At 59.6% G+C, this 137,516-nt stretch overlaps 5 protein-coding genes and 1 long non-coding RNA gene across 6 annotated transcripts; 5 read left to right on the top strand and 1 right to left on the bottom strand.

Annotated features, from left to right (window-relative positions):
* Positions 1 to 2,379: 2,379 nt before the first annotated feature.
* ABHD17A (abhydrolase domain containing 17A, depalmitoylase) lies at positions 2,380 to 7,248 on the top strand. The gene is made up of 4 exons (XM_061190818.1): positions 2,380 to 2,817; positions 3,947 to 4,141; positions 6,488 to 6,667; positions 6,770 to 7,248. Exons 1-4 carry the CDS (start codon positions 2,486 to 2,488, stop codon positions 6,993 to 6,995), a joined length of 933 nt encoding a protein of 310 aa, XP_061046801.1. The 5' UTR covers positions 2,380 to 2,485; the 3' UTR covers positions 6,996 to 7,248.
* Positions 7,249 to 17,103: 9,855 nt separating this feature from the next.
* On the top strand, positions 17,104 to 26,510 carry KLF16 (KLF transcription factor 16). Its single transcript, XM_061188900.1, has 2 exons — positions 17,104 to 17,645; positions 25,478 to 26,510. Exons 1-2 carry the CDS (start codon positions 17,189 to 17,191, stop codon positions 25,777 to 25,779), a joined length of 759 nt encoding a protein of 252 aa, XP_061044883.1. The 5' UTR covers positions 17,104 to 17,188; the 3' UTR covers positions 25,780 to 26,510.
* A 4,310-nt stretch (positions 26,511 to 30,820) lies between these two features.
* On the top strand, positions 30,821 to 51,530 carry REXO1 (RNA exonuclease 1 homolog). Its single transcript, XM_061190817.1, has 16 exons — positions 30,821 to 31,056; positions 40,817 to 42,561; positions 43,539 to 43,643; positions 44,681 to 44,891; positions 46,647 to 46,810; positions 46,960 to 47,091; positions 47,156 to 47,279; positions 47,831 to 47,944; positions 48,054 to 48,191; positions 48,298 to 48,411; positions 49,007 to 49,080; positions 49,284 to 49,394; positions 49,812 to 49,927; positions 50,102 to 50,240; positions 50,435 to 50,555; positions 50,632 to 51,530. The coding sequence occupies exons 1-16, from the start codon at positions 30,900 to 30,902 to the stop codon at positions 50,718 to 50,720; spliced, it is 3,654 nt and encodes a 1,217-aa protein (XP_061046800.1). The 5' UTR covers positions 30,821 to 30,899; the 3' UTR covers positions 50,721 to 51,530.
* Positions 33,223 to 35,414, top strand: LOC133091473 (uncharacterized). The gene is made up of 3 exons (XR_009700887.1): positions 33,223 to 33,283; positions 33,899 to 34,007; positions 35,270 to 35,414. It is a non-coding gene; the product is annotated as an uncharacterized LOC133091473 (long non-coding RNA).
* Positions 51,531 to 55,632: 4,102 nt separating the features above from the next.
* Positions 55,633 to 74,999, top strand: ATP8B3 (ATPase phospholipid transporting 8B3; the record flags this gene model as incomplete). Its single annotated transcript, XM_061189075.1, has 27 exons — positions 55,633 to 55,696; positions 56,175 to 56,266; positions 56,675 to 56,788; positions 57,773 to 57,871; positions 58,199 to 58,260; positions 58,683 to 58,755; positions 58,860 to 58,930; positions 59,324 to 59,406; positions 61,229 to 61,387; positions 61,788 to 61,903; positions 62,426 to 62,616; positions 62,736 to 62,944; positions 64,157 to 64,348; positions 64,697 to 64,891; positions 64,973 to 65,085; positions 66,668 to 66,832; positions 66,937 to 67,048; positions 67,935 to 68,010; positions 68,234 to 68,354; positions 68,639 to 69,023; positions 69,125 to 69,348; positions 71,689 to 71,772; positions 71,918 to 72,157; positions 72,331 to 72,469; positions 72,698 to 72,825; positions 74,097 to 74,420; positions 74,514 to 74,999. Coding segments are annotated over 27 exons (4,317 nt in total), but the record flags the coding sequence as incomplete, so codon positions are not given.
* A 4,944-nt stretch (positions 75,000 to 79,943) lies between these two features.
* ONECUT3 (one cut homeobox 3) lies at positions 79,944 to 99,213 on the bottom strand. The gene is made up of 2 exons (XM_061190778.1): positions 98,031 to 99,213; positions 79,944 to 80,236 (listed from the first exon to the last, which is right to left on the bottom strand). The coding sequence occupies exons 1-2, from the start codon at positions 99,211 to 99,213 to the stop codon at positions 79,944 to 79,946; spliced, it is 1,476 nt and encodes a 491-aa protein (XP_061046761.1).
* Positions 99,214 to 137,516: the final 38,303 nt, after the last annotated feature.

Raw genomic sequence — 137,516 nt, 5'->3', positions numbered from 1 at the left:
CTTTTCCTTTTGCCCCTGGTACTTTGTCCATTCGTTCAGTCAGTGTTTACTGAGCAAGAACAGGTAGTAGTCTTGCCCTCATGGAGTTTCTCTTTGGTTTGAGGGGTATGGTTGAACATGCAACTACAAGCTGCAGAGACAGATCTGAACCATGAGAGTGTGTGTGGGGGGCTGACCCTGTTTGGAAGGGTGCTGGAAGGGAGATGTGAAGGGTGGGTGGGACAAGGGTCACGGGCTGTCTGGTGAGATTAGGGGAACTGCTGGGGCTTCGGCTCTGAGGTAGGAGGAGGCAGTGGGGCTCGTCAGGGGAGGGTGAGGTACAAGATGTGTGAGGCTGGAGAGGTCGGCCCCATGCCCGGTGCCGACCTGGCAGATCGTGGTGAAGGCTTTGATCTCTATCCTGAAAATAGGGGGGCTACTGGGGCACCCCAAAAGGGAGGTAGCGTGATCAGATTTGTGTTGTGAAAAGATCTTTTGGCAGCTGGGGTGAGAATGGCCCAGAGTCGGTGATGGTGGCCCAGCCGGGGAGGGGGGGGGACCGGCGAGGAAGGAGACTGTGCATGCCCCAGGCAGAGTCAGCAGGCCCTGTGACGGGCGGATCTGAGGGTGCAGGGAGGTGTCAAGGATGGCACCCCAGTTTCTGGTTTGGTCAGCGGGACCTTGTCCACCTTAGTATACCTGTTCATCTTTGGGTCACCAGAGGCCTCCTACCTGCCCACCGGCTCTCAGCCAGGCCTTCCTCTCAAAACGAGCCTTCCCTGTGCCACCCAAACTCCAGACCCGCCAAGTCACCAAAGCACCAGTGCAGTGTCATCTGTTGGTGCTTGGGCCTCTTTGAGAATATGTTGGAGCAACATCGGTATGGTTGACACTCTGGAGGGGGAGGGAGGGCGTCCTGGGCACTGTGGGGTGTTGAGCAGCACCCCTGGCCCCGCCCACTCAGTGCCAGTAGTAACCCCCCCACCCCCAAGTCACGACAACCAAAGATGTCTCCAGACCTTGGCAAGTGTCCCCGGGGGGCAAACTTGCCTTCGTCTGAGAACAGTGTGATGGACTTGTAAAGCGAGCGTCCCACCTGGGAGTCTGGGGGCTCCTGGAGGCAGTCCGTGTCCCCGCCTCGGCTTTTGCCACCCTCTCCCACGCCCCTCCATGTGCCCCCATCCGAGTGACTGCGATGCGGCTCTCTGCAGCCCCCGGTCTCAGATCTCAGGTCTGGAGGGAGCAGGTGTATTTCTGGGCCTCAGACTGCGCCGACCTGCTCTGCATCCGCGTGTCCCTGGCCCAGTGGTTTACAAATGCTGTGGCCCCGAAACAGAACGGGCTCAGGTGCTCTGCTGCTGACACTGAGTTGTGAGCGTGTGTCCCTCCCTTACTCCAGGCTGTAGGGAAAACGTAGTAAGTGAGTACTCTGTATTTTCAAACCTCTGTATTTTCTTCCAGTCTCCCTGTTGGCAGCTTCATGTACGATTGTAGTTGCTTTAACAATTTCGCTGTAGTCTGTTGAAGGCCACGTTTCACACGACATTCTGCGTTTCTTCTCTGAGCCTGGCCCATTCCACCACTTTCCCCTCATCACTGTCTCTGTGACCTGAGTGGTGTCTGATTGATAGATGAGGAAACTGAGGCCCAGGGAGGCTAAGCGACTTGCCCAAGGTCACAGACACCTAAGCTGGCAGAGCTGGGGAAGGAACCCCAGGCTCCCATGACCCTGCCCTGCCTCCCCCCGCAGCAGGCTGACCCCTGGGCCTGGCCCCAAGCACTGGAGAGAGCCATTGTCTCAGCCCAGTAGGCCTTCCCAGCCTCGAGATGTATCCTGCTTTTGTTTCCAGAGCCTTTGTTTGTTGTATTTCCTCTGCCTGGGCTCCTGTCTCCGGACTTCGCAGGCCCTGGGAGCTGGGAGCGTGCTCCTGGGTCCCTGTGGTCAGCAGTCGGTCCTCGCCTGGCTGAACTGTGGCACCTGGGGGTGGCAGATGGTGATGGGCCCCAGGGCAGAGTCTGGGCCAGCCGTGTGGACAGAGGCACGGGGCGGGGGTGGGGTGGGGTGACGTTTCCCGGGGCCTGGAGCAGGAGCTGTGCTGGGGAGAGCTGGGTGGGCCAGGGCTCTGATCGCCCGCACAGCCTGCAGACCGAGGCTGGGCTGATGAATGGGCTTAAATGTCAAGAGTTGGTGTCTGCCAGCGGAGGAAGGGTGGTGGCAGGCGGGGTCCTGGTCAGGTTTAGGTCCCACGAAGGTCACTTGGGAGCCCTGGGGGAACCCCACATCTTGCTGTCCCCCTGCAGGGTTTCCCTCTGTGCGACATGGACACACGAGGCTGCGAGGCTCCCAAGGGCTCGGCTTGGACCGCGATGGGGCTGGGCTGCGGCCTCCTAACGGGGCTCTCGTCTGGGGCGGTGGCCGGGGGTCGCCCTGCCCCCTGCCCGTGTCTCCGAGCACCCCCATCCCTCCCCTGCCGGGCGAGGCCCGCCCCGGGGCCCGGCGCCCGCCATGAACGGCCTGTCGGTGACTGAGCTCTGCTGCCTCTTCTGCTGCCCGCCCTGCCCCGGCCGCATCGCCGCCAAGCTCGCCTTCCTGCCTCCAGAGCCCACCTACTCGCTGGTGCCTGAGCCCGAGCCCGGGCCCGGTGGGGCCGGGGCCGCCCCCTCGGGGACCCTGCGGGCCTCGGCCGGCACCCCCGGGCGCTGGAAGCTCCACCTGATGGATCGCGCCGACTTCCAGTACAGCCAGCGCGAGCTGGACACCATCGAGGTCTTCCTGACTAAGAGCAGCCGGGGCAACCGCATCTCCTGCATGTATGTGCGCTGCGTGCCCGGCGCCAGGTGAGCCACGCGGACTCGACCCCCCCGGGGTGGAGGGACCGGGTGGGGGGTGGGAGCCCAGGATGTGCTCCATCCTCAGGGCTCTTGTTTTGGCCAGTGGTGGCCCCTGGATGGCCAGAGACCGGCGAAAGCCCATCTGGAGGTGCGGGTGCCCCGGGGATTCTTCTCGCCAAAGGGGCGGCAGATGAGATCTGCCCATGGCCACCGAGGAACTGCCGGGGGCCCTTCCACGTGCAGCCCTCTGGGGGGCCCTCTCGGCACCCTGCCTTGTGGACGAGGACCCTGAGGCTCGGGGGTGGCTCTGAGTGGCTGTGTCACGTCACCTGCTCGATGTGGAGCCGTCTGCTTCCGGGTCTCAGTGTTCACCTGCCCAGGGCTGGTCTCCTGGGCCCTGGGTGCCTGGTGAGGCCTGGCACCCGCTTTGGGCCGGTGGCCCCTGAGGCCTGGCTGGCAGCTTGGGCCAGGTCTGACTGCCGGAGCCCTACAGTGGTGCAGAGGGGGGCCTTCCAGCTGCTTCTGCCTCAGAGCAGGCTGAGTCCAAAGGGCAAGCTTTTACCTTTCAGCTGGGCTGGGCTAGGGCCACAGCGGGGCTGGAGGAAGAAAACTCTGCAAGGCTGTCGGCCGGGATCCAGCCTGGTCACCTGCCCTCGGCATGACCGCCTGGCAGGGCCGCCATGGGGCACAGGGCAGAGGTGGCGGCCCTGGTCATTCCCTGGAGGAGCGGGAAGAGCTGCACCGCGGTGAACAGGGGTTGGCTCTCTTTGCCTGTGGTCGGAGGGGCTGCGTCTCATCCTCCAGGATGGTTCCGAGCAGTGGGCAGACGTGCCTCCCATCCTCGGGCCGTCAGAGTCTCTCCAACAGGAACAATTCCAGGGGAGAGGTGGCTGCTGCCCAGGGCGTCAATGTGATGGTCACTGCGGCTTCCTGGGCTCACGCTGGGGGTCCACCTGTGCCAAGAAGGTGACCGGTGGGCCCAGCGGCCCCCTTTGATGAGCGGAAGCCCGAGGCTCCACTGTGTGTCGTGGCCTAAGTCACGCCGGGCAGAGCCAGGCACTGTTCCCCTCGGCAGGGCTCCTGCCCCCTCCGCCCTTCGCCCTCTGACCTGTGCTTCCCCACTGCCCACCCCAAGGTACACGGTTCTCTTCTCGCACGGCAACGCGGTGGACCTGGGCCAGATGAGCAGCTTCTACATCGGGCTGGGCACGCGCCTCAACTGCAACATCTTCTCCTACGACTACTCGGGCTACGGCGTGAGCTCGGGCAAGCCCTCCGAGAAGAACCTCTACGCCGACATCGATGCCGCCTGGCAGGCCCTGCGCACCAGGTGAGCTCACGCAGCGGGGAGCGGCTGGCGGGCCTGTCTCCTCACAGGTGGCTGGACCTGGTGAGACCAGGTGGGAGGAAGCCCAGGTGGGTAGCCCCGCAGGAGAGGGAGCTGGTCTGTGGCCACACTGGGCCACAGGAAGAGGCCTGACCCCTGTTCCCTCTGCCGGGTGACAGGCGTGCTTGGTGTGCAGGGGGAGGGCGGTCCTCCAGCCTCCCTGGGGGGAGCCCCTCCTGGGAAACGCTGGCCTGGGACTGTCCCCATGGAAATGGAGGTTCCGCCTGGAGGGAGGGGGCGGGCAGAGGACGAGGCCCCTCCTGAGCCCAAGAGGTGGCGTGCGAGGGCGGTGTGAAAGGACTCTGGGAGCCCCGAGGCTGAGGGAGCACTTGGGGTGCGGGGAGGGGCCGGGCCTCTGCATCAGGGTTCTGGTCATGGAGCTGGGCCTCATCCTGAGGAGGGTCTCCTCTGGGCCTGGAAGGTTCTGTCGGGCAGCTTCGTACCCAGCACAGTCCTGGTGGCTGGAGGGAGGTCAGCTCCCAGAGGCTGGGTCCTCCCCAGGCATGGTGCCCAGCACACAGCTGCTTGCTTGACTCAGACAGGGCCCCCGCTGTCTGGTCTACATCTCCGTCCCCAGACCCCACCGCCCCGGTCATCCAGGTCCTGGCAGCCCCCTTCCACCCCGTGCTCGCTCACTGAAGCACAATAGCTCAGTCTCTGTGCAGAGATGGCCCAGCGCCCTGTGCTGCTCTAGAGGGAGACCCACCCAACCCCACCCTCCCGAAGGCGGTGCCCTCTGCCTGCCCAGGGCCACCCCATCTTGGCTCTGCCTGGCCGACTGGCGCAACCAGCTCCTTCAGGGACCACAGCCGGCCTGCCTTGGGGAGGCGGGGCCCTGGTTGCTGGAGTGATGCACCAGGCAGTCCCTGATGCAGGCCCTGGGAGCAGGGTCCCCTGGCACCACCCTGGCGCTGGGGACCCATGCTGGGTGGCGTGGTGCAGGTGTGTGTCCACACTCGGCTGCCGCAGCCTGTCCCCACTGGCTGGGGGTCGCTGGCAGAATCATACCCCGCCGAAGGGCCAGGGGTCTGAGCTCTGTCATCCATCCGTCTGTCCTGCTGCCAACCTTGACCTCCAGAGAGCTGGTCCCTCAGACCCAACAGCTGAGAATCAGCAGGAGGGCGGGAGGCTGGGTCCCAAGTGGTGGCCCGGGGCGGGGCAGGCCTGGAAAGAAGAGCTGTGTCATCCGGCACCTGTCACGTTTGTCCAGGTGGAGACAGCCAGGCGGCAGCTGGGGGTCCCTGCCTGGAGCTGGGTGATAGGACGAGGCTGGTGCTCAGCACAGCAGTGCTCGTGGTGAACCAGGGAGCAGGTCGGGGAGGAGCAGCCAGGGTGGTAGGCACAAGGCCAGATGGCATCCCTGAGGCCTGGGGCCGGAGGACAGGGACGAGTACAGATGGCACCTGGTTGCCCAGGTGGGTTGCCCAGGTGAGACGAAGACCTTCCCTGGCCACTCGGAGGAGGGGCACCCCCTTTGAGATCAGGATGTGGGTGTGGGGAGGAAGGCCGTGGAGGCCCCCTGCAGTGGGAGGGTGGTGAGTGGGTCCCTGTGGGGTCAGGAGAGGACTGTGCTGGGGCGGCGCTGGGGGAGGCCCGTGTGGAGGGGGCTTGGGGGGGTCAGGACCTGGCCACTGTATAGGAAAGGTGCCCAGGGAGGTGCCCAGGGTGGCCACCCACCTCCCCTCAGGAGCCGCTATGCCTGCTCACCCACGTTGTACTAAGCAGCTGAGGGGCCGCAAACTGGCTGAGACAAGAGAGGACGAGGCTGCCTCCATTCCCCGAGGCCAAGGGGGTGGGTGAGGGTGACGGGTGCTGGGCGGAAGACACGCCCCCTTGCCGTGCGACCTGGAAAGGCTGTCGAATTCCGAACAGCGAGGACAGGAGGGCCCCAAGCAGGTTCTGCATGTGGCCCTGGTCGAGTGTGTGTAGGGGTGGGGGTGGCCTGGTGACCAGGAGGAGCAGGAGAGGCCCCAGGGATCTGCCCCCAGAAACCACACAGCGCAGGTAGGGCCCGCACAGGTGCACTGCCCAGGTGTGACCAAGTAGATGCTGTCGAAACTGAGGGTAGAGCCGGGGGCCTGGGGCTGCGGGCAGCCAGCTCCCCTCACACCTGTGGGTCCTGCCTCCCCTGCTGAGCGGACCGCCTCGGGCTGGGAGGCAGGGGAGGGTGCCTGGGCGCCACCCTATTACCTGGAGCCTGCGCGGAGAACGGGGGACTGCACTAGGAGGGCAGGCAGTGGGAGGGGTGTGCTTGTTGCGTCGCGGCTGATCTGCACCCACCACCGCCAGGTACGGCATCAGCCCAGACAGCATCGTCCTGTACGGGCAGAGCATCGGCACGGTGCCCACCGTGGACCTGGCCTCGCGCTACGAGTGCGCCGCGGTGGTGCTGCACTCCCCGCTCACCTCGGGCATGCGCGTCGCCTTTCCCGACACCAAGAAGACCTACTGCTTTGACGCGTTCCCCAAGTGAGCGCGGAGCGGGGCGGGTCCGCGGGCGGGGGCGGGGACCCAGGGGGCGGGGCCTCGGCGGTGTTGGGGCGCGGAGGCCTAACGTGCCCCGCCCCGCAGCATCGAGAAGGTGTCCAAGATCACGTCGCCGGTGCTCATCATCCACGGCACGGAGGACGAGGTGATCGACTTCTCGCACGGGCTGGCGCTCTACGAGCGCTGTCCCAAGGCCGTGGAGCCTCTGTGGGTGGAGGGTGCCGGGCACAACGACATCGAGCTCTACAGCCAGTACCTGGAGCGCCTGCGCCGCTTCATCTCCCAGGAGCTGCCCAGCCAGCGCGCCTAGCCTAGCGGCAGGCCTGAGCCGCACCGGGACATCAGCAATAAGGCGGCGCCCGGACCCCGCCCCGGCCCCGGGGGCTGCATGTGAACTCCCGGGCGCCCCACGTCCTCGAAGCAGCCGGCCGGTAGGTGTCGGGACCTGACCCGGCCCCTGGGCCGTGGACAATGTACAGGCGACGGAGCTATGCTCTCCTTTCCTTTTGGAAGCAAAACGAAGGAAAAACGTGAGAACAGAAATTAAAGATTTAAAATTTTAAGGTTCTTCTCCCTTTCTTGGCTCATGCGTGCTCTCCCTGGGGCTCAGCAAGCACGAAGAGGGGGCCGGGCTTTGTCCCCAACCCCCCAAGGAAAGTTCACAACTGCGGATGTCAGGTCACTCCCTACAGAAGAGGGGTCCAGTTCGGGTCCTTGGGGCTGCCGGTTGCCTGGGTGGTGACGGAGGGGCGGCAGCATTCGAACCCAGGACTCTGAGTGCTCGGAGGGCGCGCCTGGGGAGGGTGGTGGGCTTCCTGTCTCCGAGACAACCCTGGGGGTGGAAGTGGCCGCCGCCGGTTTAGGCTGGGCCGGCTCCGGGCCCCCAGAGAGGCAGATAACCCTTCCGTGCCCGTGTGGTAGACATCGCAGGGCTGCTCTTCCCATCCCACCCCACCCGTCCTCGGCTCCCGCTGCACAGAGGGCCAAGAGAGTCTTGCAAACGGGGACGCTTGGGTCCAGTGGAGGGCAGTGGCAGGTCTGAGGCCCCGTGGGGCCTCCCCAGGAATGAGGTCACGATGAGCACTCCGCAAGACGCCTCCGGACCTTGGTCTGAGCTGTATCCTCCGCCCGGGGTGCCCTTGAAGACAGGGTCGGTCTGCGTCACCCTGGACCCTGGCCAGACGCCTGGCTCATCAACGGCCTCCGGAGTACCCCCCTGCGACCTCCAAGGGCGGCACTCTATAGTGGGTAAGGCCTCAGAGGCCTGTCATCCACCCCGAGGTCGGGCGGCGGCTCGGCGTGTGTGGCGACACTAGGCAGTGGCGAGGCCGGTAGCCGGCGATGCTTCCGCCTCGGCACCTCGGGGTCCGCGGCCCCTTTAAGAAGGGGCGGTGCTTAGGCCTGGGTGCGGGGAAGACGGCAAGGGGCGCGGCCGGGCGAAAGCGGAAGTGGGGTGGCGCCCGCACGGCGGCGGCGGTGGGTGGCTGAGCGCGAGGAGGCCGCGACCTGCGCGGTAAGTGGCGGTGGCTCGGGCTCCGGCTGGCCGGCCCTGCCCTTGCCGCCGTCCCGCCTGTGGGGGCGCGCCCAGCGGGCCGGCCGACGCCGGCGGGTGTGTGTCAGCGCTGTCTGTGGCTTACAGCTGGACCTCGGGCCTGGGGCGCTGGAAGAGCCGGGAGTGGCCCCGGGCACGCCGTCCCTGACCCAGGACGGTGCCCGGCCTTGAGCCTCCCGAGCCCCACGGGCCCTCCCGCTGGGAGTCTAGGCTCGCGGTTGATAATCCAGGACGTCTGGGAGCAAAACGGAACGTGGGGTGTGTTCTCTCGGGAGCAGAGAGCATCGGTCCTTTTTGCCGCGGGGCCTTTGCACGGGCTGGTCTTCGTGACCGACGTGCCGCCACTACGGCCCGGCCTTTGCCGATCCCCCTCAGCACGTCCGGCTCCTCAGCGTCCCGCTGCAGTATTTCTTCCCCGAAGCCGCCCCCCCAGCCCTGTGCTCCCACTGACCCCACTGCTGCCCGTGTCACAAGAGCCCGCAGTCTTTTCACCCCATCAGAATGTAAGTTCCCTGAATGCCGGGACTCCGCAGTGCAGCAAGTCCAAAGCGACGGCTCACGATTGAACAAAAATGTTTTCAGACACACAGAGTAATTCAGAGTACAGAAGAGTGTTGGGTGAAAACTCAGTGTTCTTCCCACCCCTGACCTCAAGTGCTCCCCTCCACTGGGGCAGAGAGGAAGCAGTTTCTTATGTGTCAACAAAGAAAGTGCATGTGTAGCTAATGAGTTTATACAAAAGTGTGATCCTCTTACTCAGCGTGCCTTGGAGAGTGTTGAGTTTCCCCTACATAGATAGATTGGATCCAGTCCTCCTGGTGGCCACGCCATAGTTTATTAGCACTATAATTTATTCATCCTGTTTCTTGTTGGTTGAAATGTAGGTTTTTTCCAGTCTTCTGTAGCAGGCAATGCTAGGCCCAGTATCCTCGTACAAATATCTTCCTACCCAAGTACGAGTACTTCTGGAGGATGAATTCCTTAATACAGAAGGGCTAGGTCCAAGGGCTTTCCATAGAACTCTAAATGGGTATGTGATCCCTTAAAATAGTATTTCATTGTAGCTTCATTTGTGTTTCCTAGAAGTATAATCAAACATCTCAGTGCTTCTGTCAGATTTGTTTTTATGTTGATCATTTCTACCACTAATATAATCATTTTGAAACTGGAAGTCTATTATAAACATGTATATACTTAAAAGCCATTTGTATTTCACATTCTTTGTCCATGGGGTTCTTGATGTTACTATTGGGTTCTTGGCTTGGGTTCTGTTGGGTTCTTGGTGTTACTGTTTTTTAGGAACACTCTACAGATTAAGAAAATTAGCCCACTGTCTTAAAAAAGATCTATTTTTTTCCCAACTTGTCATTCGTGTTTGACTTGGATTGTGTGTGGGTCTTTTTGGTTTTTTTTTTTCGTTTGTTTGTTAATTTTATTTACTTATTTTTGCCAGGCACTTAAAATCGTTATCAGTCATTACCTTATCAATATGGCTTCTGCATTTTGTATCGTGCTCAGAGATATCTTCCCTACTCCACGATTGTAAAACGTTTGATGTTTTCTTCTGTAAATATAATGGTTTGTTTTTTAAATATGTATTTAAATTTTTGGTCTAACTCTAGAAAGGACTTCTGAAAAGGAGTAAGGTAGGAACCCAAACTGCTTTTTCCCAAATCATTCGCCCCCAACGCCATTTCCCGATAAAGCCATTCTTTCCCCGACTGACGCACCGCCTTTACCGCACGCACGAGGGGCTCTCCGTGTCCGGGGCTCTGTTTCTAGACCCTATCACCCTAGTCATCCTGAACCCTGCTGACTTCTTTACTGTCTGGAGGCCCCAACTCCCCTCATGAAAATCAAGAGAAGTTCTGTCATAATAAATATAGCTGATGGCTTGAACATGTTCTCTGTAATGCTAGTTCTAACAGATAGGATTCTGAAAACTTAAGCCTTTGGGCCCTCCCCCCTGGCCCCCGTGTACAGTCACAGTGCGAGGTGCTGACCTTGCTTGCGGTCAGCACAGTGCTTTACTCGCCGGTGCCTGCCCATTGCAAGGAAGGGATAAGCTAAGGCCAGGGGCTCCTCAGGCTGGCCCGGCCGGCGGGCTCTGCCCTTCGGCGGGGGACTCGCCTCTCCCACGGGGGGTGCCTCTGAGGGGCTCAGCCTCTCAACCGCAGGGGCCGTGATGGGGGGTGTGGTACCTTCCGGGATGCACCCCCCCTTCCTTTCCACTTGGTACGGCCCATGAGCCAGGCCGCCTGGGACAAGGGCCAACTTTCGGTTCTCCATTTTGTGAATTTCCCAGGACACACGTGTTCACACCGGGCAGCGTTCTTGCGCTTCTCAGCAGGCGCCCCCCGGCTCCCCGGAGCCTCGGGGCCTCCGCTCGACACCTGGCCTGGCGCACCTCACCTGACACCTTGCCCCTGGGTCCCGGAACCAGGGTCCAGGCTCTCTGTTCCGCGGCCTAGGCACGCCTGGCACCCAGAGACCCCGGGGGACACAGCCTGCCCAGGGGGTGGGGCTGCCTCAGCCAGGCACAGGCCCCTCCCCGAGGGTGGGGTCCGGGTTGTGCGCATGCCCCTCGCCCTGAGGAGCCCCGACTGGACTTCCTGCGGGGCCCAGCCCCCGAGGGCCCTCCGTCCATCCTCCCTTCCTTCCTCTGGCGACCCTGCTTCACTGCCTCCCCATCAAGCTGAGCTGGTGGGACCCACCCCTCTGGTTCTGCCGTCTCCGTGTGAACTGGGGGTCCCAGGGGTCCCAGAAGAGGGTGGGGAGTTCAGTGTCCTCCCTGACGCATGGTGGCTGAGGTTATGTGAGGAGCTGTGGCCCCCCCAGGGCCCAGATCTGAGATGGGGCCTCGCGGTGGGTGCCACCCCTCAGGGCCCCCGGCACCCCGACCCAGGGCCTGGGCGCTCCCCCGGGGCAGGCACTTGTCTGCTTCACGGTCAGGGTGCAAGGCCAACGTGTTAACTGTGCGATTCCATCAGGTGGGAGTGCCAGCCCAGCGTCAGGGTCCCCCTTAAGTTTCGAAGCTCCTGCCGTGTGCCAAGTGGATCTTCACGACGACAACCCTGGGCTACTGGGGTCGCCGTCCCCACTGTCCCCACTTCAGGGGAGATGGCTTTGGCCAAGCTGCCCAGAGAAGAAGGCCTGGGGCCCTGACTGGACTCAGGCCTGGGCTCTGTGGTGCTCAAGTGGTCTTGGGACACAGGTGTGCCCCTGCTGGACAGTGAGCTCTGTGCTGCCAGACCCCAGGGCCGGGGGGCACAGGTCAGAGCCCCGTGTGTGTCCACAGCACTTCCAGGTGAAGTGGAAGGGACGGGCCTGGCTGTGGTCATGGTCATCGCTGGGAGGAGCCGAGCCAGGTGCTCTCTGAAGCCCAGCAGAGCGCCGCGCAACCCACGTTACAGGAGAGGGCCTTGAAGAGGGCTTGTCATCTCCCCCAGCAGGGCACGGGGAGGCCAGGCCCACGGGTGGCCCGCACTGCAGCTGGCCATCTGAAACTTGCCTCCTGAAGCCCCTGCTTTCCAGGGGTCGGTCCCGGGCCAACAAGGAATGGAGGATGAGAAGGGGCCCTGGGGAGGGAATTCACACGGCTCAGGCCAGACCCGCCCCCTCCCGCTCCTAGAGAAGGGGGGGGCGGGGGGGCGGAGTCTCTCCCCAGCAGCTGGGAGCAGGGACCTGGCACCTCCTGTGGGGGAAGATAGCCACATGCCCACTGCCCGGCTAGGCCTGGGCTGGGGCCTTCTGCACTTCCTACGTGTGACCAACTCCTAGGACCACGGTGAGTAATCTGACACACGTTAGAAATAAACACGGATGGGGACTTCCCTGGTGGCGCAGTGGTTAAGAATCCGCCTGCCAATGCAGGGGACATGGGTTTGAGCCCTGATCTGGGAAGATCCCACATGCCACGGAGCAACTAAGCCTGTGTGCCACAACTACTGAGCCTGTGCTCGAGAGCCTGTGAGCCACAACTACTGAGCCTGCGAGCCACAACTACTGAGCCCGCGTGCCTAGAGCCCATGCTCCGCAATAAGAGGAGCCACTGCAGTGAGAAGCCCGTGCACCGCAACGAAGAGTAGCCCCCGCTTGCCGCAACTAGAGAAAGCCCACGCGCAGCAACGAAGACCCAATGCAGCCAAAAGAAAAAAAAAAGAAGAAATAAACACGGATGGGTTACAGAGGAGAAGGCAAATCATGCATGAATCTTAAAAAATGCTCTGTTGTCAAAGTACAACATCCTGCTGGAACGTCTGCTCCACGAGGGGTGGGGGCTTTTGTCCTTTGAGAGCTGCAAGCAGGACCCACGTGGAGAGGCTGGGGGTCACACCCACAAATGTCCAATGCCAGGCAGGTGGTAAAAACGGGTGCACCTGCCTGCCCAGCCTGACGCTCTGAGGAGCTGGACCACCCGCCCCTAGCCCCCCACCCCACGTCCCCTTCCTCTTCGTGCGTCTCCAGGCCCCTGCAGAGGTGACCGCTGTGGACGGGCTGGCAGAGGCCACTGTGCACTAAAAGGCTGCAGAGACAGGTGGAAACACCGGGAGTTCACAGCGTGAAGGGGCTGTGGCTTCTGGTGAGCTCGAGCTCGCAGCTGACCCTGTGTCTTGGCCCTCCCATAGCCTCGTGCTCCGTGACACAGTGACCGACACAGGCTGGTCCACCTGTTCTCCTCTTACCCCATTACAACAGTGCAGCCATACACAGACGTTTCTGTTTCCTTAAGAATAATTTCTGGGGGACTTCCCTGGCAGTCCAGTGGTTAAGACTCCGCGCTCCCAATGCAGGGGGCATGGGTTCGATCCCTGGTCAGGGAACTAAGATCCCGCACGGTGCACGGCTTTAAAAAAGAAAAAGAAAAGAATATTTTTTGTGTACCTTTGCAGGAGTGGAATTGCTGGGTCACAAGGTACCACATTTACGGCTGTGACAGCTCTGTACACAGCTGTGAGAATGTAGAACTCCTCCTGGTGCCTCCGATGTGGGCTGCTAGCATCCACTCCTCGTGTTTAATTTCAAATGTTCACCTCGGATTAGTTTGGGGTTTACAGGAAAGCTGTCATGCCTGCCCTTCCCCCAGCGCCCCTCGTGGGAGGGTCTTGTGAAAACCAAGGACTAACTTGTGTACCTGCCCATTCGCACACTCCAGACTTTTTTCTCATCTCCGCAGTTTTCCCACTAACATCCTGTTCCGTTCCAGGGTCCGAGCCGGCAGCCCACATGGCCTTCAGTCATCATGTCTCCTTACCCTCTTAAAATCTGTGACGCTCCTGCAGTCCTTCCTGGTTTTTCATGACCTTGACAGTTTGGGGACCAGTCGGGAATTTCTGTAAAATATCCCCTAATCTGGGCCTTTCTGAGGTTTTCTCGTGATCAGACCAGGGCTATGGGTATAGGGAAGAACACCCAGAAGTGAGGTGCCCTTCTCATCACATCCCAGTGGGGATTGCTGACACCCTGAAGATGACCCTGACCTCCTGGCTAAGGTGGGGTCCCCAGGTTTCCCCACAAGCAGGTTACTGTCCTCAGCCCAGCCCACACCAAAGCGGGGGAGTTATTTAGAAGATAACTTCTCAGGGACTTTACCGGCAGTCCAGCGGTTAGGACTCCGTGCTTTCACTGCCAGGGGCCCAGGTTTGATCCCTGGTCGGGGAACCAAGATCCTGCAAGCCACATGGCATGTCCAAAACAAAAACAAAAACTTTTCATACAGAAAAGTATGAAAGGAAAGGGCCCATGGCCCATAATGGCACTGCCTAGATATCTACTGACATTTAAAGAAAGAAAAGTAATAAGTACACATGGATTAAAAAAAAAGATTGAACTATACAGAAAGTACTATTAAAACAGAAAGTAAAGGCTTCACTGTTTTTAAAAAAAAATATATGGTCCTTCCAGAATGTCTATACATACAGACACACAGACATACACACAGGTACATGAGCCTAGATTCCCACCCTGACCTGTCGGGGCCCCAGGGCATCCGTGTTTCCGATGCGCTCCACTTTATATTGCCTTCCCCTCACTGGCAGCTGGGAGGCTCGCCCTCTGAGCCCCCTTCCCTTCCACACCTCCCTGTGTCTGCTCCTGCCCAGCTCGGCTCCGTGGGCCTTGTGGTCTGGCAAGAGCCCCCCTGAACCCCCTGGTGCCAGAAGGGAAGGCTAGAGATGGGCCCCCATCTACAGGTGAGGAAACTGAGGTCTGGAGAAAGAAGGGACTGACCTCTGTGTGGGTGCCCCAGCCAGGACAGAAGCTCAGGCCCCCAAACCCTCTGCTGCCTCCCAGCTCTTGCATGTGGGCCAGCCACTTCAGGCCTCTTCTGGGGCCTCTCCCAGCCTTGATGTCTTCATCTATGAAATGGGGTGGCAACTCCTGAAGGGCTGTAGTGAGGATAGGGTGACAAAACATAAGGCAGAGGTGAGCATGGGGTCAGAGTGGGGCAGGGGGTGTCATCAGGGGTCACCCAGGCATCCCCGGGGGCCTGGGGTGTGAACAGAAACACTGTGGGTGGAGTGTGGTCCCCCGCCTGTGGTCTCCTGCCTGCACAAGTGGTCCGTGGAAGAAAGCCACAGGTCCAAGACCCTGATTATCCATGGGAGCTAGTGCACACCTGGGGTTCTGAGAAAATGGTTTGTCTGGGGCCATGAGATCTGTCAGGCACAGCCAGGACGGCAGTCCTAAGCTCTGCTTTGCCACGGTCCACCCGCCCCCCCTTGCCTGTGGGAAGCAGGGCCCCCTTCAGTTATCGCCCCATTTTCCCGTGGCTGCCCCCTTGAACTGCAGGCTCCAGGGGGAGCCATCTCTGGGATGCTACCCCCACTTCTTCCACTTGTCAGGCCTGTGTCCATCCCCTGTGCCACTATCTTGAGTCCCAGCTGCCTTGCCCTAGACTCTGAGCCCCTGGAGGGCAAAGCCACTGGGGAGATCTTGCTCTGGGCCCTATAAACATCAGTGGAAGGAATGAACAAAGGGTCCCGGCCTCTTTCTTGTCCTGCTTCTTCCCCACGTGCTGGGGTGAGCTGCGGCCTATGGGGGCAGCCCGCAAAGCACTTCCTGCCTTGTCTGGACTTGGGAGAGGCCAGGCACAGGGACTTGGGGAAGACCTGAGGGTGGGTGTGCTGAGATGGTGGAGGGTGGGGGCCTGCCCAGGTGGGCCACCCTCCTAGACTTTCAAAGGCACAGGAGGCCCCAGCCAGCAGGAATGCTGACAGCCGGCGCCCACCAAGTGCCCACCTGGAGTGGGAGTGGGCTCATCTGTTAAAGGAAGAAGCGGCATCTCCTCTCTGAAGCCTGAAGTCATTGCTCCAGTGCCCCTCTCCTCTCCCTCCGTCCACCCTTGTGCAAGGGCGGGCCCCCAGAGGGGGCTGGCACAAGCTGGCACCACCAAGGATGGTCGGGCCTAGACCAGGGGGACGCATGGGGCAGAGGCCAGCCTGGGGCCAGAGGGGCGGAGCCAGGCCTTGTCAGCTAGCGCGCGGAGCGGGTACGTGTTGCAGGTGGCCAGGGTGAGTATTCAGTCCGGGGATGGGGTCTGGGCCAGAGCCCTCGGCCTCTGTCCACACCCAGCTCAGGGCGGGTCACCGAGAAGACAAGAACCCGTGCAGGAAAGCCCCCTGGAGGCCGCTCCTGCCACTGCACGGTCCCCGTGGCCTGCCTAGGAAGGGGCGGGGGCGTGGTCGCAATGGAGGGGACCACCCCATCGCCCCACTTCCCCGCGCCCGCTGCTGCAGACCTGCGGGTTGGGCGGACCCCGGGCACCTGCGTTCCTGGCGTCATCGACGACATTAAACAACTTGGCCAGGACGTCCTCGGGGGCTTGCCGACGCCCCACTTTCCCCGTCTGCGCCCCAAATTTCCCTGACTGGCGCCGGTAGCGATGTTCCCGACCCCCTTGTCCTGGCGGGACCGGCCCACTCTTTCTCCCCAAAGCACGCCGAGCCCCGCGCTTTGTGACCCCAGCCCTCCTCACTACCGAATGGGGCAAAAACAGAGGAACGAGCGCACGTTAGCTCGACCCTGCCAGGCGGGAGTCCTCCCCTCCCCTACCTAGCTGCGGGTCTCCGGGAGCGGCGAGGGGGACCCCCATGAAAGCGGGCGAGAGAAGGCAGGGGGCGCGCGGTCGAGCAGGGCCACAAACTGGGGAGAAGAGGGGGAAGGGTCGCGCACGTGGCCGGGGGGCGGGGCTAGCCGCTTCCGCACCCCCACCGGGCCACGTGGGGAACGGACCCCTCCCCCATCTTGACCTGGGGCGCGCCCGGGCCAGGGTGGAAGCGTCCGAGGAAGGGGCGGGCCCCCGCCGGCCGCGCGCCCCAGCGTGGGGTGGGCGAGCCCGCGGGGAGGCGGGGCGCGCGCCGAGCAGGGAGGGGCGCGCCCTAGCAGGCGGGGCCTTCCGAGGAGGGAGGGGCGTGCTCCGGAGGCGGGACCGTAGCGGGGACCAGGCGGAGCTTCCTGGTGTGAGAAGAGGGTGCTCGGGGAAGCGGACCAGGGGTGGCCGCAGGGGGAGGGGAGGGCCAGAAGGGGCTGGCTCCCCGGCCTGGCGCCCCGCGTGGGGAAGGAGCACTCGGAGAAGAAGGGGAGGCGTACTCTGCTGCCAGAGTAGGCGCGCCAGGGGGCGGCTCCTTCGGCCCGGCCCCGCCCCCGGCGGCCGCGCGCAGCAGGCAGGGTGGTGGAGGGCGCGCCGGGCGGGGGGCGTGGCCGCGCGCCCCGAGGGGGCGTCCTCCGGGCGGGGCGGGCCGCGGCCGCCCCCGCGGGCTCCGGTGCGTCAGGGCGCGTCAGGCGGGGCGGGGCAGGCCGAGCGCGGGCGGCGGCGGCGGCGGCGCGCGCCGGCCTCCTCCTCCTCCTCCTCCTCCGCCTCCCGCACTCGAGCAGCCGCCGCCGGCCGGACGGGCGCCGCTCCCGCCGCCTCCGCTCCGCCCGCTCGGTCGCGCCGCCCGCCCCTGCCTGGCATGTCGGCAGCCGTGGCGTGCGTGGATTACTTCGCCGCCGACGTGCTCATGGCCATCTCCTCAGGCGCCGTGGTGCACCGCGGGCGACCGGGCCCCGAGGGCGCGGGCCCGGCCGCTGGCCTGGATGTGCGCGCGCCGCGCCGCGAGGCCGCCCCGCCCGGGCCCCCGGGGCCGCCGCCGCCGGCCCCCGCCGTCCCGGGCCCAGGCCCGGGCGCCGCCGCCGCCGCACCCCACCTGCTGGCCGCCAGCATCCTGGCCGACCTGCGCGGCGGGCCCGGCGCCGCTCCGGGGGGCGCCTCGCCCGCCTCCTCTTCTTCGGCCGCCTCGTCCCCGTCCTCCGGCCGCGCCCCCGGCGCCGCGCCCGCCGCCGCCAAGAGCCACCGCTGTCCCTTCCCGGGCTGCGCCAAGGCGTACTACAAGTCCTCCCACCTCAAGTCGCACCTGCGGACGCACACAGGTGAGTCTGGCCGCGCGCCCGGCCCGCGCGAGGGCGGCCTCCCGCGCTCCCCCCCCCCCCGCCGGGACCCCGAAACTGCGTGGCGCGTCGGGGGCGGGGAGGGGGGCGCGCCCGGGCCGCCGCCGCGCCGGCCGGGAGGGCGGGGCCTTGGTGGGTGGGGCGCGCGCGGGGGGCGTGGCGGCCACGCGGTGGGGCGGCGAGCGGATGGCGGGCGCCGAGGTAGCGGCAGGGGCTCGCGGGGCGCGCGTCGCGGCGGGGTCCGCGGGCGGGATCGGGGCTCCCGGGCAGTCTCCTTCGCTCTCGGCCTCGTTTCTCTTTTATTTTCCGTTGGTTTCGGATCTGGTTGGTGGGCATTATGGTCGGAGCGTCCAATTCTGAGGTTCTCGTTCTCTCTCCTGCCTTGGTTTCCTTCTCTGTAGAAAGGCAGGAGGAACCGCGCGCTGCCTCCGAGGTGGCCGCGAGGATTCACCCCAGAGAGCGGCGGAGCGCCTGGTGCGGAGCCAGGTTGGGGGGTGCCCGGCACGTTTTCTTTTCCTTTATATGTATTTTAATAAGGCGGAAGGCAGGGCTGGGAGTGCGGGTTAGGGCTTGAGTCTGGGGAGGAGGGGGACCCCTGAGGGTGTCACGTCCTCAGTGCGTTTCGCAGCTTCCTGGGTCCCCCCCCACGCCCCCGCCTGCAGCGGGAGCCAGGAAGGCTTGGGGGCGGGGGAGGGTTCCGCGCGACACTGTCACGTCTCACAGCCCAGCCGGGGGTGGGGATGGGCCGCTAGGGAGCCGGAGGCAGGGGGCTCTGGCCACCGTTTTACTCTGTCACCTCCTCTTTTTCCTCCCGTGGGTCCCTCCAGTCCTCCCCACGGAGTCCCACCTTCAACCCTGAGGATTTTCTCTTGGGCTGGGGATCTGGGGATGGTGGGCCTTCGTCACCAGCCTGAGTTTGAACATTGGAGGTTTTCCTTCTGTTGGGAAGGGCAGGGGAGCTGGGTGGGAGTGCACTTGGACTTGGTGGTTCTGTCCGTTTCTAGCGCATTACGTACCGCCTCCGGGCTGCCTTCTCCTGAGGACCGTTATGGGGGTCACGTCGGGCAATAGGGTGCATCAGCTTGGCTCAGTGGACACGCTCCCACTGTAGGAACACGTGGAGCGGGTGCATGGAAGAGGGGTTGGACCTAGCGTTGTGGCAGAGACATGGATGGTGTGACCCCTGAGAGTGGCTCAGACCCCCTAGTGCTCTAGTTTGGTTTTTTCCGCATTCTGTTCGAGTCTCTGGGTCTGGTGAAGGGGGTGGCCACCTCCCTTCCCACTGTGGCTCTGTAGGGACACTTCCCCAGGGTATCCTGGGATGCTTGAGTACCCACGTGGGCCCCCAGGCAGTACTGGCTGCCCCCCTAAGCCTTTGGGGGAGCAAGGACTCCTTGTCGAGGGCCTGGATGTCAGTATTACCATTCTGGTTTTAAAGAGAAAGTGAGGCCCAGGGGACTGAGTTGAGGTGTCCCGGTGATGGGTGGGGGAGGGCAGGGTGCCATCCCCCCATGCCTTGCCCCCTGGATAGTAATGGTGCTGGGTCCTGGGGTGGGGGGGTGCTGCTCCTGAGAGTGAAAGTCGTGCACCCAGGCACCTTTGGTTCCGGTTTTGGAGGATTTGGGGCACCTTCGTGCTCAGTGATTGCTAATTCAGCATCTGTCTAGTGCTCAGGACCACCAAACCCTACCCAGGGTCTGTGTCAAGGCCTTTGGGTTTTTCCAGCCCCCAGGGGAGGGAGCAGCTGTTTTTATGCCTGTTTTGGGGTGGGGAAGCCATGCTTGTCTTGGACCTCTTGTTGCTCACTGCTGGGGGCAGGCCTGGGGAGTGATCTGATGAGGAGCTTTAATTAGATGATGGCTGTCTGCTGCGCCGTTGTCCCCCGAGGGCCTTTGGGAGGGAGTCCCGTTCCACCCGCCTCTGCCTGATGACCGCTCTCCTCTGTGTAAAGTAAAGAGAGCTCCCATCCTGGCCTGGCCCCATTTTACAGATGAGCAAGCAGGCCCAGCAGGAGCCAGGCGAGTTGAGTGTGGCGTCTCATCATCCCTGCTCCATTTGGCACAGAGGCTTGGGGTGGGGAGACAAAGAGGGGCGATGGGGTCTTTCACAGGGCCACCCAGCTGTGGGGGAGCGGGGACGGCTGTCCTCCGGTCCCCTGTGTCTGGCCCGCAGCCCCTGGCCCAGAAGGAGCTCTCCTGCCTCCAGTGTGGGGCAGGGAAGGACTGGGAAGCTGCAGGAGATGTTGACGCGGTTGCCGTGGATACCGAGAGGGAGAGGGAGGGAGGTGGGGCGGGGGCGGAGAGGCTGGCAATCTACTCCTCGCTCTCCCAACCTCCCTCGTCTCCGGACTGCTCCCCTGCCCCAGAGTCCCCAGTGTCCAGCACCTTCTGGGGGGCTCAGGCCCCCTCCCCGCAAGGAGCTGAGATCTGGAAGTGGGGCTGTTAGTCTAGGGTCTCCCCTTCGGCCCTGCTGACTTCGGGGCTGGCTCATTGTCTGTGTGGGGCGTCCTGGCTACTGTAGGGTGTTGAGCAGCCTCCCTGGCCCCCACCTGGAGCACCCCCCGTTGTGACAATGACAAATGTTCTCAGACGTCATCCAGTGTCCCCTGGGCGTTGAGGCAATACCTCCAGCTGAGACCCCCTGTAAAACCCTGTCTGCTTGAGCCTGAGCAAGAGTAGCTGAGCCTTTACAGTGTGTGAGAGGCACTGTGGGGATGACCCAGTCCCCGTCCCCCGGGACTCCTGGAACACTGGGGGGACAGTGAAAGCAGCGGTGATGGAGAAAAAGGCTTCCTGGAGGAAGAGGCCTCTGAGCGACACCGGAGTCAGATGCAGCAGGGAAGGGTGTGTCCCAGGAGAGGGGACGGCACCCTGGCTGCAGGGGGTGGGGGCAGGGGCCCTGGGGCGTGGATTTGGAAGGCTGCGGCTGTGGTGGGAGGTGGGGAGGGGGCAGAGTAGGTAAGTGTGCCCTTTAATCCCAAGGGCAGGGCGGGGGTGGGGGGGGCAGGCCCGGCTTTGCAGAGGAAAATCCGTTTATGGGGAAGGGATTAGGATCCAGCAGAGGGATCGAGGAGGGGGGCCGCTGTGTGGGAGGGAGAGCGGTGGGCCACCGCAGGAATTGGGTGGGAGGGACAAGGCCCAGGACTTGGGGGACAAGAGGCGGCTAGGGCGACCGCTGTTTGCCGAACAGCCTAAGGAGGGGTGTGGGTGGTGGTGGTATTCTTTGCTGAACAGGCCCCCAGGAGGAGAGGCAGATGGGGAAACTGAGGCCCAGAGGGGAAATAGCCACCGCACCCCCCAGGGCTGTCTGAGTCAGCAGACCCCACCTCCACCCCTCGCAGAGCTGTGAGCGCCCCTAGCGCACCAGGTGGGGCCAGGAGACTGGTGGCTTATCTGGGGGGCCAGAATGGGGCAGTGCCAGGGCGCGGGGTGGGGTGCGAGTGCCCAGGACTGCCTGCCCCCCAGCCCCCTCCTCCCGCAGCAGGGTGCAGCGAGCAGCTGGGACTGCTCACAGTGTCGGTGCCCCCACCTTGCAAGGGGTGATAACCACCCCCCACCCAGGCTCCCTGATAAAGGTGGCCCAGATGGCCCGGGAGTTGGCACACGATACCAGCCTGAGGAGCTGGCCTCCCGGGGAGGGAGGGGGGCCACCCTCACCCAGTCCCGTTTCCAGAACAGCGGGGCTCCGGAACACACATGCTCTGGGGGGCCTGAACGCACAGGCACTGGGTAGGCCATCACTCCCGATGCTGAAGATGCCGGTCCGGGTGGGGCAGCAAAGCCAGGGCAGCCTGGGTTCCCCAGGAGGGAGGAGAGGTGTGGGGTGGCAGGTGGCCCACTTTTTATGTAAACGGGGGTAGTGGTGGCTCCTACCTGGGGGGTGGGGAGGTAAACCAGATGATGCACCAGCAAGCTAGCTGGTTAGCTGCTGCTGGAGCTGTAGCAACCTGAGTGCTATTCTCGGGGCTTGTAGACGCTTTGCACGCATGTGTTAAGCACCCACGGTGTGCCAGGCCTGTGCCGTCAGCTTTATGGTCAGGTGGGGGGCACATATCATACCCAGGAGAGACTGAGCATAAGCGTAAGAAAGCCGAGAACGGGGTCAGTGGGGGGGGTACCCCAGCGGGATAAGGAGAGTCTGCTCTGAAGGGTGACGTTAGCACAGAGAAGGGACGGAGTGATGGGGGAGAGGCTCCAGGCGGTGCGTGAGGAGCAGCTACCGGGGCTGCAGAGAAGCGAGGCCACAGTAAAGACTTCAGCTTCGACTCTGAGCCAGGGAGCAGAGCACAGACTGGGCGGCCCAGGCACCCACCGATGGGCTGCCGCCCCACTCCCGGCTGGAGCCACGAAGAGCCAGGGGGGGTTTGGACATATTTTGAAAGGGGCTCTGATGGGATTTGCTGCCAGGTACCACGTGGGGAGGTGAGGGCCTGGGAGACCTCTGCCTACGGTTTTTGGTGGTAACCGGTTTTTGGTGGCAACCGCAGAGCAATTGAAATGGAAAACCTACAGGAGGGGCGGGGACAGGGAGAGAGATGGGGGTGGCTAAGATCACAGAGCAGGTGAACTTCGCACGGGTTGGTCTTTGCTAAAGCCATCAGGATGGCCAGCCGCACGGGGACCCTGTGCTCTGCCCCCCGGACCTCACCATCAATTGTCAGTCCTTTTGGCTGTGTGTCCGTACTGTCCTTCGCGGCCTGCTCAGGCTTATTTCCTTTGGGAAGCCCCCTGCCCCCCCACCTGCTGCAGTCCCAGCCTTCTCCAGCTCTCCTGGGATGCTACCTTACCTGGGCCCCTCCCCCGGTGCAGTCCACCTGGTAGGTGGCCATTTGCGCAAGGGTTGGCTGCGGGCCACACACACCCCCCTTAGGTTAGTGATGACCTCAGGAGGTCACAGTGAAGGTCCCCTGTCAGACCCTTGGCCCCCAGCCCCAGCCCAGGGAGGTGGGGCACTGTCCCCCGTGAAGGCCGAGCACACTGAGCCAGGCCTGGCGCACGGTTGCCAGGACCTCCTTTCCGGCCGTCCTGAGCTCACCCCTAGTCCCAGCCCAAGTCAGAGGGTCAAGTCCACCGCAGCCCCGCCCACCGCATCCTCCTCCGGCACCCAGGTGGACTCAGCAAGACAGGCGGCCGCACCCGGCATGCCGGCTCTGAGCCTCTGAATGTTACCCTCCTTCCCGACCAGAGGACTGAGAGGGTGGCAGGTCCTGGCATCCTGCAGGCATCCGCCCGACGTTGTGGGGAGGGAAGCCTGCGCGCCCCGGGCCCCGCCACCCACGTGTGCACGTGCGCTGCGCTACCCAGCAACCGGGCGTGGGGCGGGGTTGGCAGGCGGCCAGCCGGTGAGGCGACCCCCGGCCCCGGCGGGAGTGGGACCACGTGAGCGGGGCCGGCTGGGGCTGCGGATGTCCCTGCCGCCGCCAAGCTACGTGCGGCAGCTGTGTTCCCGGCGGCTGCAGGCGTCCGGCCCCTGCGGGCACTGGCACCGCTCTTGCAACCTGCTGGTGGCAAAGTAGAGCTGCGGGACGGAGGGAGGGGAGGGCAGGGCGGGAGGCGGGCCCCGCTGCCCTAAATGGGGAAGTGAGCCAACTGCGGGGCGCACCCGCGGCGGGCTGGCCCCCCTCTCTCCCCCTTCTCCCCGCCTGCGTCCTGCAAGATGGCGACAGGGCCGCATACCCCTCGGAGGGGCGTCGCTCCCCCAGGCCCCCGTTTGGTTGGAAGCCAGCAGCCCCGCCCCCAGACTTCGGCCCTCGGGACCTGTCGGTTCCAAGTGGGGTGGGGTGGGGTGTCCCTTCTGGGGCTGTTTTCAGCCCCGTGATTCTATGGAGGACGTCCCCGCTGGGGCCCCTCCCCCAGCGGCTGCGGACTCTGCCTGCTGGATTGTTCCAGGGGAAGCATGGGGTGGGGGTGGGGGGACAGCCCCAGGGATTTGGGGCCACCTGTGGTCTTGGACAGTTGCTCTCCCCCCAGCACCACGATTGTGGCCTGTGACCCCTGGGGGAGGTGGCACCAGCGCGTCTGGGTCCCCAGCCTCCTGGGGCCTGCCCTCCCCCAGCCGTGAATATAACCGACAGGTATCCCACAAGAAACTTTCTGGGGGAAGCTGCTGGGCTTTGACCCCCCCTTTTGTGCCTCGCTGGTGGTGTCCGAGTGCGACCAGGAGGAAGGGGTGGGGGAGGGGAGGTTTTAGTGCCGCTCTCTCCTGGGCAGCCCCTCTGAAGTCCACTGGTGCCCCTCAGTGGTTCGCGATCCCTTCCCCCTCCCAGCCCTCTCCCCAGGGCGGGCCTTGAGCTTCCAGAGCAGAGATATCACTGGGTCACCCTAAGAATGCAGGTTCCCCCACCCCACGGCTGCGGGTCTGTCCCATGGCCCCCACCGCCGGCTCCTGGTCAGCTGTGCACGCCCCCACTAGGGTGCTGCTTTGGGGGTGCTTCTCTGATCCTCGGCTGAGGACACCCTTCTGTCTGTCTCCCTCAGCACCTCCCCCACCGGTGGGCGTGTTTCCTGAGGCAGGGTCAACCTGGGTCACCGCAGTCCCCAGTGCTCGGTGTGGGCCTCCCAGTGTGTAACCTACCCTGACCCCACTGGCTCCCCCTCCTGCCCCCCAGCTGGCCTCCCCCTCTTCCTCTGCTGGGTTCCGTCCAGTGCCACGAGGGGCGACCCTGCCCACGTGTCCACACTCTATCCACCCCCAACACACCCTGCAAACCCCCTGGGCATTGGGCAACACAACGCCTGGGGATTCCAGGGTCCCAGGTACCCGGCGCTGGGTCCAGAAGGGTGCAAACTCTTGGGTGCTTCATGGCCCTTGGGCCTGGGGCGTGGCGGGGGTCCCCCCGGGTCGGCTGGGGACACGCTGACAACACACACTGTTGATGAGGGGGGATCGGGCGACCCTGTTCCGGGGCGGAGACCCCCCCAAGGGATGGGCGGGTGGGGACTGGCAGGCGGGGATGGCGGCGCCCGCAGGGGCAGGATGGGCGAGGCCGGCCTGGCGGTGGGAGGGGTCTGCGGAGGAAGTTGCCGGTGGCGGCCCGCTCCTCCCCTCGCCTTTGCTCCGCTGGGGCGGGGCGAGTCCTGGGCTGCCTCGGGCTCCGCCCCTTCCCGCACCGCACCCAGGCACCCAGGGGCTGTCCCCGCCTCGCCTTGCGTCACTCCGCACCCTGCGAGTGCGGCCCCGGGGTTGGACGGGGTTGGGGGGGGTCCCTTCACATCCCTCTGCTCGTAGAGGGGCCACGAGGGTTAGCGGCGGCGTCAGGCACGGGAAGCTGCCCAGACGGTGCCCCCCACCGGGTGGTCATTTCCAAAAGGAAGGGGCTTGACTGGGATCGCGAGCACCTGGGAGCCCCCGGAATGCCCCCACAGGAAGGGCAGAAGGGAGTTTCGCGGGGGTGGGGACGGCAGGACCCGTTTGCATAAGAAGCCTCTCCGAAAACTCGACGTGCGTTCGGAGCGGACACGTGTGTGCCAAGTACACATGTCACCAAGGTGGCGCCGTCCTGGGGGTGGGGGCGCGCGGGCGCGCCGTCCTGGGAGAACGCGGTCTCCTTAGGTTCTCCTTTCAACTCATGGCAGCTGCTCTCAGTCTGATTACCATTAGTCGTAGAAATAGAGGGGAGAGTATTCACGGGGGTTCGTGAAATGAGTTGGGGCCGTTTTCTTTAAACATTCACGTCCAGAATTCAGCCTCTAGAACGAGGTGGGGAGGGATGAGGCAGATGACGAGGACCCTTGGGGATCTGATGGGACTTCCTCCTCTCCCTCTCTGCCCCCACACTGACCGCTGTCTGTCTGTCCTCCGCCTCCTCCGCGCAGGTGAGCGCCCCTTCGCTTGCGACTGGCCGGGCTGCGACAAGAAGTTCGCGCGCTCCGACGAGCTGGCCCGCCACCATCGGACGCACACGGGCGAAAAGCGCTTCCCCTGCCCGCTCTGCTCCAAGCGCTTCACCCGCAGCGACCACCTGACCAAGCACGCGCGCCGCCACCCCGGCTTCCGCCCGGAACTGCTCCGGCGCCCGGGCGCCCGCAGCACCTCGCCCAGCGACTCGCTGCCCTGCAGCCTGGCGGGCAGCCCCGCGCCCAGCCCGGTGCCCAGCCCGGCCCCCGCCGGCCTGTAGAGCCCCAGTCCAGCCGCCCTGAGCGCGCCCCCGCTGGGCCTGGGCATGGAGCACCAGCAACACGCCTACTGTCCCGGCCCGGGGCGGGGAACGGACTGACCGCCAGCCCGGCCCCTTCCAGTGTCCCCCTGAGGGCCCCCAAGATGCCCTTGCCCCCTCGAGAAAACAAGGAGGGGTCTGAGACTGGACCGGGGTCATCCGGGCCTTGGAGTTTGCTCTCGGGAGGGGTAGTGGCCCCGTGTCTGTATATAGCCATGATCGTTAACTCTCTTCCCAGCTGTTAAACAGGGACCCTGGGTGGGTGGCCAGGAGGCGTCCCCCTTCCCCCTTCGCCACCTCCCTGCTTTGAGGGGCGTGTGGGTCTTGGGGGGAGGTGGCCCAGGAAAGGCACCTCCTAACCGGTGTTCACACTTGGTCCCCAGGCCCCTCTGTCCACGTTGGGATGAAGTATGCAAAGAGCCATAGGTGAACCAGGGGTTACCGCGGGCTGCCTCGTGTCCCCCCATCCCCCGCCCCGGGAGCCCCTCACCCCGCCGAAAGCCATTGGAGACGTTCAGGGAAACGGGGTGTGGCCCGGCCGCCCCCATTCGGGTACTCAATCTCAGGTGTCCACAGGTTCTGCCCCACTGCTCACGGGAGGGGCCCCTCAGCTCCCCAGCCTCGAGGGCTGGGTGGGTGGGGACGGGGGAGGTCGTAGGGTTTCCATAGGGGTACCGGTTTTGCTTCTGAGACTTGGGGTAGGGAGGGAGAGAAGGGGTGGGTTCTTCCAAAGAGCAATTTGACTCACGGTGGGGGCGGGGTGCGGGGCGCGAATATCACGGGATGGGAGTTACTGCAGGCTTATTTATTTTCCTCTGCTGGCGCGGGGGGCTGCCCTGCCCCTCTGGGTGGGTGTGCGAGTGTGTCAGTGAGAGAGACTGGGGGAAGCTGGCCCCCAGTTTGGATGGCCGGCTCCCCTCTCCTGAAGGGGAAGAGTCCCCGACTTTGGCCTTGTGCAGCATCACGTGACAATCAATCCCTCTTATTTGGAACCAGGCCAGCCTTCGGGCGAAATGCACCCCTTCCCCGCCCTGCGGATAGGGGTGAGGAGGCCCCGGGCCCTGGCTCCATCCTGCCCCCGGCGTGGCCACTGGACCAGCGGTTGAGGTCCCGCTCACGCGGGCGGGCGGGAAGCGGGAGGGCTGACCCCCGAACCCCCTGGTATAGCTCGATTTTTTTGGACCGGGTAGAATATTTTTTCAGGCGCCAATCTCTTCCTTGATCTGGGCCCCGGTGGGTGGTCTGTTGTCCTCAGGCTTTGTGGGTGTGGGAGGGAGGGTCTGCATGGTCTGAACTTAGGATGGGGAGGGACAGATGTCACGTCCCCTCCTGGTGTCTTCCCAGTGTGGCTGCGGTTGGATTTCATTTTGGACAGAGGGACTGAAGACCCCGGCCCTGGAATGGGAAGGGACCCAGGCTTCCTGTCCCTTACCCTGAAAAGGCCTATCCCGCCTTTGGCTGCACGAGGTCTGTGGCACCCCTCTGTGTTCCAGAACCTTCCTGCCTCCCAGTTGGGGGCTGGGGCGTTTGGATGGCACTAGCGTGGACCGGAACCGGCCCTGGCAGGATCCAGGGACAGGTGCCTGGGGTCCTGGGGAGGGGGGCGGGGCTGCGGAGCATCTTCCCGCGGTGGTGAGATGCCTTAGTCCAGGGGGCAGAGGGCGGGCCAGGGCCTTGTTTCCCTTTGTGTCTGTCTGGACGCCCCCCTCATTGTCCCAGCTCTGGCCGGTGCATGTCCGCAGTGGGTGGGCTGTGGTCTGAGGACCCAGGGAGCTGAGAACTTGTCCCTGGCCCCCCCCGCTCCCCCCGTGTCCAGGGGTCTGGAGGGACCGATGGTCATTGAGATCTGGCTCCAGCCATTTTAGCTGTGGCCTTTCGAGGTGTGGGGGGGGTAGGGTCCCAAGGGATTTGTGCTTTCGGGTGACCCCCCCCCCCTCCCCTTGCCCTGCCTGGCCTCATCCTGGTATTTAATTAATTAAACATGTCTTTTTTAAACCCGATTTCCAGAGCCTGTGTGGTTTTTCCCATCGCTGGTCCGAGCCGGTGGGCCCTCTGAGTTCCTCTGTCCCCCTCGCCAATGGGGTCCCCAGCCTCCTCTTGGGGAAACTGAGGCAGTGGGCTAGTGAATAGGGGGACCTGGTGGCGGTCTTGGCAACGCCAAGGGAGGGGGCTGCCCTCTGCGGCGCGTGCTGCAGTCCAGCGGCACCCACGCCTCGCGCAGCTGCGCCCCCAGCCCGCCTTCCGGCTCCGTTACCCGGCAACCGAGGCGCGGTGACACGGCGCCCGGGGGCGTCCGCTGCCCGCTCCCTTCCGGAACCGGGGGGGGGGGGAGCCCGCGCTTCTCCAGACTCTAAAGGACTCCCGAGCTCGACAGGGCTCCTCCCCGGAGGTTCCCCTCGACCCCTGCCCGGCTCCTGTGCCCATCGTCTGGCCGCTCCTGTATCGTATGCCTGCTGTATGCCGGCTCCCAATTGAGAGGGCAAGGGGCCTCGGGAGCGTTGAGAAACTGGTGAGGGCTCTGAACCCCTTAGGAAAAGTGCATCCCAGGTTCCAGCGGTCTCCAGAGCCCGGAAGGCGTGTGGGACTGCGGTGGGGGGAGCGCGGACCCTCCCCACGGGTTTCCCCGCTTCCCGCCCCCGAGAAGGCGGCAGACCCGCCATCTGGTGGCCTCCCCTGGTACTGCACCACCGGCTCCGGCCCACCCCTCCCCAGGGTCCTGTCCTTGGGGCCGCCAAGGTCGCCCCAACCTGGGCACGGGGCCCTCACCTTTACTCGAGGGTGGCCTCCCTCTGGCACTCCCCTTGCTCCCTTTCTCCTGGAATCTGGCCCGAAAGCCCGCAGATCTCGCTCCCTGGACCCCTGTCCCCCTCCAGCTCTGGCAGGCTTCTCTGCTCCTTTGTGGCAGTGTTCCTGGAATGCTGGGTCCACGCGGGCAGCCCCCCACTTTAGTCTCTCTTGGTCGCACTCCCACATGCCCCGGAAACAGCTCGAAGATTCCCCCTCTGCCTCCTGGACGCTTCACTGGCAGGTGGCCTCGGGGACCCCTGGCCCTCCTCCCCAGGTGTGCTGAGGACACCCCCTGGTCCATGCCAGCTGGACCTCACCCTCAACTCCAGGCCCGGGATGTTCTTACCCCTGCCCCCAGTCTGCTTTGGTCGGCTCCCCTTCATCACTGCAGCTTCATCTTTCCAGGTGTACAGGCCAAAATCTTTGGGGTCACCCTTGACTCCCCTCTTTGTCTCACCACCCACATCCAGTCCACCCGGAAATCTCCCTAGAGCTCTACCTTCAAAACATATCCAGAATCCACCCACTTCTCCCCCATCCTCGGCCTCTACCTGGTCCCACCTCATCATGGCCCACCTGGACCAGCATGGCTTCCCCCGTGGTCCTTGACTCCCACCCTCGCTCCTGACAGTCTGTCCACCCTGTAGTGGCCACAGGGCACCAGTGAGCACCTGCACCAGGTCCAGTCCCTCCTCTGCCCATAAGCCTGCAAGGCTCCCACCTCCCTGGGGGTAAAAGCCCATGTTCTCCCCGTGGCCCACAGGGACCTGCACGACCTGCCCCGTCCCCTCCCTGCCCTCCCCTCCTCCCTCTCTCCCCCTCGCTCACTCTGCTCCACACACATGGACCTTCTAGCTGTTCCTCCAACATGCCAGGCCCGGCCCTGCCCCAGGGTCTTTGCACGGGCTATGCCCTCTTCCTGGAAAGCCCCTCCCCCAAATGCCTGCTTAGCTTCCTCATTCCCTTCCTTAGAAATGCTCAAATCCCACCTTTCCCATAGGACTATGTGAACCACCCCTTGTCCCAACCCCCTACCCTGTTCTACTTCCCCGCCATAGCACTTTTTACCTTGTATCAAGATACTTACTGATTTCCTGTTGTCTGTCTGTCTGCATCTAGAATGCTACAGCCACCAGGGTGGGGATCTTTGCTTTGTTCAGGAGCCCACCCTCCTGTTGGCAGTGGAAGAGAGGCATTGAGAGACCCCTGGGGTGAGGGGTCTCAAGCCCATATGTCTGCAGGGCCAGGTGGCTGAGGTAAGGAGAGAGGTGGGCTGGAAGAGGGGGGAGGTGACCTGCGCAGACTACCACCTGCTCACAGGAGGATCCTTGGTAATTGCCAGCTGGTGGACAGGCTGGGAATTGTAGTTGTATGTGACATCTCCCTACATTTTAAAAATGGGCAACAGGCAAATTTACATCATTTGAAAAACTAGTACTGAAACAAAACTGGTACTCAGATACACATACACACATGTTCACAACAGCACAATTCACAATAGACAAAAGGCGGAAACAATCCGAATGTCCATTATCTGATGAACGGATAAAATACGATTTAGGGCAGGGCCTTGGTATACAGTAGGTGCTCAATATTTGATGGACAAATGAGTGAATTGGAACAGGTCTCCTCTGGTAGACCTGGGGATTAGACTGCTGACAAGAGTCCAGGTGGGAGAAATGAAGCACTTATTGCCAGTCAACCAGGGCGGAGTTGAGTTTCAGAGCCTGAACTGGGTAACTCAGCTGAGGGTTCCCAGGTGCAGGTGAGATGCACCCGCAGGACTCGAATCGACCCGCAGAGGGCGCTTTAGGGAGACAAGCTAATAAAACGCAAATTGAATGCAAATGAGCCACAGCCGGGCCGTGTGGGGCATTTTTTTTTTTTTTTTTTTTGATCAGGCGCGCCTTGGACAGCCCAGGTGCCGAAGGGGCCTGGGGCTGAAGATGGTGCTTCTGCCGCCAGAGGCCCGGGCGGCGGCGGCGGCAAGACACCCGGAGGCCGCAGGCAGGGCAGCCCGCGCCCCCTATCACTCCCCCCGCAGCCACCTGTCCCAGGCCAGGGGTCCGCGACACGCCTCGGTCCCGCGGGAGCAGGCGTTTCTGAGCAGGCGCACTTCGGGCAGCCGCTCCCGGGGTCCCTTGCGGCGGCGTCCCGGGGGCCTCCGGGGACCTCGGAGCAAGATGGCGGCGGCGGCGGGGTCCGGGAGGCGCGGGCGGCGGCGACCGCGGCGCCAGTGAGGGGGCCCGGGGGCCCGGGCGGCTCCGGGCCGGGGCCCCGCCGCGGGACGGACCATGCTACGCTCCACCGGCTTCTTCCGGACCATCGACTGCCCCTATTGGGTCGGGGCGCCTGGGGGACCCTGCCGGCGGCCCTACTGCCACTTCCGGCACCGCGGGGCCCGGGGCCCGGGCGCACCTGGCGAAGGCGGAGCGGCGCCCCCCGCAGCAGGTAATGTCTACGCGCCCGCCCCGGGCTCCGTTCCCTGGCGGGGGCCTGGACCCCAGCGCCCGGGCTTCCATGGTTTCCTGATCTCCGCTCAGCCCTCTCCGTGCATGGTCGCGGGCTTCGTCCCCACAAGCCGGGACCACCCACCCCGGGGCCCAGTGCCAGTCGCGGGACCTCTGTGAGCCACCGTTTCCATGAGTGTAAAACGTAAACAATGGGAGGACATGCCCTCCTAGAGGTGTCGCGAGGGTGGAGCGCGCGGGGCTCAGGAAACGAGCGCGGCCGACACTGGTCTGCAGGCTCGGGACTCCTGCCCGAGGAACCGTTCCCGCCGCCTCCCCGGCCCGGGGTGTTGGTTGCAGCCGTTGTTTATTTCCGCGCTTCCGCCCCCGCCGCGCCTCTGCTCGTGGCCGCTCCTGTTTACTACAGCGGAGTTGAGAGGGTCTTGTTTAGCGGCCGCCGACTGTGTGTCGAGCCCTGTGTGTCATGCCAGGGTTAGGGAGTGAGTCAAACCCGGTTGACTGTGTGTGTGTTTTGGGGTCGGGGGCAGGCTTCCGAGAGAACGCTCAGAGACTGCGCATCCCTTCAGCGTGGTGATTATCAATGTCATGGCAGAGTTCGGTGAGAGCTCTCAGGGGGCAGGCAGTGCTTCTCGTAGGAAGTGTGGGCCTTGAGCCGAGACGTGAAGAACGGGGGCAAAAAGAGGGACATCACAAGGAAAGGCCCGCCGGGAGGATCGAGTGTGGTGTCATTCTTTCCGAGGGGAATTCAGGCTCCCGCTGTGGCCCCTGTCCTCTGGGACTGGCTCCCCCTTTCCATCAGGGCCTAGATTTCCCCCATAAGGCACTGGTCCTCATCTCAGAGCTTTCTTACTTGAAGAGAGGAGCGTCATTGCTAGGATGAAACCATAGGGTTGTTTTCCCAGAAAAAAAAGAAAAAAGGTAGAATTTTTTCAAATTTCCACTGTAAATTTGTTCAGACCACTGGCTCCTGTGGCCCAGTGTTTGCAGCCGGGCAGATGCCAGCCTTCAAGGTCGGGCTCCACACCTGCGTTGGGCACCGGCCTGGCTCTCAGGAACCTACCCTCGAGGAGGGAAGACAGCCGTGCACACAGGTGCCTGAGCTTCAGGTCTGGGAGAGGGGAAGGGGGTGAGTGGGAGGCCTTTCGGTGGTCACCCTGTTACAGTGCAGTTTCTCATTCCATCTGTTGAGTTATTGGCGCGGTGTGTGGCGTTCTGTAAAGAGCCCCTAGTGTCTGGGCTCCTCACCGTCGGGACAGACCGGGCGGGCCGGCTCCCTCAGACCCCGGGACTGACTCTTCTGCAGGCCCACAGGTGGCCTTCCAGCCGTCTGCGCTCTGAGGCGCTGACTTCTCTTCCCGTGCATTCCTCGTGCCAAGTCAGTCTCTTGATTGCTTCCTACACCACAAATGGCCAATTTTCCAAAGGATCGTTTTTGAGAATCCATTCGGTGATGTAGCCCTGTCTGCTTCACTTTCCCGCAGGAAAAAGTGCAGCTGCCTACCCCTGACCCCAGTGTGTCTGCATTTTCCTTTTGCAGGTGAGAATAAGCAGCCCTCTTCCCATCACGGAGGGCGGGGCCTGGGGGGGTGGGCTCTGGTTACCTTCTGGTCGAGGGCTGCCTCGCCCTGCAGAGAGGCAGGGGCAGATCCCAGCTTGGCCTCTTTCTCGCTGCGGGGCCTCTCTGACACTCTCTTTCCTCCTCTGTGGTGTGCTCATGGGCCAGGGGGAGTGTGTGCCTAAACCTCCCCCACCCCTTCAGCTCCCCTTGCTCCAGATTTTGACAAACCCACTTCCCATCGGGCTTGGAGAGACTGCAAAAATCCAGGCTTTGGCTGGGTCCACTTTTGACCAGATAGGCACGGCCCAAGCACAGGTGCTTTGGCAAGGGTGGGCTGCGCAGGGATGCTGAGGTGCTGGGTGATGGCCACCTGCAGGCAGGATGTGGGGGTCCCTGTATGGCCCAGCACCTCTGGCCTTGGGTTGATGGCCTCCTGAGGGCTGGGCGGGCATCCCGTTCTTCCCGGCCCTCAAATCTGCCCTCCAGTGCTCCAGGGTCCCCACCTTGGCACTCAGCTGGGGGATGCCCAGTTACCGCCACGCACCCTCAGGGGTGCTCTTTAACCAGTGGTAGGGACGATTGTCCCCATTTTACAGACAAGGAGACAGGCCCAGAGAGGGGAAGCCACGCACCTGTGTACACATGGCTGGTAAGTGGGTGACACGGGGTTGATCTGGACTGTCAGGCCCTTGCCCCTCACCACCGGCGGCCGATTCCTGCTGCCTGGCACCTGTGGGACCTGGGCACCTGGGAACCCATTACATGTGGGCTCAGTGCTGTGGCCTGATGCTGGGAGGTAACAGTGAGATCTGGGAAAGGCGGTATAGCAGGGCCTGAGCACTGAAACCTTCCAAGGATGGGCCAGAAGGAGGCTGGAAGGCGGGGGTGGCCCCAGCTGGGTGGCAGTGGCAGCTCCCTGGGCAGCCCCCTCCCCCGGGTCTCAGATTTGGGCCTCGGCAGCGGCCCCTTGTGGTCTGGAATCCTGAGAGCAAGCCCTGCTTCTCCAGGGAAGGTGGCAGCCAGGAGTCAGGCAGGGAAGGGAGGGTGCAGCCAGAGAAACGAGTGCTTCCAGCAGAGGGTGGGTTTTGTTGATTTTCTCCGTGAGCTGACTTGGAACAGGAGGGGACAGCAGCCCCTGCAGTATCACTGCCCCGGGCCGCTGGCCACGCTGCCCCTTAGCTGCCTTCCCCGTGGGCTGGGTGCCAGCAGCTTTCCCACTGCTCTGATGACAGTGCTTTCCTCGGTTTGACACTTTCTCTTCCAGAGTGAACTGCTGTGTGCACTTCCCTCCCTCCCCTTCCTGGGAGAGAACTGATACTGAGAAAACCCCAGCAGAGAGCAGTATCGCCTTTGTGTCTGGAGGCCCAGCCAGGGTACTTGAGGACCCGGGAGGGATTTTCTTAGCTGGCTGTCAGGTGTGGTCTTTGGTCAGGCCAGCCAGGGCCTCTCACTTTGTCGGGGGATCGGGGGGAGCTATGAAGAAGAGCAGAAACTGGGGACATGGGGGGTTATCCTCTGGGGCCCGTCCTGGGCACTTTGGGGTGTGGAGCAGCCTCCCTGGCTACAGCCCCTCGATGCCAGCAGCCCCCCAGTCACGACATGCACAGATGTCAGATGTCACCAGACGTGGCCCAGTGTCCCCTGGGGGGGGCGGGATCACCCTGGGTGAGACCCCCTGGTTGTAGGCTGCTTCTTGCTGAGGCCACTTTTTTTTTTTTTAAAGTCTCCTCCCTGCCCCTCCCAGGGAGCTGTGTGCCCAGGTGCAGCTCCAGCCCCAGGGAGCCCGGGCCAGCAGGCTCAGAGGACAGAAGCTTGTGGCCTCCCAGAGGAGGGGCCTTCAGTGCCATCCTCTGGGTGGTTCTCTTGTTCTATTGTTCTTGACTTTTCTGTAAAGAGGGAGTGGAGGAGAGGTGCTGTTGGATTTTCAGAGCAGAGTTTGTCTCTTACACCAGGATGAGAAGAATCTAGGTTCTGTTGGTGGTTCAGCCCCACCCAGATGCAGCCCTTGTCTTCGGGGGCAGTGTCCCAGCCAGCGGCAGCCTGGACACGTTGTCTCTCCATTCAGAGCACTTTTTTTTCTGGACTCGGAGAAACGTTCATTTTAAAACCACTGGAGAATGCCGCAAAGTCAAAGGAAAGATGTTTCGTACGTTGTCCCAAGTCCTGCATCTGCCAGCTTGTTGTGCGTCCTCCCAGCCTCAGAAACAAAAGGCTCTGTGTCTCTTTCCTGTACTTGTGACCCTGCCTCACTGGTGAAGTTGCATTCTTTTGCCGAGGCTCCAGAGACCCCAGTGAGGTGAGAGGCCGTCCCCAGGCCTGCGGCCCCTCTTCAAGCACTTGGGGAGCTTTAAAAACCTGCCTTCTTGCCCAGATCCAGGCTTGGGACATTTGAATAAGGGTACATCTGCCCCTAAAGCTGTTTTTGGTATTTTAGGATTTTTTGCTTAGTGTCAGTCAGTAAAGCAGTGTCTCTCACCGTGGACAACCCTGATCCCACGGGGGACACAGGGCGATAACAGGGACATCTGTGGTTGTCGTGACTTGGGGGTGCTCCTGGCAACGAGGGGGCGGGGGCCAGGGATGCCGCTCAGTGCCCTCCGGTGCCCAGGATGGCCCCCTTCCCCTACACACACAGACTTACCCAGCCCCAGACGTCAGCAGTGCCGAGTGACATGGAGGAGCCTGAGCAGTATCCCAGCAGCTGGCCCCTTGCGTATTTGAGAATAGGACTTGAGAATAGGATGGGAGAGCTGGCCACGCCTGCAAGGAGCGAAGAGCCCCGAGAATCATCGCCGCCCCAGCTCCTCCGGCTCTGGAGGTGAGGCAGGGCGGCCCAGGCGCCCAGGTTGGGGTGGACAGGGACTGCACCCAGCTGGGAGAGCTCAGAGGACCACGTGGGTGCCCGAGTGTACCCCCCACCCCCAGAGCATCCTCCAGAGAAGAGGTGCAGGCGCCACGGCTGGCTTTCAGCCCTGCAGGTGGAGTAGGGCCTCAGATGAAGGCCTTTTGGCTCCACCTTCCATTGTGCGAAGAGCCTGGAGTCAGTTACCTCTTCTGCAAAACGGGGTCACGACGCAGACCCTCTACACACAGTGCGCCTCTCTCGTCTCGCTCAGCTGTGCTGCGCAATGCTCCTGCTTTGCCATCCTCCTCCACTCCCATTCTGCCCTCAGAATCCCCCGCACAGGATCATTTCCAGTGACGAGCGAGTGCTGGGTGCATAGGAATTTGGTTTATTATCATTTAAGCTGTCCAAGTGCGGAAGGTGGATTTCTGCTGGTCTGATCTGACTCAAAGCAAAACCTGGAATGCTAAAGAGGAAAAGCGCAGAAGGAGGGTCACGGGAGCTGGGAGGTGGTCAGGGCAGATCCAGCAGGAGCCCCACAGGGTCGTCTCCTGGTCCCCTGTCCTCCTTGGTGGTGGCAGGTCCTCAGGCTCCTGCAGTAGCCAGTCTGCCCTTTGAAGAAGCAGGCACATGTGCCAGCGGTTTTAGGGTGCTGGGTCCGTGGCTTCCTCGGAGCACTGAGGCTTTCTGTAAAGGGCCATGCGGAGCACCCTGCCCCCGAGGGCTGCGCGGGTGGCAGGCAGTGTTGAAAGCCCAGGAACGTTTCTGGGGGAACTGCCCTCCTGCCTGCTGCTGTAGTTGCTGCGGGGGAGCAGGACGGGTGGCTGACGGACCTGGGTGCTCTGGGGGCTGGGACTTGGCCATCTCACAAGCTGTGGCCTCAGCCTGGGCATGCACGCGGGCACGGCACAGCCTCTGTGTCGTCCGTAAAATCAAGAGCTGGCTCTGGGGCCCTCCAAGGGCTCTCTGGGTCTGTCTGAATTCAGTACTTATCTGGGGACCAGGCTGTGGGGACTCTGCAAGGGAAGGAGGGGTGTCCAGCAGCACAGATATAGGGCCAGAGTCCCGGAGAGCAAGCCGTTGGCACCTGAGGTTGCAGGCAGTCGGGCAAGTGTCCCCAAGCAAGCAGTTACCGAGCTGGGCTTTGAAGGATGAATAGAAGTTTGCCTAGTGGCTGGAAGTGGAATGTCCTCCCTTCTTTCGCTGCCTTTGAGACCTCTGCCACCTGGGTAGCTTCCTGGGGCAGGGGTGGTCTAGTTGCTCTTCTTTGACTCATCCTTGTGTCCTGCTTACCTCTCGTGTGGCGGGACGGTGTCTGTCTTCTCCTGGTCCCCCTGCCCACCCCCTTGTGACCGTCCCCTGTGTTGGAGGAGTCCCCGCTGATGTCTAATCAGGGCACAAGTGGGCGGGGGGTGGGACCACTGTGTGCTTATCGTCTTTGGAGGTGCAGGGGGGAGGAGGGGTGGGGTGATGGGGAGTCTTTCAGGACCCGGAAAGGGTTGCGCGGCGCTGGGTCTTCTGGTCTGGGGGCGGGGAGCCAGGGTTTGGGGTTAGGCGGATCCCTCACCCGCTGCCCTAGACCCAGCCTCCTCTTTCCTCTGTGAGGGGGGCTGATGCGGGCAGGGCGAACGTCGGGATTAAAGGGGAAGGCCTCGGAGCCGGCTGGGTGGGGGTCACGTGCCTCCCAGTGGGGTCTTCACGCTCGTATGTCTGCTCGTTTTTGCTTGTCGTTAATTTTACGTGCAGCTAGAGCTTGTGGGCCGGGCGTCTGCACAGTTATGGAATGGTGCGGAGTGTTTTCTGGAATGGAGGGGCGTGGCGGGAGCAGAGAGGAGCAGGGGGAAGGCTTGGAGGGGTTGGAGGTGGCCACCACCCCACGTTGTCCTTCGACCTGCCGTGGGCTCCGTGTGATCCGTTCCCTGAGCGCTGTGGCCCCGAGTGTTTGCTTTTCCCGGCGTGGAGGTGGGGCAGCTGGCCTGGGCCCTGACGTGCCGGATGCCTGCTCAGAGCTGGTGATCAGAGCCGGTCGGGACTGGGTCACTGGGAGAGTGTCCAGCAGCACCAGAGCTGGGAGGGGGAGCTGGCGCACACAGAACTGGGCACAGGGACGGCTGAAGAAGGCTCGGCCCCATGAGCTGGCCGGGAGCCTTCCCAAGGGGCGTCCTTCAAGCGGCAGCCCACCTGGGCAGACCCTTGGCCTTGTGGGTGTCCCTCGAGCGGCAGTAGCCGACCCCTTCCTTGCCCTGGGCCGGGGGCAGGAACTTCTCCTGAGAGTGTAACCCCAGTAGCCAGGCCTTCAAGGTGCTTTTCCAGTCATCCTGAGGTTCGCCCCCTTTCCGAAAAACAGCCCAATTAATCTTGTTTACCAAAGGCATGCTTCCCTGGTGCAAGCCCCGAAGGAGCTCCCATTGGCTTCCAGCCAGGTTAACTCCCCAGTAACGGGGAGGCGCTTCTGAGGCGCTCCCACGGCCATTCCTGACCTCTCGAGGGTCACCTGTCGAGTCACTTGTAAAACATTTTCTCCGGGAGCTTCTCCAGTTCCTACCGGTCCCTGAGGCAGGGTAGGGTGCGGGGGCTAGGTAGCATCACAGATATCTTCTCCATTCGCCCGCCTCCCCCCACGAGCCTCCAGTAGCCTTGGCGGGGGCTCAGGGCTGCTGCTCCAGGGGCCAAGCTCTGGGCCCCATGCACTAGCTTCTGAGCTACAGGGGGCTGCAGCCGAGCCCCTGGCAGCTGTGTCCTTGACACGTCTAGAACTGTCTGGAGCTCCTCGGGCTGGTGATTTGGCCTTATGGTACCTTGGGGACACACACTGAGGCTCTGGAGGGGAGGGTGTTGACCTAGACCGGCTCACGCCCACCTCGGGCTGTTTCTTTTGCTTTTTGGTGTAGCCTGATGGGGTGTGAGCAGGCAGCCTCCCCTGGGACTGAAAACACCCCACGCTGACAGAGCTCCTGGACGCTCAGATCTAAGGGGCTGGGGGCTGGGTCCCAGGTCACCTCCTTCCTCTCCTTGCTTCCAAAGCACAGACTTGTTTGTGGGGGGATTCCTTTCAAAATGCGAAGTGCAGGGATTTGAACTCTGCCCTTACTTGGGAAGGGCTAGAGGCACTCCTGGGTGATTTGCATGTTGTCTGTGGCCCTTTGTGACCTGTTCCAGAGCAGGTCAGGGGTGGGGAAGGACCCCCATCCATTCGATCCCCACCCTGCCCTGCCCACCTCTCCTGGGGGAGGGGCATTCCCACCAGCTGGGCCCTTGCTCCCGTCCCCCACCTAGGGGAGCCGGCTTGGGTGGGAGCCATCTTGGCCTCAGGAGGGAGGTTGGGAGTGAGGTGGGTTGGGCTGGAGGCCCCCTGAGACCGGCAAGACCCGACCCACCCCTCACTTGACATGCCCTGTAAGTGCCCCCCGGCTTGTGTCCTGGGCCCTACAGCGTGCGGGGGCACTGGCTCTTCTGTTCATCCGGGCGGGTGGTGGGCTAGGGGTGGGTCTGCTTTAGTGCCTTCGGACCTGTTGAGGGTTAGGGTGGGCTGGGAAGAGGGCCCTGGATCTCGCTGTTGGGGTTTCTAGCCTTCCCTCTCGATGGTGCCTTCATCTTGAACCTTGTGTGGGGCAGAGGGCCCAGTGGCTGTGTGTCCTGACCTGTCCCCCACTCCGCCCTTCACCCTGGCGTCCTCAGCTGGGAGGTGGGGGCATGAAGTGACTGCTCCCCGGCACCCCAGTCCCGCTGCCCCCTGCAGCCTCTGCACCTTGGTTTTACCTCCCCATCTATAACCCGCAGCCTGGGCGTGTCCTCGGTGTTCTGAAGCACAGGTGTACCCGCGTCCTTTCTCCTTTCTAAGCATCGTTTGAAAAATAGGTTCCAAGGTACAAGCCAGACAACAGGCCTGCAATGGGCCCCGCCCCACCTTGGGCCCCCAGGCGGCCCAGGCCCAGCCACTGGCCCCGGCAGTGCCGGGTTCTCTGGTGCTTCCTCAGTCAGTGATGCGTGCGTTTCCCGGGGCTTCTGCAGCAAGACCCCACTCACCGGTGCCTTAAAACAACACAGGGTTTTTTTTCTCTGGTGGTTCTGGAGGTCAGAGGTCCAAAGGGGGTCTCCCTGGGCTACAGTCCAGGTGTGGGCACAGCTGATCCTATCTGGAGGTTCTGGGAGAATTGGCTGTTACTCTGCTAACCAGAGGGCACCAAATCGATCCACTTTTTTGTCAGAGGTTTTACAAATTATGTCTGGCAGACGCTCTAACAATGAACCGTCTTTACGTTCTGGAATATTTGAACACGGTACGTTATTCCTTTCTCGGAACGTTGGGCTTTGTTTGCTTACATCTTACTGAGAATTTCCGCATGAGAATTTCCGCACCTCTGTCCTAAGTGAGTCTCCCGTGAGCTTCGTGTCAACGTGGGTGGTATTGGGGTTGGACTGGTCTCGTGGAATACACCCTGGAGCCAGGTAGCCCGCCAGCCGCTCCGCCACCCCTGTTCAGATGGATACAAACCTAAGTGTGTCCTGTGCCCGCCTTGCTGTCCACCCCACTTTGTGCTTCCCCAACGTTGCCCATTGCCGGAACGTCTTTCACGCCGTGGCGCTGTTCCCTGGACGTCATCATGCTTCGCTTCCCCCGTGAGATGTGCTGTGCTGTCCTTCGTCCACCGCACCTGCTGCCCCTTCCCAGTGGACGCTTCGGGGCTTTCTGTGTCCTCACTGGTACGCACGCAGCCGGCGGAGTTCTCTGTGGGCGAGAGCGCGTGTGGGGGACAGAGCCTTAAAGGCGCTGTTGCCAGGCAGGGCCGTTTGCACCCGCCTGCCCACCTGCTGCTGTGGGCGGGCTGTGTCTGCCCCGCCTCCTGCTCCCTCTCTCACCCCTGTTGCCCCCCAGTCAGGCGTCTGTGCACCCTGCACTTTCTGCCCTGGCTGGGTGTCCGGCCTCCCCAGCTGCAGGGAGCAGCGTGGTGTGGCTTCAGTGTGGGCTGGGCCCTGGGGGGAGTCACCCTCTCGCCCAGCTCCCCAGGCCTCACCATCCCCTGTCCCAGGCGGTGAAGTCCCCGGGCTCTTGTGGCCTCCTCTGGGGCCTGGGCTCTGTGCCCTCACCCCACTTGGCAGCCTCTTCGGGGCAGGACCTGCAGGGAGGGGCCCTCTGGAAACCCTGACTTGCTGCTGGAGCCTTGGTGGGGGTCGGCCGGAGGCCTGGCCCCCGGTAGGTTCTGGAGGCTGGTACTCTGCTCTTCCTTGCTGGCCCCTGGGGTTGAGGCCCGGGACGAGGCAGTGACCGGTCACCGGCTCGTCTGGCCTGCTGCTGTAGCCGCCTGCTCAATGCTGTTTTCTCCCTCTCCGTTTCAGGGCTCGGTTACGACCCGTACAACCCCGAGCTGCCCAAGCCCCCCGCCCAGAGGGAGAATGGAGCCCTGGGCAGAGGTGCCGAGCCCCGCTCAGACATCCTGGAGCTGGAGCTGGTCAACCAGGCCATCGAGGCCGTGCGCTCTGAGGTGGAGCTGGAGCAGAGGCGCTACCGGGAGCTCCTGGAGACGGCCCGGGAGCATGGCTCGGCCGAGGCCCCCGCCCTGGCGCCCCACGGCCCCACTGCCGGCCTGGATGGGGACGCCTTCCCTCTATCCTTCGAATACAACCCGGGCGGCCGGGGCCTGTTAAGCCCCGAAGCCAGCTACCAGCCCACGCCTCTGGCCAGCCCCACCGAGCCTGGCACCAAGTACTCGCTGGCCTCTCTGGACCGGGGTCAGGGCCATGGTGGAGGGGCTGGCGGCACCCTGGAGTACGTCCCCAAGGCCGTGGGCCAGCCCCGGCGGTATGGCCGCCCCGTCTCCAGCGGCAAGTACGTGGTGGACAACTCCAAGCCATCTACAGACCTGGAATACGACCCCCTGTCCAACTTCTCCGCCCGCCTGCTCAGCAGGGCCAGCACCAAGGACGACAGGGCCCCCAAGCGGCCCCGGGGCTCCCGCGGCAGCGAGCCCTACACACCTGCACCCAAGAAGCCCTGTGACCCCTTCGGCAGCTGTGACGCCAGGTTCTCAGACTCGGACGATGACACCGCTGCCGCTCCGGGCGACAGGCCCGCCACCGCCAGCCCACCGAGAGCCCGAGCGGGCCCTGAGAGCAAGGCCCCGGGGAAGCCGGGCTCCAGGGAGGGCCCAGAGCCCGAGGAGGGCAGCCTTCGGGAGACCAAGGAGATGGCCGTGCAGTACGACGTGGGGGACCTCGGTCAGCCTGCCAAGGGCCCAGGCGGGCTGCCTCCTGCCAAGCCCAGCTCCCCGGGCAGGGCCTCGCAGGAGCGCAGCAGCCCCAAGGAGGGGAGACCCAAGAAGAAGAAAAGCGGGGGGCCGCCGGCCGCTGGCCGCAAGGATGGTGTCGGGAAGACAGGCAGGGGTCAGGGTGGAGAGCATGGGAGGCCAGCCGAGAAGCCCTGTGTGGACAGGAGGGGCCCGCAGGCCGGCAGCCCCCGGCACAGGGCGGAGCGGCCCCAAGGGACCAAGAAGAAGCCATCTTCAGCCACTCCGGTGGCCAGCTCAGGGAAAGGCCAGCCCGAGTGGCCGGGCCCGCGGCCCAGCCCTGCACAGGGGGCTACACACCAGCTGCCAGACAGGACGGGCAGGAAGACCCCGTCAGGGAAGCTGGCAGAGCGGAAGGCCCGCTCGCTGGATGAGGGTGCCCCCCGGGGCGCCCCCAAGCTGCCGAGGCGGGCCCTGAGCCACGCCGAGCTCTTCGGGGATGAGAGCGAGGACGAGGACCCGGGGCCTGAGGCGCCCGCCCTGCGGCCGCCCGCCCTCCCCAGCCTCAGCTCCAGCTCCGATTCGGACTCGGACTCCAGCCTGGGCCTCTCCGGCGCGCGGGGGCCGCCCAAACGCCTCAAGGCCTCCCTGCCCCCCTCGGCCAGCCGGTCCTCCCCTCCCCCGCCCTCCTCCTCCTCCTCCTCCTCCTCCTCCTCCTCGGGGGCGGGCTCCGACGTGGACTACTCGGCCCTGGAGAAGGAGGTCGACTTTGACTCCGACCCCATGGAGGAGTGCCTGCGCATTTTCAACGAGTCCACCGCTGTCAAGACGGAGGACAAGGGCCGCCTGGCCCGGCAGGTGAGGGCGGGCTGGGCTCGGGCAGCCGGGCTCCTCCCCGGCTTCCCCAGTGACTGGAGCCCCAGCGCCCGGTGGAGACGGCTCGCTCAGCGTCGGCCTCTCAACTCGTTCAGAATTCAGGACCCCTCGCTGGCTGCCTGCTGCCCCCCTGCACCCCGTCCAGAAAGAGGACGCTGGCTTATGGTCCACCCGGCGGGGTTCCCACGGCAGCCTTCTGAGAGCATCCCGGCCAAGGGGTATCAGGCACCACCATCCCGCCTTCCCTGGCCCTCTCCCCTGAAGCCTTGCTTCTCCCCTGCCTCTCTTGCCTCTCCCCTCCTCCCTCCTTCCCCGGCTTCCCCCCCTCCCCGACCCCCCAAACTCAGCCAGCCTCCACCTTTCTGGTCTCCTGCTGCAGCGTCCCCACCTCGCCACCAGAGGGAGCTTGCTCTAAACAAAGCAGGCTGAGCCAGTCCCTGCAGAGAACTTGCCGCTTCTGAGGGATCCCAGGGTGGGACCCTGGCCCTGCCCCTTGCTCCCTCCCTTAGTGCCCCACCCTGTTCTTGGCCCTTTGCTTTTCCGATTTCTTCCCCTTCATTCCCGATTCTGAGCTCGTCCCTGTGCTGGCTGGGTGGGTGGGGAGCAAGAGGCAGGCGTGAGCGTGGGCTGGGCCAAGTCTGCAGAACTCACCATCCGCAGGGCCTGGGAGGGGGGCCCGGGGCTCAGGCAGCGCTGGGGGTCTTGGCTCCAGGGCGCCAAGTCTGTTTGCTCACCTGGGAGGCAGGGCAGGGCCTGCGCACCACCCGGGGTGGAGGTGAGAACCCCAAATCGCATCTCTAGACGCGGCAGCCCTCCCTCAGCACGGTACTGTCTTCCACCCGCTCCCCACCTCGGGCCTGGGAGTCAGACCCTCCGCGTGCTGCAGGCCAGGGTGAGAGGAGCCGCAGCATCGGTGTGGGGGGGAGGGGGCCTCGCTGAGGGCCGGATGTGTGTCTCAGCCCCCCAAGGAGGAGAAGGCCGAGGAACAGGGGCGCTCGGGGCTGACCACTCTGTTTCCTGGGCAGAAGAGGAGGATCTCTCATCTCTCCAAGCAAGGCAAGGAGGTAAGGGAGGGCCCGCTTCTGGGTCCTGGGTAGAGGCTGGCGGTGGGGGGGGGGGAGACGGGCCTCGCTCTCCCTTGCGCATGGGCGCCTCTGGCAGCTGTGGATCCAGCACTGCCCGTGTCCGGCAGAGAAATGCCTGGGACCCACGTCCAGTCATCACGTTGCGCTTAGTGCGCAGAGCGGGGCGCAGAGCAGGGGCAGCGAGGTGAGGGGCAGCCCTCCAGCAGGGTCACACTGCCCCATCCCAGTCCCAGTTCAGAGGTACGCTATGTGATCTTGGGCAAGTGGTGTGACCTTTCTGAGCCTAGGTTTCCTTCCTTGTGGTTCAGAGACAGGATCAATTGTCAGTCACTATGGGGCTGCTCAGTGAGTTAGCACAGGGAAGGCTGAAGCAGAAGACAGGGCTCCTGGCTGAAGAACTGCAGGTGATCCAATCACCAGACCCCTGCCCCACCCCGATGGGGATTTTGGAAGTACAGTTCAGAGAAGATTGGATCAAGCAGGATCTAATCTAGGGGCTGGGGGTTCCCACCCACTCTGTGTCTATATAAGGGCTGAGAGCACAGTCTGGGCACTTAGAAGCCAGGACAGCAGGGCTGGGAAGGGACCTGGGATAGTGAAGCATCATGGTGAACTTGAGAGCCGAAGCACCAAGCTGGTTCCCTCCCAGGTATCTGCAAACTTGGGAGGAAGGTAGTTTGTTCCTTCCCGGGTATCAGCAAACTCAGAAGACCAGCTGGTTCCCTCCGGGACCCCTGCACACTCAGGAGGAGGAGAGCTGGTTCCCTCCGGGGCCCCTGCACACTCAGGAGGAGGACAGCTGGTTCCCTCCGGGGCCCCTGCACACTCAGGAGGAGGAGAGCTGGTTCCCTCCGGGGCCCCTGCACACTCAGGAGAAGGCTGCTGAGGTGGCCTGCTCCATCCCAGCCCTGGAGCACCTGCCGCCCGTCCCGCAGTACTACCCCTCTACTGACACCCCGGGAGGCCTGCTCTGGGTACCTCTGACGTGCAGTTTGGACTTGAAATTTGTCACCCAGGCAGAGCCCACGAGCAGAGGCCCAGCGCCTCCTGCCCGCCCCCCGACTGCCCAGGAGGTGTGCTACCGCCGGGCCCAGCAGGCACAGAGGGAGTCAGCCAGCCGGCTCCAGGCTGCCCAGCCGCTGGCTGAGAAGCAGTCCTCCATGCATATCTCAGCCCCTGGAGAGAAGAGGAGGATTGCCCACGTCCCCAACCCCCTCCTGGCTGCAGGTGGGTCCCAGGGTTCTGGTCTCGGGAGTGCTTCTTGTCCGGCAGGAGGACCCCAAGGCTGGGCTCCTTTTCTGCCAGCAGTGGTGGCCTTGAGCAGGGCCTGGCTGCGTCTCGGTGATTATCTGTCAAAAGGGGATAAAAGTTTCCCGGCTGCTGGTGGGAGGCTGAGGCAGGCCTGGTGTGGCGCCCGGCGGCTCTGGGCCTCCGTGGGCTTTGGTGTTAGCAGTGGGGCGGGCCGTAGGGAGTCTGAGGGGTGTCTTCCTCCCTTCCTTGTCTGTCCACCAGCCCCAGAGGTCTGCCTGTGACTCCGCTCTGCCCCTGCTGCCTGCTCTGTGGGGGGCTCCCACCCAGGTGTGGCTTGCACCTGGTAAGGTGTTAATGGGGGGGGTGGCCCTGGAGGCCTTCACCCTTGAGTCCAGCCAGTTGATCTGGAGTGGGAGATGGGGGCTGGTTTTCCTCTCCCTCCCACCCTGAGGGCCACTTTCCCCCCACTTGGGCTTGTCTGAAAGCTGGGTTGCCCTTCAGCAGCCCGATGCATGGCGTGCTCAGTGGTGTGTCTGGGGCTGAGGACGTGGGACAGGAGCCGGGGCTCTGCAGCCACCTGGAGGCTCGTTCAGATGCAGTCATTTGCCCCCTTAGGCCGGGGGGACCCCTTTGAGGAGCCAGCCCCGAGGAGACGGCTCCACGTGCTGGTCCTGTGGATACAGGCTTCCGCAGGCCTCCCTGGTTTCCCTGGGTGCTAGAGCCTCCTTTAGGAGAAGCTGGCCAGATCCCCATCCTTCCCCCCGCCCTAGGATGCTGGAGGGAGAGCTTGCAGCCAGGGGGCTTGTCAGCCAGGGGCTCTATCTCCGGCCTGGGCTTTAGCAGTGGTTTGGCCCTGGGGATGTGAACAGAGATCACCCTGAGCTGTGGACCTGAGACGCACACTCTCAAAAGCCTACACCTGCTCTCAGGTTGTCTGGTCATCACCGGTGGCTTGGGACAGTCCTGCCACCATTGTCACTGCACGCGCTCGGGTGGGGTGGTGGCTCTCCCGAGCCCCAGGGGGACTCACCTGTCATCCAATGCCTCGTGCTCCAGATGACCGTAAAAGCGTTTCTTCCTCCGTCACTGAAAAGTGTGCATTCTTAGAGCCAAGGCTGGTCGGCAGCTGGCCTCCTTTGTGGCCCGAGAGGCTGGGCCTGGTGTGGGCCCCGCTGCTCTGTGTCTGTGCCTCGGTCTCCTCGCTGCTCCTGTCCTTCCTCGGGGCTGAGCCCTCCCGCCACCCCACCCACCCCCTGGCCCTTGGAAACAGCCCTGCTGGTGGTCACAGGAGATTGTCTGGTTTGTGACCTCATCAAAGGGAGAGACAGAACACAGAGGCCGCTGGGGGCAGGCTGGCCGGTCACAGTGAGCAGGCCCTCTGCCCAGGAGCCAGGGCCTTTCGTCCCTCACACTTGAGCGCCTCGGGGTCGGGGCCGCAGCATGTGGCAGAGGCTCCCCACACCCCGCCCCCACTTGTGGGGCCACCCCAGCGGCGACCTTGCCTGAGCCGGCCTCCGAAGCCCCGTTTTCGTCCCCTCCCCTCGATGGACTTGCCCAAAAGCCGATAGAGCCTAATGGCGTTCCAGAGCCCGCAGGCCAGACCCCGGCCCTTCCGCCTGTGCCCCGAGATGCACGTCCTGCTGACGCTGAACGGCCGCAGCTGCCTGGTGCTCTGCAGCTCAGTGATGGGTGTGCTCTCCTCCTGTACTCACGTCCCCTGTCCCCCTTCAGCCCCTACAGGTGCCAAGAGGACCCTCTCGGCCAGCAGCAGCCAGCCCCCCAATGGCCCCGAGCCGGGCAGCCAGCCCCTGAATACGCGCACGTTGTCGGGCATGGCGTCCAAGACTACCGCCACCGTGGCCCCCAAGCGTGTGGCGCACAGCCCATCCTTGCAGGTGAGCCCTCTGCTCAGCTTGCCTCTCCCGGCTCCCCCGTTGTTTCCATTTAGCCCGTGGCCTTACTGCTTCGAGCAGTTTCCGTTTGCAGACCCTGAGCGGGGTGCAGGCGGGAGCGTGCCACGCTCTGCTGGTCTCTGTTCTCCTAGAGTTTAAAGAAGCCCGTTATCCCAAAAGAGTTCGGGGGCAAAGTCCCCACTGTCATCCGCCAGCGCTATCTCAACCTGTTCATTGAAGAGTGCCTCAAGTTTTGCTCTTCTAACCAGGAAGCCGTAGAGAAGGTGCGTGGGGCGGGGCTGCCGGGAGGCGGGGCTGGGCAGGGCTGAGCCGAGTGTCCTCCTGCAGGCGCTCAACGAGGAGAAGGTGGCCTACGACCGGAGCCCCAGCAAGAACATCTACCTGAACGTGGCCGTGAACACCCTCAAGAAGCTGCGCGGCCTGGGCCCTGGCACCGGGCCTGGTCTCAACAGTAAGTCGCCTCCGGAGGACCGGGGCCCAGCCCTCCCCGCCCCCATGCCCGGGCCGCCCGCAGGTTGTCAGACAAAGGCTCTGCGCGCCGGCCACCCGGTTGCCAGGCTCCTGTCAGGATGGCGCTGGCCCCGTGCCCTCAGCACAGCCTCCTCTCACTGTTAACCGCCCTCCTCAGCGAGCCGAGGGGCCGCCGCTAATGGAGACCTCTTCAAAGCACAAGGCAGGGGGGCATTTCCTGAGCCCTCTCGAAGGATGCATTAGCACCCGTCCGCTCCGCCTGCTGTCCCGCTCGGCCCCGCTTCCCCGGCAGGCAGCTGCGCACAGCGCCCGAGGTGGTCATCAGAGCCTGTGTAGAGTCCTTTCCCTTCTCCTCCGAGGGGGTGAAGACCCCCGGGGGGTCCAGGGGAGGCGGAGGGGCTTCCGGGCAGCCTGCTGCTCTCCAGAGAGTTCAGGTCACAGGAGGTCAGGCCGTCCCCTTCTGGAGGGGGGTGCAGGAGCACTTGTGAGGGCTGAGGGCTGAACCTCGTCTACCCTCCCCTCCCCTTCCAGAACCCAGTGGCCGGAGGGTGGTGTCCCATGAAGTGGTGCTGGGGGGCAAGTTGGCTGCCAAGACCAGCTTTTCGCTCAGCCGTCCCAGCAGCCCCCGCGTGGAGGATCTGAAAGGTGAGCCTGGCTCCTCTGGGTGCGGCCCCTGGAGGCTCTCCCACCCTCCCCGGCCCCTGGGTCCAGCCCCAGCCCGGCTGGGGGATGACCCCCTCTCCCCTGTCCCCAGGGGCCACCCTGTACAGCCGCCTCAAGGAGTACCTGCTCACCGAGGCCCAGCTCAAGGAGAACGGCTACCCCTTCCCGCACCCCGAGAAGCCAGGGGGCGCCGTCATCTTCACGGCCGAGGAGAAGAAGCCCAAGGACTGTGAGTACCTCCTGTGCTACCGCCCTGGGGGCGGAGGGGGCAGGGAACGCCCGGCCCAGGCTGGCCTGACGCCTCTCCCTTCCTCCTGCCCCGTCCTCACCCGCAGCCGCCTGCAGGGTCTGCTGCCGCTGCGGCGCCGAGTACCTCGTGTCCTCCTCCGGCCGCTGCGTGCGCGACGAGGAGTGTTACTACCACTGGGGGCGGCTCCGCCGGAACCGAGGTGAGACCCCCGCCGGGCCGCTGGGCTGGGCTGGCGCCAGCTCTGACCATTTGTAACTTTTTTCCGTTGGTTCTTCACGGGAAAAGTAATACAAAGGTCTTCCTGTGACAGTGTTCCCGGGCAGATAAAAGGAAGGTCTCCCACCCCATGGGGCCCCCACGCACCCTTTCCACGCCTGTCCCCGTGGAACTTCGTGGGCGGTTCTGCCCCAGCGGGAACAAAGCGTTCATCCTGTCCTTCAGCTGCTTGTTTCATTTTGTCGCCGATGTGGCCAAATTCCCTCTCCTGGGAACACACGGGGTGGAGCTGCCGGCTGGCCGCCCGCAGACCCATCTCTGGGTGGGCAGGCCTCCCTGGGGGCCGCGCCAGGCGTGTCCTCTCTACCAAATGCGAAGGGCTCGCGCTAGGCCTGGGTGGGGGTGGGGGGGGTCTGCAAGCTGTCCTGCCCCTTACTGCCTGGTCGGGCCTGGGGCCCCTCCAGGGAAGGGCACTGGGAAGCCCCTGCTCCGCGCAGGCAAACCAGCGTTTGTAGTTCCTTGCGGGAGGCTTGGGCCCAGGGCATCAAGGAGGTCTGCTGACCACGTCTCCCTTGCAGTGGCCGGGGGCTGGGAGACTCAGTACACGTGCTGCTCGGCCGCCATCGGCTCCACCGGCTGTCAGGTCGCCAAGGTGGGTGTCCTGGGCCCTTCCTCGTCCTGGGAAGCCCCTCCCCCATTCTGGCCAGAGCCCTGATCTCTGAGCTGGCCTTTTCCCATCCTTGATCTACCTGCCTGGTCTGGGGGCTTTGGGAAGAGGAGGACAGTCTGTGAAAGCCACCAGCACAGCCCAGCCCCCTGAGCCCGGCCGTGACCTTCCTTCCCTCCCACCCTCAGCAACACGTGCAGGATGGCCGGAAGGAAAACCTCGAAGGGTTTGTGAAGACTTTTGAGAAAGAACTTTCAGGAGATGCACACCCAGGAGTCTACGCCCTCGACTGTGAAATGGTGAGTTGGCCCGGCTGCCCAGCGGGGCTGCCCCCGTCCCTCTACCCAGAGCCTCGGGCCAGCGCAGGTGCCAGGATAAGAGCGTGTACAGCAGCCGGGCCCACCTGCCCGCTGAGCACACATCACAGCCTTGCCTGCGCCCGCGGGCCTGGCACACATGGGCCACCTTGGCGCTCGGAGGCTGTGTGTGCCTCATGAGCACAGCTCTGGCTTCGGGAGGGTGCCTGGGTTCACGCCCCCTCCGACCTGCAGAGAAGCCCCAGAAGGCCTCTGGCCCGGTTTCTGTATCTGAGAGAGGGAGCTGAGCCTCCGCCCGCAGGGTTCAGGGACAGGGGCCGCCTAGGCGGGAGCGCTGGTGTGCGGGGCCGGGCAGGGCCACCAGGCGCTCCGCCTGAGGCCTGTTCTCCGGCCCTGCAGTCTTACACCACGTATGGCCTGGAGCTGACGCGCGTCACGGTGGTGGACGCGGAGCTCCAGGTTGTGTATGACACCTTCGTCAGGCCGGACAACGAGATCGTCGACTATAACACTAGGTGTGCCCCTCCCACCCTGACCCCCGACCCCCAACCCCTTGACCAAGGAGCTGGGAGCCCTAACGGGACCCCCATTCCCCACCACGGCCCAGCCTTCCTGCCCGCAGCCCAGCCCCCGGGTTGGGGTCCCCGTGCCCTCCCCAGCTCCCTAAGGCCTCCATCCTCCCGCCCCAGGTTTTCAGGGGTGACCGAGGCCGACCTCACAGACACGAGCATCTCGCTGCGGGACGTCCAGGCCGTCTTGCTGAGCATGTTCAGTTCAGACACCATCCTCATCGGCCACAGCCTGGAGAGCGACCTGCTGGCCTTGAAGGTACCCGCCCGCCTAGGCTTCGGCTCCCTGAGGGTCCTCGGGGGGGGGGGGGGGCCGTCCGGGACCCGCTGCTCTCAGCCCAGGGCGGGAGCTGTGGGGTTGGGGACCAGGCACTCGGCCTCCCCCTCCCCCTTTTGCCACCCCAGCCCTCCTGGGGTCCCTGACCGCCCACCCGACCGCCCGACTGCCCGCAGGTTGTCCATAGCACCGTGGTGGACACGTCCGTGTTATTCCCGCATCGCCTGGGCCTCCCCTACAAGCGCTCCCTGCGGAATCTCATGGCCGACTACCTCAGACAGATCATCCAGGACAATGGTGAGTGCCGGGCCGTGGGGCCGCGGGTCGCGGGGGCCGCGGGCTCCCTGCCCTGACGCATCTGTCTGCCCCGCAGTGGACGGGCACAGCTCCAGTGAGGACGCCAGCGCCTGCATGCACCTGGTGATCTGGAAGATCCGCGAAGACGCCAAGACCAAGCGGTGACCGCCGCCTGCCCGCCCGCCCGCCCGCCCGCCTCTCCTGCCGCCCCAGCCCGTTCTCTACCCCAGGCCTCTTCCAAAACAGTGCAATAAATCTCGAGAGCTAACCCTGTCCACGTCGCCAAGACACAGAAAACCGAGAGAACGGGATGAGCCGGAGGCTGCGAGAGCCCAACGCCGAGACTGACCCCGGAGCCCCGAGCCCCCGCCGCACCCTGTCGCCCGTCCCTGCCTCTCTGCCCCAGACCTCTGTCCTCTGGAGACTGCTGCTGACTCGACGGGCGAGGCCGGGGCCCTCCCGCCCGGCACCTCCAGCGGCCCCTGCTCGTGCCCCGGGCAGCGAGACCACCTGCCCCCGCTCCTGCTCCTGCTCCTTCTCGTGGGCGGGGGGCGGCCGGGCAGGCTTGTCGAGAGTTTGTTTGTGACAGGAGTTGTCTTTTTATTTTGTATTGTTATTTTTATTATTTGTAATTTAAACCTGATGACTTGCACAGTTGTCTTCCCCCACCCGGAGGAGCAAGACCCTGGTGCTGCCTTCCCTCCTGGGGGACGGGGGTAGGGCTGGGAGTGGAGCGCCGGCACCCCAGCAGCCGCCAGGACCTGGGAGTTCTGGGAACCAAGCCAGCCCTTCCATCAGCCCCCAGGGCCTTGCCTTCTGGATGCCCCAGGGCCCGTCGGCCTCTGGACACTGTTTTCCCGCCAGAGCCCCGCCCTCCTCCGGGGGCTGTCTGTAAAGGCCCGCAGCGCCCCAGTTCCTGCATCCCCTCTCCCCAACCCCCAGGCAGGGGCAGAATAAACGTTTGTATGGATTTTAGAGCTCATGGCGTCTGGAGGTGTTCTTGGTGGCAGGTGTGGCTCTACACACACAGTGGAGGTCACCGTCACCCCTAACGGGGGGAATCAGGAATGGGACCTTGCTGTCCTTCACAAAAACCAGCCCAGTGCCCGGGTTGCCCCCAGGACCAGTGTCCAGAGCAGACCAGGGCCCCATGCTTCCGGCCCCTTGGGGTGCCGTGACAGTGGGGCCAGTGGCCAGGCCCTGGGACTGGAGTTGCCTTGCCCACCCATGAGGTGGGGCCTGCGTACGGGGCTGGGAGTGGGGAGACCCCGACCGCTGCTGCATGTTCCCTATCTGAGCAGCTAACTTGGGAAGGGAAGGGCAGCCGCTGGGTAAAGCAAAAAGTGAAGCCCAAAGAGCCTCATGGGTCGGGGAGATGCTGGGGGGCCCCAGGTCCCAGTGCAGGAGCACAAAGATGCTGGAAGGAGGGCTGCCTGGAGGAGGCCCCCTTGCCACTCCACTTCTGCAGAAGTTCCTCTGGCTTCTGCTAAAGGCCAAGAGGGCAGGCTCCCATCTGAGGACACAGCAGCCAGCGCTGCAGAGTCCCCAGGGGGTATCGACTGAAAAATACAAGACCTGAAAGCTGTGAGTTATGTTTTATTCCAGGAACTTACTGAGGACTGTAGCCCAAGACATTGCTTCTCATATAGCTCTGAGGAACTGTTCCTAGGAGTTTTTGCTGAAGAAAACAAAACCATAGAGTCAAACATCAAAAGTTTCCTGCTAATCACAAAAAGCTGACATCTCTAGTTAATGATTGCAGTGCTTTTCTGTGTATGGGAAGATGCTAGATGCTGTCTGGGCTCACTGAAATCATTCCTTTGATATGCACTTCAGCTATCTAGGGCTAGTATCTGGTTTTTCTCCATCCTGAATCCCCTCACGGCGCACCACTGTGGGGAAGGGGGGCGGCGCTGCAGTGGCAGAAGGCTTGATGGTGGGCAACATTTTCTGTCCACAGGGGCCCTGAGGGGAGGGTTCTTGGTGAAGTCAGGCCCCTGCCACCGTCGTGTCCCTCCGGGGCTGTTCTTGTGACCAGTTGACTTTCCCCCACCCTCTGTGAACAAGGAGTGTTCTTCTAAAGAAAAGATGCAGGCCGCATCCCAGGAGCCCCGTTTCTGTGTGGTCTGTCCCCCTCCCCAGAGCATGAGTGCCCCAGGGAGGCCTTGGGCAGTTGGGGGAGGAGCTCCCGGGTGTTGGGGGGGTGTTGGGGGGGGGTTGGGGGGGGTGCAAGCTTTCAGCTTGCCGAACCTGCTGCCTCTTGGAGGCCAAAGAGCTTTTGCAAACTCACTGCTTGGGAAACTCCTCTCGCTTCTGTCACCGTCTCAGGGGGGAGAACCGATCCCGACCCCCTCCTCACAGGCGCACACCGGGTGAGGTGTGTCCTAAAGGCTGTTAGAGCAGTTTGTCAAAGCCCCTCCCTGCAGGGCCTTTCTCAGTAACCGCTGGGTAGGGCTGGACGAACGTTTCCCCAGTGAATGAAGGAAAGGAGAGGTTTACCTGGCATCCCCCAGAGGCCGCTGGGTGTGCAGGGCTTCCCAAGAAATGGGAGTGGGAGGCTGCTGCTCTGATGGGGGCGGTCAGCTCCTGTGTGCTGTCACCACCCCATCATTCACTCCTTCACCCAACATCAGCTCAGAGGGGATGCCCGTGCCCCAGGCAGGGCACAGTCAGACAGGCACCCTCGGTCCGTTGGGTGACGGCTGGGCCGGAGGGAGGGAGCAACCCCGAGGCTGGGGAGAAGGGTGGTGTAGGTGTCCAGTACCTTCCTACTTTCTGCACTTCAGAGGGTTCCTAAAAGAATATGAAAAACAGAGCTTAATCACCACCCCTGAACCCCCAAGTTTGCCCCTCCTAGGAGGACCCTACCTTCAGTAGCGTCTCCCACACACCCTCCCCACCCTGGCTCAAGTCCCCCATCTCCGGCCTGGACGCTGCCCCAGCCTCATCGCTGTCTCCCACCCCTGTCACCACCTCCAGGAAGGCCCCCGGAGTCCCGGCCGCGCGCTGGGTAGGCACACACCGGGCTAGAACCCTGTGGGCTTCTTCCTGGCGGGATGAGCTCGGTGGTTCTTACAGTCTCCCCCAGCCCGGCGCCCAACACTACCTGCGCGTACGACATGCTCGCTGAACTGGAACGCGCACACAGCTCAGACTCACGCCCCGCATACCTGCGATTACCTCTGCGTCCTTTCTCCGCCCCTAGCCTCTCCCCCCACCCCCACCCGGCCCCGCCCAGCTTCAGCCGGGTCCAGCCCACCCTCCCCAGCGACTGGCCCCTTAATACCCAGGCCCAGATTAAGACTCCTCCACCCCGCCCCCGCTCCTCGAGGTCACGCTCGGTCCCGCCTTAGGCCCCGCCCCTTTTGGCCCTGTTCGGCGAGGAGGCCTAGCTCGGCCCCGCCTCTGTCCCGCCCCGCCTTCTGTCTTGGCCCCACCCCTGAGGTTCCGCCCCGCCCCCTCTACCCTGGCCCCACCTTCAGCCCTGGCCCCGCCCTCGGCCCCCCTGCATTCTGCCAGGCCCCGCCCCTAGGCCCCAACCTTCCGCCCCGCCCCGCGCCGCGCCCGCGCCGCCCGTTTCAGGCCCGTTTCAGGCCCGTTGGCACCGGGCTAACAGCTCCACCACGTCCGTCGCCCTGGACGCCCGCGGACCGCCCCAGGAAGCCCGGCCCCGCCCGCCCCGGCCCGCGCAGGTGAGCGGCGGCGCTCCCGCAGCTGTGCGTCCCCGGGCGCCCGCGCACCCTCTCTGGACTCCGCCCGGCCTGAGGGCGGGAGGCCGCAGCCGCGGCGGCGGGGGCGCCCCCTAGAGGTTCGCGTGGGCCAAGGTCCGGACGGGCGCCGGAGCGCCCGGTGTCGTGTGGGCCCGGATCTCCAGGTGCATTTCCCAGGGGGCTGGGCGTCGAACCCTGAGCCGCTTCGCTGCGGGAATGCTCAGGGCTTCCCGGGGGGTAGTGGGCGTTCCGGTGAGCTGAGAATGCGAGGGAGGAGGGCGTGTCCCTTCCCCCTGATACGCTTTGATTGGATTCTGGCCCACCGCATTCGTCTAACCCCATCTGGCCCCGGCCGGGTTTCCCCCGGCTCTGGCTCCGGTGGGGCCAGAGCTCATCCCGGCTCTGGCACCACGGGATGAGCCTCACCCTGAGCCTCACTTTTCCTCATCTGGTGAATGGGCACTGGCCTTGCTCGGGCCCCCAGGAGCATCAGAGCTGGCCCTGAGCCAGGCCCTCCCCCTGGGAGCCCCCCCCCGCCCCCACCCCCCCACCCCCGGCACCAGTGACCCAGACGCCAGCAGTCCCTGCCCTGGGAGGTTCCAATTTCAGCAGGCAGCCCAGACAGGGGAAGAAGCAGGGGAGAGAGGGTGATCAGAACTGGGATGGGGGATCCCGAAGGCAGAGGGGAAGCCCAGAGGAGGCGCCAGAACAAGGCTGGGCAGTAGGAGAAGTAGGGGCTGAGAGCCGAAGGGTGAGGAGGCTCCGGCCATGCGAGCGGGAATGGTGCTCCGGGCAGAGGGAACAGCGGGGCCAGGGCGTGGGGAGTAGGGAGCTGCTGAGTGCTGGGGGTGGGAGTCATCTGGGGAGCTGCCAAGGGCATCGAAGGACTAGGAGTGACCATGAACTAGCTGGTGGGAAGGCTCCGGGCTCTGTGGAGGGCTGGTGGTCCCTGCCCCAACACCACACTCAGACCTCTCAGCCCCTTGGTCCTCAAACACACTTCGAGACATGATGGAGAGCCCTGGGGCCCCATTTAGTCTGTCAACAAACATTGACTGAGCACCTGACCAGGCTGGGCATCGTGTGCCGTGTGGGGATTGGGGCAGGAGGGGCATCAGGGGGGCCCGGGAGGATGTGGGTGCGATCGGCCCCGGAGAGGTGATGGGGGCCGACCATGGGGGGCCATGGGGGGCCATGGGGGTGGGGAGCAGCGGCCGGGTGACTGGCTGTAACGGGGAAGGACTCACAACTGGTGACTGGACCTCCAGAGCCTGGGGAGGGGACAGCAGATGGACGTGGGAAGTGACATCAAAGAAGGTGGAGTGGTGGGCACTGTCCGGCCGCCAGTGTGACCTCAGGCCCCTCTCCTCGACAGCCCCACCAGCATGGGCAGCCTCGCGTATCGAGAAGACCTTGAGGAGAAGAACTCAGGTGCGTGTCCGGCCAAGCGCGGGTGCAGGGCTGGGAGTAGAGTGAGGGGGTGCCACGGGGACCCCTACAAGGGGCGTTAGAGTGCAGTGACTGAAGTGGGGAGACGGGAGGCCCAGCGCGGGGTTCTCAGTGGGTTACAAAGAGTTCAAAATCCTATCACTGAAAGGTGGACTCAGGATTTGTGGGCCTGTGAGCCCAGAACTATCTGGGCAGGGAGTGGAGCCTCGGACACCTCGGCGCCCGTCCCTGGGCCTCAGTTTACCCCTCTGTAGAAGGAATGTGCGTGAGTGGGTCTCCCAGGGCCTAGGGATTGGCTCAAGGGGAGCCGGATGCTCAGATCCACCTGGGCTCCCCGAGCGCCTACTGTTGTGCAGAGCCCGCGTGGGCCCTCTCATCTGTTTACCGGCTGGATCTCCGGGGGGCCCCTTAGCCCTCCTCCGGGGTGTCGTTAGCCCCTGTTTGTCCTCTCGGGCCTCAGAGTTCACCTGGGAGGTGCAAGCCAACAACCGGTCCTACAACAACCAGTTCAAGGAGAAGGTCTTCCTGTGCTGGCAGAGGAAGAAGTACAAGGTGGGCAGGCCCAGCCCCCCACGGCGCAGGCCTCCCCCGTCCCCACCCCCACCCCGCGGGCCTTTGGGATCTGCCACCCAAGCTCTGCACGCTGGGTCAGTCCACTTAGTCCTGAGGACCATAGCGCCGCCCTCGCCGAGTCGTGGGGTCCGGTGCTGGCGCTTCGCGTGTCTCCTCCGCCCTAAATAAGTTACTAGGAAACCTTCACGGTACAGCGTGTCCATTGGGCTCTACCCGAAACCCCCTGCCTGCGTCTCAAGCGGGGAGTCCTGGGGTCACAGCTTGGCTCACTGGGTCTGCACCCGCGCTGGTCGTGGCCGGAGGGAAGGGGGAGGCCGGGTGGGGCTGGGTGGGAACCTGGGCCCTCCTGGGCGGCGCCCCCATGCCGGCTGCCGGCTCTCATCCCAGAGGAACGTCATCCACACGGCCAAGTACAACGTCTTCTCCTTCCTGCCCTTGAACCTGTACGAGCAGTTCCACCGCATGTCCAACCTCTACTTCCTTCTCATCATCATCCTCCAGGTGGGGCGGGTGGGGTAGCCCCAGGGGTCAGCGCCTGTGCCCACTCCACTCCTTCTACCTGCTCGAGCCACCTCCTCCAGGAAGCCCTCCCTTCCCACCTTCCCACGTGGCTCTGTAGACCCAGGGTGGTCCCACCCCGTGTTTGTCTGTGTGGCTGGTGGGTCAGTGTCCGGCCCCCCTCACACTGGGAGCACCCTCATGGCTGGGTCCCCACTGCCCAGCCCAGGGCCTGGCACACAGGAGGCGCTCAATATATGTTGGATGCCGAGGGTGCATGGGTGGCCCCTCCAGGTCTGAGGAGGCCTCCTGACCCGTTTGGCCCCAGCAGGCTGAGCTGATCCCAGAGGGCCAGGAGGAAGGATCAGGTTCTTGGGACCCGCCAGGTCACTTCCTGGCATCGGGCTGGTCATGGGTGGAGTTGGGTGAGGGATGGGCAGTTTCCAGAGCACCCCAACCGCACCCAGTTTCTCATTCTGTTCTGAGTGAAATGAGACACTCCGCTTTTATCCGTTGATCTGATAAACATTTATTGAGCACCTACTGTATGCAGGTCCTATTGTGGGTACTGGGGACCCAGCAGTGGCCCTAACACCTGTCTTCAGGTGGCCCAGGGAGTGTGGGAGGTGACTGTCATTAAACCACATGGTGGGGACCAGTGATGGGGACGGGGACCCCCACCCAGACTGGTGTAGGGGCCACTCGGAGCTCAGACCTGAGGGTTACAGGGAGGGGAGCCAGAGAGAGCCAAGGCCCTGAGGAGGGAACAAGCTCGGGGTTGGGAAGGCTTCCTGGAGGAGAGAACATAGGAGCGGGGCGTGGAGGGGAGACGAGAAGGCATTGCTGGGGAGGAGGTCTGGGTAGGGAGAGGGACCGAGGTCGGAACACACGATGCCGGGTTGGGCTGCTGAGCGTGTGGGCGGGGGCAGGGCCGGGGCACCCAGGACAGTGGGCCAGCGTGACCCACCCCCCCGACCCCCGTGTCAGGGCATCCCCGAGATCTCCACGCTGCCCTGGTTCACTCTGTTCGCCCCGCTTGTCGGCCTCCTCACCATCCGGGCCACCCGAGACCTGGTGGATGACATTGTGAGTGGGGCGGGGGCAGGCGGGGCCTCAGGACTCCTGGGCACAGCGGGAGGAAGGTCGGCCCGGGCAGCGCCGGTGGGCTGCAGCGTCCATCGTGCCTTGTGGCCACGAGGGGCAGGGGCCGATGAGGTCACCTTGGTGTCGACGCGGGCGGCAGAGGCAGGAAACTGCCCTCCTTCTGCCGCTGCCCCCGCCCTCCTGAGGGCAGGGTCGCTGGACGGACACAGCGGGGTGTGGGCTTGCTAGTGGGGCACCTGAGTCTGTACGGTCACCTGGGCGGCGTGGGGGGCAGCGCCATCGCTCTGACCTACGCCCCTGTCGGCCCAGGGGCGACACAGGAGCGACAGGAACATCAACAACAGGCCATGCCAGATCCTGATGGGGAAGAGGTGAGGCCGCGGCAGCCGGGCGCAGGGTCCATCCCCGGGCGGGGGGACCCCAGCACAGAGGGGGATGGATGGACACCGCAGGGAGGGGTGCCCGGAAGATGGTCCAGCACCTTCCATGCTCCCGGACGTCCCGGTTGGGTCTGACGGCGGGGTAGGGGTGGGGGGCAACCCAGGCCAGCACTTATTAGGCGCCTGCTGTCTACCAGGCCTGGGGTGGGCCCTGTGAAGGGGCAGAGGCTGAAGACCCAAGTGTTCACCCTCGTGGAGCTGAGCGTTCAGCCCAAGGGGAGGGCGGGAAGGTCTGAAGGGGCTTGGAACCTGGGAGGAGGGGGCGGTCAAGGCTGAGCCCCCAGGGCAGGTGGGTGGGGGCTGGGAGGACCCCCCCCCCCCCGCCTTCACCCCTGCCGCCTGCACCCGCGCAGCTTCCTGTGGAGAAAGTGGAAGAATCTGTGTGTAGGAGACGTGGTCTGTCTGCACAAAGACAGCATCGTCCCGGTGAGCTGGCGGGCTCCAGGGGTCAGGGCCGCCCCCCACCGGTCTTCCTCCCCCCTCCCCGCCCCGTGCAACACCGTCTTCTCCCACCCCGCTCCCCACCCCAGGCCGACTTGGTCTTGCTGGCCAGCACGGAGCCCAGCAGCTTGTGCTACGTAGAGACGGCTGACATTGACGGGTGAGACCAGGTCATCACTAGGGCTTTCAAGGGCCTGGGGGCTGCTTTCCCAGCCCACTTGGATATTGTGGTCCTTTGCCCTGGGAGCATGGATTGGGGGGGCGCCTGCGAGCCAGCAGGGGCAATAAGATGCACCAGTATTTCTGGAAGCCCCACTGGGTGCCAGGTGCCAAAGCAAGAAGGCCTAGGGTTTGGCCTCAGCCTGTTGGCAAACGCGCTGTGTGACCTTGGGCAAGGCCCTCTCCCTCTCTGGGCCTCAGCCTTGTGCTTGGCAGCTGGTGCACAATGGGTGCTCGGGGAAAATGCTGGAGGGGCTCTGGAAGGGGGCTGGGGACGACTTGCCTGGGCGCTGTCGGTCCCCACCTTTCACCTCGCTCCACTTCTCGTCACCAGGGAGACCAACTTGAAGTTCAGGCAGGCCCCGACGATCACCCACCACGAGCTGACCAGTATAAGGAAGATGGCGTCCTTCCAAGGTGGGAGCTGGCAGAGCCATCCACCCGCTCTGGGCCCTGTCTGCCCCCCCGAGCGGTGGGAGCACAGGTTTCCCACTTGCTGGGGTGGGGGATGGTAATGGGGTGCAGTGGGGTGTGTTGGGTGGCTTCTGGCCTCCAGATGGGCACAGCCAGTTCTCCTGCGTTTTCCCTTGTCTCGTTTATGCCCAGACCATTGGGATTGGGATAGCTTTTAAGAGACGGGCTTATTCCAGGCCCATATCAAATCCCTTAAATCGATGCAACAGTGGAGGCATTTTCTGTTGTTACTACGAAATGTGCTGGGCGTTTTATCAAGTGATACATTTTATTTTTAGCACACTTCAAAGCAAACGCTTTCGGTTGTTTATGCAAAAAGGCAGCCTGTGGGAATTCCCTGGTGGTCCAGTGGTTAGGACTTGGCGCTTTCAGTGCCCGGGCCCGGGTTCAATCCCTGGTCGGGGAACTAAGATCCCGCAAGCTGCGTGGCATGGCCAGGAAAAAAAAAAAAAGACAGCCTGTGTACACTGGCTAGCTATTCACCTGCATGGTGGGAGAGGCCCATGGGAACAGGGAACCATCCTCCACCTCCAAGTTTCTTATTTTCCACCAGGAAAGTATGACGTTTCACACTAGGGATCCAGTTACTGTTTGCCAGGACCCAGCGAGGGGATACTTTTTAAAAATGATTGTCATTTTTTCATTATTCCCCTGTCATGTTGCAGAGGCAAGTTACTCTAATTGGTTCTGGAGCAGACCAGAACCCTTCTCTCCAACCACAGCCCCTCTGCTCCCAACATCCAAACACTGGTTGCATGTCTACTCATGAATCTGGGGAAAGGCCTTCCCATCCCGACGGCTCTCTCTGGGTCCCGCCCGACCTGGCCCAGCTGCCCCAGAATTCCTGCAAGGCGTGCCCCATTTGCCAGAGAAGGGGACCGAGGTTCAGATGGGTGGCGAGTGGCGTGGGCTTGCCCTGTGGCTCCTCCGTAGTCCTTTGCCCTTCCCCACCCACCCAGACAGCTTTCATTTCTACGTTCAGGACAAACTCAGGCTCTGCACCCTGAGAAGGAAGGGGTGGAGCAGGTGAGGGTCATTCAGGAGCAGCCCCATGGCCCCCAGCTGACTCCCTTCTGGGGTCCCAGCCCCTACCCCGCCAGATGCTGCCAGGGGCCAGCCTTTGCATCCTGGGTGGGTTTTGTCAAACGCAAGTGAGGCCGGTGGTAGCACTTTCTCAGGGTGATGGAGGACAGGCCCTCCCCTACCGCCTGCTGGGGAACTCTACGCTGTACCCTGCATTTGGCCCCTGTGGTTTAGGGTGCTGGATGGGGGCATCCCTTCCTTCCTTCCCTCCTCACACATTTATTGAGCACTTACTGTGTGCCAGGTGCTGGGCTGGGCCCTGGGGTCCCCAGCTCAACCGAGACAAGGCTGGCGCCTGCACTCGGGAACCTCACAGACATTAATATCTGGTGACATCCCAGGATTGTAACCACGAGGAGGGGGCTTAATGGGGGGAGGTACCTGATCTGGCTGGAGGATCAAGGAGAGCTTCCCTGAGGAGGTATGAGTGCAACCACAGGGGATAGCACACACAAAGGTCCTGAGGCCGGGAATAGCCAGCTTTGGAGCATCCAGGAGGAGGCCGGGTGGTGGGGGTGGAGGTGTCAGCGGGTCAGGTTTGGGGCAGGGCAGGGCCTGTGAGGGTGGCCCCGGCCGGAGGATGACAGGAACATTCCCTGAGTCCCACCCCCGACCCCACATTGGAGAGGGGTGGCTGAGCCCAGCTATGCCCAAGACTCCCTGACCGCTGGCTCGCCCCCAGGCAAAGTGGTGTGTGAGGAACCCAACAGCCGGATGCACCACTTTGTGGGGTGCCTGGAGTGGAAGGGCAAGAAATACCCCCTGGATAGCGGCAACATCCTCCTGCGTGGCTGCAAGATCCGGAACACGGACACCTGCTATGGACTGGTCATCTACACCGGTACAGCCACTCCAGGGACCCTGGGGCATGCGCCGTCCAGGTCAGGGGTGGGTGGGTGAGAACCCTGAAGTCAGTGGCAAGAAGTCACATGGCCGCTGCATGTCTGCTGCTGTGTGATGAGGGGCTCCTGGCGTGGTTTCTCTGCACGCTCAGTTCTGAAACTGTGGAAATGGACAAGTTGAGCCGGCACCTTTTTTTTGACTGGGAAAAATGGGGTGCTTGTAGTAGACGGAAGGATGGGTGGCTGGGCAGGTGGATGGTTGGGTGGGGGGATGACCCAACCTCCACCCAAGAGGGATGTAGGACGGGTGGATGGATGAGTAGATGGAAGAGTGGATGGATAAATGGATGGATGGATGGACAGATGGATGCATGCATGGAGAGATGGATGCATGGAGAGATGGATGGATGGATGGAAACCCTGCAGGTTTTGACACAAAGATCATGAAGAACTGTGGCAAGATCCATCTGAAGGGAACCAAGATAGACCATCTGATGAACAGACTGGTGGTCCTGGTGAGCTTCCCAGAGCCCCTGCCCTGGGTGGGGGGACACGGAGCAGGGGAAGGAGAGGGCCCTACCCCATATACAGAAGCCCCGGCTGTCATCTTCCAGGCCTCAGTTTCCCTCCTCTGCCAAATATGCAGCCTGATCCTACGGACAGGTCTTCGGGCCAGAGAATGTTTTCTTAAAATGACCATTTGGGGAAAAAAAAAAAAAAAAAGTTTTTATAAAATAATATTTGATCCTGACGTTTTCCAAACCCACAGGAGATAATAAAATGCTCACCTATCCTCCACGGACGTTTAACAATCCTTAATTTTTTGCCTAACCAACTTTACCTTTTTAAAAGTTATCGAAATAATAATTTAAAAAATAGCAGCCGCGAAGCCCGGCGGGGGGGCATCCCCTCTCTGTGCTTGTTCGTTCACACTGAGCGCGCGCGTGTCCCCGTGGTGCGCGTCCCCGGGGTGTCTCGCTGCCGCCCGGGCCCCCTCACGCTGCGCCCCAACGCCCCCCCCCCCATCCGCCGCGCAGATCTTTCTGTCCATGGTGGTAATCTCCGCGGTCCTGACCTTGGGCTTCCGGTACAAGGCGAGGGAGTTCAAGGCCAAGCATCACTACGTGTCTGCCCACCACGTGCGCAGCGAGGCCACCCAGACCTTCTTCATCTTCTGGGGCTTCCTCGTCCTGCTCAGCGTCATGGTGCCCATGGCCATGTTCATCCTGTGAGCCCCGGGGCCGCCGCGCCCCGCCCTCTGCTGAGCCGGGGGGAGGGGCGGGAGGGTGAGCCGCCCGCGGGCTGGGCGGTGACCCCGCGTGCGCGCGTGTGCGCTTGCGTCCGCAGGGCCGAGTTCATCCACCTAGGGAACAGCATCTTCATCAACTGGGATGAGCGCATGTACTACGAGCCCCAGGACTTGCCCGCCAAAGCGCGAAGCACCAGCCTCAACGACCTGCTGGGCCAGGTGGAGTACATCTTCTCCGACAAGACGGGAACGCTCACACAGAACGTCATGACCTTCAAGAAGTGCTGCATCAACGGCGTTACCTACGGTGGGGCCCCGCCCCCGCCCCGCCCGGCCGCCTTCCCCGGCCCACCAGCCCTCCGCCGCCGCCACAGGGACCCACCACACGGGGCCGCCCCTGTCCTGAGACCTCCGTGGGTGCTGCCCGCACCCAGCATCCCGCCCAGATTGGTGCCCCAGAACCGTTGCCAAAGGGCTTCTTCTCACTTGGGGGTCGGCAAGCTATTCCTGTAAAGGACCCACGACAAGTCAGTATCTTTGGCCGCTGGGACAGCCCCCTCTCTCTCCTGGGAAAGCAGCCGCCTCTCGCAGGGACGACGAATTTTAAATTTCATAGCATTTCCACGTGTCAGACAAGATAATATTCCTCTTTCAATTTTCTCCCAACTATCTAGAAATGCGAAGAACATTCTTAGTTTCGCAGGCCACACAGAAACTGGTGCAGAGGGAGTCTAGTTTATAACTAGAGGACATGGTGTAGACTGGGAGCCCACAGAGGACCCCACTGGGCAGTCGCCAGCATGACAAATAGACCTGGGCCCACGCTCTCGGGTAGATGCCACCTGACCCTCAGCCAGGCTCTCGGGGTGATGGGGGGCACTGGGGCCTGTGTTGAGCGGCACCAACCCCAGGCTGGGTCCTTTGATGTTTCTAGAAGTGCTACAGACCCGGGTTTTCATGTGAAATCACCCGATTTTTCAAAGCAGGTAGCCAAGTCCAAATTTTAAAAGGACACCAGGGACATCCCTGGTGGTCCAGTGGTTAAGACTCTGCACTTCCACTGCAGGGGGCACAGGTTCGATCCCTGGTCAGGGAACTAAGATCCCGCATGCTGCACAGCATGGCAGGGGAGGAAAAAAAAAAGAAAAAAAAAGACACCATGAGGAAGTCAAACCAAAACATGTTCCACAGGGCTGAGCCCCACTCTGGGACGCCCTCCCAGGGCTCCTGGGACACGGGGCTGCATCCTTTGCCTCCTCCGGGCAGAAGCTGAGGCTGGGGCCTTTGGCTGCTTGGGGCGTTGGGTCCAGAACGCAGGCCTGGCTGGTCCAGCTGCATCTGGCGTCCCCAGGAAGCCCGGACCGGGGAGGGGGCGCTGTGGGACCCCACGCAGGGCCCGGGAGCTGAGGCCTGAAGCAGGGTCTTTCCCCAGGCTCAGAGGAAGAGGACACCCTACTCAAGGTGAGCCCGGCCGCCCTGGAGCCCCGGATGGTGGGGGCACGGACAGGGACCCACCCAGGGCTGGCCTGTCCCCCCACCGCCCGCCAGGAGGACCCCTACCTCTGGAACAAGTTTGCCGACGGGAAGCTGCGCTTCCGCAACGCGGAGCTCCTGCAGGCTGTGCGGGCCAACCAGGACCGGAGGGTGCGCGAGTTCTGGCGCGTGCTGGCCATCTGCCACACGGTGATGCTGCAGGAGAAGAACAGTGAGCCTGCCCCCGGGCTGCCTCCGCGCTGGCCTCCTGACACGCTCTCCCGCCCACTCCCGGGGCCCTCTCAGCCGGGTTAGAGGGTGCGCAGGCCCCTGGCCCGAGCCCCAACCTTCTCCGCAGAGGGTGTCCGGGCCTGTCATCGCGCGGGGAGGAGGAGGTCATGGACATTGGGAGCCAAGCTTAGAGGTTGTGCCGGCGCAGGAGACCGTCATCCCGCAAATACCTGACGGGCACCTCCTATGTCCATTTCCTCCCTGTGCTAAGGCCGCGCAGATGGGTGGGTGGTGGGTCCCTGATGGAGGGCAGGCTCTCAGCCCCCTCCCCCTCCTCCACCCCACCCCGCTCCCGGGCCAGACCAGCTGTTGTACCAGGCAGCTTCCCCAGACGAGGAGGCGCTGGTCACGGCGGCCCGGAATTTCGGCTACGTGTTCCTGGCGCGCACGCAGGACAGCATCACTGTGATGGAGCTGGGAGAGGAGCGGGTGTACCAGGTCCTGGCCATGATGGACTTCAACAGCGTGCGCAAGCGGATGTCGGTGCTGGGTGAGCCCCCGTGGCTCCAGGTGGGGTGGGGGGAGGCGGGGAGGGGAGCGTGTGTGGGCAGCCAGGGCTCTTCCTCCACAGTCCGCAACCCCGAGGGCTCCATCTACCTCTACACCAAAGGGGCTGACACGGTCATCTATGAGCGCCTGCAGAAGAAAGGCCTGATGGAGTGTACCACAGAGGAGGCCTTGGCCGTGAGTCCCTGTGGGAAGGGAGGGTGGAGGGGCAGGATCAAGGGCACAGGGACAGGAGGAGAAGGGCAGGAGAGGAGAGTGTGCAGAGAAATGGCCTCAGGTACCCAGGGCAGCCATGTACAGTTGATCAGGTTGTGCACTGTTCTGCCCAACACACACACACACACACACACATACACACACACATTCACACACACACACACAGGCTGGAGAGGGAGCCAAACTCCAAGCTGCACCTGCCCAAAGGGAACATCTTTTTCTCAGTCACGCAAGGACACCCTGTGGTTGGGCTTCTGCTCTGGTTGCTACCCCCCTACCCCAGCCAGGCCTAGGTTCCAGGACACGCTCAGCCCTCTCTGCCCCAAAACTTTTGTCTTCGTGGGTGAAGCCCAAACGCCTTGGCCCAACTTTCCAGGCTGTGTCTTTCTGTGTTCTGCTGTCCTGTCTAGCCTGGTCCCTCCTTGCCCTCGAGGGGTTCCCCGGAACCCCAGTTTCTGGCTTGCAGTTTCCTCCATGCTCAGGTGTTGCCTCAGGACCTTTGCACATGCTATTCCCTCTGCTAGGAATGCCTTCCTCCACTCTGGTGCTCAGTTAGCATCCTTTGGTCCTCAAGGTTCAGCCATAGGTCCCCACCTCCAGGGAGCTTTTCCCGCCCCGACCCTGACATGGGGCTGTACTGTCGTGCTGGCCCAGCCCTGACCCTGCAGGTCCCCAGCCTCACCCAGCACAGGGGCCAGCGGGGCTGTTTGTGCAAAGAAATGTCCTGTGTCCCTCCACATGGGGGCCTCCCAGACTGCCCTGTTCTACCTCTGCCGGGCGGGGGGGTGGGGAGCAGGCATCTGGTTTGTGACCCAGAACTGAGGAAGTGCAGTCAGAACCATGACGCAGAGCCCAGGAGCTCGGCAAGACGGCTTGGCTTAACCGCCTATGGAGTGGATGGGGAAACTGAGACACGAGAGGAGCACAGGCCTGTCTGGAGCTCCTGACCTGTCCAAGCTCGGCCGCTCAAGCCCACCTCCAGTCAGGAACAGAAGCAAGACCCGGGGCAACAAGCAAAAAGCCTGGGGGAGGGTTGGGGCGTAGGAGGGAAGGAAGGAGCCACGATGGGACCCCCTGGGACGAGCGAGCTCTGGGTCTTCCCTGGGGTCTAGAGGCAGAGTCCCCAGGATCCTTCCGGTTCCACCCACCCCAGAGGCCTCAGCTCCTTGAAAAATGAGGCAGAGGGAGGGGTCGGGGGCTGGGGGAGCCCTGACGGCAGAGGGTTCTGGCAGGGCTGCACCGAGTGTCTTGCAGAATAGTTAGAATTTGCCTCACAAAGCAGGGGGAATGGCAGGTGCGAGGTCTGGGGGCAAAACAGAGCTGGGCATCTGTGGGGGGGTGGGGGGGTGGGGTGCGGGCTGAGACAGAGTGGGTGTGGAGCAAGGGCGGCACATGGTCCCAGCTCCCCCTGCCCGGGAAGACAGACTGTGGGTGGCGGGTAGGTTGGGTGACCCCAGGCAGAGGGAGAGGGCTGGAGGGGTGCCCGGGTGAGGGGGCAGGGGTTGGCGGGGGTGGCAGCGCCGCCTGCCCACCCGGGGCCCAGTCCTTCGCCGAGCAGACCCTGCGGACACTGTGCGTGGCCTGCAAGGAGGTGGACGAAGACACGTACGAAGAGTGGCGCCAGCGGCACCAGGAAGCCAGCATCCTGCTGCAGAACCGTGCCCACGCCCTGCACCAGGTGTACGAGGAGATGGAGCAGAACCTCCAGGTGGGTGGAGCTCAGGGGGAGGGGCGCCCGCATCCCAGCTCCAGCCCCTCAGCCCCACCAGGGAGCTGGGTCCCTGCTCAGTCTGTCCCCACGCCCACCCCCAGCTGCTGGGAGCCACAGCCATCGAGGACAGGCTCCAGGACGGTGTCCTCGACACCATCAAGTGCCTCAAGCAGGGGAACATCAAAGTGTGGGTTCTCACAGGGGACAAGCAAGGTGGGTCCCAGGACGGCCACCCCCAACATGGGGAGAAGGGAGGCGCGGGGAGAGCTCACCCCTGCCCAGGCACCACTGTTGGCCCATCCCTCTTGTCTGAGTTCAGCATTGCCCTCCACCTTGTCCCTGGGAAGGGAGGACCGGGAACAATGGACTGGGGTCCCCTGGGCGCCTCCCTCGGGTGGGCCGGTGCCATGCTGAGCGTCTCCTTGGGGTTTGGCCCCCTGGCAGCGCCATGAGGTGGGACCCTCATTACCCCTGCCTCACAGATGGCCCAGCGGGGCTCAGAGAGCATGGGCACCTGCCGAGGTTGCCCAGCCACCCAGGAGCCAAGCTGGAATGGAGCCTCAGGTCCTGTGGCCGTGGAGCTCTGACTCCACCCCGCTGAGGCTTCTCTGGGGCCCCACTGGGCATGGGTGCCCGCAGGGCTGCATTAGAACTTCTGTGGGCAGGAGGCACGTACACACAAAATATTTAGAATGACGTTTAACAGCTGTGCTGGTGTAAAGACAAATATCCAGCCTGGATTTTTATATTCATTTTTTTCCCACTTCTTTATTTTTTTTAAACAAATTAATTCATTTTTGTGGGTTCCTAGAAGTGCCCTGAGGCCCTAAACATGATATGTCTAACGATCCCTTGGCCCTGGCCCCAGACCCACCTCCCACCGGCAGCCCAGCTCCAGCCAGGCGAGTGGAATGGAGGCCCCTCTGCTCAGAGCTGCAACCAAAGTCTCAGGGCTGACTCTCATTGGCTGGCCTGGTCACATGCCCTTCTCCAAACCAATTGCTGTGGCCAGGGGGAGGGGCATGCTGCTGTGATGTGCAGAGTGGGCGTGGCCCCCAGGCAGGGGGCCGTGGAGGGGCTGAGCTGGGCTGGTTTGCAGAGACAGCGGTGAACATCGGCTTTGCCTGCCAGCTGCTCTCGGAGAACACGATCATTCTGGAGGAGAAGGAGATTGTGTAAGAAGTGGGGGTTGGGTGGATGGGTGGATGAGCCTGTGTTGGGGGGGTCAGGGTGGGGGCAGGGCACCCATGGCCCAGGCATGGCTCTGGGGTCTGCAGAATGCCCTCAGCCTCTGCCTGGTGGGGGGCTCCCAGAGGGGGAAACCAAGGCACAGCTGGGGAGTGGGTAGAAGGAAGCCTGTGTGGCTGGTGTGGCTGAGCCCCTGCTGGACCCCTGCAGGCGGATCCTGGAGGTCTACTGGGAGAGCAACAATAGCCTGCAGGGTGGGAAGAAGGGCCACCTGAAGAAACAGCTCCCCCTGCAGGTCAAAATGGCCTTGGTCATTAACGGGGAGTTCCTGGTCAGTGTCAGCCCAGGGCGGGCAGCGGGGCCCTGGTACCTGGGAGGGGGCTGGGAGGAGCTGCGGTCTGGGGCTGGGGACGGCCTCCACCAAAAGGCCCCCAGATGTGGTGTTGGACCAGCCAAGGCGAAGGGCCTGAAGTGTCACACCGAGAGATGGTTCTCAGCAGGGCGAGAGCAAGGGAAGGACGCAGTCAGGTCCAGCCGGGAGGAGGGCCCAGTCGGGGCGTTCCTGGAGGGGAGGGGTGCAGCTGAGTGACGCGCCCCCTGTCCCCCGCGGGCCAGGACCAGCTGCTGCTCTCCCTGCGCAAGGAGCCCCGGGCCCTGGTCCAGAACGTGAGCTTGGATGAGGAGGAGCCCTGGCAGGAGCCCAGAGAGGAGAGGGCGGACTTCCTGCAGGCCAGGCGCCTGTCCCTGATGTGGCGGGTCCTTGGGATCCAGCTGCGGAACACGGGGCTGGCACCGCAGGACAAGGGCTACAAAGCCCTTGAGAGCGCCGAGGTGCGACGGGAGCGGGCCTTCGTGGAGCTGGCCTCCCGGTGCCAAGCGGTCATCTGCTGCCGGGTGACGCCCAAGCAGAAGGCCTTGATCGTGGCACTGGTCAAGAAATACCAGGACGTGGTGACCCTGGCCATCGGGGACGGGGCCAATGACGTCAGCATGATCAAGAGTGAGTGGCGGGCAGCAGCGCGGGGGGAGGCCGGCGGCTGGCAGCAGTTGGGGGTGGTAGCTGAGGGGCCCGGGGCCGACAGGCTGCGTGTGCCCCTGCAGCTGCGGACATTGGCGTGGGGCTGGCGGGTCAGGAGGGCATGCAGGCGGTGCAGAACAGCGACTACGTGCTGGCCCAGTTCTGCTTCCTGCGGCGGCTGCTGCTGGTGCATGGCCGTTGGTCCTACATGCGCGTCTGCAAGTTCCTGCGCTACTTTATCTACAAGACGCTGGCCAGCATGATGGTCCAGATCTGGTTCGCTTTCTACAGCGGCTTCACTGCCCAGGTGCGCTGGAGGGAACTCCCCTCTTGGGGCGGGGGGGGGTGGGGGGGTGGGGCGGCTCTGGGATTGCCGTGTCCTTCCCATAGCCTCCAGGAAGGCAGCAGGCAGGCTCACACTCTGGGGTCCTCACGGGGCAGAACTTGCCTGAAGTCACAGAGCAACACAGACTTTTATTTGGCTGCATTCATAGAGGTGTAGATTCCAGATGAAGGGAAGGGATGGTTCCATGCCCAGCTCAGTGCCAAGCATTTTCAGGGATATTTGGCAAATTTGAGCTTTGGAGCAAGGGCAGGACAGGTGCTCCAAATATACATCCTTCAAGGGGAGAGAACGAGAGCTTGAACTTGAGAGAAGATAAGACTATGGGGGCTGGGTCCCTAACTTCAAGACTCTTGACAGTATCATGGTGAATACTAGCTGTGCTCTCCAGAGCGTTACAGGAGTTGTAGGACAGTGATGTCCTCTGTGTGTAAGGAAATTGTCTGAAGATAGACTACCGTGAGAGGGAATGAGCTTCCCATCACTAATGCCCAGGCATTTGAGAGAGAGCTTTACAGCAGCACCCCTCATAAATATATATATTTTTGTTTTACTTTTTATTTCTAGATATTTTCTTCTTTTAGATGCTGCTATAAATGGAATTGTTTCCTTAATTCACTTTTGAGATTGCTTATTGCTGGTGTATAGAAACAGTTTTTTGTGTGTGTTGATCTGTGTGCCCTTCCACTTTGTTGAATTTGTTTATTGGCTCTAGTAGCTTTCCTGTGAATCCTTTGGGATTTTCTGCATATAGATCCTGTCCTCTGCAAATAGAGATAGTTTTATCTCTCCCTTTCCAATTTGGATACTTTTTATTTCTTTTTCCTGACTAATTGCTCTGGCTAGGACTTCCAGTGCAATGTTGAATTGCCATGGTGAAAGCAGGCACCTTTGTCTTGTTCCTGATCTTAGAGGGGACAGTGTCCAGTCTTTCTGTATTTGTTAATTGGAATTCTTCCATGGGAAGAACTGTTCTTCCTCCCCTATTTATTTATTCAATTATTTATTCCCATCAGTGTGGACTCATGGGTGTTTATTTTATTCTATGCTTTGTTGCTCAAGTTGTCCCCGATTTGCCCCTTTGCCATGTGCCTGCTCTTCTCCAAGTACATCCTCACTTCCTGGTGCTACAAGCGGTTCCAGGCCCATTTTGTCTTTTCTGTGCCCCAACCCTGGAATGAGCCATTCCCATATGGAGCCCTGGTTCTCTTCACCAGAGAATGGTAGTTAGACACCAAGATCCTAGTGCTTAGTGTGGTCATTGCTACTGGGATGCCATTATCCTCTCAGTAGACAGAGCTAGGAAATGCACACATATTAACCCATGTTTAGATGCAAATCTATATCTCTATCTACACCTATCCATCTATCTATTTTTGTGTATGTGAGTTCACACCGATACCTCTGATTCCTGACCCACAGAACAAGGCTCAGCTTAGCCTTTTCCTTTTACTGCTTTGTGACTCTTATCTCCAATGGTGAGAAACTTGATTCTGGTAAAAAGTTTGATCATTACTTATTTGCTCAATCCCAGAATGCATATAAAGTGGTGAAACTGATATTCTTTTAACTAGTCTGGATTCATGCATTCGGGAAGGGAGTTGGGCTATTTGTCTGTGAGGTCTCTTCCAACTCTCCTACCCATCAGTGACTTCCTAAATCGAAAATGATCTAAAAACACACTCTCTAGCCGTTTTCCCTCCTGTAGCTTTTTATTGAAGTCATCCACTTAGAACAGGCTCAAAGTTGCTGCTTTAAAAGAATTAGACCATGCTTTTTCTCTCTGCCTTTTTTTTTTTTAATAAATTTATTTACTTATTTAATTTTGGCTGTGTTGGGTCTTCGTTTCTGTGCGAGGGCTTTCTCCAGTTGCGGCGAGTGGGGGCCACTCTTCATCGCGGTGCGCGGGCCTCTCACTGTCGCGGCCTCTCCCGTTGCGGAGCACAGGCTCCAGACGCGCAGGCTCAGTAGTTGTGGCTCACGGGCTTAGTTGCTCCGCGGCATGTGGGATCTTCCTAGACCAGGGCTCGCACCCGTGTCCCCTGCACTGGCAGGCAGATTCTTAACCACTGCGCCACCAGGGAAGCCCCTCTCTGCCTTTTATCTTTCAGTCTTTATCACTTAATGTGGCCCTGATCTTGCTTGCAACTTGACTTTCGAAGTCACCTGGAATCCTCTCCAGGTGCCGACCTAGCTTGGGTGGGTTTCCTCAGGTAAAGGCTGGCTTCTGTTTCTGGCCATTTGGCTCTGAAGGCTCACCTCATTCTCCCTCCCCTCTCCCCCTCTCCCCCACCCCACACCCAGCCTCTGTATGAAGGCTGGTTCCTGGCGCTCTTCAACCTGCTATACACCACCCTGCCGGTTCTCTACGTTGGGCTCTTCGAGCAGGTGAGCAGCTGCATGTCTTGCCTCCTGCTTCCCTGTAGACGCTCCTGTCTCTGCCCCACCTTCTCCTCCTGGGGGACTGGGGTGGGGTGGGGGACGTCCCCACCCGGTCCCTAGAGAGCCGGCTTCCCCACTGCAAACTCAACAGGACGTGAGCGCCGAGCGGAGCCTGGAGTCGCCCGAGCTGTATAAGGCGGGCCAGAAGGACGAGCTCTTCAACTACTGGGTCTTTCTCCAAGCCATCGCCCACGGCACGGCCACGTCCCTGGTCAACTTCTTCATGACCCTGTGGATCAGCCGTGACTCAGCTGGGCCTGTCAGCTTCAGTGACTACCAGTCTTTTGCGGTGATCGTGGCCCTTTCGGGACTGCTGTCCATCACCATGGAGGTAGGCATGGCCGCCTGCCCACCCCACCCCCGGGGACTTCAGACAGGCACTGAGGTCTCCCCGCTCAGTGACCTGCCCCTTCACAGGCCCCAGGGGCTGGGCCGCCACCCTCCCCATGGAGAGCCACCCCGGGGTTCCTGGCCCCCCTGCCTTAACGCCCCCTCCCTGTTCAGATCATCCTCATCACCAAGTACTGGACCGTCCTGTCTGTGCTGGCCATTTTCTTCAGCCTCGGCTTCCACGCGGTCATGACCTGGCTCACCCAGAGCATCTGGCTCTTCAAAATCTCCCCCAAGACCTTCCCATTTCTGTGTGAGCCCCCAGCAGGGACGGGGCAGTGGGGGGGACCCCTCGGTCTCCTTGGCCATACAGGTGGGGGTGTGTGTGCACAGGGGATGTCGGTGTCTTTTGGGAATTTTCACAAAGGCATCCCTGGGGTAAAGGGAGGGGAAGGAGATGGGGTGTTGGGGGGTGAGGGGCACCAAGCAGGCCCTGGGGAGGCTACACCCCAGGCCATTCATGACCCTGCCCTGTCACCAGACGCTGACCTCAACGTGCTGTCCCAGCCCCCCATCCTGCTGGTGATCCTGCTGAACGTGTCACTGAACACCCTGCCCGTGCTGGCCTTCCGCATCATTTACCAAGCCCTCCAGAAGCCAGGGCCCAAGGTGAGGGGCGGGGGTACCCACCGCATATGTGGGACCCCAGCAGCTGGAGCCTGAGCTGGGAGCCGGGGACTCGACAGAGACGCAGAGCTGGGGGTACAAGGATGGAGACCAGACACACGCCTAGTGCCCCCAGGGGGGCCAAAGGACAGGCCTCAGGGCCCCAGAGGGGAGACCGCACTTCCTGGGGTGGAGGCAGTGGAAGCACACAAAAGGCCAGTGCTGGTGCCGTCAGACTTCCGCCAGGAAGTAACTAGGGCTTGGAGGTCGAGGTGACAGGAGTGCCTTGGAAATGGGGCAGGCGAAAGGGGGACTTAGGAGTAACCCCAGTGTTCGTCGGCAGATGATGGATAAACAAAATGTGATATAGACATACAGAAGAATACTAGTCTTAAAAAGGATGGAGTTTCTGACACCTACTACGATGTGGATGAACCTTGAGGACATGATGCTCAGTGATATAAACCAGACACAAAAGGACAAATACTGTCTGATCCCACTCACAGGAGGTCCCCAGAGGAGTCACATCCATAGAGACCGGAAGTAGATGGTGGGGGCCAGGGGCTGGGGGAGGGGTGGGGAGTCAGTGTTTCTTGGGGACAGAGCTTCAGTTTGGGAAGATGAGAAGGTTCTGGAGATGATGGTGGGGATGGTTGCACAACAATGTGAATGGACTTAATGCCACTGAGCTGTGCACTTAAAAATGGTTGAAATGGTACATTTTATGTTATGTGTATTTTACCACAATGAAAAATGGTGGGGGAGAGGACTCACTGGCTCGTGGAATCAGAATCTAGAAGGATGGGTCTCAGCTGGGCTGGGCCCCAGAATTGACTGGAATGGTGGACTAGGACATGGCCACAATCCTGCCACCTTCAGCCACACAGGCTGGACATAGGGCTGCCCCAGACTCTGATTGGCTGATCCAAAGTCAGGTCCTAGGGAAGGAATCTGATTGGCTGGTCCAAAGTCAGGTCCCATGGGACTTCCCTGGGGGTCCAGTGGTTAGAACTCTGCACTTCCATGGCAAGGGGCACGGGTTCGATCCCTAGTTGGGGAACTAGGATCCCACATGCTGCGCGGTGTGGCCAAAGAAAAAGAAAAAGTCAGGTCCCATGGAGGACTCCAGTTGGGTCAACTTGGGTAGGAAAGAGCCTGGCCAATCAATGGTGGCCAAGGGCTCTGATTGGCCCCCACTGGAGGGGCAGGTGACCCGAAAGCAGTGAACATGGCTTGGGAGCCTGATGACTCCTGCTTTCCCCTTTGCTCTGTAGGAGGAGGAGGAGAAGACCACAAGTGAGGAGATCATCACCGTGGAGCCCATACCCCATGTCCCCCGGGAGGCACGGACCCGGCGCTCCAGCTATGCCTTCTCCCACCGGGAGGGCTATGCGGACCTCATCACGCAGGGCACAATTCTGCGGAGGTCACCAGGGGTCAACAGCGACATGCTGGTTGATCACACGAGGCCACCTGATGAACTGCCCTCGAGCATGGAGGAGTCCTCCTGGTACGCCAGGAAGATGTCGTTCCTGGGGAGGAACAGGCGCCAGCACCAGGGGAAGGTGTCCTCCGAGGATGTGCAGCCTGCCTCTGAGGTGAGCTCGTCCTTGCCTGTGGATGGGCAGTCCTCTCCTTATCAGGAGAGCCAGCACTCTCTCACCAAAAACCGGCTGTCTGGGTCTCTCCAGGAGAAGCTGCCGAAGAGGCAGGAGAGGTCACTGTCATATGAGCCGTGGCCATATACTCCCGAGAGTCTGCCACCAACCAAGGAGACACCACTATCAGTGGAGGAGAGCCAGATGACATCTTCTGAGAGCCAGATGCTGCCTTCAAGCCAGCTGTCTTTGAAGAGCCAGTCAGCACACTTGCAGGAGAAGACATCCCTCTGGAAGATCCGGAAACTGTCCTGGAAGAACTGGCCATACACCTGGCAAAAGGAGCCCGGGCCCCCCAAGGAGGGGATGGTGCCAGTTTCCAACTCGAACCTCACTGCTCTGATGGAAACTCCGCCACCAACTGCGAGAGGATCATCCACCAGCGAGCAGCCGATGGAGGTGGAGCCCTCACCACTGGAGAGGCAGCCGTCACCCATAGAGTGGCTGCCAGGGCCCAGCGAGGGTCAAACTCCACCTGATCTGGCAGAGCTGCCGCCCTCGCCTGAGGAACAGCAGTGACTGCCCAGGCTTAGTAAGTGTCACCTGGCATCACGAGGCCTTCCCCCAAAGACAGGGGCTCCACCTGCTCTTCTTTCTCTAATAAACCACGGTCTGTCTGACCCCAGGTCTCCTTGAGGCTCTCTCTTCCTATACTTCTTTTTGTGATGTCCCACGGAATAGTTCTTTTCTGGTTTTAAAAATCAAAACACTGACCTCTAGTGGCCTGATGGGGGATTTGCAGGGAAAGCTGGGTTTCTTTGGGGTTTTTTCTTTACCCTGGGGTAGATAATGTGGATAAAAGCTTTATTGCTCTCAGAAGGGAGAAAGGTGCTGAGCAGACTCTGCTTACCAGCCCTGGCTTCCTGCCTGTAGCCTGCTGGCCTGTCTCAGGGCAGTTTATAAGGTCCAGTCCTGACACCACCCAGCCTTTTCCTCCACCGGGTTGCCCTGGTTTCTTCTCAAACAAACCACCTTACACTTTAGGCTCCAGAAGGCAGTTGTCAGTGACACCTCAGAAGCAGAGCCCAGCAAGATCCTGAGGCTCAGGTGGCCCAAAGGCCCCATGGAGGGTGGAGCCCTGTGGGGGCGGGGGCTCAGGGAGGGCTGAGTTCAGAGCGGAGAGGGGTGGGCTGGGAGAGGCCCACTTCCACTTTCCCTCGTCCCCTTCCTCCTTCATGGAGGGTGAGCCCCATGCCTCCCCCTCCTGCACCAGCCCCTCCCCCCCATTCAGCAAAGGCACAAGCCCAGGTGAGTGACTAGAAAATAATTTATTGGAGGGAAACAAAACAACAAATCCAGCACAGCAATGGTTCACAACGATGACGATATATTTTTTTAAACTTTTAAGCCTGTCGCCTGAGGGTAGGGTGGAGGGGGCCTCCGTTCCCTCTAGCCCTGGGGGTTCGGGGGAGGACTTTGGATGACCCAAATCGTGTGTCCCCTGAAAGCAGCCCTAGTGTCCAGTTGTGATTACACACTCAGAGCCACGTGGCCTCTTGGCCCCCCTCACCCCTGGTGGAGACAATCCCCCCAAAGACCAGCCCTTGGGGGGCCTGCCAGGGATACAGGAGGAGCCCAGGGAGCTGATGGGCTGGTGTGGCTACAACTGCTTTGGGCCAAGAATGTGAGTGGCCCCAGTTCCAGCTGGTGCAGGGGCCCCGGAACACGCCCCACAGCCCCCACCCTCATTGCAGGTGGGTTGAACCTGCGCCCCCAGGCCCAGCCCTCCAAACTTGGGCCTTCTGTCCTTCAGGGTGTGAGGGACCCCCTTTGGCCACCCAAACCCACCTTACCTGGGGCCTGTCCTGGAAAGTGGGCTCTCCCCTGGTGGGAGCATGGGCCCCGTGGCAGAAGAGTCACAGTCCGGGAGACTGTCCCAGAGCCCCCTTTCATGATTTTTTTGGGGGCCCCTTTGTTCTCTGGGTACCAGTGGGGGCTGGGAGGGAGGGATCCACAGGTGTGCCCCTCCTACCTCCCAGGCCAGACAGAAAGGTGAAGGCCAGGCCTGAAGGGGCTGGGGCGTCTGGGTGGAGCCCGGGCAGGTGCCTGCCTTGGGGGGTTGTCTCAGAGGGCCCTTCAGATCTGGGGAAGTTGGGGTACACCCCGTCCCCCACAAACCTAGGCGACAAGACTCGAATTGGCTGATTGTCTGTCTCCTCTGAACAAGACACTTGGGAATTCATGCTAACGTGAGACCGACTGGGCAGGGGGGGCCTGAGGTGGCAGTGACGCCCACTGGTGCTCCAGGACCAGGACCCGGAGGGACTCTGGCGCCAGGAGCTGGAGGCCCCACCACTGGCCGCCTTCCTTCTCCACCTGAGGCCCGTCCACCCACCGCCGGCTGGACACAGATCCTTGGAAAGGGGGGATATTAACACAGAGCAGCGCCGAGGAGCACCGAACAGCACCGACTGGGGCATGAAACACAAGATGCGACACGGAATCCCCGGGGCTCCAGCCCCGCGGCCCCGCCCCACCCCCACCCTTCCACCTAGTACATTATCTTCAAGAAAAAGTACATTAGTCATGCATCAAATCAAATTCCATTGCGTCTTTTTTTTTTCATTTTTCTTCCTTTTTTTTTCTTAAATTACATTTGAACACAGAACACATAGAATAATAAATACTCTTATAAGACATGACTCCAAAAAACGAGAAACAGAACACACCAGAGAACAGAAAGGTATCCAACGCTCTCTCTCTCCTCTCTTTCCTAAAGGACTCATTGAAATAAGAAATCTGTAAACGCCACTGGTCCTTCCTCCTGCGCTCCCAGACTCTCTCTCTCGCTCACGCTCCCCCGGCCCTTTGCCTCTGACCACCCAGCTTCCCCTGCCCTGACATTCAACGCATCTCCCACGGAGCTCACCAAAAGAAATGACATACCATCGTCTGAAAAATTATAATTTAACGGTATAAAGCTTCAAGTCACGTATTCCAAAAACTAGCTAAGGATTTTTTTTTTTAATCACATAAACTATACATTAAATATCTTGAGGTATTTCAGAGAAAATTGTCAAAGGCTCGAAGGAGCTGTGCTGGAGGTGTCATTCCCTGTGTGGAGAATGGTCTTTGGTATGTGACAACCAGCTGGGTGTTGGGGCGAGCGGGGCTGGGGGGCTGGCCAAGCGGGGGGGCGTCAGAAGGGAGATGGTGTGTGCGCACGTGCATGCGTGCGTGTGCGCATGTGTATAGGAGGGTGTTTGAAAGGGACGCAGGAGTCAGGGACGCTTCTGTCACCGGTGTCACTGGGGCTTGAGGGATCCCATCACCAGAAAGGTCCCATGTCCATTCCTAAGTGTCCAACAGGGGACAAACCCAGGCCCTGGCCTCTGACCCTTGGGCCTTGAATGCAGGACCAGCAAGTGACTTAACCAGCAGAGAAGCCCCGTCCCCCGAAAGCAGGTGCTCTCTCAAGTGGGGCCCATGTGTTCATGGCAGGCTGAAGGAGGGGTCGCGTCCACCCAGACCCCAGCTCCCAGCCCCCAGTGTGGTGGGACCAGTGTGTGCACAGGAGTGTGTACGTGTGTCTAGGGGGAGGGGTTGGTTGCTGAGCGGGAACGGGGACCCTTAGGATTCTGCCCCAACACCCAAAGGTTCTAGAAGCATCACTCAGATCTGGTTGCTTGAAAAGCGGGGAGAATAGCGAGTCGATAAGGACAAGAGAGCATCTCACACACGTCTTTGGTTCAAGAAAAAGGCACTCATCGACCTCACCACCCTCTCCCTCCCTCCCTCTCCCTCTCTCTCTCTCTGTCTCTCTCTCTCTCTCTGTCTCTCTTTCTCTCTCTCTGTCTCTCTCTCTCTCTCTGTCTCTCTTTCTCTCTCTCTCTCTGCTCTCTCTGGTGGTGGACAGGTGGCACCTGGGGGGCAGGGCCCAAAGCGGACCCTCGCCCACACCTGGTCCCCAGGCAAGGGAATCCTAGCATCCAGCACAAGTCCTTGGGGGAAATCTTTGGTATCAGGCGTGATTTTTTCCAATCACAGACATGAACATTTGAGTGAGGTAGCCTTAACCTGGGGAGGAGGAGGGGCATTTCATTAGAAATGTCTCTTGCATTCTCAAAGGGGAGGGGTGTGGCCACCTCCCTGGGAGGCGGTGGTCAGGGGGTGGGAGGCGGTTTGGTGGGGAGAGGTTCCTTCTAGCCTCCAGCTCTTGAGCCCTGGGCGGGGGAGCAGGCTCTTGGGACCCAGCTGCCGGCCAGTCCTGGAGGTCACCTGGAGAGGGTGAGCAGGGGAGGTTGGGGGGAGGGGGGCGTGCTCATCTTCATTTCTGACCCTTCCTTCCCCTTTGTCATTTTTTTTTTTCTTTTGGCAAAAATCAGAGCAAGCAGATTCCACCTTGTTCATCATCTTCTTTCTCTCTTTGGAGAAAAAGCAGCAGCAGTACAGGTTCACCCCTGCGCCCCTGCAGGCCCAGTGCCGCACCCCCGAGCGCTGGGAGGTGGGGGGAGTTCCGGGGGGTCCCGAGCAGAGGGCGACGCCGCGACCCCAGCGCGCAGAGGCTCAGGTGCGCCCCTGCTCTCCCGGGGCCCGTTTCTCCGTGGAATCTGGGTGTTTTCTTCTGTTTCCTGGGGTCTCTCTCCCCGCGCGTCATTCATCAAGGTGCCTAGCGGTAAAGTGAAGTGGCAGAGGGATGTGGGGAGGGAGGCGTCTGGAATTACCCGCTTGTTTGAGCTGCCGTCCCCTCCGGTCTGGGACAGGGTGGGGAAGGGTGCTCGCCGGTGGGTGCTGGGCGGTCGCCGCTGCAGGGCCCCCCCCCCCAGACGTTAAGGCAGGCAATTCTTGGCACAAGGAATCCCGGCTGCCGGGAGGGGCGGCTGGGTCTTGGCTGCGGAGGCAGTTCTGCCGGCGGACCCGGGGTGGTCTTGGTGGGGTGGGGGCAGCGTGGAGGCTCCAGCTCGACGTGGGCTTTGGCGACTTTGGAGGGGCTGAGTTCTCGGGGAAGGGTCCGTGGCGGGGGTTTGGGGGGGGGTACCGCTGGAGAGGAAGCCTCCCTGCCTCCTTCCGTGGGGTCGGGGGGCCGGCGAAGGAGGGGTTATTCTTTAAATTCCTTTTTTAAATACCCGGTTTATGTTTCTAGTATGTGCTTCTTGACCCGCTTTCGGGACGACACGTGAGCCCTGGTTTTCCTCGGGGCCCCCTGGGCGTCCTGCATTGAAAGGGAGCCCGGGAGCCCCTTTCTGTCACCCCCTCCCCTCTGGGGGGGGTGTGGAGGGCTTCCTTTGGCCTGAAGGGGATTGGGACGGAGGGAGGAGGGGGGCCCTTTTTGTGCACTTGGGCTGGGGGTGTGCTGCGTCCCTTCCCTGGGTGTGGGAACCCAGACGGCAGCCCCTCCAGGCGCCCCCTAGGGCGGGTCTCCGGGCCGGCAGGGTTGGGGCTGGGGGACGTGGGAGGGCAGCGCCCGGGCCGTGGAGGCTGGGAGGGCGCGTGGGGGGGGGGGGGGGAAGGGGGCGGGGCGCCTCAGGCCTTGGAGAAGGTGGCCGCGGCGCCGGCGGGGCCCCCGGGGGCCGCGCCGGGCTCCTCGGCCCAGCGGTTCATGCAGCGGCGCCGCGCGTTCATGAAGAAATTGCTGACGGTGTTGAGCTCCAGGCCGAGCTGCTGAGAGATGGTGACCTGCATCTCCTTCGACGGCCGCTTGTTCTCCTTAAAGATGGCGATCAGCGTGCGCCGCTGCAGGTCGGTGAACACCAGGCGCTGCTTCTTGGGCTGCAGCGCGCGCTCCTTCTGCTGCTCTTGCTCCTTCCGCTTGCAGGCTGCGGGCGAGCGGGCGGGCGAGCGGGACGCAGCGCCACCGCGCGGCCGGACGGAAGAAGACAGGCCACACGTCCCGGAGCGGAGAAACACCAGGAAACACAGAAATAACGCGGGAAACGCGAGAGATGGAGGGAGAGACGACCCGGGGACAGGGCCAAAAGAGACAGGGAGACACAGAAAGAGGCCAGGAGGCAGCGAGTAGAGACCACCAGTAATGGAAGGAAAGGGGGGCAGACAGTCGTGGGCGGGGAGACAGAGACAGAGGAGGCAGATGTGGAGATGGGGAGAAACAGAAGGGGACACAGTGTGAGCACACCTCCACAGGCACGGGTCGCCACCCCTCCCATCCCCCTTCTGCATGCTGGCCCCCTCCCCAGCCTCATATCCCCAAACCCCTCCCCACCCCCCCAAGAATCCTGACCTCAAGAGCACCACTGGTGTTGGTGGCTTTCCGCCCTCCCTTCTGCAGCCCACACCTGGGGGGTGCTGGGGGAAATGACATGGAAACTCTACATGTGAGTTATTTGGCTCAGTGTAGACCTGGGTGAAAGAAGTGGTTAATTCATAGGTCCTTGGAGGTGTGTCACAAACCCCAGTAACCTCCCCCTGGAATGATGGGGCAAGAGGGTTCTCAGAAGGGGGGTGACAGTCCATGCTTCCTTCCCTGGTGTCCTCTGGCGCCTGGCCAGCTCAGGGACCCTGAACCAGGCTCACATGGCTGTCCACTGCCTGATTCTGGTATCTGAGCCCCCACTCTGGCCTCCCCCCACCAGCAGACCGAGACTGAGGTTTGGCTCCCCTCAAGTCCCCAGAGGAACTTCTGGAGCTGGGAGGATCTAAGGGGGGTTGAGAGACCAGCCCTCCCTCTCCCAGGGCCACCTGGCACTGAGGACCGGGAAGGCTGCAGGAGGCTGCCCTGTGGTCGGTGGATGCTTGCAAAGGGGAAATGGCAACATCTCAGGGTGGTGGAGCTGGGCTGGAGCCTGTGGTCCGCTCCTCCCTGCCCCAGCTCCAAAGCGGACCCCTCCCCTCAATGCCGTAGGGGCCAGTGGGTGGAAAAGATGAGCTTCACCAGCCAGAGCTGGCTACTTCCCCCCGGGGGCTGGTGACATCAGCACAAACTCTATCAGAGTCTCAGTTCCTCATCCACATACCAGTCAGGGGCAGTGGGCGGTGGACACCTGCCCTATCCTGCCTCCCCGCCAACCGCTTGCCCCAGCGACTCTGTCACCCCCATAGTGGCCGGTGGCACAGGCTGTACTAGCAGATCCCTGCTGCCAGGCCTAGTGGCCTGCTGGGACCACACGCCAAGGTGGCTTTTTTTGGTTCCAGGACAGTCTGAACCCGATGACATGCCAGATCAATGTCCACACACGTCAGCAAAAATAAATGAATGTCCCCTGCACTGTGGCTCGTTTCTCGGGGACGACAGGTTCCCCTGTGTGAACTGACGCGCCACGTCCCTCCCTGGCCCCCTCTGACCTGGAACACACACGGGGCTTCTGATTGGCTGTTTCAGGTTTCATGATTAAAGAAGAGTGATGATCAGAGCTTACTGGACATTTCAGAAAAGCCTCTAATGAAGGAGAGAGAGAAAAGTGAGAAAAATGGCAGGAGGACTGGGGGATGATGCTCTCAGAAGAAACAGACAGGTCAGGCACTGTTATAAGTCAGATTCTTGGAGAGGTAAGAGAAAAATACTGTATCCATGAAACAGGACCACGAAAGGCGAAGACAATGCTCTTAGAATTTAAGTATATAATAGCTGGAATAAAGTCAATGTAAGAATTGGAACGTAGGGAATTCCTGGTGGTCCAATGGTTAGGACTCGGCGCTTTCACTGCCAAGGGCCCGGGTTCAGTCCCTGGTCGGGGAACTAAGATGCTGCAGGCCATGTGACTGAACCAAAAAATTAAAAAAAAAAAAAAAGAATTGGAACATAAAGCAAATATCCCTGGAAATACAAGTGGACACAGAGATGGAAAATGAGGGAACGGTGATAACAAAGTTAGAGGATGAATGTGCAGGTTTGTCATCTGAGCAAGAGGCCATCCAAAACTAGAGGAAGGGAAGCCCAAATAAATTTTATATATATATATATATATATTTTAAAAATCCATGGCTGGAAGACATGAGAGTTCAGTTTAAAACAGCCCATGAAATGCTCAGCTCAATGAATGAAAAATAATACACTCCCTGAGGTTCATCCTCGTGAAATGTCAGGGACCCAGGATGAAAAAGAAGATAAAAGGTCCCAGAGAGGAAAGCCACATGCCATTTGGAGACCTAAGAATCAGAGTGGCTTTGGGCTTCTTGAAAACTGGGAGCCAGTGGAACAATGCCTTCAAAATTCTGAGGGAAAACTGTATTCAGCTAGAATTGTGTGACCGGCCAAACATAAGCATGAAGGTGGACTAAAGATATAGTCAGACATTCAAGGTCTCCAGAAGTTGACTTCTGTATACCCTTTTCTCAGAAAGCTACTAGAGGGTGTGTTCCATCAAAATGAGGAAGTAAATCAAAAAAGGAAGGTGTGGGAATCAGGAAATGTGATTCAACCTAGAGGAAAAGGAAAAGAGGTCCCCCAAATGAAGAAGGGAGAGCCTGAAAGACAGCAGGACAAAGGCACCAAGGGCATGGAGGACAGCCCCATTCAGATCAGAACAAAAGAACCAAGGGAAATGGAAATGTCCTAACATGCGTTGGTTTCAAATTTTGTTGGAGGATGTGGGAAGAGTTTGTGATTGGCAACCATTAACTCCTGGAAAAACAAACAGCTGTACAAGAAAGGAAAAGCAATCCTGGTACTGCATGAGGCAAAACCTAGGAGATGAACAGTGTACCAGGCAGCCTTTTGTATACAAAACAGGGGAGTGAGAACATTTGTTCATATTTTATCTGCTTAAAGAAATGTTGGAAGGAAGCACAAGGAACTGCCTTGACCTCCCATCTGCTTGGAACTTGGCCAGCCTGTGAGGCTCACGAGAAGAGGCCACCTCCCTCACTCTTTCAAGGGAAAGCTGGGTCTCAGGCAGCAAGGCCAGGGAAGAGTCAAAACTCAGCCAGGCCTTTACATTCCAAAAGAGGCCTTTCTTGCCCTCCTGTTGTGATTGTCAATTCATTCATTCACTCATGCATTCATTCATTCTCTTAGCAATTTTCTCATGAATTCACTATGCATTTACACTAGGGACAGAGATACAAATGCTCCTTTGTATCAATGCTCTAGCTTGCAAGAGCTTTACATGTCCAGTGCCTTATAATTCCATAGGGCAGGAATTTTCCTTCTTACTTACTCAGAGAAGGTAAGCCCCTTCCCCAAGGTCGCCCAGCAAGTCCTGGCAGGGGCAAGACAGCAGCCAGGGTTGACTGCCAGATGGGAGGGAGGTAAGATGTGGGTCGCCTCTTTGCCCCCGGCCTCCCCCTTCTCCAATCCAGAGCCTAATGGGGGCCCCAGAGGCAGAGGCTGGGGGAGGGGCCGGGCGAAGCAGAGTGGTGAAAAAACTTCACGTTTTGTCGATCGCAGCAAAAAGAGGCTCCGCTCGCCCCCCTTCCCAGCGTTCAATCTAATTACAGCTCCTCACAGCCTGGATCGATCTGGGCTCCAGTCGGAGCTGTTTACCTCGAGCAGCTTTTGTCACCGCTTCCCTCCCCCACAGACCCCGGCAGCGCCGGCCTGGAGGCCCCTGCCCCTGGCGGGGGTGTGAGTGCCAGCATGGGAGGTGCCCCAAAGCCCCCCAGCAGCGGGTCCTCACTATCGCTGCCCTGCCCCTCATCAATATCCCTCCCAGCGCCCAGCATCACCCCAACCAGCCCTAAAAACCACTGCACCCCTGGAGGCAGCCCCAGAAGGAGGAGAGGTCTGGGTATGAGCCCCTTTCACAGAAGTGAAAACCAAGGCTGCCAGAGGACCGGCCAGGGAGCAGGGCTGGGGAAGAGGAGTCGGGGGAGCAGCCTGGGACGTACTCATGGCACCAGCCAGCAGCCTCACACTGCGGTGCCACTGCTGCGGCCACCTCTTCCACGATGATCTCCAGTGGGGACCGCCACTGTGGTGTACTTGCATCCCCTCCTCCACCTGCATCACTTCTCCCTCCATCACCTCCTCCACCATCGCCTCCTCCACCTGAATCACTTCTACCACCATCACCTCCACCATCCCCTCCTCCACCTGAATCACTTCTACCACCATCACCTCCACCATCCCCTCCTCCACCTGAATCATTTCTACCACCATCACCTCCACCATCCCCTCCTCCACCTGAATCACTTCTACCACCATCACCTCCACCATCCCCTCCTCCACCATCACCTCCTCCACCATCAGCTCCTCCACCATCGCCTCCTCCACCTGAATCACTTCTACCACCATCACCTCCACCATCCCCTCCTCCACCTGAATCACTTCTACCACCATCACCTCCACCATCCCCTCCTCCACCTGAATCATTTCTACCACCATCACCTCCACCATCCCCTCCTCCACCTGAATCACTTCTACCACCATCACCTCCACCATCCCCTCCTCCACCATCACCTCCTCCACCATCAGCTCCTCCACCATCGCCTCCTCCACCTGAATCACTTCTACCACCATCACCTCCACCATCCCCTCCTCCACCTGAATCACTTCTACCACCATCACCTCCACCATCCCCTCCTCCACCTGAATCACTTCTACCACCATCACCTCCACCATCCCCTCCTCCACCTGAATCATTTCTACCACCATCACCTCCACCATCCCCTCCTCCACCTGAATCACTTCTACCACCATCACCTCCACCATCCCCTCCTCCACCTGAATCATTTCTACCACCATCACCTCCACCATCCCCTCCTCCACCTGAATCACTTCTACCACCATCACCTCCACCATCCCCTCCTCCACCATCACCTCCTCCACCATCAGCTCCTCCACCTGCATCACTTCTCCCTCCATCCCCTCCTCCACCTGCATCTCTTCTACCATCATCACCTCCTCCACCATCAGTGTCGCTTCTACCTCGTCATGCCCTCCATCACCTCTGCTTCTGTCACCTCCACCACCCCCACCTCCTCCACCTGCATCACTTCCACCACCATCGCCTCTCCTGCCATCACCTCATCTCCACCATCATCGGTGTCCATCTACCACCATCACTTCCATCATCTGCATCAATTCCACCACGAGCCCCTCCTCCTCCACCATTACCACCACCTGTACCACCACCACTTCTCTCCGCAGCCGAACTCCGTCATCAACACCACCTCTGCTCTCATCACCTCCTCCACTTGCACCTCCACCACCATCACCTCCATTTTATCACCTCCACCACCGTCTCCTCCAAAATCCTCACCGACACCATCAAACCCCATCCTAGAGTCCACCTTGTATGTGCCCAGCACAGGGGGACTCAGCCCAGGTTCCCTCACCAGGGCCACCCAGCCTGTGGTGGGGAGACAGGGAGTGGCCCATTCTGCCTCCTTCAAACATTTTTCAGGGCACATCAGCTGCCCAAGCCCTCCCCATCTCACTTGGCCCCTGGCCCCCCACTGCCTCTCTGTTCTCACCTCCTCCTGTTGCCCCTCACTCAGCTCACTCCTCTGTGGCCACACTGGTCCCATCCCCCGGGCACAGTCCAACCTCAGGGCCTTTGCACTGGCTGCCACCTCTGCCTGCATCGCTCTTCTTTATTTTTTAAATATTTATTTATTTATTTGGCTGTGACGGCTCTTAGTTGTGGCACGTGGGATCTAGTTCCCTGAACCAGGGATCGAACCTGGGCCCCCTGCATTGGGAGCACGGAGTCTTAGCCACTGGACCACCAGGGAAGTCCCTGCCTGCATCGCTCTTCCCACGTTTCTTCATTGTTCCCTTGCCTCCTTCCATTCTTCGCTCAAATCTCTTCTCCGTGAGGCCCACCCTGACCCCCCCCAATTTAATACTGCAACTTTCTCCCTCCTCTGCTTTTTTCTTTCTTTTTTCCACACCATTCTCCCACTCTATCCAGGGGTGCCACAGAGTGAAGGTTTTGGACCCAACTTTCTCTCCTGTCCACCCTCCATGACCCCAGGGACTGAGAATCTGATACTTGGAGCTGCTGATTCCGAGATGCTCTGATCTTAAAGATGGTGGGGAAGGTGATGGAGATAGAAATGATTCAGGTGGAGGAGGGGATGGTGGAGGAGGAGATGGAGGGAGAAGTGATGCAGGTGGAGGAGGGGATGCAGGTACACCCCAGTGGCAGGTACACCCCCATCCTGTTTCCCTCATTGCTATCAGTCTTTTTGGAGTCCAGGGATGAGGAGGGTCTGGGGCTGGCTCCTGGGGGTCCCAGAGGCCCTGGAGGAGATCAAAGGCCATACAGAAGAGACCTTCTTCCCAAATCAGCCGCCTCACGGGGAGCCCAGCAGGCGCTAACGGCGGGCTTTTCGGCTGGTCTGGCCTGCGGTTCCCGCAGTGACTGGCAGGGGGGCCGTCCCCGCCCCAGCGCTGGCCGAGACTCCAGGTAGGAGGGTGGGCCCTGTTGGTCTGCGTTTCAGGTGGTGGCAACGGGAGGTGAGTTGGGGCCTCAAGTTCCCTTTCATTTCAGACCCTCGGAGACTTGCTCCCACGGCACCTCTGTCCCTCCTGCCTTTCTAGAAAGTTGCTCGCCTCCAGGGGCCCAAGAGGACAGTCAGACCCGCCCCCACCGTGGATCACTGCGTGGTGACAGCCTCTGAGTCTCAGGTTCCTCGAATGGAAAAGTGTCTTAATCATGATCTCTGCCTTGCCAGGCTCTGAGAAGGGGTTTAGCCAGAAAAGTCTTGAATACGATGGTGGGGCTGAGATGAGGCTCCCAGCTCCCATATGGGGGTTCCGGGGAGGAGCTAGGCTCTGGGCTCCACTTGCAGGGCAGCCGTGAAGTTTCTCCCCCTCTCAGGGCAGGCCTCAAGCCTCAGCACCTTCCCTAGAATCTTCCTGGAGGGGGGAGGGAGAAAATGAGGTCTGGAGTAGGGAGTTGGGCTGCCTCAGCCAAAGAACTCCTAGACATCCCTCAAGGCCCAGCCCCAGTTGCCCTTGCCCCAGGAAACTCTTCCCCTCACCCTCAGCAGAGCCCCAATTGTCTCCCCTAGGAGCCTTCTGGTGCCCAGCACAGAGTGGATCCACAGGAGGCTGCCGGCTGGCTGTGTTGTCCAATGCCTGACACCCCTGTGTGGGTGGTAGGGGACTCAGCCCAGACTGGAAGACCCTGCGCAGGGAGACCCGGCTGGCCACTGCCCTGGAGGGCCCGGTAAAGCAGGGGGACCCCAGGGAGGGCCCTCAGCAGGGAGCAGCCTGTCTACAGTCAGCCAGGGAGAAGCTGGGGCTGTGCAGCAGGCGGGGGAGGGGGTGTGCCCCTGGATTCAGTCGCCCCCTCAGTGGATGGAGAGGATCAGGCCCGCACTGGAGGGAACTGGGGTTGCACCTGTTCACCCCCATCACCACCTGACAAACACCCATCTCCTTCCCCCTCCTTCTCCCCCCTCCTCCCCCAACTTCCCCTCCCTTTCTCTCCCCCTCCTCCCTTCCTTCCCCTCCTCCCCCCGTCTGTCTCCCCCTCCCCTCTGGCACCCTGCGCCTTCCTCCTCTCCTCCAGAGGCCCACTGTGGTCTGGGTGGGTGACGTGGGGGGGATGAGTGCCCCTGCTGTGCCTGTCCTGGGCCATCCCTGGCCCCAGCCGGCTGACCACGCGGGAGTCTGTCTGTCCCCCATCAGTTGGGTGTGCCCGCCTGGCCGGGTGGAAGGCGGTGTGTGCAGTGCGGCTTTGCTGTATTGGGAGGGGTAGCCACGCACAGCAGACCACACGCGTGTGAGGAACGGGGAAAACTGGGAGGGTAGCCAGAGCCTTCGGTGCGACAGGCAGACAGGTGGGCAGCGGGTGGGGACCTGGAGGGGCAGTGGGGGCAGAGGCTCAGAGGATGTGGCCGGTCAGTGGGCAGCGGGGGAAGACCCGGGAGCCAGCAGGCCTCAGCGTGACGTGGGTTGGGGACACAGTGTGGATGTCAGACAGAGGAGGCAGTGTGAAGAATCAAGGGCGGAACGTGACTTGCTGGGTGTGACAGCCAGTGTGCGTGGTGCTGAGCCCACTGGGTCTGAGTCTACAGGATGTAGGATGGGCCATCGAGACCCCCGGGGTGGCTCCCGTCTGTCTTCTGGCCTTGGGCCTGCTAGTTGCCCCACTGCCCTGCCCTTCCCCGTCAGCGGGGACGCTGGGCCTGGGCTCCAGGGGCCGAGTGGCCCTGAGCACACAGTCTGTGGACACTGGTTTCCTGGTTTATAAAGCGGGCCCAGCGACCCCTGGTCCTGATGTCCCCGTCTGTCCGTGGGGTTGAGGGTCCCAACTGCGCAGCGGTCGGTCGCGAGGGTTAGCAAAGCTGGCTCCAAATGCGGGCCAGGGCAGACCCCGCAGCTGCTCACTTCTTCCCCCTCCCCGCTTCGCTCACACACTCATCAAGCACCTCCTGTGGGCGCTGCGTGCAAGCTCCCACGGAGCCGCGATGTGGTGTGCAAACACGCCACCCGAACAATCGCACAGACACAGGGAGACCGGTGACTGACTGTTCCCAGACGGGGCTGCCAGCTGCCCCCGCTGTGTGCACGGGATGGAGGTGGGCAGGGTTGGGCTATCTGGGGGGGAAGACATGAGCCCGGCTAGGGGGGAACAGATCTGGGCGTGGAAGGTGGAACTGGAGGCCGAGCTGGCATCGGGGACATTTGGGGCAGTCAGGGAGAGGGGCTAGTGAAGTCCAGGGAGGAGAAGAGGCAGAAGCCAGGTGGCATCAGGAGGGTGACTCCCCCCACTGTGAAAGCCTGGGTCTGACAGGGGAGGACAGCAGCCGGACGGTGGCCCCAGAAGTCAGCGATGCAGGCACCTGAGCAATTGTGCTCATCCCTCTGTGTCACCCTCTGTGCAGTGTCAGAGCCACCACGGAGCCACTCTTGTCTGCCCCCAGGGCCCCGGTCCTGTGTGCCTGTACCACCCCCTTCCCAGTATCCGTCCACCTGGGCACGGGGTGGTGGTGTGGGAGCGGGAGCCAGAGACACTGTCCCGTTCCCTCCCCGCCGGCCACCTCCTGCGCTCAGCTCAGCTTCTCGGAGCAGACAATTCAATACGGAGCCGGGTCCCCGGCTGGGATGATGACTGGTTTCCTTGGCGACACGTCCCACCCTGGCCACCAGCTGCCCAGCCCCAGATGTGGGCCACATTGATGCCACCACCCTAGCGGCTTGTCCCCACTGGGCTGAGCTGCCCTGAGCATCCCCCGCTGGCTTCCCCTGGCCAGGGACAGTGAATGACTTGCCCAAGGTCACACAGTGAGTCACTCGGAGGGGAGCCTGGAGCATGTACATGCCTCGGACCCCGCTTTATCCACACCCTGCACTCCTCAGGGCACCGGGAAGGGGAAGAGGTTCCCATGGGTGGGGGGAGGGGAGTCATCTCCAGGGAGACGGTGCTGAGCCAGGCCCCTGCCCTCAGATGCGGACCCCCTGGAAGTCTCAGCAGCCCCTCCTCTGTCTCCGATGCCTCTCCACTCTCTGCCCCTCCACCCCTCCCCTGCCCGCCAGGTCCACACCTCCCCCTCCCCCAGCCTCTGAACGCACCTTGGCTGTCACCCAGCCTCCCTCCCCACCCCCCTGCTTCCCCTGATGGGATTTTAATGGCCCCATTTTCAAATTAGTTCTGAGCCTTTCAAAGACTTATCAGGGAAATGAGCGTTTCCACTGGGCTCTGGGCTGCCCCTCCCGGGGGGGTCCATCTGGTGGTTGCAACGCCTGGGGATGGGGGGACGGGGGTGTCCAGGGGCAGCTCTCACGCCTTGAGACCCGCCCCCCCATTCAGGCACTCGGGGGCAAACCTCATCAGCGGGTGCACACAGAGCTTTTATTTTTTTTAAAAATGTTAACAGTCACAGCGGCCGACAGTTGGAGATGGATTTGAAAAAGATGACAGGAAAGAAACCTTCGGTGATAAGAAAAAGCATAGAGAAGCCAAAGCAGAAGAGGCCGGCGGGGGGGGGGGGGCGGGGGGGAGGGGGGGAGGAGGACCCAGCATTTCAGTGATTGGGAACCTAAGCCACAGATAAACTCACAGGCAAAACTGTCGTGCTGCACGTGCTCACTGCGGCCCTGGGGGCGACGACAAACCACCTGGAACATCCTAAATGTCCATTGGGCAGGGACGTGGTTGAAGACAGAAGGAAATGGCCAAAGAGAATACTATGCAGCGGGCAAAAATGCCTTCGAGGCTCTCTCTTTCCTGATGTGGATGTGCCGGGTGTCAGTGAAGCAAAAGCACAGCAGAACCGGTGTTTTTTTAAAAAGAGGAAAAGGAAAAGGAAAAGCACGTGCATTATGGCTGCCGGATTAAGTGTAACCTCTCTTTAGAAGGAGCAATACAAACTGGTTTACAGAAAAGGGACTTGCTCCACTTCAATTTGGAACTTGGCGAATGTGTCCGCTGTTTGAAAAAAATAATACAGCATTTTTTAAAGAACAGGGTGGGTAGACAGGAGGGAGGTGGAGGAAGCGAGCAGGGACTTTGCCGTTGCTCCAACGCGCGCAGGAGGCTTTTCTTTACGTGCTTCGTTCTCAGCCGGGCTGGGGATTCTAGTCTCCATTTGGGGAAACGGAGGTGCGCAGGAGAAGCGCCTTGTCCACATTCCCGGGCCTGAACGCCGCCGCCGCGTGCATCCCTCCCCAAGCGCCCCGGCCCCCGCGCTGTGCTGTCTGCGTTCCAGGAGCAGTGACCCCACGTTCCGAGCGCACAGCCAAGCGCGCCAAGTCCGTCGCCGCCCTGGGTTGGGCCGGAGGGAGGCGAACCCAGAGGCGGCTCCCCACGGGTGGGATGTGACTTCCCCCGGGGTGGGATGCGGGCGCTTGTTGAGGGCGCGCCGGTGACCCTGAGGCTCGGAGGACGCGGGTGTGCAGGGCAAGGGGCCGGGTCCTTACACTGGGCTGCGTGCGCCCGTGTCCCTCCAGGCTGTGGAGGGCGGATGCACGCTAGATCCTTTCGGGTTTGTGAGATCCCATGTCCGCTGAGGACAGACGTGCGGAGCGCGGCGGCCCCGGCTGCGCTCCGCGGCTTTGCCGGCACTGCGGGGCGGCGTTGGCCTGGTGGTGGAATCTGAGGCACCGACATCTTTCCTAGTGGGCGCGGATGCCTTACGGTGCGTAGAAAAGCATGAACCCTGCTGTGCCTGCACCAGGTCCCCCATCACCTACCTCCGTCACCGCGGGCGGACGCGACCCTCTCCCAACCCCCCAGCTCTAGGGAGTGGGGTCTGGACAGCAGCTGCCCAGAAGCGGATGGGTAGGAGAGGTGGCCCAGCGGCTCAGCTGGGGGCCCCTGAAAAATTCCCAGGCGCCAGCGCAGGTGTCGGGGGAGGGAAGTGGGTTCTTCCCTACTCCCCCAGCGCCGGGATGTGCCAGACCCCCACCAGAGGGCGGTGGGGGTCCTGAGCCGGAGTCTGCGCGCACTTGCCCTAGTGTGGATGTGGGCGTCTACACTTGTGTCCCGTGAGGATCTACACTTACATCCCTGTTCCTTCGCATCTCCGCTTGCGTTCCCCGCGTGCGTCTACACTGTGTCACTGGCACGTCTACACTTCCGTCCCCTCTCTCCAGAAGCCCGCGCCGGTCATGGGCGCCTCTCCTTGTCCGTTTCCGTCTGCTGACAATCTGTGGCTTTGTGCGTGTGACTCTTTAGGTCTAAACCCCCGGCCTACCCCACATCTGTCCATAGGGCAAGACATCAGCAGCAGGAGAGTCCCGTTTCCTAGCCCCACCATGTCCACACCTATTCAGCAGAGGGGAAACTGAGGCCGCAGGTGTCCCTGGGCTGCCCAAGGTCAGGTGGGTCTCCCAGGCTGCCCCTGGCTCCCGGCCAGTCTCTTCCCTCCCCCACGAGCACAGCCTTCCTTATTGATCAAGGGCCATATTTAATTAAACACTTGATTCAAACCAGCCTGAGCTTCCCTGGTTAAGCTGAGCTTGCTGCTGCTACGTACAAAGACTCCAGCCGCAGGGGTCCAGCCTCCATCCTTACAGCAGCTCTGGCTTCCCACCTCCCAGCCTTTGTCCTTGGTGGTTCCACCTGCATTGATGCAGGACAGAAAGTTAGGGCCGTGGCAGGAAGTTTCCTCTACTTCTGGGCTCTTGGGAGCCACGAGGCACGGTACTAAGCAGAAGAATGATGGGCTCTGACTTACTGTAAGAAGCCCCCTCCAGCTTTGGAGAGAGGACATCAGGGGAGGGAGTGGAGCCTGGAGACCAGCAAGGAGGAGGCAGCGGCCAGAGGTGGGTTGCTCAGACTAGAGTGGTGATGGTTGATAGGGAGGGAGTTTAGGGAGAATGGCTGGGTCTTGGTTAGTCCTAGGATTTTCAGCTAAGGGGACTTCAGAATAAAGGAGCCAAAGCCCAGCTCCAGCCCCTCACCTGGCAGATTCCTCTGTGTGCTTCTCTGTGACGTGGGAATGACCATCCTTGTCTCTCAGGCAGGAAGGGACTATCGGGACTGAGGTCCAAGGAGGGCTGGACCTCCAGTTCAGGGCCCAGGTTCCCCCTGAGGGCTGGCAGCCAAGAGGGGGCAGTTCACCAGGAAAAGCAGAAGCGGGTGGCTCTGAGTTCAGCAGGAGGACACTGGGACCCGGCCCCCATCCCCAGGGTCTCTGGTGGTCCCTGGGGGGACTCATATGGGTCCGTCATCCTGTCTAGCTCTGAGTCGGAAGGAAAAGTGCAGGCCTGCCCTCCCGGCCCAAGGGTCACCCAAGCAGTTTGTAAACTAGACCTTGACATGACCTTGAGAGCCTCCCTCCTGTCCCTGGCCTCAGTCCACTGAGCTCCCCTCCCAGCCTTTGTCTCTGCTGGGCCACCTGCCTGGAATGTCCCCCCATCTCTGAGGGAGGTGGGAGCCTGAGCATCTCAAGCCCCATTTACTAAAGGCTCTGAGTCACCCTGAGTGTGCAGCTTTGGCAAGCACCTTTCTTTCAGCCTTGGCTTGCTGGTCTGTAAAATGGGCTCAATATCCAAACTGGCTTAAAAGGTCCCTCATTTCTGGTGAGTGAACCGAGGGGGAGGGGGAGGGCTTCCGGGCATCCCAGCCCGCCCCCTCCCCATCTGACAACCTACCCCTCTCCTCTCCCTCCCCCTCTGCATGGAAGTGGAAGCCAGAATCAGTGAACCTGAGCAGGGTGCTGGTGCCGCCCCACTTGGGTCTTGTGGTCTAGAAGGAGGGACTGGTTTGGGGGACCCAAGGTATCATGCACAGTCCCTCATGGCCCTGGCACACACAGCCCCAGACAGTATCCCCCCACTCCCTGCTTCCCTGAGGAGGCCTGCAGTGTCCCCTCCAGGTCCCAGACCCCTTCTGGCTCCCCTGCCCACTCTCTGTGGGTCCCACAAAGCACAGGCTGCCAGGGGTGACCCAGGTCCTCCCTAAAGACAAGGAGATGTGGGCGTGAGTGGGTGATTAAGCAATGTGGCCTCAGGGTACAGGGTCTGTGAATACATCCTGAGGGGCTCTGGGGGGGGCAGGGTTGATAAGAAAAACCTCAACAAACACCTAAGGGGTGGTATCTGATTCTGTCCATTTCTCAGATGAGGAAACTGAGACTCAGACCCTCACCCAAGATCAGTCAGTGACAGAGACCGGGTGAGGCCAGGTCTCCAAATTCTCTGCTGGGGTGGCTTTCTGGAGGGGTCTGTAAGAGGTGTGGACCCTTGTGGGTGGATCAAGGTCAGGTTTTACTGAAGGTACATTGGTCTTTGCGGGGGTGGGGGGATGGGGGGAGGGGAGAGGGGGTCGAGAGTGCTTGCGGGGGGAGGGATCGTGTCCCTCCAAGTGGGACTCCGGAATTGGACCTTGTGGGTTGAGTCTCTTCAGCCTCAGGACCGCCCCCCCCCCATTCAACACCTGTCCGGGGATGGTGGCTGCAGAATGGGGGGAGGGGTGGGGGAAAAGCCTGTCCTAGCCTGGCGGGGGGCAGCTGGTGTGCCCTTCCCCTTTCCATCACCATCCCTTCCAGACTCCAGGCCCCTGGCCACCGCACTGCAAAGCCACTGCCAACCCTGACATCTGCCCTCACCGTGCCCACCCCCTGTCACTTCCGGAAATGGCTCCCTCTCTGCCTCAGTTTCCCCCACGGCCGGTCTCCCACAACCTTCAGGGATTCTGGGTCTGGGGCTCATCAGCAGGCGAGAAGGAGGAGGAGGAGAGGGCCCTTCTTTCAATCGCCACCATCTGATATTTTATATATATTTTCTGATCAGTTACAAAAAATACTTTTCCTCCGGAGTTGCAATTTAAACAATATTTGAAGACGGCCGAAGTTATCGACCTGGCGACGGTGATGAATTAGAGACGGTAATTCGAATTCATCGACCGCCCCGCCCCCGCAGAGCCCGCCAGCCCCTCCCCCAGCCCCTCTCCCGTAATTACTGTTTGAGACAGAGTCGGGGAGGGCTTCGAAGAGGCGGCGGCTCCGAAGCTGTGGGACTGAGGATCCCGGGGTGGAGTAGGGCTAGACCCCCCCAAGGACATTGGGGTTGGGGGGCTGCAGGATGGGCCATCCCCAGAATCTCAGAATGTCAGACTCAGAGCCTGGCTCCCCCAATGTACACACATTGTACAGGTGGGTAAACCGAGTCACAAAGAACAGGCAGGCCTGGGGGCAACGGAGTGGGGGACCCTCAGGTCTACCTGGCCAGATTTCTTGGGTGCTTCAGAGAAACAAAGAAACTGCTCTTCCCTCCTCAGCCCCAGAGCCGGGAAGGAGAGAGGCGGGGGAGCTGGGAGGTGACAGGATCCAGACTAGTGGAACCCAGCAGACGGGCAGCCGCTGGGACCTCTCAACTCCCCTTTCCAGTCTCTCCTTTTCTGTCTCTTTGTCTCTCTCTTTGACTTTCTCTCTTCTTTTTTTTTTGCCACTCTCTGTCCTTCCTTACCTATCTCTCTTTCTCTCTGTCTCTGCTTGTGTCTTTCTCCCTCCTGGTCCAGCGCAAGGACGGGACTACCGGACGGGACGTCCGGAGCAGCTCGGCCAAGAGGCGAGGCCGGAGGAGGGCCAGCGCGAGGGGGTGGGACTGGGGCGCGGAGCTGCAGGGTCCCGGGAAGGTGGGCGGCTTTCACTGGGCCCGGAATGGGGCGGGGGAGGAGGGAGGGCGGCGGTGAGCGCTCCCTGCCGGGGTTGGACTGTGCAGGTCTGGGCGCCGGGAGGTGCTTTGTGCTGTCGCTTGCGGGTCGGCGCGTTGGGGAGGGATGCGCCCCGCCTCCCCCCCAACCGCTGCGATTTGCCGCCACTTAACCGCTTTTCATTTGCGCAGCGACCGGAACTAAAGGCCTCTCGGCCAGTCGGTGCCTAATTACCCCGGCCCGGCCACCTCTGACATCCTAAGGCCAGCCCCGCGCTGTGGACAGGGTCCTGAACGCGCTAGAGGTGTGGCGGGGGCCCAGCGCCAGGCGCGCGGACCAGGCGGACGGGAGGGTTGGGGTGGGTGGGTCACGCGTGGGCAGCGGCCTGGAGGAGTCGGGGACAGGCCGGGTGTTGAGGTTCAATGTCCCCTGGGCCTGAGCATGTGCCAGGTCCTGCGCTCATCCTCTCCATTTCCCCCACATACCCCTGAGACGGCCACTATTCTGACTCCCACTTCAAAAGGGGAAACCGAGGCTCAGAGAGGTGAGGCGTCTGGCTGCCGCCGCAGAAGTCGGGGAGGCCCGGCTGGGATGCAAACGCAGCCTCAGTTTCCCCTGTCCTCCCTGTACTTACACAGACTCTGGGAGCTGGCGCCCTGATGGCTGGCGCTGATCCCTTACAGCAGGCACCCGCCACAGGGACTTCTCACCTGAGGCTTGTCATTCTAAGACGCCCTGGCCAATCTGTTGGGTGGCCCCGAAGTGTGCCACTCAAATACCACAAAGAGGTCCAGTTAGTTACATGACAGTGACGGTGGACAAAAATGGAAAGTGGTGTGTCCTTTGGGTACGCGCGTGTCAGACACAATGTCCCCAAAATACATGTGCCGGGAAGGAGGCCGAAGGTGGCCAGTGTGCAGTAAGTCAAACCTCACAAGTGACCCCATTCGCTGAGGGCTGCTTAGTACCTGCAGCGTCGGAGCCATGCCTTTGCCTGCTCCCTAATCACCTGCATCACACACGGCAGGCTGTGGCTGTGTGTTGGTGTGACTGAGTGTCCCCTGCGAGCACACCTGTGTCATTGCATGTGTCGTGAGCAGGACAGAGTGGGTACTGCCCTTACACAAGACCGTCCAGGTTCCTGATGCCATTTCTAACATTTCACGGCCACCTGCCCACGCACTTGGTTACCTGCCACATAAAAGGAGGATTTAGTCCCCCATGTGGAGAATCTAGGAAGCCTATCCGAGGCTCAGGCAGTCACCTTGCTCTGCAGAAGGGGCAACTGAGGCCCGCGTGTGGGTGCAGGTCCCCCAGGTTGTCCAGGACGCCTGGGGGGAGGGGAGCAACGAACACCGACCCCTCTCCATCCCCCAACGGCACCCCCTCTTCCCCAGCCCCCCTGCCCGGCCCCTCACAGCCAAGTCCCTCCCTGCCTCCCCGCTTACGGGGTGCCTGGTTTGAGCCCCAGCCCACTCCATCCAGCCCCACTCGCCCCTGTGCGCAGAGAATCGATCGATCAGGCGCCCGGGGCCGCTATTGTCCCCACTGCTGGGGTGGCTGCGGCGGCTGCAGCCCCTCCCCAGAGTGGCCAGGAAAAGACCCCCCACACACAAGCCAGGCCACCGTGGTGAGAGTGGGGGCTCTCCTGCACCCCACCACGCACACCCAGGAGAAGGGGTCCTGGCCGCCGGCTCTCTGGGGGCAGATGTGGACCCAGCTGTTGTCAGCTGGGAGGGAGGAGGGAGCGAGGCGGGGGGATAAGCATCAGTGTGAGTGAGACACGGAGACACAGGCAGAGAGAGGTAGAGAGGGAGCGGGACCGAGAGAAGGAGAAAGAATGAGACCAGGAGGAAAAGGGAGATCGAGCAAAAAAAGACCCCAGTTCGCCGGACAGAGAGAGAAGTAGAAACGAGAGAAACACAAAACGGAAAAGAGAGGCCGGTGGGGTGCGCGCACCCTAACCAGGAGCAAACGCGTGGGGCGAGCGGCCGGCTGGGGTGTAAAGGCCTCCGGGCCGCGCGGGCCGAGGGTCCCCTGGGCTGCCCCTCCCCCGCCCGTTCTCGGGTGACCTTTGCCAGCGGCCGGAGAGGGGGAGGGGGCTATCGATCGCGGAGGCTCAGCTACAAAGAAGCGCGCGCTGGGGCCGGGGCCTGAGCGCGGGCCCGGCCCTGGCTGCTAAGGTTCTGGCACCCGGTGCACGGTCCCGGCGCTCTGCCCCGGGGCTGGAGGCGCAGCGAGGGGCCGTTTGGGAGGAGGGGAGTGGCACCCCGAGCTGAAAGCGGCGGCGCGTCTGGGGCACCCACCCCCTAAAACACACACACACACATCACACACACAATGAGCGACCCTGCTGGCAGCTTGGGGATCCTCCAGCAGTCTAAAAAGGGTCCAGGGACCCCCTCCCAGTTCCCGGAGGGGCTGGGCGGGAGTCTACGGGAGGGACGGCGGCACAATCCTTTTCCCCTTTTTGCTGACGGAACTGACGGGCAGAGGCGTAGATCACGCTCTAGCCTCCTGCAAGGGGGTCCAGAGAGGGCGGCGGGGCGCAAGGCCGCCGACTGGGGAGGGAGCCGGGGCTCTCCGCTGCCGCACTCCTTGGTGCTGGGGAGCCCCGAGCCGGACCCCTAGGGTCGGGCAGTACGCGCCGCGCTCCTACCTGCGAGGCGCAGCGCCGACATGCGCTGGAACTCGGGCTCTTGCAGCCACTTCCACATCCTGCGGAAGGTCTCGCGGCCCGACTTGAGCTTGCTCCAGGGCTTGGGGTTGCGCAGCAGGTCGGAGAGCGTGCCCTGCGAGCGGCACAGGATGCGCTGCGCGAAGATGGCCTGCGGGATGCTGTAGCGCTTCAGCTCCGCCGTGATGCGCTGCGCCACCTCCTTGGTGTTGATCTCCTCGGCCGCCGCGCCCGCCCCGGGGCCGCCGCCTCCCGCGGCCGGGCCGCCGCCGCCGGAGTGAGGCCCGTGCGCTCCGGCCGCCGCCAGCCCGCCCAGCGGCGCCAGCAGCCCGCCGGTGCTCCCGGCGCCCGAGCTGCTGCCGCCGCCGCCGCCGCCTCCGGGCAGCCCGCGGGCCAGCGCGTCTTCCGCGCGACCCAGCAGCGCGGCGTGAGGCTCGAAGGCGGCGGGCGGCAGCAGCTTGTCCCCCGCCAGGTGGCCCGGCGCGCCATAGGCGGCCAGCGGCGGCGGCGGCGGCGGGGGCTGAGGGGCGCCGTGCAGCGCGGGCGGCAGTGCGTTGGGCAGCGGCGACAGCGGCGACCCCATGGCGGGCAGCTCCTTGCCGTAGGGCCCGTAGAGGTGGCCCACGGAGGCGAGCGCCGCGCGTTCGTCGCGCATGAGGGTGAAGCTGCCGCTCACGCTGGCCGCGAGGCGCTGCGGCGGGGGCGGCGGGGGCGGCGCGGCCGCCGGGTGCGGGTGCGAGTGGGGGTGGCCGCCGTGCGCCCCGGCTACGGCCGCGGCCGCCGCGTGCTGGTGGAACTTGTCAGCCACGGCCGCGAGCGGGGGCAGGTGCTGCAGGGGCGTGAGCGTCGTGTAGGTGCCGCCCAGGCCGGGGGCCTCGCAGGCCATGCCCATGGCCGGGTGCAGCGGGCCCGCCAGCTCCCCGCGGAAGTCGGCGCCGCCGCCCGCGCCGCTCGAGCCGCCCGCGCCCCCGGCGACCCCGGCGCCGCCGCCGCCGCCGCCGTCCAGCAGGCTCGCCATGCCGGCCACCAGGCCGGGGCGCCCGGGCGCCACGAGGCCGCGGTGCGGCGCCGCCGCCGAGCGCGCGTGGCTCGGGCTCAGCAGCTCGCCCGCCTGCGCATGGGCCACGCCGTGCAGGCCCCCCAGGCTCTCCAGGCTCAGCTCCATGCTCGGCCGCCTCGCGCGGGCCCCTCGCCGGCTCGGCCGCTCGCCCGCCGCGCGCGCTCCTTGGCGCCGGCCCGGCGCGCTCAAGGCCGACGCATGGCCCCCGCCCGCTCCCCGGTGGCTGCGCGCGAGGCTGCCCGGCTGAGCGGCGCACGGCCCGGCCCGGCTGCGAGCGCGGCCACCAGGATGTGGCGGGGGAGCGGCCGCCGGCGCCCGGGCCCGGGTCTGACGTCAGTGCCCCCGCCCACCGGCTCCCCTCGCCGCCGCCTCCCGCCGCCTCGCTTTCCGCCCGCCCCGGCCCCTTTCAGTGCCAGGCAGGCCGGAGTGGGCAAGACTCCGGGCTTCTGGGGTCCCCTGCCTCTGTCTCCGCCGTGCCCCCTGGGGACTGGTCGTACCCGGGGACAATGGGCGGGGGTCGAGGACAGACTCTGCCGAGGTGGGACTGGGGACCTCGTCTCTGGGTCTCTGATTCCCTGTCTCTCCCGACGGTCGTGAAGGTTACTTTCCTACCTGGCACCCATAAGTCCATCTTTAGGGAGTGCGCAGGAGTGTGGCTGAGTGGGGGTCTGTGATCGTGCTCCCCCCAACCCACACAGACCCCCCAGGAGGTGGGCCCTCTGCTCGCTCACCTCCCTCTATCTCAGCACAGGTAGGGAGTCACAGCCCCCCACAAAGGTCTCTCTGGAGCGAGTGTGCTGAAAGGGGGTCCTCAGGCTGGGTCATGGCCTGTGCCTCCCAAGTGTCTGGATCTGCCCCCATGTGTGGGCACCTGGGCCTCAGTTTCCCCAGCTGTACAATGGAGGGCCTGGACTCAGGGGTGCCCAAGGCACCTCCCACTTCCAGGTCCTTCTAGTTTCCTTCATCTCCAGCGTGGGAGCAGCTTGGGGGTGACTCTTAAAGAACCCCTCTCCCCCTCCAGAGCAGGCAGGCCGAAGACACATCCTCCCAGCTTCCCACGAAGCCCCTGGTCCAGCTCCACGCTCTCCCTGGGGTTTCTCTTTTAGGGGGGAGCGAGGGTGCTCCTTTTCCTCACCACGTGGAGACAGGTGAGGCCCAGGGATCCCTGGGAACTGGGATAAATGAGAGGGCCTCCCACACTCAGAGAGACCCCCCCCCAAGGTGATCCCTCTATTGGAATAAGATGCAGATCAGGGAGGGGAGTCTGGAGTGGCCAAGCCAGACCCCAAGGGGTGTCCCCATCTGAAGGCCAGAGTGTGGGGTGAGGAGGGACTCCCCAAACCGGCCCCACCCTTTCCTCCTTCCCTGCTACATCTGCCCCAGGGGGTAACCTTTGCCTTTTCCAGAACGGGGAGGGGAAGGGTAGAGCTAATAAGCCCTCTGCTAGGGTACCCCGGGAACCCCCACCTCGGGGGGAGGACCAGGGCTCTAATCTGCAGGCGGAGGGAGGGGAAGACCCTATCAGCGAGCTACGCCCGGCCCCCCCCCCCGCAAACCATTGGGGCAGCCCCTCCCTCACCACCTTCAACAGGATTCCCCGCCCCTGTAGACGCGGCTACGCATTGGAGGTTTGATTCTCTGAACTGCCACTGGGCTTGGACCCTGTGCCAGGGCCCTTTCTGTGTCTGTTTCCTCTTCTCTGTCGGGGAGGAGGGTGCCTTCCTACCTGCCCCAGCTGAGAGCCTGGGGCACATCTGTGTTTTCCATCATAGCGGGAGAGGGAGGTGGGGGTCTCTGAGTGCGAGGGAGTTGGGGAACCAGGATGACCTGACCCCCAGCTTTGGAGGATCAGACAGTAGAATGGCCTGAGCCAAGTCCTGGGGTGGGATAGGGCTAAAAGGGACCCCTCTTAGTGCCTTGTGCTCAGGACTCAGCATTTAGTGGCTGCCTACTCTTTACCAGGCACACACACTCTTCACCGAGCCCCAAGGGGAAGTTGCATCGCTGCTTTGCTTCTGTCTCAGGCCCAAGGTAGAGTGTGGCAGTGATCGTTCTGATATTCTTCCCAAAGGCCAACACTGCCCCCAGGTCCAGGTCCATGAACTTTTCAATTCAGGATTTATATATAATTTCAGGTTATATATCAGTACACCCATCTTCCAGGTAGGAAAACAGAGGTGGCAGAGATGGGCAGGTCTGGACAAGTGAATATCCCCCTCCCCATGCAGATTCCAAGTCTGGGAGGTTGGGTTCTGGCTGTGCGGGGCTCCAGCCCCCCGCCCCCCCATCTCACTCGCCAACAATCACAGATAATTAAAAATAATCGTGGGATCTAAAAATCAATCAGCCTTCATAAAATGATCGCATCCCAGGCCCAACAAGCGCAGATCAGGCGGGTGCGGGGGGGGGGGGTCGCTATGGGTGGGAAAGCTAAGGTGGAAGGAAGTACCCCCAAAGTCAACCAAGGGGTGCTCTGTGGGGGTCAGGACCATGCAGCCTTTTACCTCCATCTTTATATAAATATTTCCTCCAGCTTGATTATCACTTTCATTTTTATAACAAGCATGTGTGCCTTTTCTAACGGGGAAAGCGTCCATTTTGAAAGAGGGAGACCAGCAGCTTTGAGATGAAGGGGCCCCCTCCCCTCTGCTGCCTCAGGACACCCTGAGTACCTCCACTCGGCAGGGGATGCCTGGCGGGGGAACCAGGCTCATCCAGGTGCGCGCAGCCCTGCACCCCTTTTAGGCTGGACATTCAGACACCCACAGGGACAGGGATCCCACTCCCGCAGAGGCTATGGTCCCCCTGGGAGATTGAGCAAAAATTTGCCACCCTCCAGAGAGTGAGCAGAGAGCCCCCTGGAGCTCCAGAACCGACTTCCCCCACCAGCGGCCTTTTAGTAATTAGTAAAATAGAATTGAGCTGACCACGGACGGGCCGGTGGCTCGGGCCCTGATCGATCTTGGGTCATTAGGCAAATTGCGGCAGGGGGAAGGGTGGGCTGGATGGGGGCAGGGCGACCCGCATCCTCGCCCCTGCCCCGACCTTGGCCACGTGGCGGAAGCTCTCTGGCCTCAGTATCCCGTCCAGGAAAATTGGAGTTTGACGCTTGGAGCCGGCGTCTGCGCCTGGGGGTGCCTCGGCCCACGCTGGGCTGCCTCTGTCAATGCCCACCCTCTCTGTGCACAGCCGGGCCTGGGAGAAGCCGGGAAGCGCAACCCCGCATCTCCCTAACCCGGGGGCTTGCAGCGTCCAGCAAGCAGCAGGGAGGCTCGGGCCTCCTCCCCACTCCGGGGGGCCCAGCCATCTCCTCCGGTTCAACATCCCCAATCCGCCCCAACTCGAATCAGTACCGTCCACCTCCTCTCTTCTTGGACAGGCAACATTCCTTGTTGTTTTGGCTCCAGATCGCAGCCAAAAATATAGGGGGCGGGGTGTTATACTCAAAGTTTTCCCTTTCCTGGCCTCCGCTAGGCCCCTGCACGGTTCGCGGCTGATTCTGTGATTCGATTTGTCGCCCACGGAAATGAAACTCACCAGCCGCTGCGCACCTTCCTTTTTTTTAGAGCGAGGTTTTAATAAATAGTGGGGATTAATGTCCCCCTCCAGTCCCGCCCAGCCCGAGATCCGTGTCAGCTCCAGGTACAGTCCCCCAAACCTGCAGACGCCCCAACTCCTGGCCGGCTCGTACTTGGCTGGGCCCACGTGCTCCGCCCGACTCCTGCGCCTTCGTTCGGGCGGGGTCGGAGGACTTTATTTAGATTGGGGGTGTGGGGGGAGGGCGCTAGACTTTTCCTGCCCGGCCGGGGGTCCCGGCCCGGCTGCGCTCACGGCGCCCGAAGGTTCCACTCTCGGACGTTGGGTGTGTGGACACCCCAGCGCCGAACCTGGGGCGCCACGACGTTGGGGTTTCGCCGCTGGCTGGCAGAACGTCCGAACTTCCTGCCCGCAGTCGCTGGGCGCCCGGTCGCGCTAGCCGCGGGGTGGATGCTCCCGCGGGCGTGTCGGCGACAGCTGCGCCCGATCGATCCCCGCGCCCGCCCTGGCTCCGTTGCCCGCGCCACGCCGCGCGGCTCCATCGAATCCTCATCGCTCCTGGGCCGAGCCGCCCGCCGCGCTCTCCGCAAACACTGTGCTTGTTTGCGCCGGGGCACCGGAACCGGGAGCCCGCGGCCGGCGGGGGGTTCCCTGGGGCCCCGCGTCCTCGTCCCCCTCCCCCAGCAGCTCGGCCTCCGCGGGCCCGGGAGTTCCAGGCACAGATAGCGGAGAGAATTCCACCCCCACCACTGCGACTCCGGGTGGGTGGTCGCGGCCAGGCCCGGGCTGGCGCGCGGGGCGCCCGGATTGCGGAGCTTGGGCCCGCACCTCCTGCCAGGTCTGGAAAGTGACCCGCAGGGGCTAGGGGACCCCAGGGCTCTGGAGGTCTGCTCGCTCTCCTCCCTCCCCCTCCGCCTGCTTTCGCTCCCTCTGCGCGCCGGGGATCGCGTGCAGGTCCCGGAGCTGGGCTGGGGGCCTGGAGCCTAGGACGCCGACCTTGTAAATATGGAGAGGCCGAGTTGGAGGCGCATCCAGAAGGGGCTGGGGACACGAAGACGCTCCCCTCAGGCCCGAACCCCTGGTCCCTCGGCTCCTTCGCGATCACAACCCGTCCGTCTCCGCCCGCCCCCCACCCCGCTCCTTCGCGATCACAACCCGTCCGTCTCCGCTCCCCCCCCCCCCCGCCCCCTGCTAGTGAGGAAACTTCGACCTTGTTCCGCGGTGTGCAGTCGGGGAAATTGAGGCCAGGCCAGGCAGGGCGCGGGCTGCGGCCTCCTGGAGGATGGGAGAGGGGGGCGCCCCACTACCCAACTCCGCTGACCGCGCGGCCCGGGCATCGCAGGCCGCTGACTTCCCCGGAGCAACGAAACCCGCTTCTGGCGCCCGCTCCGGAGGGGCCGGGCCATCCCCGCGGCCAAGCTCCGGCCCCGACAGTGGAGCGAGTCCCCCCACCCCTGGGCGGTCCTGAGCGTCCTCTGGCCCTTCCCGGAAGGGACGCTCCTTTAACAAGTAAAGATGTAAATATATATATATTTAATCCACAACGCTTTCTTCCTTGCAGAAAGGCGGCCCGCGGCTTCTGGAGCTGGGGATGGGGCGGGGCGCGGTGGATGGGTTCGGGGAGACCCCAGGCCGGGTGATCCCGGCCGGACTGCAGCGGGGCTGACCCTGGGGTACCTCCAGGAGCTACCTTGGCCCGGGTCGCAGCGCGGGCTCTGCTGAGCCCGAGCACGCCAGCTTCGACCCCGGGTGGGTCCTGCCCTGGATCCCCAGAGCCCAGGACGAGACGACAGAGGCGGGGGTGGGCAGCACAGGCCTGGGAGAGCGCCCACTTTCCCAACACGGAGACGGAGGCCCGGCGGGGACGGAGAACTCCGCCCCTCCCACTCGAGGAGGGTCCGACGCCCCGCCCCGGTGGGTTACCCTCCGCGGCATCCGGCAGGGGAGCCTCGCCCTGGCCTGGCGCCCCATTAATGCGCCATTTATCTGAACACACCCGTGCCCTTTCCGCTGGGCCAGGAAGGGGGAGGGGAGGCAGAGGAGGCTTCCCGGCCCCATCCCCAAGGCTGACCGCCCCCTACCTCCTAGCTGCCCTCTAGGTCTGTCTCTTTTGCTTGCACCCCTGGGGGCTGAGGGGATCTAGGAGACTTGTCTGAGGGACACTGAGAAATTGAGAATGGGACCGGGGTGCGCGCCCCGCCAGGCAGAATCTACACGTCAAGGATGGAGGAACGGAGCTGGGCTGTTCACCTGATTTAACAAACCCCCAGTCCCCACCCCAGAGCTGAGGCCGCAGCCCCCGCCCTCCAGGTGTAACTGCTCTACTTGGGGAGGGGGAGACAAAGACTACACAGTCACTCATGCCCCTGAGGGCAGGACTGGGGGGAAGGAGCAAACTTCCTGGAGGGGAGGACCTCGAGGCTGGGTTTTGTAGGACGTGCAGGAGTTTGAGTCAGGTAGGTTGAGTCCAGGGATGAAAAGACCCCTTCTAACTTGGGGCAGAAGGGGATGGAGCAGGGGCAGGAGGCTGGCGTTAGCTCGCAGGCCTTCATCAAGGAAATATTTGTTAAATGAGTCAATGAGATAAAACTGGGACCTGACAGGAGGGGGTGGGTGTCAAAGCCAGGCCTTGAATGCCAGGCTAAGTGGGGCTGGGCTTTCTCTCCTGGGCTGGGACGCCAGCAGGAGGGGGTCCCAGTGGCCTCTAGAACAACTCCCTCCAACTCCAGTCTGTACAAAGAAGCGTCCTCATGGATGTGGTGGGGGCTGAATGACTCCCCCTCCCCCCAGGGCGGTGACAGTGGGGGAGGGAGAGCTGTTTGTTCCTGAGCCCAGCAGGTGAGTCACCGAGGTGTGCGGGAAGGAAACAGTTTTCTCCTTCCTTCTATCAGCTGCCGCCTTCTTCCTCCCTCCCCAGGTGTGGGCGTGAGGGGGTTCCCTGAACCCTGGCGGGTCATGCGGCCAGCAGAACCCGGTTCTACCTGCCTGCCCTCCCTCCCCCCACCCCCAGCAATGCCTGCTGTGCACTTGGGGAGGTGAGACTCTGGGGGAGCAACGCTAATCATCCCCATTTTTCAGATGAGGAAACTGAGGCACTGGGAGGTTCCGGGATTTGCCCCAGGCCCTCAGCCGGTGAGCCGACCGACCCCAGGCCTGAGTCCCAGTGTGCGCCCAGTTTGCATGTGTTGTGGACACATCGGTGTGTCCAGCTGGGGATAGAGTTGGTCTCGACGGCAATGCTGAAGTCCGAGCCGAATCTGTGGGGCACGGGGTCCAGCTGCACAGAATATCCCTGCCTGGGGTCCCTCCCTTCAACCCAGCGCTTCGGACAGTCCCAGGGATTGGGGGGCGGTGATGACGAGGAGACTGAGAGGGACACTCCAGCCTGCACTTTCGGGGCGTCCCCTATTCAGGGCCTGTGAACCAGCAGCCGGGCCATGGGGACTAAAGTTTGGAGGGGCTCCTGCATCCTCCCCCATGACTCCCACCCAGCCAGATAATCATTAAAGGAACTGGGGAAAGGTAGGGTCAACTGGGCTCCTCCAGAAAAGGCCGCTGCAGTCCCGCTCGAACTCTCTCCAGCTTGACTTTTGGGGAGCCCCGGGAGTGGGGAGAGCAGAGCCTGGCCCAGACACCCCAACACGGAGGGACTGAGAGGGTCTGCCAGGAAGGAGAGGGGGGTCTTTATGCCCCCCTCCTCCCTCTTCCCTCCCCCATCCCTCCCCTTTTCCCCACCTTCTCCACCTATTCCTCCCCCTCCTTCCCTCCCCCACTTCTCTCCTCCCCTTCCCCATCCTGCCCTCTCTCCACTCCCCTCCCCTCCGGTGCTAACAGCTGTAACTGCTGGTTAACCCACTTCCTTAACAAGCACCCTGGCCCCCAACAGTCCCTGCCGGCTCCCTGTGTAATTGCCTCTGTAATAAATCCCCTACTTTGGCTGGATAGGGACCCAGCTTCTTCCTCTTCACTTAAGATACACACACACACACACACACACACATATGCACGCACACACAACATAACATTTCTATTATTATCGAACTCGAACTCCCTGTGCATCGGAAGGGAAGAAGCCAGGCTCCCACTGGCTGTGTCTCCCAGGGGAACGTGGGGGGAGAACCCCTCCAGCCCCCTCCTCGCCTGCCCTCCACATAGAGGGAAGGTAGATGGGAGGGCAAGGGCCCAGGTGGAGAGAGAAATCAGGGATGTGCTCCCATCAGGAGGGTCCCCGGGTGGGCTGCTAGGCCTGGGGGGTGGGGGGTCCCCAGGACCATAGCAGTGGCAGGAGGGGGAGGGGTTGGGGAGGGCCGAGGGTCATCTGGTCGACCCCTTGCTTGTTTTCTGGGTGAGGAAACTGAGGCAGAACCCAGGCTCCTGCCTCCCAGAGTGGTGAGCATCTCTCGGCTGCCCGGGAAAAGCCCTCTGAAGGTCCCAGAAGCATAGTGGGGGACAGGGTGCAGGAGGACGACCCATGTCAAGCCAGCTAAGTGCTGCCATGGCTGATTCGATCCCTCTGAGAGGTGGCCCATTTCACAGAAAGGAAGGTTGAACCTTGTGCTGGCTGCTCGGTGGAGCCACTGACCCCAGCCCCCTGGGGCGCCAATCCCCTGTGGGTGCCTCTTTGGCTCAGGGTCCTTGGTACCAGGGCTTCACCCCCACAAGGTCAAAGGTGAGTTCTGAATGTGAACCCCAGTGCCCCCTTACCCACCTCACGGACCCTCTCAGCACCCCAGCGTGCTCATCTGTGGAATGGACAAAAACATACACGGTGCAAACCCGAGGGCACCTGGGTGATGCCCAGGAAGTGCTTGTGCAGGTGCAGCCGCCGAGCTGTGTCTGAGGGAGAGCGAACCGGGTGGGGGGCAGAGGGTCCCTGAAGCAGGGCCAAGAGGACAGAGCCTGGCATTGATCTGCACATTGATCCTGGGAAGAGGCAGGAGAGAAGGGCGAGGGGCAGGCAGAGGGAGGCTCCTCCTTTCCCCTGAAGGCCCCGCAGGACCCCGGCCACACTTCACAGGAGGTTCCAGGGAGGCAGTGCCAGGCACATGGTGGTGGATTCAGGCGCCTCTGGTTAGCCAGCCCTGGTTTTGTGTGTTGGTTCTGGAATTCCCAGTCTGCCTCTGTGTACCGAGCCCCTGATTTTCTGTTCCTTGTACCTTCCCAGGGCTATTTTTTTCCCCAGTTCCTCTGAATGGGGCAGAAATGACTGGGCAGGGGCAGGGGCAGGGCTGGGGCCCTGGATTCAGCATCCTTGGGCATCATTGAGGTGTGGGCCTCAGCTCACCTCCTGCCCCCAATCCCGGCAGGTGGGCAAGGCCAGGATGGTCACTCCCCTTTTATGAGTGAGCAGACTGAGGCCCCAGCTCCCCAGCTACCTTGACAATTACAGACTCGGGGTGTGAACTCAGGCCCCCGCTGATGAACTCTGGGTAACACACCCAATTCGTTGTGCCTTGGTTTCCCCATCTGTAAAATGGGGATCACGTTGAATTACTGTGAATTGATTCAAGGGAAGTGCAGGGCCTTTGTTCTAATGAAAGTGGCTGGATGCATACTCAGGCCTGTGTTTGGAAGCCGGGGCTGCACAAAGCTGCACGGAGGCAGCTCTGGAAGAGGGGACTGGGGAGTCTGAGGACCACACCCTGAGAGACCCCGCTGTGATCCCATCTTGTCCTACTCCGTCTGTTCTCCACCCAGTGTGTGGGCTGCCCTGCCTCTTACCTGCTGTCTCTCTCCCAGGCCTGGGCATCCCCTGAAGGCACAGACAGGATTTGGGGTGCCCTGGTGTCCCCATCGCCCCGCTCAGGCCAGGGGCGCTCAGTAGGGACGGACACCTGCCCGGAAGGTCCGTTCAAGTGTGCTTCAGCAGCAGGCTGGGGCCTGTGCAGTCCCTGAGGACAGCTAAACACATGGTGTGAGCAAGCATCCTGCCTCAGCCCTGGGCCCCTCATCTTCCCTTTGGGGGGGGTCTCTGGGAGGGGCATGGGGCCGGGCCTTTGTCCGGGGGTTGGAGGGGGGTCCCCAGCAGGCTGGTGCAGGGGCTTCACGTTGCTCACTGGAGCAACTGTTTCCCTGAAGCAGCGCTTTCCGTCCTGCCCACAGATCGATGTGTGGGTGGAGGCGCGTTTGCAGAAGATTATTTATGCTGGGGCAGCCCCACAGTCCAGCTGTGGGTTCAGGATCGGGGAGGAGGTGACGGCTGGGCAGCCTTCCTGCTGGTTCAACCCTCTCCGAGGTTGCTTTGCAGATCAGTCTCTGTACGTGTTTTCATTGAAGGTCCGTGATGGGTGCCTATAGCCCAAGATCTCAAACCCAATCTCCTGGAATTGAGCCCAGCTTCTCATCCGGATTCTCTATTCCGCTTCTTAGCTGGTGTCCTTGGGCTGGTTCTCACACCGCTCTGTGCAACATTTCCCTCAACTGCAAGAGGGGGTTTTACTGAGGATGAAATGAGAGAATTCATATAAAGCCCTTAGAACAGTGCTCATCTGCTGAGCAGATGGGAACTGCTGTCCTTATCAGCCTGTTTTGGGTCCAGAAAGTTGGGACGGAGGAGGTTGCAGAGAGATAAGGCAGCCAGAGAAAATAAATTAGAAATGAGGTCGAGAGAAGCTGTAGCTGGAAGAGAAGTTAGTCCATAAAACCCACAGCAGGTGGTTCTAAACCCAGCAGGTGGGCCACAGTATTGGCTCTGAGCTCCCCAGCAGGCAATGCGAAAAGAGAAACACTTGCCGGTATGTTCATACTTATGGCCACGCATACTTTTGTGGCCATTGCTAAGCCTGGTCCTGGACATGTGCATGTGAGTGTGTGCCCGAGCAGGTTGTGCTCAGCAGAATTTTAATGGCCACGGGACCTGTACCCACAGGTGTTGCATCCTGTATAACCCCCTCCCCTTGAGTGTGGGCTTGCGTACCACCAGTGGAATGTGGCAAACGTGATGGGTGTCCACCCATAATTACACTGTGTTATATAAGACCCTATCCCAGCAGAGATTCTCCTGCTGGCCTTGAAGAGGTGAGCTACCATATTGTGAGGGGTCCCTGGAGGGGAGCACGTGTTGGGAAACAGCTGGCACACTCATTACTGAAAGCCAGAAAAAAACCCCAAAAACCCAGACTTCAGTCCTACAACCACAAGGATTGAATTCTGTCAACATCCACGTGAGCTTGGAAAAGGAACTTGAACTCTAGAAAAGAACTCAGCCTGGCTGATACCTTGACTGTGGCCTGTGGGACCAGAGCAGAGGACCCAGTGCCCTGACTCCTGACCCACAGAGATGTGTGTTGTTCCAAGCTGGTAAATTTGCGATGCTTTGTTATGCAGCAGTAGCTAACTAATACATGGTGTGACGTGCTCTTGCTTTCTGCATTTTGATCGGGCATCAGCTCAGGGGAGGGTTCCTGCTCCTTAATCAGTCACGCACCTGATCATCATTGGCACTCACATTTATTGAGCACCTACTGTGTGCCAAGCTCTGCACTAAGTATTTGATCTGGGTCATCTTGGTTCGTCCCTTCTCCTGTCACAGGAAATCGGGATGCTCACCATGCTCGTTTTCCCTACGGGGAAGCTGACACCCGAAGGTTGAAGTGAGCCCCCCCAGAGCACACAGACGGTAAGCCGGGCCTTGAGGGTGTCTGGCCCCAGGGCCCCCCCACTTTGCCTGTCCCTGGAGGTATGGCCCTTGTCTGGATCTCACCAATCACTGGTGCTTCCCCTGGTGCGGTGGCCTTCAGAGAGAGGATCCCCTGCTGAATCAGTGCCCCAGAGGTGGGGGGCTGGCTAGCTGGGCATCAGGGAGCCTTCCATGGGACTGTGAAACATGCTTATGTTTCAGAACCACTGAGAGCAGGTTCTGGTGCCTTGGGGTCCCGCACAGGCCGCTCCCTCCGGAGGAGGTCCGAGAACCTCACTGCCCCTTTTCCCAGAGGCCACTCCTCCTGGCTCATCAGGGCTCAGCTGGTGTCACGGCCCTAAGGAAGTCCCTGACCCCTCCCTGTTTTACAGTCTCATACACCTATGTGTCTCTCACAGCGGTCTTGTCACAAGTTGTAATGATATCTTTTTTCCTGGAATTTTTGGGTTAGTACCCTTCTCTCCCACCAGACTGTGAACTCCAAAAGGGCAGGGGTCAGGGGCTGTCTGGTGGTGGCTGTGGCTCCAGTACCCTGCCTGGTGCATAGTAAGTGCCTAGTAACCGGCTGACGTACAAGTGAGTGAGTGAACGGAGGGATGGGTAGATGGATGGATGGATGAACAAATGAATGGGCCTCCCTACCTTCCTGCTTCTTGATCGTCATGAGAGTAAGGCAGGCATATTTCAAACAACCCAAAGATGTATCTCAGCCTGGAGCTGCTGGAAACACCAGCTCCCCTGGCAGGGCGCATCGACCCACCTTGGGGCGGGTGGGCATCTGGCTTTGTGCAGGCAGAGGTGGGGGGCTTGAGGCGGGTAGGGGGCTGCGATCAAAACCCACCCGGCAGCAATCAAAACACCCCCGCCCCACTCCCAGCCATCTCTGCAGACACCCGGGCCTCCACAGCCAAGCGCGGGTCTGCTGATGGGGGGTAGCAGCGGTGTGTGTGTGTGTGTGTGTGTGCAGGGGAGATTGCAGACTCTGCAGCAACAGGATGGAAAAGCCCTCTCAACACACAAAAGCAGGAAAGGCACATTAAAACCATTATCAATATTTTGCCTGGAAAAAATACAAAAAGCATTTTCTTCTCTGAAAAATTAATAACCTGAAAGACGGGGAGGCTGGATTTGATGTCTGGCTAGTGGGGATAAGGTGAGGCTTTGGTCCCCGCAGTGGGTGCCTGGGCCCCTCTGAGCAGGCCTCCTCAGCCCCCACCTGATCCTAGTCCTGGCCGAGGCCCCAGAGGGTCCCTCAATTCACCCCCATTCTCCCCTCTGGGGCGGGGGGCATCCTCCTCATCTGAGTTCCTCCCAACCCTCCCTAAATGAGCCATGATCTCTCACCTGTGTTTCTGCTTGTCCCTCTGCTCACTCGAGGAAACTCCTACTCTACCTGCAGAGCCCAGTCCCAATGCCCCCACTCTATACAACTTCCCCACCCCTCCCAGATAGAACCTTCGCTGCCCTTCCCCAGCTGCCCGACTCCAGCACCCTCACTTCCCCCCTCCAGGGACTCCTGAACCCTGGGGCTCGCACTCTGGCCCACCCAGTGACCCCACCCATCTCCGCATCAGCCTGGGGGCTTCCTGAGATCCAGACCAGAGCTGGCCCTCTGGGACTTTGGCATCTCCCAGCGCAGTGGATCAGTGTCTGGACAATGAACAGGGCTCATTTTGGGAGGTGGCAGTTCCCCCACTCCTCTTCCCTCCCTGCCTCCCCCTTCCCATTCACCCTTAGGCCCGGAGAGAAGATTCTGGGATCTGGCTGTGGAGGAGGGGCAGAGCCACACTCTCTTCAGGTCTCAGTTTCCCTGTTTTTGAACAAGGGGTTTGAGTCAGATTTGAAATTTTGGAATCATTTATTTACTCATTCACTCTGGCGTTGACATCTGCTGCCTCCCATCCCCCCACCACCACCAGGGCGAGGCATTTTTCTCATCTTACTGGGGACACTGAGGCCCAAGGAGGTCCCGGAAGGTGTCTCTCAGAGGTCCTACGTTCTGACGAATGAGGTCCCCTCCCATCGAGAGAGGACTGGGGAGCTGTTCTTGGTGCTGAAGCTAGAACCGGAGGTCTTCAGTCTGGGGAGGGGGTTTCCCCCCCAACCTGGCCAGCTGAGATCCCTCCCCTGCCACAGCGTTCAGACCCCATGTCCCCCCTCCCCAGGCAGGCTGGACGAGCCCACCCTCCAGTTTGCTGCCATCGCATCCTGAGGGGGCCCCCTCTAGCCCTGCACCCTGTCTGGTCCCTCCCTGCTCTGTAGCTCTGGCGCCCCACACCATCTTACCTGGCCCCTCATGTTAGCCCCACAGGGCTGGGAGTACCAGAGCCCAGCTCTGCCTCCCTCTCTGTTGAGCAAATGGACAATTGAGAGTGGTGGCATCTGGACACTGCTGGGTGACCCCACTCAGTCCCCGGTCCTTCTATGTACCCCAGCCTCCCACCTCCCAAAGCAGGGCTGCAGGAATCCAGAACCTGACTCGGGTGGTCCTGGAGGACTTCCTGGGGGAGGTGACCCCACCAGAATCTGGACAGATGGGAAGTGGGAATGGTTCTCCTTCCACCACCACCCTCAACCCTTGAGCTGAGCTTGAAAGCCTGGGAGGGGGCAGCATCTCATCCTTCTGGAGGGGAGAGAATGGAGCTCATTAGGCGAGGGGATCAGACACGCAGCTTCGGCTGCGCGGGGGAGGCGCTGACAAGAGGGAATATTTTATCGAGGTGGCTGCAATCTCTCTTCCAAGGCCAGCGGCCCCTCTGATATTGAGTATCCCTGTCGATGCCGCTAGCTGTAAGTGGAGGAAAAAAATCGCTTAATGGGCTGCTTGAGCCTCATCAGGTGGGTGGGTGCCGGGTGGCGGTGGACCCTTAAAGGGGCCTCTGTCCTCCCCCCTCGGGCTTGCGGGGGCTCATGGAGGGGGGGCTCCTGATGGCTGCTAATAACCCTTCAAACAGTGATCCCATTTGCTGAGTTCCTGCTACAAGAGGCTGTGGAGTCTCCATTTATTTTAATCTTATAATCGCTCAAAGGATCTTTACTGCACCTACTGTGCGCCAGGACTGGACAGGGCGCAGGGGCAGCAGGGGAGTTCAGTTTGGGGATGACAGACCTTAAAGCCTGACCCAGACTAAGGGGGGCTGAAAGGGGGACCGGGGGCTGGACAGGCAGCCTGGGGGCTCCCCAAGAAGAGGACATTTGCCTTGAGAGCTGTAAGTGGAGCAGGAGTTAATTAAGTGAAGTGAGAACAGCATATGCAAAGGCTTGGTGGCAGGAGGAGGGCGAGCTTGGCAGCCTCTGTGTCCTGTATCTGTAGGAGCCCCACACATAGATGTGCCCCCGTTGCTTTGCTCACATTTGAGCATCTCTTCTCACTGTTTAGTACCTAGCTTTTTTTTTTTTAATAATAGACTCTGCTTTTTAGAATAGTTTCAGATTCACAGGAAAAGTGAACAGTGTGTAGGAAATTCCTATATCCACACACACACACACACACACAGCGTCCTCTATTATTACCATCGGTGTGGTACACGAGCTACAATTAATGAACTGACCTTAATACATTAAAGTGATTGTTGTCGGTTGAATTTTGTCCCTTGCAAAAGACACTGAAGTTCACTTGTGAATGTGACCTTATTTAGTAATCGGGTCTTTGCAGAAGATCAAGTTAAGATAGGCATTGGGGTGGGTCATAATCCAACGTGACTGGTGTCCTTATAAGAAGGGAACATTTGGACATAGAAACACACACACAGGGAAAAGACCATGTGAAGATGAAGGCCGAGATCGGGGTGGTGCTTCTATAAGCCAAGGTCACCAAGGATCGCCAGAGATCCCCAGAAACAGGAGAGAGGTCTGGAACAGATGGTCCCCCAAGCCCTCAGAAGGAACCAGCCCTGCCCATGCCCTGATCTTGGACTTCTGGCCTCCAGAGCTGGGAGGGAATCATTTCTGTTGTTTAAGCCACTCAGTCTGAGGTCCCTTGTTATGGCACATTAAGGTCCATAACTTACATTAAGGCTCACTCTTTGTGTTGTAAGTTCTATGGGCTTTCATGACATAATACTGTTCACCCAGCATTACAGCGTCGTACAGAATGGTTTTGTAGCCCTAAAACCCCTCTGGGCCCCGCCCATTCATCCCTCCTCCCCCTAATCCCCGCACCATTGATCCTTCCCCCGGCTCCAGAGTCCTTCCTTTTCCAGAATGTCCCAGAGTTGGAATCACAGCGTGTAGCCTTTTCAGACTGGCTTCTTCCTCTCAGTCATGTGCATTTAAGGTTCCTGCGTGTCTTTCTATGCGTGGCTTGACAGCTTTCTTCTTAGTGTGGAGTAACATTGCATCTTCTGGATGATCCGTCCACCTAGTAGAGGACATCTCGGTTACTTCCGGGTTTGGGCAGTTAGGAATAAAGCTGCCATCAACACCCCTGTGCAGGTTTTTGTGCGGACATAAGTTGCTGGCTCCTTTGGGGCAACTAGCCTTTGCACTGAATACATCGTAGGAATATTCAGTGCCGCTGCCTGGGCAGCACTCGCCTTTGGAACAGCCGTGGAGTGCTCGGAGCTGCTGGCACTCTGTAACTGATTTCAAGAGCATCTTATCCCTGGCTTTTAGGCTGTTTCCAGATTTTTGCTGGAACAATGAATGCCTCTAGGAACATACTCTTATGTAAATATTGTCCCACTGTGCATGCCCCCATAGGATACATTTCTAGCAGCAAGAACACAGGCCAAGGGAATTCATTTACTATTTATTGAGTACCTACTGTGTGCTTGGCATGGTTTTAAGGGGCTCGGGACCCAGGGAGGAAGGGGACAGATAAAAGTTCTTGTCTTCACCAAGCTCGCATTTTCAATGTGGCTTTTAATTTTTTGTTAGATGTTGGCACATCATCTTCTGGAAAGATCCACTCAAATGGACCCAATCACCACAAGTGTTTAATTGTGAGTAATTGTTTGTGTGTGTGATGGGCCTGTGAGAGGGTCCTGGTGTCCCCTGTCCTCCTGGGCTGATGGAGATGGAGGTGGGGGGCTTCTAGTCCCGGTCCCTCGAGGGGCAGGAGTAGCCAATAAGCAAACACGTCAATCACTCAATCAGTCGAATCAGGTTAATAAAGCTGCCAGATGGAGAGATGGCTTCGGAAATCCATGCGCCCGGCCAGGTCCGACAGGGGAAGTGTTCCAGGACAGCTGACACCCAGCAGGGCTGGTGCTTGAAAGGGGTGGGAGGCACACCCCGGGGTGGGGGGACCTCTTGTCTGGGCCTCAGTTTCCCCATCCATCAAGGGGGTTTCCACGCCACCCTTGGCACAGTGTGCCGGCACCTACAGTCCAGGCCGCTGTTCTTATCTACGGGTGTCGTACTCTCGTCCGGTCGTCCTGTCCTGGGCTCTGGGGACTGAGGACCGAGCCATGCTTTGGACGCGGGCCCCTGCCCTCAGACAGCGCCCAGGGGAGGGGAACATTTATGGAATGAATGCATCTCAGCATGTTGTCCCGAGTGGGGCCCCTGAGGCTCGTGAGAGGATAAGCAGGTCAGCAGTGAAGAGGTACGGACCCGTGTCCCTGCGGCAGGAGCATCAGGAGAGAAGGCAGGGAGGCCATGCAGGGGCAGAGCGGTCTCGGGAAGCTGGGAGCTGAGCTTGCAGGAGTGAGGAAGGCAGGAGGGGTGTAGGCTCAGACACGCAGCCTCACGCACTCACGCATGTGCACCAACAAGGCACGTGATCCCAAGCACACGCACACCTATGTAACCTGTAACCACTCACACACGGGCACGCACAGTTCTCACACACACGCGCAGAGGCATGCACTCACACATGCATCCTCCCACACACTCCTGCACATCATCCACACACTCACAGGCACACACACAGATACACGCATGCATGCACCCACACCACACACACGTACCAACTCACCCTCGCACACCCATGCACGCACACTAAGAATACACGGTCAGGTGCACAGACCAACCTCTGCCCCCTCCCTCTCCCCGCCCCCTCACACAGTGCACACACATACACACACTCACACCCGTTCCGTTCACACGCTCAAATGCACCCACATTTGCACACTCACGCACACGCATTCAGGACTGCCTCAGAACCACTCACATGTCACAAACCCAAGAAGCCATTGTCAAAATTGCTCAGCCTGTGATAAAATCCAGCTTTTTCATCTTGCACACGAATTGGTCAGCCTCTCCCTCCCCCACCCCACTCAATAACCAGGTTAAAATAAAAATTGAATTCCAGCATCTGCTTTCAAAAATAACCCCACACACTCCACCGGTCAATGCAAGCTTCCTCAGCTGCTAAGAATTAGAAACGAAAAGGCTAGGGAAGGAGACTGGGTGCAGTATGATGCGAAAAATAAAATAAAATAAATGCAAAACCCGGGGAGGCTGGCGGCTTTGTAAAGCGAGTCTGTACTGTGCACAGAAGCCAGGGAGGAGGCCTGAGCAGAATGACTGCAGCTGATTTTAGGTGGGTGAGCCTGTGGCCAATGGTTGTGTCCTCTTCTGTTCCTTTTAAAGTGGTTATAGAACTGAATTTAGAGTTTCTACCTCTGCAAAACCATGCTGATCTGTGGATGTGTGTGTGTGTGGGGATTAATTGAGATCATTTAAATAAATCTCTCAGCACTGGACTTGGTACAGGATGCATATTAAAACTATTATGTACATTCAATTTTTTTAACAAATCACATATTTGCATCAAATAATTCATTCCTGTTTCTCACCCTCAAAGAAATATTTTTTGCCCCATGCCAAGAACCCTACCATTTTATTATAAACAGCATCTTTATTTATTTTATTTTTTTTATTTTTTTTAATTTTTATTTATTTATTTATTTATTTATGGCTGTGTTGGGTCTTCGTTTCTGTGCGAGGGCTTTCTCTAGTTGCGGCAAGTGGGGGCCACTCTTCATCGCGGTGCGCGGGCCTCTCACTATCGCGGCCTCTCTTGTTGCGGAGCACAGGCTCCAGATGCGCAGGCTCAGCAGCTGTGGCCCACGGGCCCAGTTGCTCCGCGGCATGTGGGATCCTCCCAGACCAGGGCTCGAACCCGTGTCGCCTGCATTGGCAGGCAGACTCTCAACCACTGCGCCACCAGGGAAGCCCCAGCATCTTTATTTTTATAAAAAAGCTTCCTTTGACAAAATCCAATTGTTCATTTTAATAAACCCAATTGACTGTTGGGCGCTTTGGGATTTGTTTTTAACTGAAAGGTTTAGGGCAGCACACATACCCCCACCCCCTTCAAAATAACCACTGTCTTTTCTGAAGTCTGTACCCCTGAGTCTGGACCTCCCTGAACTTCTGTGAAAGGGGGGTGCCCTTTAAACAGGAAGATCCCACAGCATCCCTGAGCCCTTAATTTCAACATTATATTATAGTTTAAATCATTGTCCTTCCTTACAGGGGCAGCCAGTGTGTAGGACCCAGTAAGCACTGGATAAATGTTTCTATCTCCTTTGCGGGGGGATGGGGGTTGGTGACTAGTGGTCACACAGATGTGGCAGAAAGAATCCAAAGCCCCTGAGCCACACTTTCTGGGTGGCAGGCCCACCTTCATCCTATGACCTGTGAATCAGGCAAGCCACTGCCCTCTTACGAGTCTTGGTTTTCCCAGCAAGGGAATGGGGCCAGCCAGCCCAGGGAGATGGCCAGGTAGGGTTGCCCCGTGCATGCTGGGGCCAGGGGAGAGCTGGGGAGGGGTCCTCGCCCCGCCTCCTCACCTCCTACCCTGGCTATTCAGTCGCCCCCACCTCAGGAAGCCGTGCGTCCCCGAGATAAGACACGGGTCAATAAACTTTTTTCCAAGACCGGCCGGGTTGCTCCATCCTCCCCAGACCCCCTTCCCGCCTGCATCTCCCTCCCCACGCCGGGAAAGGTCAGACGGGAGGCGGCATCGACCCTCGCCCGGAGCCAGGCCTTCGGCCACGCCGCGGCCGCGCTGACCAACTGACCACGCGCAGCCGGGGAGCCCCGCGCGCCGCCGGCCAATGGGAGCGCGCCGAGCTGCTGTTGCTGAGCAACGCGGGCCGGGAGGAGGGGCGGGCCGACGCGCGATGGATCCGAGGCGGCCACGATCAATCCGGCACCCGTGCGCATGCGCGGCCCGCGGCCGGGAGGGATGCTGCAGCCGGCGCCCGGTGGCCATCGATCGCCGCGGCCCGAGGCTCTTAATAAGCTCGGAAAAGGGCTTAAGGGGGGGTGGTGCCCCGCCATCCACCACCTCCTCCCCTCCTGCGCCTTTCAATAATAATAACAACAACAGCAGCAGCAGCAGCAGCTCACGTTCATCCAGCGCTGGACCATCCACATATAATCTCCCAACATCCCAGCCAAATGGGTCAGTTGGTGCCCAGTTTCATCCCGGAGGTGCATGCAGGGGCCACCCCGGGGTAGCATCCTGTCCCCACCACCCACCGGCTGAGTGACCTGGGGCAGGTGGGCTCCGGCCTCAGGGTTCCCACCTGTACCGTGGGGTAAAGTAGTACCTGCCCGGTAGGGGTCTGCGAGGTGTCCCATTAAGCTCTTTGTTTCTCAGTTGGCATCAGCCATATTTTGTTCTCAGATGGGGACCCCGAGGCCCAGAGAGGAAAAGTCACTGGCTCGGAGACTGCACCTGTTACAGATTCAGGGCGGTCCCCACTCCTCCCCCTCGCTTGTTTCTGCCTCGGATTCATCTTTTTCACAATATTTATTGAGCATTGACAGAGAGCTAGACTTCACTAAGTGCTTTGCACGTGCAAGAGTACAGGTTCTTCAAAATCCTGTGCATTGGGCAATGTATTCCCATTTTACAGATGAGGAAACAGGAAAAATGAGGCCAGCATGCCTGGAGGATCGAGGCCCTTCCCTCCTTCTGAGATCAAGGTGTCACAGGGCCGTGCTCCCTCCTAAAGCTCTAGGGGAGGATCCTTACTGCCTCTTCCAGCTGCTTGTGGTTGTCAGCTATCCTGACATCCCTTGGCTGGTAGCCACATCACTGCAGACTCTGCCTCTGTCGTCACATGGCCATCTTCTCTCTGTGTCTCTGTGTGTCTCTCCTCTTTTCATAAGGACACCGGTCACTGGATTTAAGGGTCACCCTAATTCAGGATGACCTCATCTTAGCTAATTACAACTGCAAAGATTGTATTTCCAAATAAGTCCACATTCTGAGGTCCCGGGTGGACATGACTTCTGGAGGACATTATTTGATTCACTGGGTGGGCATGGAGGGAGGCAGATATGGTGGTGGCCTTCTGCATGGTCTCAGGACATTGTTCCATACAACTGGCTCTGGGCTAGGATCGCAGGGAAATGCTGACAGAGGCCCGAGGCTTTACCAAAATGGGCTCATGTGACCTCCGGCTGTCATGTGGTCAGTGTCTTTCACTTTATCACATGGGTATCTTTCCATGTCATTAAAATTTCTCCTCCTCCATCACCTCTAATACCCACCCAGCATTACCCCCAAGGAGGAGACATCTCTTTATCAATCCCCTTCCCTTGGGAAGCAAGGCTAGTACCAGCACATGTTCTTTTTTTTTTTAAATAAATAAATGTATTTATTTATTTATTATTTTTGGCTGCATTGGGTCTTCGTTGCTGTGTGCGGGCTCTCTCTAGTTGCGGTGAGAGGGGGGCTACTCTTCGTTGCGGTGCGCGGGCTTCTCATTACGGTGGCTTTTCTTTGTTGTGGAGCACGGGCTCTAGGCGCGCGGGCTTCAGTGGTTGTGGCACACAGGCTTCAGTGTCACTCTGCGGCAAGTGGGATCTTCCTGGACCTGGGCTCGAACCTGTGTCCCCTACACTGGCAGGCGGATTCTTAACCACTGCGCCACCAGGGAAGTCCCCCAGCACACGTTCTTTTGGCAAACAGCAAAATAGCACAGGGTAAGTGGAACAGGATGAAATCAGTTGGGGATCAGAACATGGAAAATAAAGACCTCCCCACTGCCGCATGTCTGAAACTGGATAAAAAGCATTTAAAGTTTGTTACCCCACCTCAGGGGTGGGGAGGGGAGGCAGTATCACCAAAACATAGACAGATGCCCAGAGGTGAGAATGGGCAGCCCTCATGGTATATTTTTCTTTGCAGTTGAAGTGAAATTCATATAACATAAAACTGACCATTTTAAAGTGTACAATTCAGTGGTAATTAGTACATACACAATGTTGTGCGATCATTACTATTATGTAGCTCTGAAACATTTTCATCACCCCAAAATAAAACCCTGTCCCCAATAGCCATCACCCACCCCCCCACCCCCCACCATCCACTCCTCCACCGCCCCTCCCCCAGCCCCTGGCAACCACTAATCCACTTTCTGTCTCTGAATTTCCCTATTGCGGACATTTCATATAAATGGAGTCACACACTATGTGACCCTTTGTGTCTGGTTTCTTTCTCTGAGCTTCATGATTTCAAGGTTCATCCATGTTACAGTGTGTGTCAGTGCTTTGTTCCTTTTTTTTAAGAAAATTTAAAAATTGTGGTAAAATATACATAACAAAATTTACCACTTTAACCATTTTAAGTGCATAGTTCAGTGGCATTAAGTACATTTACATTGTTGTTCAACCATCCCCACCATCTGTCTCCAGAAATCTTTTCATCTTGTAAAACTGAAACTGTCCCCATGAAACACTGACTCCCCACCCCTTCCCCCAGACCTTGGCCCCCACCATCTACTTCCTGTCTCTGTGGATCTGACTCTCTAGGGACCTCCTGTGAGCAGAATCAGACAGTATTTGTCTTTTTGTGTCTGGCTTATTTCATTGAGCATCATGTCCTCAAGGTTTATCCACGTTGTAGCGAGTGTCAGTGCTTCACTCTTATTATGGCTGAGTAGTACATAACAATTCCATTGTATGGATGGACCACATTTCGTTTATCTGTCATCCGTTGATGAACACCAAACCTTTGGGTTATGGTGAATAATGCCGCTGTGAACATGGGTGTACCTTGGTGACTTTTGACCTCATTAACTTCCATGTGGCAAGTCCTGGGGCAGCAAGCAGACCCCATATGGGGCCAAGCATCCTCCATCCAACCCCACATGGGCCTCAAGACCCCAATTGAAGGGAATATACCAGAAGGGGTCTTGGACAGAGCCCCAGGTATGGCACAGGACCCACCTGAGTTTGAATCCCAGCTGTGTGACTTTGGGCAAGACAGTTTCCTGATGTGGGCCTCAGTTTCCTCGTCTGTAAAATGGGGGCAGCGAGCTCATTTCTTTCAAAAGCACAGTACCTCTGTATGCAGAGCAAGTCTTCAGTGAACTTGCTGTTGCTGTTATGATGATGATGTTGAAATGATTGTTGAGTATCCTCACGGCTGCTAGACCCTCAGAAGCCTACACTCCCTCTCCTGCCTCTTCCTCCCCACCCCCCCGAGGCATCCCCAGCCCTTAAGCAGCATGTGAATGCTGGACTTATTTCTGATTTATTCTGGACCCCCAAAGAAATACATTTTCTTCAATTATTAATCATCGAGGTGTGAGAGATACACAGGAATGAAATTAACTGCCTGACCTTTGAGGAGAAGGACACAGGGGTGGGGAGAGGGCAGCCCCTGTTCCAGCAGAGGTCAGATGGGGGTCCTGGAGTGGGGCTGAGACTCCAGGGTGGGTGAGGGGGCACTCATGGAAGAGACCAGAAAGGGGGGGGTCCTGTGAAAGGAGTGGGGGAAGGGAAGCCCCTTCACTTGTCTCTTCTCTTTTTTTCTCTTTTCTGTCTCCCTCTTGGGAACCAGTGAGGTGGGGTCACACTGGGGGTGGGTTGGGGACTGGGTTCAAAGGCAAGAGGGAGCTGAGGGGGTAGGACCCCCCCAGGTGGGCCTCAGCTTCCCTGACTGTGGGAGGAAGGTTCTGGCTGTGTGTCCCCAAAGCCCCCACCCCAGTGTCTGCTACAAATGCCCCCCAGCACCCCCTCAATCATGGTTGGGGGACACAGAATCAGACACAGCCCAAAGGAGGCCCCGGGGCGGGGCTTGGAGGATGAGGAGGGGTTTAGTAGGTGCACTGGGTGGGGACAGAACTCCTATCAGGACAAAGTCCGGGTGGGGTGAGAGCACGAGTGACAGCAGCTGGGGCAGCTCTAGCCCCGCTGGCTGGCTGGCGTGTGGCTAGACGTGCAGCGGGGACATGTCACAGGCTGCCGTCCAGCTAAGGTGCCTGGACCAGCGTCGGGGAGCTATGGGAGGGCTTAGAGCAGGGGAGGGGCCAGTTCAGAGCTGGCCTTGAAAGGTCTCTGGGGGAGCCAGTGTGAGGTTAGGGCAGGAAGTGGTGACCAATGCGCCCTGGGGTGGGGCAGGGGAGGCCAGGCCACGCCAGGACCGAGGCCTTTCCCTTTGGAGGGAAAGTTGCTGAGCCACTTGTCACTCCAAATCCTCCAGAGGCTCTCTTTTACCTCCGGGATTAAAAGCTAAAGCTGCCACAAACACCCTGCACCCTCCTTCCAAAGACAGGTCCCAGTCGCTTGTCCTGAACGCCCCATGTGGCATCCAGCCTCCAAGTCTTTGCACATGCTGTTCCCTCTTCCTGAAACCCTTCCCCCCAGCTGAGAAGGAGAGGAGAAGCACCCCAAAGATGGGAGGAAATGCAGAAGGCATAGACAGCAAGTAAGTCAGGAATTCTCGCTGGGGTACGGGTTACCACACTCCTCTTACAGAGGCAACAACTGAGGCCCAGAGAGGTTAGAAACGCACTAAGGTCACACAACCGGGCAGTGCACGAGCCAGGTTTTCTGTCTTAATTTCATGTCACCCACAACAACCAGGGAAGGAATTGGGGGCCTGCACGTGCACCGGGGGATGCTCTCCCCAGGCCCGGGGTGGGTGGGGGCGGGCGCGTGGGGTCTCTGCGGTGGGAGACCGGTCTGCTCGCCCGGTCCCTGCCCCCAGCCCACTGCGGCGGCCGCGCCGATCAGCAGAGAGCGATCGATGGCGTATTGAGCACTTTTCAAGCTTCGGTGATTTTCGTGGATTCAGTGTAAACCACAGCCCGGGCCCCCGCTCCCATCGACCTCGGGCGGAGGCGCCCCTCCCCACGATCCGGCGCTGACAGCTCCCGCTGCCCTAGGCTCTGCACCCCAGCACCCCGCGCAGGGCTGCCCCCTCTCCTCCAGCAATCGGCCCGGAGGAGGTGGGGGCTGGAGGGCACAGACGGGGCAAGGGAAGGGGGGAGGTGCAGTGTGCACAGAGCCGGGGGGGGGGCCTGGAAGGTGGGGGGCGGGGAGGGGCCAGCTCGGTGTCAGGGGGTCCCTCGGGAAGGAGGGCGGGCTGGGAGAGCAGAGGCTGGTCTCAGGCTTCCCACCCCTGCGAGCATCTCTCCTTGTCTGGAATCCTGCTCTTCCCCTCCCAGGCCTGGCCCTGCTGCCAGCTCCAAGTCCAGTGGCTACTTCTGCTTCTTGCCACACTTTGCCGTAGACCTCCCCTTCCCCCGACCCCCGTGCGGTCCTATTCTGAGAATCGCTTGCTGCTCCTGAGCCAGCAGGAGCTTTCCTCTCACAGCACCTGCACAGGTACAGTTAATACTTGGAAAGAGAGTAACCGGTGTAGAATAGTCCCACTTAAGCACCTTTGTTCACCCACCCACGTGCCCACTCAACCACACGTTCACCAGCATGCCCATCGGAGTATTCATCCATCCACCTCCTCATCGATTCACTCAACCCACCCACCCATCTGCCTTTTCACCAAGACACTCGTGCAGTATCCACCCACCCATCCACCCAGACAGTCAACAAGCCATACATTCACCAACGTACCCATTCATGCAATGCCTCCTCCATCCTTCCATCCATCCATCAGTCCTTCTGCCTACTCACCCATTGATTTACCCACCCATCCTCTTACCCATTCATCCATCCATTTATCTGTTCTTCTAGCCACCCATCCATCCATCCACCCATTTGTCTATTCATTCCCCCACACATTACATCCCTATTCACTCATCTGCCCATCTACTCACCCACCTACCCAACCACCCACTCATTCATCCACTCATCAGTCCATCCACCCACCCATTCATCCATCCATCCATCCATCCATCCACCTAGTGATTCACGCATCTATTCCACCCACTCATTCATCCACTCATCAGTCCATCCATCCACCCATTCATCCATCCATCCATCCATCCATCCACCTAGTGATTCACGCATCTATTCCACCCATTCATCCATCCACTTATCTATCCTTCTATCCACACATCCATCCATCCATCCATCCATCCATCCATCCACCCTCCGATCCACCCATCCATCCACCTAGTGATTCACCCACCTATTCCACCCATTCATCCATCCACTTATCTATCCTTCTATCCACCCAACCATCCATCCACCCACACACCCATACACCCATTTGTCTATCCATTCTCCCACACATTACACTCCTATTCACTCACCTACCTAACCACTCACCCACCTACCCATCCACCCATCCATACATTCACCAAACCTTTCACCCATCTTGTGTGCGTTCACCAACTCACCCATCCATAAATACATCCATTTGTTTATCCCTTTATCCACCCACCCATACAGTCAACAATCCATGCATTCACCAACATACCCAGTGACCCAACCATCCACCTAGTGATTCACCCATCTATTCCACCCATTCATCCATCCACTTTATTCTTCTATCCATCCATCCACCCACCCATCCATCCATCCATCTGTCCACCAAGCCATTCACCTGCCTACCCATGCATTTACCTATTCATCCGTCCAGTCATCCCTCCATTTATCTATCCTTTTAGCCATCCACTCATCCTTCCTCCCATCATCCAATTTCTACCCAAGCACACATCCATCTGCCCATCTACCCACCCATCCATTTACACACCCATTCATTCATTAACCCTCCTACTCACCCACCCATCCAACCACCCTCCTACCCATCCACTGATTCATTCACCCTTCCATCCACCCGTCCATCCACTTACCCATCCACCCACCCTCCCACCCACCCATCTATTTATCAATTCACCCATTCATTCATCCACCACAGGCATTTTCCGTGGTCCCTTCTGGGCCATGGTGATGCTGCCCTGCGGGGATAAAGGTGAGTCTGAGCTGGCCCCCGCCCCATGAGTTCCCAGACCAAGGACACTTTGCCCTCGTGTAACAACCAGGTTCAGCCCAGACAAGGGCTGACACTCACTGCCCCCACCCCGGCTGCCCTCTCTCTTTGGACTCCACCTGCAGGATCACTCAGCAGATCTTTATTGAAACACAGCAGGGAAAAAGCTGGTGAGGCTCCACACGGAGCTTCTGTTCTAATGGGGGAGACCGGGGAAAAAAAACAGCAAAGAAGCCAAGAAATTAGAATCATTTGCTGCAAGACTGATTCCCAAGCTCTCTGTTCCTGGCTGCACTGGCAGATGGGGGCAGGTGCTTGTCTCCCTCCTCTTCTCCCAGGCCTGGGGGATGCAGAGCCAGGGTACCACGGGCCCCAGACCCAGGGTGGCCTCAGGTGAGGGGGGCAGCCGCCGGAAGCAGGGATGGGGGCCGCCATGTCACAGCAAAAGAAGGAGATGGCGGCTCTGAAATCCCCCTTCATAATTAATAAATGAAGAATATGGTTGTTAATCGATGCAGCTGTGAAGAGGGTATTGATTCCAACCTCTCGCTATTTTTTTTGTGTGTGTGTGCCGCTTAGATTTTTACACCTCATTTAGAACAAGGCTTCCCTGGGGAACTCTTAAAACCAAAAGATATTTGCAAGACTCCAGTGGGGCAGGGGGCAAAGGGGGCTGGGCTGGGAAATCTAGGGGGCAGGGGTGCTAGGAGGCAAGTAGCAGCAGGCAGGGTGGGAGAGGAAGGCAAAGAAATATTCTTCATCATCAAAGTAGCCGAATCACTGTGTCTTCCCTCGAAGCACACATTTGAATATCTGATTAAGGATCAATTACTGTGGGTATTGGGAAAGGTCATTGGGAAAATTCGCAGGAGGCCATGGGGGAAATTCGTGGGTAGAAAAATAAATCCCGTTATTATTTTTTATTACACAAACCCTGCATGTCTGTGGTGGCAAAAATGTATTAAAATGAGGGTCATCATCCCCTACAACCAAAAATATCCATCCCACCGTTCCAGAGAGAGACTTTCAAGATTTCTCCCATACAGACGTGTACATTTGTGGAAAATAATTGTACATAAATATTAAAGAAGTTTGCAAAAATGGCTTCATACATTGTCTGTGACCTGCACTAAAAGATTAGCAGCTCTTTCTGATTAAAAAAGTAATATGTCGCCAGGGTCAGAAATAATTAGAAAATATTGAAAAGAACGGAGAAAATCTAATCGTTGGTAATTTCATGCCTTAGAACTGAAACAGCAGTTCTCTCCCTTAAAAAAAAAATTCTCAGGTTTTGGCACCAAAAAAAAAAAAGTTTTTTTGTATTTTGGAATAATTTTAGACATACAGAAAAGTTGCAAAGATAAGGCAGGGAACCCCACCCCAGCCCCTACCCTCATGGAAACATCTTGTCACTGATGTGTGTGTGTTACGACCGAGAAATTAACACATTTATGTCTTATAAACTTGATCTGGATTTCACCAGGTTTTTGGTAATATTCTTTTTCTGTTCCAGAATCCCATGCAGTATTTCATATCACATTTAGACCTCTCTTACTTTGATCCATGATAGTTCAGGCTTTTTTTCATGCAGATATGCTTAGGGATACGAATACACCCATTTTTATAAACAGGGAATCAAAATGTTGTTTTTCAGTCTTTCTTCCCACTTAATGTAATATTGAGAATATTTTTAGGCCAATAGGTATCCATCTTTTCTACAATTTTTTTTTAAACATTTTAAATTTATTTATTTATATTTATTTTTGGCTGTGTTGGGTCTTAGTTTCTGTGCGAGGGCTTTCTCCAGTTGCGGCGAGCGGGGGCCACTCTTCATCGCGGTGCGCGGGCCTCTCACTGTCGCGGCCTCTCCCGTTGCGGAGCACAGGCTCCAGACGCGCAGGCTCAGCAGTTGTGGCTCACGGGCTTAGTTGCTCCGCGGCATGTGGGATCTTCCCAGACCAGGGCTCGAACCCGTGTCCCCTGCATTGGCAGGCAGACTCCCAACCACTGCGCCACCAGGGAAGCCCTTTTCTACAATTTTTGCTAACAATATTGTGCTTGCTGACATAACTGAGTTTCTTTTCTTTTCCTCTTTTTTAAGATTGAGATAAAATTCACATACCATAAAATTAAACATTTTGAAGTGTGCAATTCAATGGTTTCTAGCATATTCAGAGTCGTGCAACCAACTCCACTATCAAATTCCAGAAGAGAAACCCCATCCCCATGAGCAGTCACTCCCCCAGTCCCTGGCAACTACGAATCCACTCTGTCTGCGCATCTGCCTGTTCTGGACGTTTCCCATCAGTGGAATCACACACTGTGTGTCCTTCTGTGTCTGGTTTCTCTCACTGAGCATCGTGTTCTCAAAATCCGTCCACGTTGTAGCGAGTGTCCGTGCTTCACTCCTTTTCACAACTGAGTGATAGTCCCATGTGTGGAGGGACCACATTGTTCATCCATCATTCACGGATGGGTATTTGGGCCGTTTCTACCTTTTAGCAGTTGTGAATCATTCTGCTGAGAACACATGTGGTCACATATTTGTTTGAACACCTGTTTTCAATTCTTTGGGGTACATCCCGAGGAGTGGAATTGCTGAGTCATATGGTGATTCTATGGTTAAATTTTTAAAAATATTTATTTACTGGGGCTTCCCCTGTGGCGCAGTGGTTGAGAATCCGCCTGCCAATGCAGGGGACACGGGTTCAATCCCTGGTCCGGGAGGATCCCACATGCCGTGGAGCAACTAAGCCCATGCACCACAACTACTGAGCCTGTGCTCTAGAGCCCGTAAGCCACAACTACTGAGCCCGTGGGCCGCAACTACTGAAGCCCGCGCGCCTAGAGCCCATGCTCCACAACGAGAGAAGCCACCGCAATGAGAAACCCGCGCACCGCAACAAAGAGTAGCCCCCGCTCGCCACAACTAGAGAAAGCCTGCGTGCAGCAACGAAGACCCAACACAGCCAAAAACAAATAAACAAATTTATTTTTTAAAAAAATTTATTTACTTATTTATTTATTTTTGCTGGGTCTTAGTTGCGGCAGGCGGGCTCCTTAGTTGCGGCATGCAAACTCTTAGTTGTGGCATGCATGTTGGATCTAGCTCCCTGACCAGAGATCGAACCCGGGCCCCCTGCATTGGGAGCGTGGAGTCTTAACCACTGCACCACCAGGGAAGTCCCTATGGTTAACTTTCTGACTATCCAATTTTATTTAATTAGCCACCTCTCATTTAAGGCTTTATAATAATTTTCTCTTGTTAAGAGCGATCCTGTGATGAATATCTGTACCACATCTTCTCTGATGGTTTCACAAGTTAAAGGACAGTCATTTGAAAAGAAGGCTTCTCAGAATTGTCACCAAATCATCTCATTGAAAGGCTCTCCACATTTACTTTCACCAGAGGACCGGAGACACCCACATCTGTTCCAGTGGTGGGTATCATTATTCTTTTAAGTGTTGTTGCTCTAATATGGAGGACATAGCATCTTATTTTAATCATCTTATCTCATTTTGGTCATTTGTCACTGCTTCTGTGACTTGCTTGTGCTGATGTTTTGCCCATTTTCCATTGGGGGCACCTAAGTTTTTTCTTAAGTTGTAAGATCTCTTTACAGATTGAAGACACGAACGTTGCCATTCATGTTTTCATATTTTTCTAGGTTTGTTATCAGCTTTCTGTTTTTGTTTCTGGTGTTTTATTTTTCACATAGCCCAATTTCTCTCTTTATACTTTCTGCCTTTGGTTTCTTGCTAAGGAAGTCCTCCTCTCCCCCAAATGATATACATCTGACTATCCTCAGTTGTTCTTTGTCCTTCCGATACATCTGTGCTTTCATTACTTATGTTTAGAAATGTATTCCACCTGGGATTTATTTATCTCCATTTTACTGTCTTCCACATGCTTGTCATCAAAGAATTCAAACAATACAGAAGTGCATTCAGTAAGAATTAAACCCATCCTTATTGGCTGCCTACTGGATGCCAAGTGCTGTTCTAAGTGCTTTTCTCATCATGTACCACATTTAATCCTCAGAGGAGCCCTGCGCGGGGGTGGGTTCACCATTTGACAGATGCGGAAACGGAGGCTCGGAGCGATGAAGCTGCTCACTCAGGCTCACACGGCGGGCTCGTAGTCAACCAGGTTGCCTGCGCCGGGCTGCCTATCAGTCCATGTGTACTCCCACTCCTCGGATAACAGGTGGAGGGCACGTGTGTGGCTTCACACAAACAGGAGCCTAGGACACACATTGCTTTCACATCTTGCCTTGTTCCCTTTGTAACAGAGGCCAGGTAGCTTTGCATGTTCATACACATGTACTGCAGTGGCTCCATAATGTTCCCCGTGTGTGTGTGTGTGTGTGTGTGTGTGTGTGTGCTCGTGTGCCCTGTTGAGAGTATACGCATTCTTTTTTTTATTGAAGTATAGTAGATTTACAATACTGTGTTAATGTATTTCTGCTGTGCAGCAAAGTGATTTAGTTATACACATTCTTTTTTTTTTTTTTTTGGCTGTGCTGCACAGCTTGTGGGATCTTAGTTCCCCAACCAGGGATCGAACCCCGGGTCCTCGGCAGTGAAAGCACTGAGTCCTAACCACTGAACCACCAGGGAATTCCCTCTATACATTCTTTTTCATATTCTTTTCCATTCTGATTTATCACAGGATACTGAATATAATTCCCTGTGCTCTACAGTAGGACCTGTTGTTTATCCATTCTATATGTACTTGTTTGCATCTGCTGACCCCAGCCTCCCACTCCATCCCTCTCCCAACCCCCTCTCTCGGCAACCACAAGTCTGTTCTCCATGTCTGTGAGTCTGTTTCATGGATAAGTTTATTTGTGTCATATTTTAGATTCCACATATAATTGATATCATATGGTATTTGTCTTTGTCTGACTTACTTCACTTAGTATGATTATCTCTAGTTGTATCCATGTTGCTGCAAATGGCATTATTTCATCCTTTTTTATGGCTGAGTAATATTCCATTGTATAGGCCTTCCTTGGTGGTGCAGTGGTTAAGAATCTGCCTGCCAATCCGGGGAACACAGGTTCGATCCCTGGTCCAGGAAGATCCCACATGCCGCAGAGCAACTAAGCTGGCGAGCCACAACTACTGAAGCCCACACGCCTAGAGCCCATGCTCCACAACAAGAGAAGCCACCGCAATGAGAAGCCCGCACACTGCAACAGAGAGTAGCCCCTGCTCGCCGCAACTAGGGAAAGCCCGTGCACAGCAACGAAGACCCAACGTAGCCAAAAATAAAAAATTAAAAAAATATCCCATTGTATATATGTACCACATCTTCTTTATTCATTCATCAAACAACACTCTTTTTTTTTTATTAAATATATTTATTTTATTTTATTTATTTATTGTTTTTGGCTGTGTTGGGTCTTCGTTGCTGTGTGCGGGCTTTCTCTAGTTGTGGTGAGCGGGGGCTACTTTCTGTTGCGGTGCGTGGGCTCTAGGCGCATAGGTTCAGTAGTTGCAGCATGCGGGCTCAGTAGTTGTGGCTCACGGGCTCTAGAGCACAGGCTCAGTAGTTGTGGCACACGGGCTTAGGTGCTCCGCAGCATGTGGGATCTTCCCGGACCAGGGCTTGAACCTGTGTCCCCTGCATTGGCAGGCGGATTCCCAACCACTGCGCCACCAGGGAAGCCCAAATAACACTCTTTATTAGACTTGCCCCAATTTCTCAGTGTGCATTCTCCATGCCTCTCCTGAAGAGATGCTAATTAGTGCAGGCTGTATCAGTCATCAGGTGCCATCATGATGCTCCATAACAAACACCTACCTTACCTTGGTGGGATAGTATACCGAAATATGTAACAGTGTATCACTCGTGTGATTGGGGTTGTCACTTGCTGATCTTGTCTGGGGTTGGCTAGCTGTTGGCTGATCCAGGTGGGATAGTCTGGACAAGTGGGGTGACTCCCCTCCCTCATCCCACTCCTGGGACCTGAATGTAGCCTGGTATGGCAGACACACCCTAGTCGGCCCCCAGTGAGTCACGCCCTGCTATAGTTCCCTCCCCTTGAATGCAGCCCTTACCCATCACTTGCTTCTAACACACAGAATATGGCGAAGGCAGAAGGATTTTGCAGATGTAATGAAGGGTCCTACTCAGCTGGCTTGAGTTACTGAAAAGGGAATTCACCCTGGGTGGGCCTGACCTAATCAGGTGAGCTGGAGGAAAAGAGGACCCAGATCTTCCCTCCATCAGAAGTTTCAAGCAGCTGAGATCCTCTCCCTGGGTTGCTGACTTTGAAGAAGCAAATTGTCGTGGATCCTACAGCTGCCAGGTATTGAATTCTACCAACAACCACATGAGTTTGGAAGAGGTCCCTGAGCTGCAGAAAGGAGCATAGCCCAGGTGACAACTCAGCGGCAGCTTTGTGAGACCCGGTTACCGTGTGCCCCAAATTCTAAGCTACAGAAATTGTGAGCTTGAAAATGGGTGTTGCAACTTCCCTGGCCATCCAGTGGTTAAGACTCTGCACTTCCACTGCAGGTGGCACAGGTTCGATCCCTGGTCGGGAAACTAAGAGGCTGAATGCCGCGTGGTGTGGCCAATCAATCAATCAATCAATCAATAAAAATTTTTAAAAAATTAGAATTGATGGCGTTGTAAGCCCCTAAGTTTGGGGTCATTGTTTACACGCCAACGGGTAACATACGTCTGAGCATGGAGAAGACATCGTTAAGGTGATTTCAGGTCTCTGCTTGGGTCGCAGTTGCTAACACCCCACTGGGCCACTGCAAGTCACAGGGTTGAACCCAGGGGCGGGATATTACCCCTCCCCCATCCCTGCAAAGTTCTCACCCAAGAAGGAATGAAGATTTTGTGCCAGATTGATGCAGACATTGAGATTATTTCCAATTTTAAAAGACAAGTCAAAGAATGCTGCAGTGAATATCTTACAACTATCTCTACAGCTGTGAGAGATTTCATTTATTTATTTATTTATTTTTGACTGCACTGGTCTTCGCTGCTGTGCACAGGCCTTCTCTAGTTGCGGCGGGCGGGGGCTACTCTTCTTTGCAGTGCGCGGGCTTCTCATTGCAGTGGCCTCCCCTGCTGCAGAGCACAGGCTCTAGGTGTGCGGGCTTCAGTAGTTGTGGCACGCAGGCTCAGCAGCTGTGGCTCGTGGGCTCTAGAGCGCAGGCTCAGTAGTTGTGGCGCATGGGCCTTGTTGCTCTGCGGCATGTGGGATCCTCCCGGACCAGGGCTCGAACCCACGTCCCCTGCATTGGCAGGCGGATTCCCAACCACTGTGCCACCAGGGAAGTCCCACTGTGAGAGGTTTCAGACCCCTGCCCCCAACCCCGCCAGGAATGGGTTTCCTTTGGTGTAAAGAGAGAAATAGAAAGCCCACATCATTCTATCTGTAATGGTAACAGTTGTGCCAACAGCACTCTCCCTCGCTGAAAATGAAAAGGCACCTCAATTATACTCAAAGCTAATATATACTTTGATTAGCTTTTAGGCCAATGAGAGCATAACTTTATTTTTTTATTTTTTTATTTTAATTTTTTTCCGACTTTTTTTTTTAACTTTTTATTTACTTATTTATTTATTTTTATTTTTATTTTTGGCTATGTTGGGTCTTCGTTTCTGTGCGAGGGCTTTCTCTAGTTGCGGCAAGTGGGGGCCACTCTTCATCGTGGTGTGCGGGCCTCTCACTATCGCGGCCTCTCTTGTTGCGGAGCACAGGCTCCAGACGCGCAGGCTCAGTAATTGTGGCTCACGGGCCCAGCTGCTCCGCGGCATGTGGGATCTTCCCAGACCAGGGCTCGAACCCGTGTCCCCTGCATTGGCAGGCAGATTCTCAACCACTGCGCCACCAGGAAAGCCCTGGCAGGCAGATTCTTAACCACTGCGCCACCAGAGAAGTCCTGCCGTAACTTTCTAATTGTCGTCATTTCACAATACGTTTCAGTTTCTTGCAAAAACAAGTAGTCCCCTGCCCCCAACTACTCTGCTCTTAAAATCCTGGCAACTCACAAATGTGTATTCTGCCATATGAACTTCAGAATAATTTTATTCAGTTCTCCTTCACCCCGTGGAAAGAAATCTGATTGGAATTTTGATTGGTATTGAAATAAAATTGTATGGATGAATATGGAGGAAACCGACATTTTTACATTCTTGGGTCTTTTCCCTCAGCTGGAGCATCTCTTCCTTTATTCCATGTTAATTGTTTGTCCCTCAATAGTTTTTTATTTTTTTAAGTCCTGTGTGTGTCTGAAGTATCTGTGCTTTTTTTCCCCTAAAGCCTTTTGAGTTTTTGCTCTCTATTCTATCGTGAATGGATCCTTTTTTCCCAGTCTATGTTCTCACGGGTTGTTGCCAGTCTGTGGAAAGCTACTGTTGGTTCTGCGTATTTACACTGCAATTATCGTTAACACCTTGATGGCACTTTATAAACTCTCTTGGGGTTTCCGTAATCCAATGACACCATTCCAAAATAGCAATGAGTGATTTCGTTTCCTATTTCAGCTGTACCCTGATTTTACAGCCCCCGTGGGCATTGGTTCAAGTGTTACGGCCCCTTCCATTATTAACGAGGGCTATTTTGTTATCCTGCCTTATGGAGCTGGCTAGCACTTCCACGGTGGGGTCAACCCACCCTGGCGATGTTGACGAATTACCTTCTATAGCAGGGATTTACTGGAAGGTTTCGTGGAAAACAGAAGGGGGCATGAGCCCATCAGAAGGACCTCGCCATCCCATTCAGCCCTCACTCTTGAGGTGCAGGCTTCAGGAATTTGGGGCTACCTGGTGCAGGTTCCGGGGTTTAGAATGGACCTCATGCCCAGCTCTCTGTTCCCAAGACACATGTGGGTCCCCAGTGAAACAAGTAGAAGACGCTATTGGGAACCTCTCTCTTGGAGACTTCTGTGAAGATTTCGTGTGGTTAACAATGATGCCAATGCCGGCAGACCTGTCCATTTCTTCATCACGTTAAAGGTAGTCTCCTTTTCCCATTTTACCTAGAACCTCTGGCAAATGTTTGTGGCATCTCCTGATGAGCCCTTGGTTCATTTCCTCCAATCTATTAAGACGGTGAAGTCTATTTTTATTTGAATAGATTTTCTAACACTGACTAGCTTCTGCCATCCTGGAACCAGCTTTAATTGATGACGGTGGGGTGCTTTTCTTCCAATATCTCTGGATTCACCTGGATGAGATGAATTTTTTTTTGAATTTATTTTGTCCTTTTGCAGTTTTAATGGGTGGAGGTGGTCTGCAGATTTCTTTTTCATTTTATCTTTGGCAGGTTTAATATTGGGGTCTGCTGATATTGTTAAGATCATGGGGGCCATATGAATTTCCTGGGCAGCCGTAACAAAGTACCACAAATGGGGTGACTTAATATGACAGAAATGTATTCCCTCACTGCCTGGGGACCAGAAATCCGAGGTCAAGGTGTCGTCAGGGCTGGTTGCTTCTGGAAGTATCTGAGGGAGAGTCTGCTCCTTGTCTTACTGCAAGCTTCTGGGGGCTCTGGTAATCCTTGGCATCCCTTGGGTTTGGCAGCGTAATTCAGATCTCTGCCTTTGTCTTCACATGCACTTCTTATCAAATTGGATTTAAGGCCCATCCTACTCCAAGTATGACCTCATTTTCAACTAATTACATCTGCAAAGACCCTATTTCCAAATAAGGTGGCATTCTGAGGTTCCGAATGGACATGAACGGGGAGGGGGCACGGGGACACTAGTTACCTCATTGAGGGGTGTTTCTCATTTTCCCAGGCTTTGGGATGGTTAAATGGAATCACGTTTACTTCTCCTTTCTTTAACCTTGAAGGAACTTACCTGTGAAACCATCTCCGTCAGGCACCATCTCTTTTTTTGTTTGTTTGTTTCATATTTTTAAAAATTGAGGTGAAATCCACACAGCACAATTAGCCATTGTACAGTGTACAATTCGGTGGCATTTAGTGCATTCACTATGCCAGGCAACCATGGGCTCTCTCTCGTTTCAAAACCAGTGTAGTATGCTACTCACAGGCCAGTTCACTTTTTGCCAGCAAAGGTGTGGAGGTTTTTCCCCACACCAAGCAACTGTGAGACACCAGCTGAATGTCCTAAATTTAACTCAGTTCTTTTTTTTTTTTTTTAATAGTTGAACTTTTATTTTTATTTTTTTAAATTTTTTGACCACACCATGAGGCTTGTGGGATCTTAGTTCCCTGGCCAGGGATTGAGCCCCAGCCCTCGGCAGTGAGAGCACGGAGTCCTAACCACTGGACAACCAGGGAAGTCTCTTAACTCAGTTCTGATACCATCTACCTGAAGACAGCGGCAGATCCCACAGGTAAGGGCTCAGTCCCACAGGACTGCCCCCACTTCAGATGGCAATGGAAAAATCTGGGCTGTCACCTGTGTTATAAACCCAAGGGTCCCATGACCCCCTCCTCAGCTTCGATTAATTTCCTAGAGCGGCTTCCAGAACTCAGGAAACCAGTTTACGTACTAGATCGCCTGTTTCTGATAAAAGGATACGACTCAGGAACAGCCACATGGAAGAGATGCATAGAACAAGGTATGTCAGAAGGGCTCGGAGCTTCCATGCTCCAGGGACCATCCTCCTGGGAGCCCCCCCCGCCACATGTTCAACAACTCGGAAATTGTCCGAACCCCGTCCTTTTGGGTTTTTATGGAGGCTTCGTTGTTGCATGATTGATTAAATCATTGGCTGTTGGTGATGGTGAACTCAACCTCCAGGCCCTGCCCCCTCTCCAGAGGTCTGGGAGGTGGAGCTGAAAGTTCCCCTCCTTTAATCACTGGTTCCCTGTCCTTAGGGACAGTCCAAAAGTCACCTCATTAACATAAACTCAGGCTAGTTGAAAGGGGTTTGTTGTGACTCACACCACACCCCTCTATTTCTCTTGTCACTTAGGAAATTCCAGCATTTTACGAGCTCTGTATCAGGAACAGGGACAAAGACCAAATACATATTTATTATTATTAATTTCAATATCACAGCACCCCAGTGGAAAACCCCTACCCTCATTAGCATCACCCCCACCCCCTCCCCAGCCCCTGACAACCAGGAACCCACTCTCTGTGTCTGTGGATCTGCCTGTTCTGGACGTTTCCCATCAGTGGTATCACACACTGTGTGTCCTTCTGTGTCTGGCTTCTCTCACTGAGCATCATGTTCTCAGGGTCCGTCCACATGTTAGTGAGTGTCAGGGCTTCTCTCTTTTTCACGGCTGAGTGACGGTCCCGTGTGTGGAGGGACCACGTGGTGTTTATCTATCATCTGTTGATGGGCATTTGGGCTGTTCCAGTTTGGGCTGCTGTGAATCATGCTGCTGTAAACATTCATGAACAAGTATTTGTTTGAACATCTTTTTTCAAGTATTTTGGGTAGAGACCCATGGCTTCACCTTAGGGCAAAGCTCTCTCATGTTTTTCCTTAAGTGTTCTGCTGCTTTTGGGGTCAATTTAGATAATTTATGTTTTTCCAAGAAAATCATCCATTTCGTCCCAGTTTTCACATTCATTAGCATAGAATCCTCCATCGTTTTATCTTTGTGCATCTAAACGTCCTCGGTATTTATGGTTTCATAGCCTGTCTTTCATTCCTAATTCTCATTTGTGTTTCTTCTCTCTCTCTCTTTCTTGATTCCACCAGCAGGTTTATCTAATTTAGAGTGTTTTCCTTTCTTTCAGAGAAGCAGCCGTGGGATTTATTTATTAATTCTGCTGTGTTTCTCTTTTCTAACTTGTTAATTTTGGCTTTTATCTTTATTAATTTGTTCCTCTGCTTTCATTAGCTCTGTTTTGGGGTTGTTGTCTTCTTGAGATGCTGACTTTATTTATATTCACTGTTTTTTCCTTTAGCCATAAAAGCGTTTAAGGCAATGGATTTGTGCCTGGCCATCACCCGTAGATTTTGGGGAGAAGAGTTTCATTATCATAATTTTTCAAGTACTCTGGAATTGTTTTGATCCGAGAATTAGTTCTTTTTAAGACTTTGAAATTTATTTCTAGTTTTATTCATTGTGGTTGACAAACATCGCCAGCGTTCTTCCCACTCTTAGGAATGGATCGGGATTTCTTTGGGGCTCAGTAGGTGGCTGGCTTTTGATCCATGGGTCTTGGAAAGAATTC

The sequence above is a fragment of the Eubalaena glacialis genome, chromosome 4 (assembly GCF_028564815.1).
Source record: "Eubalaena glacialis isolate mEubGla1 chromosome 4, mEubGla1.1.hap2.+ XY, whole genome shotgun sequence".
In the NCBI taxonomy this organism is placed as follows: domain Eukaryota; kingdom Metazoa; phylum Chordata; class Mammalia; order Artiodactyla; family Balaenidae; genus Eubalaena; species Eubalaena glacialis.
This window is presented reverse-complemented; position numbering and strand designations above follow the sequence as displayed.

Coding starts and splice junctions, on each gene's coding strand:
- REXO1 (XM_061190817.1), top strand. CDS start 30,900: ATGCTACGCTCCACCGGCTTCTTCCGGACCATCGACTGCCCCTATTGG. Junction 31,057..40,816: donor AGCGGCGCCCCCCGCAGCAG/GTAATGTCTACG, acceptor TCTCCGTTTCAG/GGCTCGGTTACGACCCGTAC. Junction 49,928..50,101: donor ATCGTCGACTATAACACTAG/GTGTGCCCCTCC, acceptor CTCCCGCCCCAG/GTTTTCAGGGGTGACCGAGG.
- KLF16 (XM_061188900.1), top strand. CDS start 17,189: ATGTCGGCAGCCGTGGCGTGCGTGGATTACTTCGCCGCCGACGTGCTC. Junction 17,646..25,477: donor GCACCTGCGGACGCACACAG/GTGAGTCTGGCC, acceptor TCCTCCGCGCAG/GTGAGCGCCCCTTCGCTTGC.
- ABHD17A (XM_061190818.1), top strand. CDS start 2,486: ATGAACGGCCTGTCGGTGACTGAGCTCTGCTGCCTCTTCTGCTGCCCG. Junction 4,142..6,487: donor TGGCAGGCCCTGCGCACCAG/GTGAGCTCACGC, acceptor CACCACCGCCAG/GTACGGCATCAGCCCAGACA. Junction 6,668..6,769: donor TGCTTTGACGCGTTCCCCAA/GTGAGCGCGGAG, acceptor CCCGCCCCGCAG/CATCGAGAAGGTGTCCAAGA.
- ONECUT3 (XM_061190778.1), bottom strand. CDS start 99,213: ATGGAGCTGAGCCTGGAGAGCCTGGGGGGCCTGCACGGCGTGGCCCAT. Junction 80,237..98,030: donor GTCGGCGCTGCGCCTCGCAG/GTAGGAGCGCGG, acceptor GCTCGCCCGCAG/CCTGCAAGCGGAAGGAGCAA.